At 34.6% G+C, this 144,179-nt stretch overlaps 11 protein-coding genes and 3 pseudogenes across 17 annotated transcripts; 6 read left to right on the top strand and 8 right to left on the bottom strand.

Moving 5' to 3' along the window:
* Positions 1-10,837: 10,837 nt before the first annotated feature.
* Positions 10,838-18,108, bottom strand: LOC130995348 (universal stress protein PHOS34-like). 2 transcript variants are annotated; one of them, XM_057920601.1, is made up of 4 exons: positions 17,699-18,108; positions 17,493-17,590; positions 11,267-11,388; positions 10,838-11,072 (listed from the first exon to the last, which is right to left on the bottom strand). In XM_057920601.1, the coding sequence occupies exons 1-4, from the start codon at positions 17,868-17,870 to the stop codon at positions 10,985-10,987; spliced, it is 480 nt and encodes a 159-aa protein (XP_057776584.1). In that variant the 5' UTR covers positions 17,871-18,108; the 3' UTR covers positions 10,838-10,984. The 2 variants fall into 2 exon arrangements, with proteins under 2 accessions (XP_057776584.1, XP_057776585.1); XM_057920602.1 differs by having other exon boundaries at positions 17,493-17,587.
* A 10,004-nt stretch (positions 18,109-28,112) lies between these two features.
* On the top strand, positions 28,113-31,389 carry LOC130995347 (uncharacterized protein Os08g0359500-like). Its single transcript, XM_057920600.1, has 6 exons — positions 28,113-28,395; positions 29,228-29,414; positions 29,631-29,784; positions 29,878-29,918; positions 30,008-30,233; positions 31,048-31,389. The coding sequence occupies exons 1-6, from the start codon at positions 28,391-28,393 to the stop codon at positions 31,131-31,133; spliced, it is 699 nt and encodes a 232-aa protein (XP_057776583.1). The 5' UTR covers positions 28,113-28,390; the 3' UTR covers positions 31,134-31,389.
* A 2,199-nt stretch (positions 31,390-33,588) lies between these two features.
* LOC130996416 (5.8S ribosomal RNA) lies at positions 33,589-33,729 on the bottom strand (annotated as a pseudogene).
* Positions 33,730-39,797: 6,068 nt separating this feature from the next.
* On the bottom strand, positions 39,798-48,149 carry LOC130995346 (uncharacterized). The gene is made up of 27 exons (XM_057920599.1): positions 47,885-48,149; positions 47,589-47,763; positions 47,308-47,441; positions 46,537-46,659; positions 46,289-46,432; positions 45,526-46,184; positions 45,257-45,378; positions 45,075-45,166; positions 44,740-44,953; positions 44,604-44,658; positions 44,013-44,161; positions 43,843-43,913; positions 43,572-43,745; positions 43,395-43,463; positions 43,138-43,239; positions 42,967-43,056; positions 42,757-42,832; positions 42,574-42,670; positions 42,399-42,468; positions 42,103-42,282; positions 41,879-42,001; positions 41,710-41,793; positions 41,418-41,602; positions 41,180-41,318; positions 41,001-41,060; positions 40,660-40,764; positions 39,798-40,186 (listed from the first exon to the last, which is right to left on the bottom strand). Exons 1-27 carry the CDS (start codon positions 47,969-47,971, stop codon positions 40,073-40,075), a joined length of 3,693 nt encoding a protein of 1,230 aa, XP_057776582.1. The 5' UTR covers positions 47,972-48,149; the 3' UTR covers positions 39,798-40,072.
* Positions 48,150-49,589: 1,440 nt separating this feature from the next.
* LOC130993845 (uncharacterized) lies at positions 49,590-50,873 on the bottom strand. Its single transcript, XM_057918883.1, has 2 exons — positions 49,885-50,873; positions 49,590-49,833 (listed from the first exon to the last, which is right to left on the bottom strand). The coding sequence occupies exons 1-2, from the start codon at positions 50,871-50,873 to the stop codon at positions 49,590-49,592; spliced, it is 1,233 nt and encodes a 410-aa protein (XP_057774866.1).
* Positions 50,874-74,601: 23,728 nt separating this feature from the next.
* LOC130995345 (stress-related protein-like) lies at positions 74,602-76,768 on the bottom strand. Its single transcript, XM_057920598.1, has 3 exons — positions 76,559-76,768; positions 76,135-76,362; positions 74,602-75,222 (listed from the first exon to the last, which is right to left on the bottom strand). The coding sequence occupies exons 1-3, from the start codon at positions 76,739-76,741 to the stop codon at positions 74,764-74,766; spliced, it is 870 nt and encodes a 289-aa protein (XP_057776581.1). The 5' UTR covers positions 76,742-76,768; the 3' UTR covers positions 74,602-74,763.
* Positions 76,769-78,665: 1,897 nt separating this feature from the next.
* On the top strand, positions 78,666-79,685 carry LOC130993844 (uncharacterized). Its single transcript, XM_057918882.1, has one exon. It carries the CDS (start codon positions 78,666-78,668, stop codon positions 79,683-79,685), a length of 1,020 nt encoding a protein of 339 aa, XP_057774865.1.
* Positions 79,686-80,053: 368 nt separating this feature from the next.
* On the top strand, positions 80,054-81,447 carry LOC130993843 (uncharacterized). The gene has a single exon (XM_057918881.1). It carries the CDS (start codon positions 80,054-80,056, stop codon positions 81,359-81,361), a length of 1,308 nt encoding a protein of 435 aa, XP_057774864.1. The 3' UTR covers positions 81,362-81,447.
* A 561-nt stretch (positions 81,448-82,008) lies between these two features.
* On the bottom strand, positions 82,009-85,377 carry LOC130995344 (bifunctional protein FolD 2-like). 3 transcript variants are annotated; one of them, XM_057920596.1, is made up of 7 exons: positions 85,332-85,377; positions 84,992-85,060; positions 84,189-84,440; positions 83,891-84,074; positions 82,998-83,155; positions 82,641-82,853; positions 82,009-82,511 (listed from the first exon to the last, which is right to left on the bottom strand). In XM_057920596.1, exons 3-7 carry the CDS (start codon positions 84,291-84,293, stop codon positions 82,281-82,283), a joined length of 891 nt encoding a protein of 296 aa, XP_057776579.1. In that variant the 5' UTR covers positions 84,294-84,440; positions 84,992-85,060; positions 85,332-85,377; the 3' UTR covers positions 82,009-82,280. The 3 variants fall into 3 exon arrangements, with proteins under 3 accessions (XP_057776579.1, XP_057776580.1, XP_057776578.1); XM_057920597.1 differs by lacking the exon at positions 85,332-85,377 and having other exon boundaries at positions 83,891-84,094; positions 84,199-84,440; positions 84,992-85,261; XM_057920595.1 differs by lacking the exon at positions 85,332-85,377 and having other exon boundaries at positions 84,992-85,250.
* Positions 85,378-86,836: 1,459 nt separating this feature from the next.
* Positions 86,837-90,508, top strand: LOC130995343 (wee1-like protein kinase). Its single transcript, XM_057920593.1, has 10 exons — positions 86,837-87,106; positions 87,232-87,292; positions 87,372-87,438; positions 87,984-88,247; positions 88,436-88,503; positions 88,583-88,692; positions 88,772-88,812; positions 88,891-89,039; positions 89,223-89,576; positions 90,043-90,508. The coding sequence occupies exons 1-10, from the start codon at positions 86,871-86,873 to the stop codon at positions 90,139-90,141; spliced, it is 1,449 nt and encodes a 482-aa protein (XP_057776576.1). The 5' UTR covers positions 86,837-86,870; the 3' UTR covers positions 90,142-90,508.
* Positions 90,195-96,191, top strand: LOC130993842 (potassium transporter 5-like; annotated as a pseudogene).
* Positions 96,192-97,727: 1,536 nt separating this feature from the next.
* Positions 97,728-102,414, bottom strand: LOC130995342 (LEC14B protein-like). 3 transcript variants are annotated; one of them, XM_057920592.1, is made up of 10 exons: positions 102,309-102,414; positions 101,426-101,873; positions 100,975-101,094; positions 100,684-100,761; positions 100,267-100,443; positions 100,018-100,095; positions 99,693-99,868; positions 99,415-99,573; positions 99,218-99,278; positions 97,728-98,149 (listed from the first exon to the last, which is right to left on the bottom strand). In XM_057920592.1, exons 2-10 carry the CDS (start codon positions 101,849-101,851, stop codon positions 97,922-97,924), a joined length of 1,503 nt encoding a protein of 500 aa, XP_057776575.1. In that variant the 5' UTR covers positions 101,852-101,873; positions 102,309-102,414; the 3' UTR covers positions 97,728-97,921. The 3 variants fall into 3 exon arrangements, with proteins under 3 accessions (XP_057776575.1, XP_057776573.1, XP_057776574.1); XM_057920590.1 differs by having other exon boundaries at positions 101,964-102,309; XM_057920591.1 differs by having other exon boundaries at positions 102,136-102,309.
* Positions 102,415-106,846: 4,432 nt separating this feature from the next.
* LOC130995340 (pentatricopeptide repeat-containing protein At2g30780-like) lies at positions 106,847-110,873 on the top strand. 2 transcript variants are annotated; one of them, XR_009092129.1, is made up of 3 exons: positions 106,847-107,403; positions 108,208-109,451; positions 110,470-110,873. XR_009092129.1 is itself a non-coding variant. In XM_057920589.1 (2 exons), exons 1-2 carry the CDS (start codon positions 106,996-106,998, stop codon positions 109,348-109,350), a joined length of 1,551 nt encoding a protein of 516 aa, XP_057776572.1. In that variant the 5' UTR covers positions 106,847-106,995; the 3' UTR covers positions 109,351-109,573. The 2 variants fall into 2 exon arrangements, 1 of the variants encoding a protein (XP_057776572.1); XM_057920589.1 differs by lacking the exon at positions 110,470-110,873 and having other exon boundaries at positions 108,208-109,573.
* A 4,939-nt stretch (positions 110,874-115,812) lies between these two features.
* Positions 115,813-118,305, bottom strand: LOC130995339 (gibberellin receptor GID1C-like; annotated as a pseudogene).
* Between the last annotated feature and the right edge of the window lie 25,874 nt (positions 118,306-144,179).

The raw sequence follows: 144,179 nt of genomic DNA, 5'->3' as shown, positions 1-144,179 counted from the left end.
CACGCCTAAAAACGGCGACCCGTTCGGCGATCGCCGTCTGGGTCGCCGAAAAATGGCCAATTTCTTCATGGATTCGGCGACCGCCGAATTTTCCACCGGAGGCCAAAAATTGAAACAGGGAATTCGGCGACCTGGCCGGCGGTCGCCGTCTGGGTCGCCGAATTTTTACTGCTGCGCGCGACGTTTTTGTTTCAGCCATAACTTTCTCGTCCGAACTCCGATTTATGATCCGTTTGCGCTCACGAACTCGTATCGAGACGATCTACAACTTCTATTTCAGAACATTGTTCCAAATTCGAACTCAATAAATCTGCAAATTCCTTCAAAGTTCGAGTAAGAATCATGTTTCACAAGATAAAGCAAATTAAGCACAAAACAACTATCAAACACTCAATTTCCTATAAAATAACATCATATGAACACTAAAAACCATGGAAACATGAGTGTTATCAACTCCCCCAAACTTAAGCCATTGTTCGTCCTCGAATAATGGGAAGAACACAACAATAAACACGAATGGGTAAGATGATTGGATCATCGATGCCTCAGAACAATAAAACTTTTTCGAATTCCCTCAAATCCTCAACATAGGAACACAAAAATCACTAATAAGCATAATCAATGGCAGATTCAACCTTGACATTCCAACAATTGACTCTCAAGATAAAAGTGTTTCACTCAACTCTCAATTGATGGATAAAGGACGTGTATCACTCATCGAAACTCATGCAATGCAGATTACTTACCATATGCTTGCCACTCGTCTCAAAATCTCCATCGCTAAAAGTGTGCCAAAAGTAAGATCAAATAGGTCTTTAATTTGGGTTCTAATGTAGGGACATTGGATTAGGTAGGGAAATTTGGCTAAGTGACTCAAAATAAATTGATTACACCAACCTTATGTCTTCACCATTCAAGCATGAAATAAATTCCATCTTCCACCTAACAACATCTCCATAATCATCACAAATCAAAGGGCTATAGTCATCACAAATCATGCTAGACATTCTTTTATGCTCTCACTTTTCTAATAACAACAAAGTCGATTTTCCATGAATTTTTCAATTTTCACTCGACTTTCTCAAACAACTTTCATCAAAAACGTCCTTTTTCTTTTTTCCTTATTTTTTTTTTTCTTTCTTTGAGCTTATAAGAATGACTAGTATCCTTTTTTTCCTTTCACCCCTTATTCTCAATCAACCCATCACAAATACCACACAACGATCCCCATAAACTCCATTACCCCCTATCGTCCGGTTAATGAATCAAAGCTTAAAAAGGCTCAAACACGGTTAACAAGGGAATAATGTTTTCAGGAAAGTGTTTGGGATATAACGTGGCTTACAAAAGATGGCCTAAGATCATCTCAAACTCTTGAACACAACGAGCAGCCTCGACCAAGACTCATGGCAAGTTCTAGAAGCGCACTACATGCATGACAACACTAAAAAACAAAGAACAAACTGCAAATATGGGCAGTTAAGGCTCAATTTCTCACTAGCTTGTTCAACGTCAAAAGTCAAGGCAAAATCGGGCAGTTAAGGCTCAATTTCTCACTAGCTTGTTCAACGTCAAAAGTCAAGGCAAAATCAACTCATCAATCACACTCATCGGTTCAAATAATGTCACCATATCAAGAAAAATTAAGAATTACATTCTTTTTCGCAGAAATCTTCACAGGCACCTTACCAAACAACTAAATGGAGCAACAACTAACTCAAAAACAAAACAACACACACCACCAACCAAGCAGGATAAAACAATAAAGCCAACAAAAAGATAAAAGTGATACACATATCTAATCTCACCCCCTCCCCCAAACTTATTACAGAACATAAGTTCGAAAATAAGTTTGGAGGGATGATGATATGTGTGTCACTACTCACAGAAACACATGCTCCATGGTGGTGGTATGAACAAGGCGCGAATTCCCTCATCTTCCAAGCTCAACACTGCACTAAAAACCCAACAAAACAACAAAACAAAAAGAAACAAAACGAAACTAAAAGAAAGAAAAACAAAACAAAAACGGTTGGGTTACCTCCCAACAAGTGCTTAATTTAACGTCTAGAGCTCGACGATACCTCATAGCCTCAATGAACATCAAACGCAGCAGGTGTGACAGACCGCCTAACACGAACAGAGACAGAGGACTCATGTGCATCAGCTGCGTGAAATACGACGCTTCCATTGGGCACATCTATCATAGCCCTCCCCGTAGCTAAGAATGATCGACCAAGAATCAACGGCGGATTTGCATCTTCAGGAATATCGAGGACCAAGAAATCCGTAGGGAAGACGAGCTTGTCGACCTTCACAAAGATGTCTTCAAGCTTTCCTCTCGGCTTCACTCTTGATCTATCCGCCATTTGAATCTCCATCGAGGTCGGCTTGAGATCTCCAATTCCCAACCGCTTGAAAACAGAGATGGGCATCACATTGACACTAGCCCCTAAATCACAAAGAGCCTTGGGAAAGAGCTCTCCTCCAATCTCGCACTCAATGGTGAAGCTACCCGGATCTTTCTTCTTCGAAAGTAGCTTCATTGGCAGCTCAGTGCTCACAGCTTTCGCCTGCGAGATTTTCCTATCCTCATCCCCCATCTCCTTGGTGTGAACAATTGCCTTTTCTTCTTTATCCTCGGGATCCTGCAATTTTGAGAGAATTTGAGGCTGTGCACGTCGGTCCGATTCTTCAAGTAGTCTCTCAAGCTCATCCACTATACGTCTATGCTCTGTCTCGTCGGGATTGGCAATTTTTTTCTCATTCTTGCAATGGGAGACCTCCAGCTTGACTTCCTTGGCATCCACCTTTTTACTCGGCTTCACAGCACATTGCTCTTCGAGCACCTCCCTCTTCATCAGCCTACGAGGGAATGGAGCTTTTGGGATGTACTCCCTAAGTGGAATAGGAGCCTTGTATGGTTCCTCAATCAGAGATTCATGCTCCTTGCTCATCCTCTTCTCTTTTGTAGACAAAGTGCCATCGAAAATAGCATTGCATTGGCTCTTAGGATTGACAGTAGTGTTGCTTGGGAATTGGCCCGGCTTGTGCTGCGCCGCCGCTTGGTTGGCAATCTGACCAACTTGATTCTCTAACATCTGTACCTGCTTAGATAATGCTGAGAAATTATTCTCCATGTTAGAGATTTTATTTCCAACATTCACCTCCATCCCAGTCATCTTCATGAGCATCTGCTTCATCATGTCCTCCATCGAATCCTTCTTTGGCTCATTGATGACTCCCCCACTAGAAACAGAAAATCCTGGTGGAGGTTGCACAGCATTGTTTGGGTTTCCATAGGAAAGATTTGGGTGCGGACGTGCTCCTGGCTGAAACTGCTGCTGACCCTGCTGATATGGCTGACCTCTGTTATACATCCCTGGCTGTCCTTGCTGGAAATTTCCATAATTTCTGTCATTGATATAATTGACGTTTCCCAAGCCTGATGGGTCTATCACAGCTTGCTCATGACGTCCAGCATTCAATTCACCAATTTTTGCAGTCAGCTCTGCCAGTTGTGTAGCCATCGCTGCCTGTTGAGTCACCATTGCTGCCATAGGGTCAGAACTAGACGCAGCTGCAACCTTCTTCAGTTGTATACGCTCAGATGGCCATTGGTAGCTCGTCGAGGCCATACTATCAATAATGTTCCACGCTTCAGAACTGCTTTTCTGAAGTAGAGATCCACCTGCAGCTGTATCCATGTGCATCCGTGTACGCTCCCCGCAGGCATTGTAGAACATTATCACTAGTGTGCCTTCATCAAATCCATGACCTGGGCACTTTCTGAGCTTCTCCTGATATCGCTCCCACGTCTCCGCTAGCTTCTCTCCCTCGTACTGTTGAAACTGCACGATGTCCATCTTCAATTTCAATGTAAGGCCAGGCGGATGAAATTTTCGTAGGAACGCATGAGCTAAGTCCTCCCACACAACATTATTTCCCAGCTGCAGCGTATGATACCACGACTTCGCCTTATCCCGCAGTGAAAAGGGAAAAAGACGAAGACGGATAATGTCATCAGGGACACCATTCATCTTCACCGTGCTACACAGCTCCAGGAAATGCGCCAGGTGCGCATTAGGGTCTTCGGTCGCCTGTCCACCATATTGGCTCTGTTGAACCATCGTGATCAGACCCGTTTTCAGCTCAAAGTTGGTAGCGTTCACACGTGGGGGCTCCTGGTATACATACTGTGGTATGAACGCTTCATTGATGGCTGGTTGTTTCGGAGCCTCTCTCGTCTCCTGTGCGTCAAGCAGCTTCTTCAACTGCTCTTGCAGAGCTCGAATTTGGATTTGCTCTGGAGTAGCCATCGTATTATCCTCAACTTGATCGTTTTGCTTCTTTAGATTGCGCAAGGTCTTGTTGATTTCAGGATTCAACTCAAAGAGAGGAGTCTCGTGAGATCGTGTGTTCATATGCAACCTACAGAAACACAACTTATAAAAGCCAGAAAATAAAAATAAAAACAAATAAATCTTGCAGTACTATTAAGTCCTATTGGAAATATTAAAGTAAAATCTAAACAATCCCCGGCAACGGCGCCAAAAAGTTGATCACTATTTTATTAGCAACAAAAATACCGCAACTAACACGGTGTAATTGTAGTATAAACAGCAATCGGATATCGTATCCACAGGGATTGTAACACGAAATCACTCTATCTATTTCCTACACAAACTTTCACAGTATGCAAGTAAACAAATATGAAGGTGAATATTAAACTAAAATTAACTAAATAAAACTAAAGAGCATAAACACTATGATGATTAACTCAAATAAAAGGAAAGCTCTGAACCCTAGGGATGTATTTTCACTAATCAACTATATGCATTCAACCTATTGATTCAATTACCAATTTTAATCCAACCCTGATGAAAGATCACTATGTTAATCACAAGCGTCTCTAACGACCACCTATGAATGTAGATTAATTAATCCCTTTTCGCATTCAAGACTCCAAGGAATAAATTAACTCCCAATAGCACATAAAGAATAGCTTCCTATAGCTTCACCTATCGCATTCAAGACTCAAGGCTAACACTATATCATGCATTCCTGAATCGGCTGAACAATTATCGCATTCAAGACTCAAACTGAACAGCTAGACATGTAAATCATTGATCAGATAATTCACAAGATAAATAAGCACCAGGAATCATGAATCATAAGTTGGAGGGCAAATTGATATCAATAAATCAAAAACACATAATTAATTAGCTATGTACAAACCCTAGGTTCAGATTAAAAGACTAGCCAGACATCACAAAATTAAACATAAACATAATTAAATAGAAAGCAATTATAAAAACTAAATTGTATAAAACCGAATTAAAACGAGAGTAGCGACTTGAATCTTCAATCCTGATCCAAGCCTTGAAAACTGGAAAGCTAAAAAGTTCTAAAAGCTAAAAACTGAAATATAAAAGTTGATAACTGAAAAACAAAAGCTGGGAACCCTAAATAGGTCAAAAGAAGACCTATTTATAGTGTCAGGGTAAAATACAGTGTTTGAGCTCGAAAATACTTGGAAAAACGTAAAAAACGCGGAAGGAAACGGAAACACGCCTAAAAACGGCGACCCGTTCGGCGATCGCCGTCTGGGTCGCCGAAAAATGGCCAATTTCTTCATGGATTCGGCGACCGCCGAATTTTCCACCGGAGGCCAAAAATTGAAACAGGGAATTCGGCGACCTGGCCGGCGGTCGCCGTCTGGGTCGCCGAATTTTTACTGCTGCGCGCGACGTTTTTGTTTCAGCCATAACTTTCTCGTCCGAACTCCGATTTATGATCCGTTTGCGCTCACGAACTCGTATCGAGACGATCTACAACTTCTATTTCAGAACATTGTTCCAAATTCGAACTCAATAAATCTGCAAATTCCTTCAAAGTTCGAGTAAGAATCATGTTTCACAAGATAAAGCAAATTAAGCACAAAACAACTATCAAACACTCAATTTCCTATAAAATAACATCATATGAACACTAAAAACCATGGAAACATGAGTGTTATCATCTCTTCCTCGAACACAAGGGAGACGGATTGACTATCAGACTCGTCAACCCTCTCCTTTCTAACAACACTGTTGAGTCTGACACGGCTCCCCTCTGGTCTTCTCTCCACTTCCCTGTCAACAGGGTCCCCTTGCAGTTCCAGAGGCATCGCAGCCTGTTTGTTGATTGCCAAAGTGTTTGCCTCCTGAGCAGCTGGAGGTGGGGCCTCAGTGCCCTGCGGGTTTGCTGCTCCAACCAGGGGAGCTACAGTAGGAACGATAGACAACATCGGAGTTCCCATTGCCTGGCGCATGTTAGCGTAACTGAGCAGGGCCATCATCTGCTCTGCTAGCCCAAAGTTAATCGATCCCCCACCAGATGTGGGGGCCAAGCTCGGCACCTCTGATCCTGGCGTCACCAGAGCAGACCTCTGGAAGTTACCATTCAATCCCATCAGCGGAGTAGTCGAGACAGCGGGGAATCCCGGTGGCGTAGCGAAGGTTGTGTTGCCCTGCAAGTTGTTGAACAATGAAGTAGGCACCTCAGTGGTGAGCGCAGCGGAGTCGAACTCCTTTTCTAGGTTGCGGTGTGCATCAGAAGATCCCATGGTACCTACACATAAACAAAGTGAGAAACCAATCTAACGACGAAAGAATAAACCCTCTGTTATTGATTGGAATCCCGATATAAGAAATCCAATAAGAAATCCCCAGCTACCGGTACAGAGACCGTTAAAGAATTCCCCATGCAATAACTCTATACACTGGGAAATAAACCCAGGGCATAGATTGAGAAAACAGAGCCCGCTTAACGGTGGTTTCCCCCGTGAATCCCCACCAAAGTCCAGCGGAGAAAACAGAGCATCCAGAGAACCAAAATAGGAAATCCGAAGACAAGCATAAACAGGGCAACCACCAACGAACTTATCAGCGTAATATGTTAGGAGTGACAGATAAATAAGAGACATATAAGGAAATGAACATCATAACCTACAATTAACACGGTCATGCACTATAATGACAGCAAAATCTACACGCAATTAGAATTATCATAGCAATCAGCCAGATTAGCAACATGACGAGTTTAACCAGAGCACAAAACGAAGATTAATTTAAGAAAACATGAAGAACATCAATGATTATTTCCCTTAAGTGAAGATCATCCGCGGATCAACAGCATGAACCTCACCACAACAGAGACAAAGTGTTAATTATCATATTACCGAGGTAAAACTCCCGTATCAACGGTAACAACCCAGGATAACCAGTGACAATGTAATAACCAACACATTATCGGTGCAAAACCCATAGATCCGCAAAAAAAACCCAATATAACAGGAACAGAGCATAACTCCCCAATTCATCGATCGAAACCGAAAATTAGCCACTAAAACATGGAAAACACTGGTAAATACTTTCCCTTAAGAACCAACATAACAGAAACAGACTATCACCCTCCGATCCAACAATACAGAACGAGGATTAATCGCCAAGACACGGGAAGTAACAGTAATTATCATCCTCAAGCGAAGAACACCCACAGATCCACAACACAAGCCCAATCATAACAGAAACAAAATACTAACCGACGTACTACCGGTGCAAAACCATGAATTAATCAATAAAAACCTCACGCCTACTAAAAACAGGACAGTATCCGACAAATCACTAGTATAATTCTAAAATTATCGTAGAAAATACGAAGATCATCCGCAATTATCACGTTGACATGTAAAACACCCCTACGTAAACAGCATAAACCCAAGATATCGGGGATCCGTAAGAAAACGACTGACATAATAAGATCAGAGCATCTAACCACAATTTCCTCATGCAAAACATTAGATCGGTGATGAAAACGTCAATTCTACAAGGAAACCCCTCGTCCGTAAACAACTAACCCAAACAAACGGTAAACAAACGTAAAATTCCCCGATTCATGACTTATGCCCGTCGCCACCTTTCCCCATGCACAAAAAACATAAATCAATGCAAATCGCAGCAGATTGACAGCATATTAACCCAGAAGACGCAATTAACCGATTAAAAACAGCTGGGTGTCCGAATTATCGGCTCGATTGGTGCCAACGCCCGCAAATCCGATTGGAATTTCAGATCTGCGTACGCCGGCGACCGTGATCTCACATTCTAGCTCAGTAGCCTTCCCACAGACGGCGCCAGTTGGTGAATTAGGAACCAACACCTAAACTATAAGATGTAAAGTATGGACTATACCTAGTGGAGATGATCGGAACGAGTGGAGTAAAGTGATCGGAAACTTTGCACGAAGGAGAAAATAACTGTTGTATTCGAAAATATGAGATAACGTGCCGGTAATACATGAGCTGAGGTCTATTTATAGATTACAATTGAGGGTAAAAAGGTAAAATCATTATCCACGCATGCTCCTTGCGTGGTCGGAGGGTATAACAGTAACTTCGTCTTTACGCGGGAGCTCTTCCCGCGCCTTCTAGCATTTCTCTGGCGGGGGTGACTTCTCTAGTGATGATGACTTCTCTGGCGAAAGATGACTTCTCTGGCGAAAGATGACTCCTCTGGCGAAGAGTGACTCCTCTGGCGAAGAATGACTCCTCTGGCGAAGAGTGACTCCTCTGGCGAAGGCGGCCTCTCTGGCGAAGGTGGCTCCTCTGGCGAGGGCGACTTCTCTGACGAACACGATTCCTCTGGCAAGAGCCATTCCTCTGGTGGATGAGTTGTCTCTGACATATGAAATCCCTCTAGCAAGAATGATTCTTCTGACCAGTATGATTCCTCTGATGAAGATGATTCCTCTGATTTGCACCCCTTCTCTACTTTGCACATATCACTCCTCATCAAATAAATTTACAAGTTTTCTGCTACTGAAAAGAGAGAGTCCCCTAATTTACAAGTGAAGATGTTATTTATAATTTACAAATAAACCCTAATTTTAAGAGCTCATTCATTGGTCAATTGGGCCCAAGCCTCAATTGACCAGCTGACTTTGACCAGAGCTGGCTCCCAAAGTTGACACAAACAGGGACGGATGCAAAGTGGGGCGGTGGGGTACGGCTGTACCCCCAATTTTTTAGTAATAGTATGCATGTAACTAAAGAACTTGCACAACAAATTTCTTTAATTTTACTTGGACTATAGTGGGCCTCAATTCACTTTAAAATGACGGCTGAATCAGATGGTGTAGAAATAGGAATGGTTAATTAATAAAAGAAAAATACTACTAACTAAATTAAAAATATAGAAATTATCATTTGCGAGAGTCCAAATGATAAATTAGATAATTATATAATTTCTTTATTTTTACATTTTTGAGTAATGTTTTGGAATGTACTATTTTTAGTGTTAAAGTATCTTTTATATTTATATTTATGATGGAGTATTATTTTTTTGTACCCCCAATTCAAAAATTCTGGATCCGCCACTGGACACAAGTGTCTTGTCTTTCTTCTTTGATACTTTCCCTTCATCAAGTTTGACTCTTTGCCCTCATTCATATATTTTATTCGTTAAACTTGACCCAAAAAATGTGCATAATATTGTCCTCATCAACCAGGTCATACATTGTGTTTATGAACGATTGTTTGGATTGTGCAATTTTATGTTATACAAGTGGAATTATACATTGCATATAATTCAACACATTATCTAAGGCTACGAATTTGATCAGTAGCATGTATAAAGTACTTTTCGTGACATTGTGTTTGTGAGCAATTGTAACTCAAGACCTCTTGCAAAGGAAAATCTCGTGGTGCCTTAATTTTACCATTGAGCTAAATCTCATTGACAAATTTGTAAAACACAAAATCTTGGGTACACATGGTGTACCGTACAATCGGGTTGACCCGTACCCAAAATAGTGTTATTTATATGGATTGGATCAGTATATGAGTTCAAATCAGAATGCAGGTCAAAATTTAAGTAAAGGTATAACTCGGTTGTACGGTACACCCAGGTGTACCCAAGACCACCTCTTTGTAAAATATTTAAATAGTCAAATACGAATTATTACAGTAACTTAACTTTCCGTTCTAATAAAAAGTCGAAACTTTAAAATAAATATTAACAGTAATTAATATTCCCTACGCCCACGAAATAGAGTCTCGTTTAAGGATGTACACAGATTTTAATAAAGTTGTTAAAGTTGTTGTAAGTAGAATAAATGTACAATTTGTATGGGTAATGTTAGTACAAAAAAGTAGAATAAAAGTACATTATTAGTTTAAAAATAGAATAAAAGTATAATTTATAATTAAATATAGGAGAAAAAGTATGTTGTGATGGTTCAAAAAGTTGAATGAGACTATTTTTTTCGTGGACACAAAAAAAGGAATAAGTAGAACTCTTTTTCGTGGACGAATGTAGTAAAATAATAAAAGTTTGATAATTGAATTTCAAAGTATAAAATTAGAAATTATACAATTTAACTTTAATATTATGTATATCTAAAATAATAACAATTTAAAAAAAAATTATATCTAAAATAATATTCTAAATAATCAAACCAAACATGTAGATGATATTTTAACTTCTCAAATATTCTGTCAATCTTTTTCATATAATATTTCCTGACTATATATTATAAAAAATATTACAATGAACATATAAATATCAATAAAAAATATTTATAAAGTTGTAATATTATCACTTTATATAAACTAATGAAGATGAAATTAAGGGTCTCCTTTTATAAGGAAAGTCTAAGATACACGAAGCACATTTAAGGGTAAAATATTGACATAATTCAAACCATAATATATCACGAGATAGCTCCTTGCCCATGTTTTCCCCAACAACTTTATAAAGAGATCTAATAATACAGCTCGCACGATGCAAGAGTTGAGTTATCTACACAATTGTAAATATATATAACCTTTGATATCAGTATGAGAAGAAAAAAAGTAAATGGCTACATTGCAAATACAATCAATTATTGTATATATTCAAAAGCAGTAGTGAGAGATAGAGGCATCAAAATTAATTTGAGAAGCCTAGTGTTTGATCTTGGGCTTCTTGACTATCATCACTGAGCAGTGAGCATGGTGAGCGCAGTAGTCACTTACACTGCCCAAAACAGCTCTGCAAAACCAACGCTTCTCATTTTACCGTCTTTACTTATACCAATAGATTAATTAAATAAATAACTATTTTATCTTTTGTTTAATTATAATTTTGCACATAATCTAAAAACTTTCACGTTCAAATATAGAAACTTTCAATTGTTTTATTTTTCAACAAATTAACGTGATGACGACGAGGAGGAAGGCGTTTACCTCTTTATAGCTCCATAACCATGACTACCGACGACTAGGACAGAGGCATGGTGGTTTTCGACGGCATCGCACAGGGCGTTCCTAGCATCGCCCTCCGCAACCTCATATATCACATCATTCACCTACGTACATACAAACATGATCATTTTAATTACATCTAAACAGAATTGCCACATGTGGATGTGGGAAAATAAAATCCTACCCAATTCGGCCTATCGAGATTCATAATCATTTTCTCCACTTGCAAACTCCTACCATTTTAATTTAACGATTTTTCATAAACAAAATTCGTTAGGGCGTGCCAATTATCTCACACTTCCCCATTAATTACTTATACTCTATCCTTCCCGTTAAAAGCGGTCACGTTCTTTTGGGCACGGAGATTAAGAAAGAGATTGTTATGTTTTGATTAAGTGTGGTCCACCAAAATTAAAGAATTAATTAAGAAATCAGATCCCACGTTCTGTTTTGGCCGCCGATGGCACCCCCCTCGCCCCTCAATCAAATCACAAACCAGATCCCACCACCGGGCATCTCAAATCTAGCAAAAATCTTCAAGAAATCTCAAATCACAAACCAGATCCCACAGAGACCCAACGGAATTCATCGCCGTCGCCGGCGCCCCCTTCTCAAATCGCAAACCAGATCCCACCACCGGGCATCTCACAAACATGCAAAAATCTTCAGGAAATCTCAAATCGCAAACCAGATCCCACATAGACCAGGCGGAATTCGTGATTCGGCATAAAATGAAAAACTATTATCATTATTATTATTATTATTATTATTATTATTATTATTATATTGCTATTCCATTAATTACAACAAAATAATATCAGTCATTCACTCAAACTTTCGAGATCATATTTTGCACAAAATACCCTCAAAGTAGCCTTAATTCGGCATATGCGAATAACCAATCTTACGAAACCAAACCTTGAGCATGCCTGAAATAAGACTATCCATATAATTAATCACAAAATAATTATATAGTTCAAATACTCCCTCAATTCCATTAGGCTTGTTCTATTTCTTTTGGATATGTCTATTAAGAAGAATATAACTAGTGTAGTGAAAGTGAGTAGAAATGTGAGACCATATTATTTGTAATGTAAAATCATTACCAAATATAGAACCATGACAAGATCAATGGGACAACCCAAAAAGAAAAAAAAAACCAAGATCAATGGGACAGAGAGAGCATAATTTATCACATAATAGAATTTTAGCCCATAAGACTATCCATATAATACATAAATTAAAATAATAATTAAAGTATTAAGCAAGGAGAAAAATTTATAAAGAGCGAACTTCTATAGCAAATCTTCGCACCACTTTTACAATGGTTTATTACAAGGAAATAAGAAACGGGAAAGAAGGGATGTCCATTCCCTCCGACACTACACCTATTTATAGCACCAATTTGGTTCAATTATACCACAAGAGTCAAAAAGAAAATTATGTACGTTCTTTAGAACAAATAAAATTCAAAAAACATCATTGTACTTATCTTGATTTGCTATCAACTAATAATACTCATTTTTAAAATTTGTGTAAGCATTTTACTTATTGGATTTTCAAAAGGCAATGATGTTGCCTTTATTCAACATTATTCTCAAACTGATATTCTTCTGCTATGTTTTCCTGTATCATTCCTTCATTTGGTGTATCGCATCCTTTGGTTTGAAGAAGATGAACATTCTCCTCTTTTGAGATTTTCCAATACTATATTGCTACTTTTGATAAAATTCTTTTATATGAGAACAACAAAAGAAAGCATTCTTAGTTTATAAAATTTTGTTCTGAAGTTTATAAACATGATATTCTAATATGATTTATCAAATGGTGTCAATATGTTGGTACTTTTATAAATATTTTACCAAGAGTTTAAAAGAAATTTTGAAAAATGGGTGAAGATTTCACCAAATATTTTAAAAAATGAAGAAAAAGATTTTTACATAGAAAGAATATCTTCTTTATATTTTTTTACTGAATTCTCAATTCCATTGTATATGTAAATGGACACCTAATTTTGGTTATACTGAATAAAAGGTCCCCTATATCAAAAGAATCTTTCATTCAAAATTTTGGGATAAAATGATAAGAGAAAATCCAGAAACAAAAAGGCCATAGCTTAGACACCATGTGCAAAATGAAAGAAAAAAAATCACAATATGAGAAACCAGTTCAATTAAGATTAGGGACATAATAATTTGAGTACATCTCAAGAAGGCTGAAAATGCAATCAGGGACTATCAAAAGAAAAAAAAAATAGACTTATGTTGAAGTAATGAAGAAGCATTTATTGTCAAGGTTTGAAGGTTTGAAGTTCATGAGACAATATCTCAAAAATTTGAAAAATCAAATACTTCCATGGCTACTACTAGTCAAAATAATTTTCAAAAAGTTTAGGATCCTAATGAATCATGTTTTCGGAGCAATCAAAAACATCTTCATTGAAAATTTCAAAGAAGATAATGTTTCTGTTTTTCAAACCAAAAGTTGCGATACACCAAATGAAGGAATGATGAAGGAAAAAATAGCCGGAGAGTATCACTTTGGGAATAATATTGAATAAAGGCAACATCATTGGCTTTTAAAAATCCAATAAGCAAAATGCTTACACAAATTTTAAAGGGATTATAGCCAAAAAATACACGAACTTTGATAAAAGTTGCAATTTTCACCTGAACTTTCAAATTGGCCAAAATATACCTGAACTTATATTTTTTGTTGTAAATTTCACCTGAACTTGCAATGATTGAACTCCGTCGAGGTGAAATTTACAACAAAAAATATAAGTTCAGGTATATTTTGGCTAATTTGAAAGTTCAGGTGAAAATTGCAACTTTTATCAAAGTTCGTGTATTTTTTTGCTATAATCCCAATTTTAAATAATAAGTATTATTAGCTCATAGTAAATCAAGATAAACATAGTGATGTTTTTTGAATTTTGTTTTGTTTTAAAGAATGTACATAATTTTCTTTTTGACTATTGTTGTATAATTAAACCAATTTGGTGCTATAAATAAGTGTAGGGTTGTAGGGAATGGACATCCCTTCTTTCTCGTTGCTATCTTTCTTCTTTCTTTCCTTTTGTTATAAACCTTTGTAAAAGTGGTGCGAAGATTTATTATAGAAATTTGCTCTTTGTAAATTTTTCTCTTTACTTAATACTTTAATTATTATTTTAATATATGTGTTATGTGGATAGTCGAATAGGCTAAAATCCTATTATATAATAAATTATATTTAAATTATATAATTATTCTAATCATGGAATATGGTAGAATAGAGGTTGGATCAAAATAATTTCATGCATGCTCACGGTTTCGTAAGATTGGTTATATGCACTGTTCACCCATTTTATGCCGAATTAAGGCTATTTTGAGGGTATTTTGTGCAAAATATGATATGAAAATTTTGAGTTGATGACTAATAGTATTATTTTATTGTAATCAAGGGAATTTCTTTATTATTCCTCCAATTATTTTACCTTATTAAATTATTGTGGTATCTTATCACTATTTTCCTTTTGTAATAAACATTTTTTACTATATTTCCTTATTATTATTATTATTATTATTATTATTATTATTATTATTAAGGATATCTTAGTTCAATTTTAGAAATATGATACTCCATGTGGTACATATCTTAATAATGTATATTATTGTGTTACTAGATATGAATATTAATTATAATTTCATTATTATATCTATTAATTAATTATATTTAATTAATAAATACAAATTTAGAATACTAACAATCTTTTTTGATAATTTCAAACACAAAATAAGAAATCAGTCTATGAAATCATTTTTTACAAATAACATTCACACTTAAAATAACTTTCCTAACTACCTAACGTTATTGATGAGTTTTGCTCGATATCTATTTAAGTGAATGTGGGTTGGTTTTGACCCCATCGAAAAAGAGAGCGCTTTTGAAATAATTATTTTAAAGAAGGAAACACAATATTTGGCCACTAATTGAAAAAACACAAAATTTAGCTATTTATCACGTGTGAAGACTATTTTGTCCTTAATTACAGCGGACCAAATTTAGGTCGAATTCGGGTTTTCGCACATGTTAGGCACATATGGGACTATCAGTGTCATATGTCTCAACCGGAAAAAAAAATCTAAGTATATGGTACTAATGACACTAATATGGTCATAAGTACCATTCATGCAACACTACATAAGAGAGTATATGACACTAATGACACTAATATGGCCATAAGTACTATTTGTGCAGCACACTAAATAGAGAATCTAAACCCTAAATGAGAATCTATACCCTAGCTAAATGATAATCTAAATCCTAAGGGTCTGTTTGATAGGGTCTATTACATTAGATAAATTGTATTTCTCACCTTAAAACTCCATTTGATAGACATATTAATTAATAGTGCAGGCCCGCAAATAAACAGAAGCCCGCAGCAAATTTACTGTGCGTCTGAGAAAAGTAAACCAATGCTCACCCCCAGTTCATTTATATTGAATGCACAGTGAATTGAGATTAAATTGATACTTTACACTTTTATCCCTGAAACTGAATCAAAATCAGAGGCTTATGGAATTGACTCCCGCTCTGAAATTGAAATTGTGTTCTTCACCATTGGGGGAACAAAGCCTTTCCATAGCTGTCGGCCCAATTTTTTCAGATTTGATGTTTTTCTGTGTTGCTCAATTTTTATTCTATTTTTACTTTTTTCAGTCTTCATTGTTTTAGGCCGTGGAGTTCTGTTTTGATTGTGGTTGTTTATTCATTAGGCCCCGTTTATTTTATAGATTTGTTGCTGTGATTCTCTCTCGCGCATGGTGGAATTTTCGAACCCATTACCATTGTTGCTGTGATTTTCTAACAGGGTAGAACTTACATGAAATGGCCCGCTCAGCTCCCCGTGGCCAAAAGCCGTCACTGCTGCCGCTAAGTCCGGAGTTTCCTAGGAGGAGGAGAGGCGGTGAAACACGCACCCACCCGAGACGTCGGCGTTGTGGTTGGGGAGGGACGCCGGCGCCGGGGGATGCTGGAGGCAGGGGGGCGGCAGGGCGGCGCGCAGGTGGGTCGGGCGAAGAAGGGGATTGGACTTGACGAATTCTAATATATTTTTTCCTTTTTTGTTTTTTTTTTTAATTTAAATTTAACAATTAATGTAATATAAGGATAAAATAGTAATTTTTTACCTTTCATTATTTAATCTAAATTTTAATCTTGATCTATCAAACAACTAATTCATGTTATCTAGATTTTAATCTTGATCTATCAAACACTAAAATACATTACTAATCTCACTCAATCCATATTATTTTAACTAAGTTTTATTTATCACTCTTTATCTCAACTAGCTATCAAACTGGCCCTAAATAGATAATCTAAACCCGATGGGGAAGTATTCAAAATGATCGTATATGACATTAATGACACTAATATGACCATAAGTATCATTCGTATGACACTAATAACACTGATATGGCCATAAGTATCATTCGTGCAACACTGAGTGTATGACACTAATGACACTAATAACACTGATATGGCCATAAGTATCATTCGTGCAACACTGAGTGTATGACACTAATGACACTAATAACACTGATATGGCCATAAGTATCATTCGTGCAACACTGTCATGTGTGCATAATTTGCACGAAAACTCAAATCCGACCCGAATCTAATCAGCCCTAATTAGAGGCAAAACGGTTCTAAAACGTAAAATATTGTCAAATTTTGTGTCTTTTCAATTAGTGGCCAAATATTGTGTTTCCTCCTTCAAAATGGTCATGTGAATATATTGTTTCGTACAAAAATATCACCTCCCGTATTAATAAAATATTATTCTTTTGTCTCATTTAAAATATTGTGTTTCCTCCTTCAAAATGGTCATGTGAATAAAATACTTTTCAATTTGAAAAGGCTTATTTTATTTTGAAACATCCAAACGCATAACAACACTCTCAATATAACTTATAAATTATGTAACATTTTATAAAAAAGTTATTCTGTTATTTATATTTCTCTTACTTAATTTGAGATAAATATCCCAAAAAAAATATTTTATATAGTTTTAATTTTATTTTAAAAAATCACTTTATATCCAAATCGCATGTAGTTTAATACCCATACTAAAAAAAGAAAAAAGAAAACATTTTATGTGAGACGGAGTATTAATTTACCAATAAATTTCAGCAATATCAAACTGCAAAAATGCAAAGCTAACCGATTTTGCAGCACAAATTTCCTTGGCCTTCTCAATAACCCTAGCAGCAATCTTCTTCAAATCCATATCCACATACGGCAGCACATCAGCAGCACCTACTAAATTAATATTATCAACAGAAAATCAAAAATCATGAAAAAAAAAAAAAAACACTTTGCCATTAAACATCCTAATATCATTGGGTAACCGGAAAAGGGCGGCCGTACCGGGGCCCGCGAGGCCGACAGTGGCGAGAGCCGACGGCTTGGCGTGGACGACGACGATCTTGAACGGAGAATTCTCCGGCGAAGCGGAGAAGAAGTGTTGCAGAGTCCACTCCAAAGCGTAGAAGCTGTGATCGCTGTCATCTATCCCCACCACCATTACAGATTTCTCCATGGGTTAATTTTTTTATTGAAGCTAAATTTATAGCTAAGAAATTGAGTTTGGATTAAGTGGAGAGGCTTTTGGTAAGTGGATTCTTAAATAGAAATATGAGTCGTGGAAGCTAGGTGCGTAAAACCGGTACTCCAATCAGCTGCTTGTTTTGCTTCGAGATTACCCGAAGCTTCTAGTTTCGTGCGCACTCATTTGATACGGGTAGGACCAGATTCTCTGTTCTAAATTTTAATCATCCAATTCAATTTTTTAATATTCAATTATTTTATCTTTTTTACACGTAATCAACTTTCATTCTAATCCAATCACGTACTCCCTCTATATCTTTATATATATATATATATATATATGGGAGAGCTAGAATAAAAACACTCTTAAGTATATAAAATATAAATAATTTTTAGCTCTTAGATCATCAAGATCTACGGTTGATTCATAACCTTGTTGGATGAATTCATGGTCCTGAATTCGAATCACAAAAGCAGCAAAAAATTATTTTTCACAATTCGTAACCATGTTTGATGAATTCGTAACTCTATTGGATAAAATTCGTACATTAAAAAACGTTTATATTTATATTTTAAGAAGTGTTTTTACCGTAGCCCTCCCCTATATATATATATATATATATATATAGAGAAGGGTTCAACAGAGAAGCTAAATATTGTGGAGAATAGAGAATTCGTAAAATAAAAATGAACAGATCTATAATTTTAATGAACAGATCAATGTACCGCATGAACAACAATTTGCCCCGGGTTCGAATCCTGCTGGTGGCGAGTTTTTCTATATTTTTACTAAATACGTCTGTTCATTAGTTATGTTGATCTGTTCGTAAAATATATAGATTTGTTCATGATGAATAAAAAGATAATTCTTTGTTGAACTCAACCCTATATATATATATATATATATATAGGGTGTGGTTCTAGAGAGAACTACATTATTTGTGAGAACGGGATAACCATCAAATCTAATACATCCACTGTAAAAATTAATGCATTCGCTGTTAAAATTAATGCACTAAAAAAATTAAAAAAAATGCTCCCTTCAGGATTCGAACCCAGGATCTGCATTCATCCAACAAGATGATGCATCCACCGTAGATCTTGATGATCGAATGGCTGAAAATGGTTCTCCGGTCTTTTTTTATTTATGGTTCTTTCTTGAACCTCTCCCTATATATATATATATATATTAAATAAAAAAATTAAAAGATCACGCCACAGGGGACTCGAACCCAAGACCTTTGACCTAAGACATTAACCTCTTACCGCTTGACAAACACACAACACACAACTTCCTCCATATCTAGTAAAAAAGTGAATGAATCAGCTTATAAATTGTTTAAAAATTTATAATTTCTTTCAAATTATTTGACAAAATAAGCTCATAAAAAAAATTATAGGTTGTAAAAATAAGTCCTAAAAACTTATGGCATTTCCAAAAAATTAGTTCATCTATTTCAGCATATTTTCTCATGAGAAATTTTGAGACAGGCAAAATGAATCATGGAAATCAATTTATAGCCACTTTTTCAAAAATCTTAAATTCTGGCCATATTTTACAAATTCGGACGTTTTTACCCTTAACGAGGTGGACCAGGTAGGATCGCGGGTCGCGTGTCGGGCTGGGTTAGGCACTTATGGCACTATTAGTGCCATAAGTGCTAACGAAAATTCAAAATAAAACAAAGTAAAATGGTCTTTTTTTGGCACTTGTGGCTAGGGCTGTAAATTCGGGTTGTGGGTATCGGGTATACCCGTCCCGATACCCGCGCGGGTATCGGGTACCCGATACCCGCAAATTTGAAGATGAGGGTCGGGTGAGGGTATCAAATTCTCAAAAATCGCGGGTAGAGAGTACCCGCGGGTACCCGCAATAAATATTTAAAAAATAAAATTAAATAATTTTATTTAATAATATTAGGAATTAAACCAATTAACCAAAATTAAATATTAGGAATTAAACCAATTTTATTAGGAATTAAACCAATAAATATTAGGAATTAAACCAATAATATTATGAATTAAACCAATAAATATTAGGAATTTTATTTAATAATATTAAGAATTAAACCAATTAGGAATTAAACCAATAAATATTAGGAATTAAACCAATAATATTAGGAATTTTATTTAATAATATTAGGAATTAAACCAATAAATATTAGGAATTAAACCAATTTTATTTAATAATATTAGGAATTAAACCAATTAACCAAAATTTAAAAATAAAATAATTTTATTTAATAATATTAGGAATTTTATTCGTCACAGGTTTTATGGATAATCGATGAAATAGAAATGATATTTTCAATTTTTTTGTGAAATGCGGGACAAAATACTCTCTCGCGGGACGAAAAACCCTCAAGCGGGACGAAAAACCTGCAAAATTACAATTTAAAAAAAAAATTGCGGGACTGTGAGGGTACCCTCATACCCGCATCGGGGAAGAAGGTCGGGTGAGGGTGCGGTTTTCGGCAGTTTTCATCCCGCGGGTATCCGATTTTACACCCCTACTTGTGGCACTAAGTGCTAACAGAAATTCAAAATAAAATTAAGTAAAATGGTCATTTGGGCACTTATGGCACTAATAGTGCCTTATAGTGCCATACGTGCAGTACAAATACAGAAATAACAACATCATTTAAACCATAAATGGATAATCTAAATCATAAATGGAACATCTAAATCCTAAATGGATAATCTAAACCATAAATGGAACATCTAAACCCCAAATGGATAATCTAAACCCTAAATGAAATATCTAAACCCTAGGGGGAAGTGTTTAAAATGGTCTTTTTGGCACTTATGACACTAATAGTGCCATAAGTGTCATACGTGCAGCACAAATACAAATCACATCAGATCTGCCGATGGCTGAAATCGAAGGAAGATACGGCTACTGTTGCAGCGTAGATCAGATCTGCCGATGGAGAAGGCGGCGCAACGATGATCTGAAGTCGAAGGAGGCAGTGTAACGTTCGTCGCGATGACGATCTGGAGCCCGGATCCTCCGCCGCCGCGTTTTGACCGAGGACGAAGGGTAGGAAGAGGGAAATGGCCACCACCTGACCAGTGCCTCATCCACGCCGCCGATTTCAGAGGACCAGATCTCCTCCACCGCCGCCGCCTCATCCTCCGCTCCGACGACTTCTGCCCAAGCCGCGAGATCTACGTGCTCGGCGTCGCTGCTGCGCAGCCACTGGAAAAAGAAAGAGCTACGGTGACTTCTGCTCGGCGCCGCTGCTGCGCAGCCGCTGGAGAGAGAGAGAGAGAGAGAGGGAGATGAGAAAGAGAGAGGAGAGAGAGAGAGGGAGATGAGAAAGAGAGAGTAGAGAGAGAGGGGGAGATGAGAAAGAGAGATGAGAGAGAGAGAAAGAAGGATAGAATAGTCATGACATACAAAAAATGGCTAAAATTTATCTTTTTTCAAATGGTGGACAAAATTTGATGTTGTATGTTGAATAGGGCCATTCGGCCCTATTGTTTATTTTCTTATTATCTTATAAGCAACATTCATTTTAAAATAGGGTTAATTGCATATAAATTACTGAACTTTCAACAAATTCTCATTTTGCATACGAACTTTAAATTTTTTATTAAAATTACTCAACTATTAATTTCTTCTCATTTTGCATATTTTTCCATTTACCGGCCAAACTTTGAGCCTAAAATGACGTCGTTTTCATCCAACTATACATTACAATGTCAGTTCTATTTTTCAACACGGTCATATTTATGGTACGCAAGCATATTCATACCAAGTGAGTATATTTTTGTCATGTCATGATGATGAAAAATGGACAAATATGCAAAATGAGAAGAAATTAATAGTTGAGTAATTTTAATAAAGATTTTAAAGTTCATATGCAAAATGAGAATTTGTTGAAATTTCAATAATATATATATATATATATATATATATATATATATATACATAGGGGTGGGCTACCGTGAGAGCACATCTTAAAATAAGAAATAAGAGCAATTTTTAATGTATGAATTTTATGTAGAACACGTATGAATTCGTTGTAAAAAGGTATGAATTGTGAAAAATAATTTTTTGCTACCTTTGGGATTCGAACTCAGGACCATAAATCCATCCAATAGGATTACGAATCAACTGTAGATCTTGATAATCTAAGGGCTGAAAATGATTCATATTTTATATCTTAAAAAATGCTCTTATTTTAGCCCTTCCCTATATATATAGAGAGAAAGAATGTAGTCAAGTGGCCATAATGAAGATTGAAAATCAATTTTTGGCCCCTAATATTAAAACATCAAAATATGGTCATTAATTAGGTGGTATGCCTAATTTACCCTTTTTACTCGGCCGCTGGGGTGATTGCGCGGCCGCTGGAAGCTTATGGGTGAGTTGCACACTCGCGTGCCATAAGTGCCATACACATCATTTTATTACTTAGTTTTATTTTGGATTTCCGTTGGCACTTATGGCACTATTAGTGCCATAAGTGCCAAAATGACCATTTTAAACACTTCCCCGTGAGGTTTAAGTGTTCTATTTAGGATTTAGATGTTCAATTTAGGGTTTAGACGATCCATTTATGATTTCTTGATTCTATTGTTGTTGTTTCTATTGCACTTATGGCACTTATGGCACTAATAGTGCCATAAGTGCCAAAATGATAATTTTACTTGATTTTATTTTGGATTCCCGTTGGCAATTATGGCACTATTAGTGCCATAAGTGCCAACAGAAATCCAAAATAAAATCAAAGTAAAATCTTGGCAGTGCCATAAGTGTCTAACCCGATCCGGCACGCGACCCGCGTGCCTGATCCTACCCGGTCTACCTCATTAAGGGTAAAAACATCCAAATCAATAAAAATGGCAAAATTTTACTTTGGTTTTACGAGCTCATGATTGAGAATGAAACAGTTTATCCAAAACGCGCCAGATTTCGCTCGAAGTAGTGCATCTCACTACATGATCGAGCATTGATTCACTTATGGAGGATAGCATCCAGCTCATTAAAAACTGATCTATGCGCATCTATTGAAGATAAGCTGGATTTGGTATTGGATTTTCAGTTTGAGACGGGAGATATGGAGGTGGAGGTGCAGCCATTGTGGAGAAGAACTCTTCAAAATCGTGCGCGCGCACGGTAGTAAGAACTTGCATCCGCCAGTAAGAGTAATTATTGTGATCCAATCTGAGGATCATAGGGTGTAGATTCGGAAGAAAATTTGCAGAATTCGCGGAAGCAATTGACATGATAACCAGGATCAAGTTTAGAAATCAATCGAACAAAAAGAAGAAGAATGAGAAATCAGTGAGTAGATCACGAAAATCGCAGATCTAGCTTCAATTGGAAACTGATACCATGTTAAGAGACAAACTAAGCTATGAAAAGCTTGAGAATTGATTGAGAGAGAAAAGTGATTTTCTATATTGATTTCAACTGTGGAATAAAATTGTTGGAATAAATGACTTAATTAGTCCATAATTACTTTGTAATTAATGGGATTAAATGACATATTTGGAATCTACATTTTGAGTAGATTAATTTGGTATATTTACTTGTTCAAATCTATTAAGAATTGAATGAGTAATTAAATGCCAAAGATAGCCATTGAAAATGGAATGTGGAGTGTCATCCCACATTGGAAAAATGAGGAAGTTGAAAGCTATTTATAAAGTGCTCTCCACCATAAAGGAACAATCAAGTGTGCTTCTCTATGGTGGACCATATGGTGCACCCAAGTGGGTTTTGACTTAGCCTTTTAAGGCTAAAACTCAAATTCCTACGAGGAAGGTGCGAAGTCCGAGGCCGAGGCCGAGCACGTGCACGTCGCACTTGTCGCAATGGGCGCTTTGTAGGCGCACTTTGCACTTAGCTCGTTCGCGAGGAGCTTTGAGGAGCCTTTAGTTTTGACAACTGAAACGGTGGCTCGTGTGACGTGGACCATGTGGCTCGGTGACGTGGCACCGCGTGGCGGATAAGGAATCTGGGTGGATGGGGAGGTGGGGTGGTTGGCTCGCACCCCTTGACCGAACCAGTGTGATGGTTCGGACCACTGCTTGGTTCGAACAGACACCCCTCTGCAGACACCTCTTCATCGCACCCTTCCTACTCCTATAAATACAGCCCTGCAGAATGAGATTAAACACACCAACAATTAATTCAGATAATTAATTCGTTCATTCTGTCTTCTAGTTCATACTCAAGTCCCGAGTATTCTGTAGTTCGCCGGAAGTTCGAGTTCCTAGTACAAGGTCTCGTACTCATTCAAACCGTTGTATCTTGGGGACATTTGCCATCGAACCGTGTGTACTGTGCGGGACAATTTTGTCTTACGGAGAAAGAGTCCAACTCTTGCCTCGGTTCCTACATTCACATCGTTACTCTGTCCGCATTTCTACACTCATCAATAACAAAAATTACAAAGAAAGCTTATATAGCTCGCCTACAGCTATGTATACAAAAGTCTGTTGTAGCTAATCTAACTAACTACTTAACTAACTCTAAGCTTAACTGCGCCTAACAGAATCTGTTTTGCCCTGTTAAGAGCTTAAGCTTAGTTAAGCTTAAATAAGCTAATAGGTGGCACACCAAAGCAAATCCACAATGGAGCTTTTAAACAAAAAATGGTGGAGTAAATTATGCAGTAATCATTTTCTTTCATACCCAAATCAAAGCAAAGAGACATAATAACGACATCATCAGGCAATGAGAGTTTGTTACATAGTTTGGGTCGATGTGATCAAGTTCATTTTATGTGGTTAAAAGTGTCATTTGTAGTGCAATATTTATTTTTCGTTCATTTGAATGTACCATCTACATGCATTTTATGTGGCTAAAAGTGTCATTTGTATTCCATTATTTATAAGTATTATTTTTCGTTCATTTGAATGTACCATCTACATGCATTTTATCACAACCAGAATCTGGCCGAACACCGACGAAATATTCCGTCGGTAAGAATCAAAATTCCGTCGGTAAATGGAGATACCGACGGATTACCGACGGATTTCACCCGTCGTGAAAACGCTCGTCGGTAAATGATTTACCGACGGATTTTTTCTGTCCGTCGGTGGATACCGACGGATTACCGACGGACGTCGCCGTCGGTAAGTCTCCGGCGTCGGCGTTGGCCGTGGTAGGTGGCGCGTTTACCGACGGATTACCGACGGAATTTTCCGTCGGTAAATTATTTTTAATTTTTAAATTTTAATTTTAATTTTAATTTTAATTTTAATTTTTTTTTTATCAACCTATCTTCGTATTCTACAAGTATTTCGTATTTTTAATGTATTTTGAACTTAATTGCATATGATTTGGCCAACTTCCCAGTGGGTCACCCATCTTACTAGTGCTCTGAGTCAAGCACGCTTAACCTTGAAGTTTCTTTCGAATGGTCGCCAGTAGAGAACACGCGTATTATTGATATAACTAGCACCTATTAATTCATTTAAACTCTATTTCAATATACAATATCATTTATTCATAACCTTAGAATATGTCGAGATGATATCTAAGACTTGTGGTGCCGGCGAAAAAATGACGGTAAATATATGATCGAATTTAAGATAATAAAAAAAATTAATATTATCGTTTATTAAAAAGAGAAAATATTATTGCTAAAAATAACTATCAATTTTAAAATATTTTCAATAATTTAAAAATAATAATAATAATATAGAAAATTAATTTAAAATAATTTTAAAAAAATTAAATAATAAATAATAAAAAAATAAAAAATAAAAAAATCAAATAATAAAAAAATAATTTACCGACGGACTTTATCCGTCGGTACTAATTTTAAAAATAATTTAAAATAAAAAAAATAAATAAAAAAATAAAAAAAACAATAAAAATACAAATAATAATATTTATTGAAATTACCGACGGAAAATTCCGTCGGTAATCCGTCGGTAAAAATAAAAATAATTAATAAATTCGAAATTATCCAAATTTCCGACGGAGTTTAATCCGTCGGTAGAGATTCCGTCGGTATTCCGTCGGTAAAAAATAAAAATAATTATTAAAATCGAAAATACCGAATTTACCGACGGATATTGTCCGTCGGTAGTGATTCCGTCGGTAGTCCGTCGGTATTTTCATCGGAAATAGATGCCGGCTCCGGCGATGTTGCCGGATGACGGTCCGTCGGGGATCCGTCGGTATCTACCGACGGAAAATAGTCCGTCGGTGATTTCCGTCGGTGTTCGACCAGTTTTCTTGTAGTGTATGTCGTTAAAAGTATCATTTGTAGTTCATTTGAATGTACCATCTACATGCATTTCAAGTATTATATATTTTTTATTATTAAAAGTGTTATTTATAAAAAAGAAATATTATGAAGATATTAAAAATGTTTATTATTAAAAGTATCATTTGATTTTATAAAAAAATATTATTTCTGAAGTATCATTTATACATATTAAAACTCATATTTTATGTTATTAAAAGTGTCATTTGTAATGTATTATTTGCAAATTATCATTTATCGGTTCATTCAAAAGTATAATTTTCATGGATTAAAGTACTGCTTTCTTTTATAAAAGTATCATTTGATTTATATATAAAAAAATTCATCTACAAAGTATCATTTACACACATTAAAAGTATACTTTTTTATTATCAGAAGTGTCATTTGTAATGTAACATTTGTGAAGTATCATTTATTGTTTCATTCGAAAGTATCATTTATCATGAACGAAGCATAGTATCATTTACTAACATAAATAGTGTCATTTACATATAGTAATTATATCATTTACATAGAAGAATAGTATCATTTATATATGTAAATAATGTTATTTATATATTTTGAAAATATCATTTATATATATGAAAAAGTATCATTTACGAAATCAACAAGTGTCATTTTTTACATGAAAATAATGTCATTTATATACATTGAAAGTGCCATTTATATACATAGTGTCAACTTTATCTAAAGTGTAATGATAATTGTAGTTATAAAACGTCATAATAAATAAATAAATCTTTTTATACACAAACATAAATAAAAAGTCATATTTGAAATTATATTTTTAATATATATAATTAATTATTCATCTATAGAGTTATAGCAAAATTAATACAAAAAAATTATTTAGAAAAAGAGTTGTTTAACAAACCGATATATTTTTCTTCACCTATGTTACAGTCTACACTATTTTTTAATTTAAAAAATACGTAAAACTCAAAATATGGTATTTGAGTATCTACTTATTTTCTCTTTAAAAACACAAAAATTAAAATAAATACACATAAAAAAATTAATTAATATAGTAGAAAAAAAGTAAACACGTCATTTAGGAGAGAGGATTTTTTTGAAAAAAAGTATTACAGAGAGTAGAGAGGAAATATAAAAAAAATTGTTTTACAATTTTAAATTACCATAACTTATTTATTTTATTCTTAAATTTAAAAAGTTCTAATAATTTATATGAAACCGTAGCAAAAAAAGTTACAATTATGTTTATGAAATTTTAATTATAACATAATCTTAATTAAACATGTTATGTATAAAAAATAAGAAGATAAAACCGAAAAAACAAAAGAAAACAAAAAAATATATATGTCTAAATGAAAAAAAAATAAGTAAAGGATACAACGAAAACAAAATAGAACAAGTCAAACAGAAATAGATCATTTAAGAAAAGGAAGTAAAATAAGAGAGATGAGAGAGAAAATAATTTAGTTTGAAACATTAAATTTTAATATCTTTGTTATCTTAAATCTATTTTATACCTATTATATATCAAATCAAACCTAATCTCATGATCTTTAATTTGATATGCATATTAAATATTTTATCGTTACTCAAATTACACGATTTTCAAAAAAAAGGAAAAGTAAAAAATAATAAAAGAAAAAAAGAAAAAGAAATTTATTTTGAAAGAAAAAACTGCTCTTTGATCGAAAAATGTTGTAGAAATGAGTTAATTTAGAAAGTAATTATAATTTTAAATTATAGCAAAAAAAAATAACCTTTAAAACTTTACATATATATACTTAACTTTTATTAAAATTCATATTGCCCATTGAAGCAGTGGCAAACCAAAATACCCTACAAGCATTAGCTCTCCCTGAAAAGGAGGTGATATTTTAGTGATGGAGGAAGGAGTAACTAAAAAACTATAGAAAGTAAAATGAGAGACGAATAAAATCGCCTAATTAAATTAGTCCAAGTAATTACCTATGTAAGAGCCCAACTTGCTGAAGCCACTAAGATTATACAGTGTGGGCTGGGCTCACTTTATTTCATATCACTATGTCATCAGATGTTTTGGGCAATAGTTAGTGTTAGGATATTTATATTTACTGTTTCTTTTTTATGTTATTATTAATTATTAATATCAATAAATAGTAAGATCCACGTGTGAGGGTTTACTCGCTTCCAAAATATATTCGCTTCGAGGGTTTAAAAGGAGCAGTTGAGAGCAGCTACTTTGCTACGCTCTTTACTTTCTCTCTCCATTTCTTCGTCTTCTAGGGTTTCTACTACCTCTCTCTGTCCCTGCAAATCAGATTCGAATATGAGGTCTGAATTGTTCTTCGTCAAACGTTAACTACTTTTTTTGTTATCGTCGTGATGCTGATCTTTATAGTCGAATTGTGTAGCTTTTCTGTTTACTTCGCATTTACATTTTTTTTGTGTGTTTTGTGATATTTGTTTGAGCTTTCGAGGGCATGGTTGGTTGGATTTATTTAGCCCTTGTTTATTTGTTTATGTGCGTGTTTAAAGACGTGAAAATTTAATTTATTATTGCCCGATTTATGAACGCAAAGAGGCGATAAGGTCTATATCGGTTTAAATTGTACCTTTTAGTTTTCGTGATAATTTTACGTGGTCAATTATTGTTTCTAGCATGGTTTGCTATTTCTTTTATTTTGTTTGGGTTTTTTAGGGGTACGACTAACTTGCTGATATATGTAGGTTAGCTAACAAATACTAATTTTCTTTTAATTAGTGGGGTTTTGATCGTTGTGCTTCTGATTTGTTTTAACATTTTTCTTTATATCGGATTTTGTACTAACTTCGAGCTGTATACGAGTGTTATTTGTGATTCTGCAGGTTTCTGTTTTTTCTCTGCCCGAGTAAATGGTATATGTGCTTCTAGGAAATTGAGGGAATTAGTAGAAAATATGTCAATGAGTGTTGATTTTCAGGATTGAGTTACATGTCGGTGTAGAGCAGCCTGCTGCATTTGGTGAAAACTACACGCAGCATAGAACTTTGCCATACTAATTAATGAAATGATATCAGTGTTTGCATTTTTTAGCTGGTTTGATCAACTTTACATGTCTAATATGATACTATTCTTGTGCGCGAGATTGAGCCACTAGCTAAAACATCTTCTACATTTGTATAGCCGACACCCTGAAGTAAAATGGGCCGAAAGGGAGGACAAGATCTATCTCACAGTGCTCCTGGCAGATGCGAAAGACCCTAAGGTCAATGTTGACCCCGATGGTACATTTACATTTTCTGCTGCTGCTGGGACTGACAGTAACATTTATGAACTCAAGTTGGAGCTACTTGATAAAATTAATGCCGAGGTAAGACGCTAGCAGTCTCTTTTGTTTTCATTATAAACAGAACTAATGGTAAGAGCTCTGTAGGTTAGTCCCTACAATTACATTGATTTTCATTGTTCTGAAATGAATCAAATGTGATATGCGTCAAAAGCATTTCATGATTAGCCATTTTTAAATATACTGGAGCCTTACTTTTACCTGACTGAGAAATAGTCGCTGAAGATTCTCATTCTGTAGGAAAGCAAGATAAACATAGGCGTGCGCAACATATTCTGTGTATTGGAGAAAGCTGAGAAGAAATGGTGGACAAAGTTGTTGCGTGGAAATGAGAAGACACCTCACTATGTGAAAGTAGATTGGGATAAATGGGTAGATGAAGATGATGATGCTGGTATATTTTATAATTTATTTGGCCATGAATGTCTGGAGTTTTATTTGCTCTACTAAATGTAATTAATCTTTCTGTATCTTGCCATTCTATCAGGTGCACCTTCAGACTTAGATTTAGGTGGTATGGATTTCTCGGTAAGTTTATTCTTGTTTCTTGTATAATGATATTTGTTTTCTGTATTACTGCCTCTTTTAATGGTTTTCCACATGAACATCTCTTACAGAAATTTGGTGATATGGGTGGCATGGGAGGAATGGGTGGCATGGGCGGAATGGGCGGCATGGGTGGCATGGGCGGCATGGGTGGAATGGGCGGCATGGATATGAGTGCCTTGGCTGGCATGGGCGGCATGGGTGGAATGGGCGGCATGGATATGAGTGCCTTGGCTGGAATGGGTGGCATCGAAGATGATGCTATGGGGGATGACTTTGAGGACAGTGATGATGAAGGTATTTGTTCTTTAGTTTTTGGTTTGTCTACCAAGTTTGTTTGCTTAAAGAATATGTTAATCGTTTAGCTCTGCCATTGGGATTGAGTTTAGTACTGTTTTGGGAATGATTTTCTTAATTGGTATTTTCTTGGGCTACTGATGCTTTTGGATTTTGGTTTTGTTTTTCCTTTCTGCATATAATCTCTTATTAGTTATTGCATTTCTGTGTTGATTTTCTCTATTGGGTATAGAGACATCAAAGCATGTAGGCACGTCTTATTTATTGAAGTTTAATTTAATTATTGCATCTTGCGGTGATGACCAGTAGTGACTCACAACATTGATGTTCCTGGTTTACTGTGATGTTTGGACATCAAAGGTTAGGTAATCTTGGCTTGAATTGTTGATTTGTGGGGTGTATAAAGGATGAATCCATCGTCTTAACCTTTGATGACCAAAATCTCTTTTGATTCTAAAATTATATTATTTGTAGACAGAACAACTAACTACTGATGTGGAAGAGTGTTGCAATCATGTATTCACCTTTTGCACCATAACGTTTCTTGTCATGGTTGGGTCAGAGAAAGGAAACATTCTGGTTATAGTAGCTTAACATATGAAATATGGTTGGTTGGCATTTTCTTCCAATAATCTTTGATGCATAGTTAGCTTTGTTGTCATCAAAATCCACCCTCTTATTTGTGTTGGAAGCTGAGCTTCCTACTGTTTGAAATGTATATAGGTTTTAGCACCACGTTGTATCCTATGTTTGCTTAGCAATTGGAACTCAATTTGGTTTCCCCATTCATAACAAGTTCCCTGAATTTTTGCAGAGGTGAAGAAACCCGAGGGGGAGGCAGTTCACAAGGCAGAAGGAGAAGCATCTAAGGACAAAGCAGAACCCTTGCCGAGCTCATGAATGAGTATTTGATACAGACTGCGCATGTTATGCGCGTGGGTTTCCCAACTTTTAACTGATTTGTTACGTAGGCGTGCTTTTTGTGAGAGAGAGATGGTTTCTTTGCCTGAATTTCTTTACTGCTGAACCATTTTTATTGTACTTTCTGGGCAGAGCAATATTTCCATCCAATCTATGTTGTATTTTTAAGCCTAGTTTAATGACTAAATACAAAATGGATGAGAAAGCCTATACGGTTTCCCCATTTTTGGATTTATTTATACGTTTTACTGGAGTTTCGCCTCTTATTTTAACCGGACCATCCATCCTACATCCTATCCTCTGTGGTAATACAAACTGCTCCTCTTTTATTTGGGTAAATATCATATTAAATCTTAAATTATATCATCTTTATCAAAAATATTTTGAAACTTTTGAAATGCTCTCTAATTTATCAAATATATCCTGCATTTCTTTTCTAGATGTGACGTGGTTCGTCGGATGCTACAGTGTAATTTAAATTCTATTTTTTTAATCTATGTCAATTATTTTTTCTCTTTTTCTAATCCATGTCATTCTTTTATATTCTCTTTTATTCCGATCAATCGAAATGGCGAAACACTTAATCCCAACCCTGAATAGAGTGCTGGCCGTAGCTGAGTATGGTGGGACGCAAATCAAATTAGGCGAAAAAAGAGTACCATTTGTACAGGGATGAAGATATCTCGGAGATTGCACGATTAATTAATCGGAATGTTAATTCTCTTTTATTTTGAAAATTAAAATACACGGCCGGAGCTGTTGCTGCCAACAGCAGCGGCTAACGGCGGCGCTCCTCCAACAGGGCGGTCAACCCACCGATTTGAGAAGGCAGTAGAAGCCTCACGCGGCGTTTCAGGGGGCGGCAACCTCGACTCCGGGCGAAGCAGCAGCAGCTCCGGGCGTGGTAGCGCGGCGCGATAGTGATCGAGAGCGAGAGAGACGAGAGATGTGTGTGGGTGTGTTTCAGCGATGGAGAAGAAGAAGGGGCGTCGGCTCAAGCAGAGAGACGCCGACGTGGAGGCGGACGGCGCCGGTTCGCGCCGAGCATTCGCCGGCCTCATGCGGCGGCGGCAGAACCGAGAGAAGGGAAGGAGATGAGCTTCGTACTGGGTGTGTGCGTGAGTTGGGTAAAAGAGAATAAAAGAGAACCGTGAAACAATCGTGTATTTTAATTTTCAGAATAAAAGAGAATAAAAGAATGACATGGATTAAAAAAAAAGGAGAATAAAAAAATGACATGGATTTAAAAAATAGAATTTAAATTACACTGTGGCATCCGGCGATCCACGTCACATTTCTGGTGGCCGAAAAAGAGATGCGAGATATATTTGATAAAACCCTGATACTTTGAGGGTTTAGAGAGCATTTCAAAAATTTCAGGGTATTTTTGATAAAGCGGGTATAGTTCAAGGTTTAATATGATATTTATCCCTTTTATTTTATTTTAATTTAATTAACAGTTATTGCAATTGCAATTTCAATTTGTGCATTTATTTATGAAAACTTGAAAGAGGAAGTTACATTTTCCATGCGTTTTTGTATACTTTTATTTATTCTTTATATTTTTAAATTACGTATTGAATTCGAATTATTATTGTCTATGTAAAATTTTTTGTACTTGACTAAATAAATTTTAAAACGGAGTTTGGACTGTGTGAATTCTAATTGAGTGCCATCATTAATCTATAACCTATATGGAATCTTAACCATTTCTTTTTTCAAATCTTATGTTATTTATATTATGTATTATTAATGTTAATTTTATATATTGTAATGTTCAATTGTTTTGTATAACAATTATATTTATGAACTTAAACGAGTTTAAGTAATTAAATGAATTTGGGATGGGTAATATATGCATTTTATTAGATGGTACCTGATTATTTTTTTATTTTTAATATTTTGTTAATTAGGAGTATTATTTATTATATTTTGTATTGTTTGAGCATTTTTTAAGATGCATAAACAATTATTTTAATAAGGGTTAATTGCACCAAATATCACCAGCTTTGTCCGAATTCCATTTTCCCCATAATTTTAAAAAAAAATTATTTTTTTTTATCACAGATTGAATTAGTCGTTCATTGTTCTCACGATTTTTAGCTCCCCTCAGATCGGAGATGATGTGGCGTTGATGTGATTCGCCGGCACACGCCACACACCACTCCGACGATTGAAAAAATTGCGTTTTTTTATTACACCAAATATTACGAACTTTGTCTAAATTCCATTTTCCCCATAATTTTTTCTTTTCTTTTTCATTCTTCCCAGAATTCCTCTCTACCTTACTAAGTGTTTTTTTTATTCTTCACCCACCCACGCACTCAGAATCCTATAAATCCATTCTTCAAAGTAAAATTATAAAGGAGCTATTTTTTCATACTTAGTCGGAATGATAGTATCTCGCAGCTGATTGTGGATTACATGTTAATAGGGATTCTAGTATATATATATGGGGATTGGCTTTTGCGTTCAAAGACTCGATGGTTTACGGGATTCTGCAATTCATATCAAGTATCACATTTCGCTACGTTCTTCATCGATGCGAGAGCCGAGATATCCATTGCCGAGAGTCGTTTTGACATTTGATAGACATCCAATCCCCCCGCGCGCACCGCGAACGGAGCACGAGGGGCGGACGATTCGATCAGTTTTCCTTGGCGCATTCCGCGCCGGGGTTCGTTAGCCCGCACGACACTGCCCGAGGACGCGCGCCGGCGGGGGACCGAGTACATGACGGGGGTTGCCCCCACGCCACGCACCCGGCAATGTTAAACACGTGTTCGCGGTCTGCTTTGCAGGTTTCGACAATGATCCTTCCGCAGGTTCACTAACGAAAACCTTGTTATGACTTCTCCTTCCTCTAAATGATAATGATCATGGACTTCTCGCGACGTCGCGGGCGGCGAACCGCCCACGTCGCCTCGATCCGAACACTTCATCGGACGGGGTAGATGTTTCTCGTTTGGTTTATAAAATATCATCAAAGCCTTGATATTAGAGTTTCTAAAGTAGCTCAATCAAAAAGAATATTATCAATAGCTCAATCAAAAATTTCATCCAAGCCTTAATTAAATCTTTTGTGGTTGATGCTCGATCACTTGTATTTCCAGACCTTCCAGCAAATAAAATCCAAGCCGATTTCAGCCGATTAAAATATGAATACACATAGAAATCAAATAAAATGCAAGCAAATACACCAAACATCAATCCTGTCACGACATTTAATTTGCTTACATTTTATCAGTCGTATATATTCGATCAAATATGAATACACCAAACTACATGTAGGCTGGTCCAAATCTGTATCAAATAGTTGATACAGCTGATAAAATGTAGGTTAGTTCAAATAAAATCCAAATAAAATGCAAGCCGATTTCAGCAGCTCTTTTCACTGTAGTTTCACCGCTCTTTTCACTTATCAGTTGCGATTTCAGTCGATGGAAGAAATAGGATTGATGGGTGGCGGCTGACGAGATGGATGGCGGCGCGATGGAAGACAGGCGGCGGTAAGTGTCGACGGCCCACAGCGCCTCGACGAGACAGCGAGATGGGTGGCGGCCGGTGAGATTGGAAGGGAGGAGAAGAAGACAGCCAATGGATGGAGGAGAAAAAGATAGACTTTTTTTTTTCTAATTCAAGTGATATTAGGGCTTTTTTGTGTGATTTTGTTATTTGAGTAATTTTAAATTAATATATATTCTACATCAATGCTATGTGTAAATTTAAATCAACATCAGCGCCACATCAATTTTCCGGTCACTGGAGCTAAAAATCGTGGAAAAAATGAACGACTAATTCAATCTGTGATAAAAAAAAAATTAAAAATTATGGAAAAAATGAAATTCGAGCAAAATTGGTGATATTTGGTGCAATTAACCCTTTTAATAATTTATATTTATAAATTAAAAAACGTTTGAGTAATTTGCACATATTACCTTTAAAACTAATTAAGATAAATACGAATATATAAATCTTAGATTGGAAGAAATAATATGATATTCTGTTGATCATATTTGGAACGCATGCAAGTATATAAATTCTAAATAGGTTCATCGATCAATATATCTATGTGATTTTTTTTTATTATAATTACTATTATTATGCAATGAAAAATACTCTCTATTATATCATCACTTGGACTTAAAGCGTCTTGGCTTTTTAGTATGATTCTTGTTTGTTCTTATATCAAGTACTCCCGTTGAATGAGATCAGAATATTGTTAGAGTCTATCATCAAAATTTTATTATCTGCTTTCCATTTATGAAATGCAAAAACTCGCTTTTTGGTTCCATATTTTTTAGTTGTAGTTGCACAGTATGTTTTATTTTTAATGATGAGTTATCCATTATTGTTTTTTTGATAAATTATCCATTAAATTTTTATGTTTCTTATTTCCTTGATCAATTGCTTTTAGAATACTAAACATATCTTCATCTTTTTTCTCTCTCTCTTATTTGTACTTTTTTGTACACCTTCTAGATGTTGTGTTTATCTAGAACCACTGTCACTACAATCATTTAAATTGATACTAAAAGAAGACAAACCATCACAAGTTGATAAGGGATTCCAGTGTTATTCTGATCGGAATGAAGACCTTTGTGACCTACAATCAAACTCCACAAAATCATTCATAAATGGGCCACACATGCATGACCAAACTGAATAATGAATAACATATGTTAGAAATAGTAAGATAAAAAAATAACTAAACAAATTGTAAACATAACTCCTTACAATATATTTTTAAAAAACTCCAACGATTATTCTTGAAATTGTTGCCAATTACTTTGTTCGTCCGCTAAAAAGTATGTTATTTTTTGGCTGAGCACAGATTTTAATAAAATGGTTGGTGATTTTTATATAGTGGAGAAAAGGTCTCACTACTATATGAAATGAATGGTTGAGAGACTAAATAAGGCGTGATTTGTTTTCATAAATAATGGGTATTTGTAAAGATAAATGATAAGGAAAAGATGTAGATCATTTTCTAAAATGAAAGTGACATACTTTTTATGGATGCCAAAAATGACAAAAGGGACATACTTTTGGCGGACGAAGGGAATATGTTATTTGAGTATGGTATGTGTACTTTGGTGGGCCGAGATCCAATAATGATATAAATGTAGTGGTGTGCAAAATTGAACCGGCCGATGAAACTTATCAAAAATGGACTGAACCGATCGATTTTCGACTAGTTTTGAAATGGTGGTCGGTTGGTTCGATAAAATTTTTTATAATATAAAATTAAAATTTTCAATCGGTTGGGTTTTATGATTTTTGGCTCGATTTTGACCGAACCGACCGAATGGGTATATAAATTAGAAAACCCTATTTTCTTTTCTACTTTCCCCCCTCTCCCCCACCCCTAAAAAAAAAAAAAAAAAACTCTCGTACAAAACCCTTATTTCATTTTTTACTTTGCTTCATTGTGCCCCCCTCCTCCTCCCCAATTTCACGTTGCACTCTACAGCCGTTCTGCCTCAGCATGCCTTACTTGCCTTACTTCAGTGCTGCTCCCCCCTCTCTTTTTCCCTAATTATCTATTGCGACACAAAAGTCGTGTAAGAAAGATGTAGAACATGCATTTAAAGTTTTTCAAAGCCAATTTGCAATTGCTCCAAATTCGGTTCATTTTTAGATAAAGAAGCATTTAGAGCTTATAATGAAATTGTGCATTATTATGCATAATATGATAATTGAGAATGAACGAGATCTTTCTACACCAATTCAAGATGTGAGAGACGTTCCAACTCCAGATCAAAATGGTGCCAATAAAACAAGTCATTTCAAGAATTTCTTGCACGCAATAGAAGCATCAAAGACAAATCAGCTCGTCTTTCACTTCGTAATGCATAGGTCGATCATTTATGGGAAATTTATTTGAATTTAGAAAACTACTTTATATTGTTATGTAGTTTATGTTTTGGCAAGTATTATGTAATGTTAGTTTTGCTATTATTATGTACTCCCTTTATCCCAACTTTTAGTATTCATTTGAGAGTGACACAGATTTTAGTAAAGTGATTGAGTGTGTTGCGGTTGGATTAAGGGGTCTCACCTTTTAGTGTTAAAGTAATTAAAGTGGAGTAAGGATTTCACCTATTTTTACTATACATAGAAATTGATACCAAAATGTGGGACAAACTAAAATGAAAATATGGATAATAAAAGTAGGGACGGATAAATTAATTTATACTTTTTGCAAGAAATAAATTATTATTGTTTTGCAACAATTTAAATATAGTTCTAAATAAAATAAATCATTTTAAATATATTTATATTATATTATAATTAAATAAAATTTAGCATAAATGTAAATATAATTATATATATATACAGGGGCGTAGCCAGGGGGCTAGAGCCCCCCCCCCCAAATTTTGAAAAAAAAAATTAATAATATGTCTAAAAATGTTGTTATTATTATTATTATATTTGTATTTTAGTAAAAAAATGTCTAAAATGTATTGAATGCCCCCAAAAAAAATTTTAGTAAATGTTGAACTATATTATCTATGAAAATGTTGTTATTATTATTATTATATTTGTATTTTAGTAAAAAATGTCTAAAATGTATTGAATGCCCCCAAAAAAAATTTTAGTAAATATTTTGAACTATATTATCTATGAAAATGTTGTTATTATTATTATTATTATTATATTTGTATTTTAGTAAAAAATGTCTAAAATGTATTGAATGCCCCAAAAAAAAATTTTAGTAAATGTTTTGAACTATATTATCTATGAAAATGTTGTTATTATTATTATTATTATATTTTTATTTTAGTAAAAAATGTCTAAAATGTATTGAATGCCCCCAAAAAAAATTTTAGTAAATGTTTTGAACTATATTATCTATGAAAATGTTGTTATTATTATTATTATATTTGTATTTTAGTAAAAAATGTCTAAAATGTATTGAATGCCCCCAAAAAAAATTTTAGTAAATGTTTTGAACTATATTATCTATGAAAATGTTGTTATTATTATTATTATTATATTTATATTTTAGTAAAAAATGTCTAAAATGTATTGAATGCCCCCAAAAAAAAATTTAGTAAATGTTTTGAACTATATTATCTATGAAAATGTTGTTATTATTATTATTATATTTGTATTTTAGTAAAAAATGTCTAAAATGTATTGAATGCCCCCAAAAAAAATTTTAGTAAATGTTTTGAACTATATTATCTATGAAAATATTGTTATTATTATTATTATATTTGTATTTTAGTAAAAAATATCTAAAATGTATTGAATGCCCCAAAAAAAAAATTCCGGGGGCTACCGTCCCCGAACCCCCGTAACAGTTCAGTCCCCCCCCCCCCAAAAAAAAAAAAATCCTGGCTCCGCCACTGTATATATATATATACACACACACACACTAATATAACAATTAGATAAAAAGATTAATTTAATAATAATCAAAAGTATAAATATAGAATATTTCATTGTAGAGTAAAACTAGCATATACAATCGTGCAATTGACGAAAAATATTTTTTATATTTATTTGTATATAAAAAAATTGATACCAACTCAATTCTCATATAAATAATTATAAATATAATAATAAAATATAATTTTAAATAAATATATTTAAACTGAATATAAAAAAAATAAAGAAGAATTCACAATGATAGAAACTGATATTAAGAAAGCAAAAAACAAAACAAATAAGTTTAAAAAATGAAAATAAATTTATTCAAAAGAAAGAGTAGAGTTGAGAGATAATTTTCTTAAATTTAATCTTTAAATAAATATAAATTTTACATTTTAAATTTAACATTTACACAAAATATATCAAATTAAAGCTTTTGTCGTGATCTTTAATTTGATATCTATGTCAAATATTTTATAATTAATCGACTTTCACAATTTAAAAAAAAAAATAGAAAAATAAGATTATAAAGAAAATACTTTACATTAAAAATATATTATAAATTGTAGATTGAGAATTGACTATTGAGGAGCAATATGAAAATACTCTACATTTCACTCTAACAATAGAGTGAAGTTCACTCTAATGTAGAAACTATTGGAGTTGCTCTTAGGTAATTAAGAGTGGCATAAGAAGCTGAAATGGACTAATATTGTCAAAACATATCTCTAGGCATAGAAGTAATTCTCATGTGTAAGATTGTATTTCAACATGGAAAGAAGTACCATTCCATATCCTGAATAATTTTCATAATTTTGCTAATGTTTGATTATACGAATGAATATAACACCGGTGTTTAGCTTAGATGATAAGATAAAATTAATCCACCACATACTTTGATGCATAAATAAATTTTGAGCTTGCTTCATCATATGCATAATGTATTACCAATCTAATCGATCACTCAAAATAAGCAAACAATATACACAGCACATTATTTCACAATACTAACAAACTCAAAGTTCATCCAAAGAGAAATTCAAATGTAAATGCACAAATTCAAGAAAATAAGAAACATAATAAACAAAGGCTGATAAACGTTTTAAGTAAAAATTGACATGTTTCTCTCTCTCTCTCCACACACACAGACACACATCGAAAGAGAAGACAAGACGACACAAGTCACACAACGAAGAGGGTAAAGAACATGTATACCAATGAACATAGTTAATCTATACTAATGATGAAATCAGAAGAGAAGTATATTTGAATATATTTATTAAATTAAACAAGAATATACAGGCAATGATGAAGAAGGAAAAATCAGTAGAATAAGCTAAAGTGATATTTTTTTATCTGGTGGTGACAGAATTACCCATGAACTACACATATGATGATGCACAACGCCGAGGTTTTATAGGTCGGACGAACCTGTGATCGGATTTTCACGAGCGCAGGACCCCGTCTCACAGAAGGAAAAATAAAAAAAAGAGCGAACCGCCTAGATGTAATATACTATACAGCTCCTGCATCTCCCTCTACATGAAGTAGCTAAGTGATGTCTTCTTTCTTGATCCACCCTCCCCGTATAATTCGTTCCACTGTTGAAGCTCGTTCATGTTTTGTGATTCTGATGCAACACTTGCACATACCTACATTTCCATCCAATACACCAAACTTATTATTATTATTTCAGAGAATGAAAGTAAATTATACTATATCTCTTGTTATCAGAATATACTCTATTTCATATCTGAAGAAACATCATTCAAGATGTAATGCGACAAAAGAAAAGTAAAAGCCATGAATACTGAAAAAATTTAAAATCTTAATGAACCGTGCGAATTGATATATTTGACAATTCTAAGAAAATTCAAAATCAACCAACAAAGACTTCTGTATTTATGCATTTTAATCATTAGTTAGGAACCGAATGAAAAAGAGAACCAAAAATCCACACAACATCAATTACAAAGGGAAAATTCAAAGATAAAAATAGAGAATAGATATTCGAGGCAAGTAAAAAGTAAAAGAAAAAAACCAAATTTAACAAGACCAACATCAGAATATATATATATATATGGTTTTATTTTATCTTTTTTGTATATCCACAATACAAGCGTACCTGTTCGTGTGCGTGTTTGAAGTCATCCATACTCAGGCACCGAACATCAGAACAGCTATGCAATGAAGGCAATGGTCTGTTCTCAGCCAGAGCCAAAGCTTTCTCCTACAATATTGCAACCATCCATTTATTAATTTAGCTTCTATGTGAAAACCAACATGACATACAAAGCTAGTCGTCTAAACAACTTCAGAAGCAACTAGAAGACTATATATCTAATGAGTAGAAAATATAGCAGGTCTCAGCACAACTATATTTTGAAATCAACATTTTAAGATGCCAGGACTATACACTAAACTGGAAAATCGCACTAGAAGAAAGTTTTAATAAAGTGAACATACCTTCTTCTCCTTCTCCAAAATTTGTCTTATTGGGTAATGTGCAGCTGCCACACAAAGATTCTGAGAAACAGGCACGTTTCCCAAATGAAGGAAGTGAGAACATGAATATTTACGGGATTACAAGCCAAAACCAAAAAATGTTTAGAACTTATGCAGAATACGAGGCAAAGTGATCAAACCTTTAGATCACTTCCTGAATACCCCTCGGTCATTTTAGCAACTGCTTCCAGATCAACATCTGGACCCATCTCTTCTGTGGCTAATATCACCTTCAAGATTTTCTCCCTATTTTGAGCTTCGGGCAGACTGACCATCAACCTGCTCGAATGTCAAATAGATCAAGACTCAAGAAAACTGTCGAAAAATGCTTCTCGTTTAGATAATCAAAAAAGCTGTTTGAAAGGGCAAGGATAACACCTCCTGGGAAGCCTCCTGATTACTGCCTCATCCAAATCAAAAGGCCTATTTGTTGCTGCAAGTACCAGTACACGTTCCTTATCCTTTGTACGCAAGCCATCCCAGTTCACCATAAATTCATTTTTCATTTTACGCATTGCTTCGTGCTCTCCTGGGGTTTCCCGTCTCCCTAACATACTGTCAACCTGTGGCAACATACATATAAATGATAAATATTACATAGAAATATTTATTGAGAAGACCATAATAAATGATATCACAACAACAATAACTAAAGGAGGATTATATTGACCTCATCAACAAAAATAACGCTAGGCGATATTTTGCTGGCCAAAGTGAAGACTGCTTTCACGTATTTCTCCCCTTCACCAAACCACTGAGTGCAAAATAATCACAATGAGCAACAGATAGGGTAAAACACACGATAAATGACTATGTTCAAGGGATAGTGAAAACTTTACCTTTGACGTGATGCTTGACATGGATATATTGATGAAATTTGCACCAGCTTCCGTTGCTACAGCTTTTGCAAGCATTGTTTTACCTGTGCCGGGAGGCCCAAAGAGCAATATTCCCTTACAAGGCTGCCAAGGTAACAGTTAGAACAAGAACGTGTCTATTTCATGAAAAATGGAAAGAAGAATGCTCAATTTTCTGATATGCTTTAAGCACAAAAGGCATTTACTTTTCTAAGCTGTCCTTTGCTGAACAACTCTGGCCTTTGCAGAGGTAGCATCACTAATTCCTTCAAAGTTTCCTTCACATTTTCCAACGCTCCAATGTTGTCGAAACTGACTCCAATGTCACCGGGTGGAATGACCTCAGCAAGGAGCTTTTTCTCGAATTCATTATCAGTGACCACGTCCTGAAACATAAAAAGTTATTTCATGTACCATGTTACGTGAAACGGTAGATAGTATGATAGTACAATGGAACAGTTCAGATTACGACAAACACAAAGATCAAAATTCCAAACTTCACCTTGAGAGATTTCTTCAAACTCTTGTTTTCATCTTGGATGCCTTGTAGAATGTCGAGCCCATATTTGATACTGTAATATAGTGCAGAAAGAATAGTGCTAAGACTCTAACCCAAAACCAACTACTCTATTCTCAGGCCCACAGTGGGAACAGGAATAGTTGAGACATAAAATTACCTTGCACTTGAAATAACCATTTTTTTATCTATGAACTTTGGGAGAGTGTAGTGCATGTAGTGATGAGTTACAGCCCAGCCAATAGCTCTTTCAACATCTATCACCATTAGAAAAAGCATCAAGGAATATCCAATTGAAAATCATGACACCTCATTTAAAGATATTAAGTAAATTATGACTGACTTTCACCAGACAAAGCTTGATCCTTAATGCATAATGTTTCCAAATCAGGACAAACAAGGCTAGTCCGACTTAGCACCTGAAATTTAATGTGAAAGAGAGAAATAGAATATTAAGCCAAGAAAAAATACAAGAAGTTCATCCAAATATCAATACCGCAACAAAGTCAAGGCACAGATACTTATGAAGGGATGAAGGAACGACGGAACTAACCGAGTGGAAAAGGGCAATATTTGACTGTGATTTCATTGTCTCAACGTCTCGATCTAACTTTTGTTTCCAGTCCTCCAACATGGCTTCGTCCTGTCATATTTGAGCAGCATTCATAACTTGCTCTTGAAATAATCTTAGTAGCATCATATAGAAGCCAAAAATAGTGATTACCTGGGGAATCTGTATAGTCACTTTGTTTGGGAAAAGACGACTGAGTTGCTTCATACTTTTTAGGGCCTCTTTATTTTTATCTTGCAATTTACCAAAATTATCCTATCAAAAAACAAAATGTGCTCGTTAAGAGAAATTGATATGCACCATTGTAGTCATCTTCATGACTGTGTCTAGCAATCGCATAAATTGGATGTAATTAAATCAAATGAGAACAGGGAATTAGGGCAGAATAAATAAGTTTAGTTAACTCGTACCCCGAAAGCAATGTCGAAGAATGCTGTTTGGTTTGATAATTTTGTGAAAAGCAATCCACCAGGTTGTGGCTGAACCCAATATGCAAATTACAGTGTCATAAAATTATATAAATAAAAGTATATATATGTTTGTGGGAGTTCTTATGTAGAAATATTAAATAAAAGATCATCACATACTTTGTCCTTTCGGGTGTCTGTCTGAGTATGTGAAGCTATCACAACAACATTATCAGGCAAAGCTTCCAGCTTCATTTTGAAGGCTGTATATGCCTCCAGATTCCCGATCACCGATTTCTCGATGTCTTTGACAAACAAAATTAACGAGCCCCTTTTACTTTCCATCGATGCAACCTACAAAATTACAATGCATGTAAATATTAAATACCACATGGATATACAACATAAGAGAAAGCATTCTAGTGTGCCATTGCTAATACTTTGTATTTACCTCGAAGAGCTCATTAATGGCAAGCTCATCTATGTCATTTCCGTTGGAGCTTTCAGGACGTAGTGAATCGGCTGCACATTAAGAAAATAATCACAATTATAAATGAACGTATTCTAGTTACCGCGGTTAAATAATACAAGGGAACATAGGCCAGTCAAGTAAACTATTACCTGAACAAAAGAAACCATGATCTTCTTCGCAGAGGCCCCCAAGATCATTACCTTCGGGAACTGCTCTATCGAATCTAACCCCAATCTTAGAATAGCCATTTCCTTCAAAAGCAAGAACCACCTTGCCTCTGGAACCATAAGTTGGACCCCTGCACAAAATCTTACATTATCCCACATACAAATGAGGAAAACTCGCAACACATCAATATAATCATGCCAAGCAACTGGTGCAGCTCATCAACCCTGCATTCTCATAATTATGCAGATGATCGAATATCAAGTATATCCAAAGGCGAGGTGAGTTAAACAATGACATGAAAAGCATCAGAATCACATTCGCTCTTCACATCACTAACATAGATAAATATGAGTAGAAGGGTAACATTATTGAAGCACAGCAAAAGGATTCAAGTTGAAAAATCTTTGTCTTGAAGTTTGTACATCAGAAGGGGACATTTGACTAATAAGTAATAATTCGTCACTTATGCACTTTCATGCAACCGAAATCCAGTAAAATGACAAGTTAATTCATAAGTACATTTTATAGAAACATTTATCAGCAAATTTGAACAACAGTTTTCCACACTTTACCTAAATGGAGGGGGAAAGCCTGATGCTAATGAGCCCACGAACTTTACTCTATCACCTGCCACAGACCACAATCAATTAACCTAAGAGATTCCGAAACCTAAATTTAGACAAAAATGGAAAAAAGCTTTGAGTATACCTTTTCTGAAAGTGTAGTTCTTTGATGTAGCGGTAGATAGTTCATGCTTAGGCTGAGCAGGAGAGGCTATAGCAGAAACCCCGGTGATATTAGCCTCCTGACTTGACGCTGGTTTCTTATTGTGTACAGCAGCAGTAGTTCGCTTAGCAAACACACTAGCTCTCTCGGGCTTTGAACTTTCTTTTAAGGAATCAACTTCCTTTGTTATTGGTCCCTAAACAATTTTTTTAAATCACAAATGAGAAAATTAATTGCACAAAAGAGCAACAGAACTAACTGATGAAAGAAAACAGACGATATTTTTGCATTACTAAACATTTTTAGTGGAAACTTACACCCGGTAATGTAATAGTATCAACTATAAGTAGTCTCACGCCAAAAAACTTAGCAAGTGCCTTAGTCAATGTTTCCTGATATATTTCAGAACCTGTGAAGAAAAGACGTAATGTGATGGTCAAGATCAGCCAACCAAGTAAAATAAACATACTTAAATATTTGACGTATGGAGATATACTACCTCCTGGACCTGACAACAAAATTCTTGGGCACACCGTAGGGAGCTCTGAAGTAAGCTTTCCCAAATTTCCACACTTCAAATGTATGTATGATGAAGCAATAAGGACAGTCTTGGTTGTCTCACTGTCGGGGAAAATAAAAATTCAAGTAAGCAGCCGACATAGCAAATGGATAATCTATCCTATATGTTAAAAAAGGTAGCAAGTCTATAAATGGTTAAAGTAACATAGTACACAATAAGCAAGATCCCAGTAGATAATTGACATATACCTTAGATAATAGGGAAATTTCTCAAACGAAACATCCAGATCTTTCACATCTATTAATCCTTGCCGTAAGCTCTCTTTGAATTTTTGACGTCTTGACGACTGTGGAATCGGAGGACGAGAACCCTTTAGTTGATCTCCTCTGCCTCTGTTATGCTCATCAAGAATTCGCGATAGGCCTATATTAAACTCAGAAGCTGAGGGACCTGCTAAAAAATGCAAAACGGGTCTTAAGTCATTGTTTCCACCTACAATCTTCCCAATTTCAGCGTCATTGTTCAAGTTATCATTGGCAATATCAGAAGATGGAGCACCAGTATTCCCAACAACTGCTGCAGAAACATCGTCATTACAGGCAGAGGGACCTTTCATTTCGGTGTCAATGATACAATTGTCTGACACTTTGCAAGCAGAAGGTACCGATGAAATTTCAGACCCTTGCTGAACATCCTCACCATTCCGAGGTGATGGTGGAATAAGAGATAATTCATTTGTGAGATGCGAGAGTGAGGCCAGAGTTGACGCAACGGCAACTGCAGAAGTATCACCTGATCTAGCCTCGATATGTAATCCATTTGTGGATCCACCATGAGCTTCTAATATGCTGACTGAAGGCGGCTCGCTAGTTGTCAATTCTCCGGTGTTGGTAAGGAGTTGGAAAATCTAGTAATATGTCAAGAAAATAAACAGGTACAGCAATATAAATTGTACTAAACTACTACGAGAACAACACAGAAATAGAATGAAATTGTGTTGTGATAGGATACATAAGCATGTTTAGTCGATGAGCTAAAGACCACCTCATCACCTCCATTTAAAGTGATAGTGGAATCTTTTGCGTAAGCCGTTCCATTAACTTGAACAAGTCCTTTATTTCCCTTGATTTCAAGGAGTGTAACTGATTCCCCACCCTATGAAACGGGATAAAGAAGTGAAACAAACAAGCATAGAATCAGTAAGAATGATATAGGAATCCATGCATTAAATACCATGATAACAAAGACTCACAACATACCTCAGACTCAATGTGCTTCAGATTACACAACAACTTACTGATTAATGGATCTCGTACCCACAAGTCACACTGGCGGCCTTGACCAACACTAAATGTAGGGCCATGCATAACAACATGGGAATTCTGGGACGGGAAAATTGCACCAAACAAGTCAAGATAGAGAACTGCTATAAACAGAAACCAGAAATTATTGGAGCTACACGGATGCATGCATTTAAAGAAATTGAAGGCGTAGGCATGTAAATGAAGAGTCGCTAAACCCCCTACAAATAGCCTTGTTACTTGTTAGACTTCAACTGGATATGCATAAAGCTTACATACCCAACTGATTCCACAAAAAATATTCAATCTAAACCTCTCACTTATCAGCATAAAACAAACAATGTCTTGTAACTGTCACTCTAACAAAGGACCAGTTCAAGTTCAACTTTTTAGTATAGAATACATATTCTCGATGGACCTAGACTGTTTATGATTCCATATTGAGATTAGTAAAGTTTTCAAAGACCCTGCTTTTACATTTCCATACATCAAATTTCAGAGATGGAAATTATCTGACACACAAAATTCAGAAAATACTCAAAATAACATAATTAGACTAAAATCCAGACCAATACAAATGTCTATACACTCAAAATAATCTAACTGTTGTGAATCTCATTCCGCGAGAACCAAAACCAGACCAATTTCAACTACATCAACAATCCATTTTCATCTTTTAACAGTTCAACAAATTGTAACCACAAGAGAGCATATAGAGTAAACACACACCTGTGAACACTGAGATAGGAGTTTGCCCCATGCATCCCCAGTTTCAGTTTCATTAGATTTCAGCTGCCGCTTTCGCCCGACATTTATTAGCATCCCACTCGACTTCCCTTTATTAGCATCTAAATTGGAATCACCTGCATCCACCGCCATCGATTACCACAAGTAAATTTTCATAAATTCACCAAAAACTCATAAAAGAACTAAATTTCTCCAACATGCACAGAATTCTAAAGTCGTCTAGAAAGCAAAGAAAAAAAGAAAAGAAACAAGAAAATCCTCACCTTCGGCCACCGCCTCAGCCGCCTTCCCCGGCGGCGGCGTCAAGTCATCAGGCTGCTTCAAGCTGCCGCCAGCCAGATCAGCCGATCCGGCCTCCGAATCCTTCACCACGGCGGCGCCCACCACTTCCTCCGACGCCGACGAATCATTCATTGATGAAGCCGACGCCTCAGCCGCCTGCATGCACACAAAAACCCAGAATTGAAAACCGCCAAGAAACACAAGAAACGAAAGAAACCATCAAAGAAATCATCAAAAACCCCAAAACGCAAGAAGGGGAAAAAAATAAAGATTCAACCTTGGATCGCTTGGCGTTTTGCAGAGGAGGTGAGGAATCACTTAGAGTGCGCTTCGAGGCAGACGAGCTCCGCCGCGTCTCAACCATGGCTCCTGATCTAATAATTCGAAGAATACAAACCTCAAAATTCTCCAATTTCGATTGGGAATTAGAGAAAATACTCCCTCCACCAAGACAAAAAATATAGTATAATATATGCAAGCTAGAGAGAGAAAGAAGAAGAAATAAGAGAAGAGAGGAAAAAGTGAATGATTGCGGGAAATGGATTATATATATACAATCTGCTTTTGTAATTCGTAGTATTTTTTGTATAATATAAAAAAGAAAACAAATTGTGGCTGATGAAAGGGCGGGGAGTAGGAGGGAGCGGTTTTGGTGAATTTAAGACTTTACAGTGTGTGTTGTGTGTGTTAATAATGGTTAGGTATTGGGTCAATGGGCCCCCTTTCGGAAAAGGGATAGGCCCACCTTGATTTCAATTCGAGTCCACATCCTCTATTTTAAATGGACTGCTGGCTAAATAATTCACGATCTTTTACTTCATCCGTTCCACGAAACATGAATCGTATTTCTTTTTAAGTCATTCCACAAAATTTGTTACATCTCACGAAATATGAATCGTATTTTTTTTAGACTCGTCTTAAACCTTAAATCTCATTATTCACATATAAGAGTTCGCATTGCTTAGTGTCTCCTTAAAGACCAAATAACAATATTCTTAAGAATGCTATTAAGTATAAAATATCCTTAGTAAGTATATATATTAAATATAAATAAATATAAAATATATTTTAAAAATAAAATAAACACATCAATTTCTCAATAAAATTTTAAATTTCAAAACATAAATTTTCAATTTTGTATAAAATATAATGATAATTATAGTTATTAAATAATTTTAAATTGTTTGATAATGAAAATTAACATTTCGCATTATTATTATAGAGTATTACACGTCATAATAAATAATTAAATAAATATTCTCATACAAAAACATAAATAAAAAGTTGTTAAATTTTAACGAACAATGAAAATAAAATATTTTAAAGTTTTCATAACTTATTTATTTTAAATTCATTTTTGATGATATTTGTACCATATTAAATATTTTGTCACGAGCTTATATATAAAATGCATATTAAGTATTTATTTATAAATCAAATTTGATGATCTTTTGAAAAGAATTAAATTATATAAAAAAAATAGAGATAAAAATAATGAAAAAAATTGATAGGGGACGAGAGAGTTAAAGAGGGAAAAGATGGAGGGAAAAAAATCCTCTTTTATATATTATATAGATTTTTAAAGCTACAATTTCTATAAAATGCGTCAAAATCAAATGACCCATCATTAATCGTGTATCATCTTTATTCCGGTATTATTGTTTAGATATGTTACATTAAACATTATTTGTTACTTGTTAGACTCACACACACACACTAACTACAATTTTTTTTTTTGAGAAGGTGAAGATAATTTATTGATACATACCTATCAAACTCCTCACGGAGTTATAATGTGAACTCCAACGAGTAGCTCCAGCTCGCTGTAAATTACCAATTTGATTGGCACCACTTCCAGAAACAAGCTCTTCTGCAGTCAATAAACTCTGAATTTCATTTCTTTGAGCAGCGTGTAGTTGAGAGACACGCTTTGGTGAAGAAGTTATAATGTTAACAACATTATCTAAGTGAGAAATGAACTCTCAAACAACACCAATATCTTTAGCTGTAGAAAATATTGTCAATTGTAGTCGATGCGCAAAACAATGGATATAATAGGCATGTGGGCAATCTCTAAGAAATAAAGCCTGAAGTCCATTCCATGAACCACGCATATTACTAGCACCATCATATCCCTGACCTCTCATTTTCTCAACATGTAGATCATGATGAGAAATAACACGACATATCTCTTTTTTCAAAGTTAATGAAGTGGTGTCACTAACACTTTAAATTGCAAAAAAGCGTTCAGTTAAAATTCCATGATCATTGACAAACCTCAAGATAATGGCCATTTGCTCTTGCTTGGAGATATCTTGTGCTTCATCAACAAGAATACAAAAATATTTATCTCCAACTTCTTCACGAATCATTTGACGTACTCTGTTGGCCATAATATTCAAAAGCTCTTTTTGAATTTCTGGAGCAATATATTGGGCATTTTTCGGAGCATTATCAAGAACAACTTCGTTTACCTCCTTATTCATATTTGCAAAAGCCTTCATCAATTCAATAAAATTCCCACGATTCGATGAAGATGAAGACTCGTCATGACCTCTAAAAGCACAACCTTGAAGTGCAAGCCATCGGAGGCTTGTGATCCAGGTCTTCAAGCGCAGTCGATTCCTCTCCTTCTCAATAATCGTTTGAGAATGCATCACTTTGTCTATATGCCCAACTGGCCTCATCAAATCTTTTGCACGTCTTAAGCACATAGTATGTGGTGATGTAGCTGCAGAACCAACATGAGTAAGGAATGCACAATTTTTTCCTTGATTTATTATTTTCCAATTGTCAAATCCTTCCTTGACTAATGCAGAAGAGTCAGGCAGATTAACTTCACTGATGAAAAGAAAGCAATAAAAACAATATGCCTTATTTGTGGAAAGCGAATACTCCAGCCAATGAAACTTATCAAACCATCTCTTCTGAAAGTTACGATTTTGAGTGCCAAACTTTTTAACAGGATACGCTTCCATTTTCGGTTGATAAGGCCCAGCTTTTAGATATGCACGTCTTATATCATCTCGTGCATTAACAGAATATTCACACAATTGTTTCCTTTTACCCGGATCACGCTCAATACATGTAACTGAATTTTGCTCCATAGGAGGTGAAGGAGATTGATTAGTTTGATTTCCAGCGGCCATGGTTGAATTTGAAGATTCCAAGCTATCTCCATTGTCTTGAGTATCTTGACGATCACGTTTCTTAAAGAAAGAAGATATAAGTCCTTTTCCTTTCTTTGCAATATGTTGATGCTCCATTTAAATTATTGAAGAACTACAACATATAAAAAACATTAAGAATTTCATTACATTTATTTATTTATATATATTTAAAATATTAATTGCAATTTACAGGAGAGTTTCAAATAAAAGATAAGAAATTCTTCTACCTCTATTTCAAGTTTCAATTTCATCAGTAAAATTCAACAAAAATAAACTTAATTTTAATATTAATTCTAATTTAGGGTTCTTGAATTTACATATCTTGAATAATATGAGACGAGAATAAGTGAATAAATTGGAAGTTCAATTCTCCACAGCCACAATAGGACAAATTATTGCTTTGCAATTGCTCAGGAGAGAGGGACGCTAGCCTATTAATTATGTTTTCTGAATTTTTCTACTGTGTGCGTCGACTCTTTGACATAGGTTAGAATGTTTTTATGTTTTCTTTAGATAGTTGGGCTGGGCTATGGGTTATCTATCTATATATATATATATATATATATATATATATATATATATATATATATATATAGAAAAAATTTGGGCTTTGCACTGGGCTGGAGCCCAGTGCAGCCATAGTATACATCCGCCCACACGTGTTTCCGTGAAATTTCGTGAGATGTGAAATTAATGAATAAGTCAGTATATAGTTATGAATAAACTGGTATATGATGTTGAGTAACGATACTCAAAAAATTAGTAAAATTTTTGTTTCCTCCAGAATTCGAACCCAGGTAAAAAAAAAAAATTCATCCAAATTTATTAGTTATAAGATACATTAAATCAACACCTACAAATTAATCTAAAATCCCACTCATATCTTTTTGTGAGAACGGAAAACCATGAACAAATATATAAAATACATGTATTTTATCAGATGGGATCCTCTGTCCCAGAATGTAGTGTGTACCACTCTTAATTTCTTTATTTTATAATTATTTTTATAAAAAGAAAAATTATTATTATATTATGAAGTCTAATTAATATTTATCACTAAAAATTGGAATTTAAAAAATTATATATCCTAACTTTGAATTAATGAACCCAAATAATCTATTATTAATTCAAATAAATATAAAAAAATAATTATAAACCCTAATTGGATGAGTGAACCCTTGTTAATTATTTTTATATTATATTAAAGCATAATAAATTAAAATTGAATAACAAATAATTAAAAATTATAAAGAAATTAAGAGTGGTACACATTACGTTTGGGACAGAGAATCTCATTTGGTATTTTATGTATTTGTTCACGGTTCTTCGTTCTTATAAAAAAATGAGTTCTCATAGGATCCTAACTCTACCTATATATATTTTGCACGAAAGAGAGATGAGAGAGAGAGAGAGTCAACATGCTAAAATCATAATCTAATAGTATATATTTGCTCATAAATTCACATGCATGCACCCTCACAAAGTGGAGAAGTGTTGAAGACTAATCAAGACTTAATAATCATTATTTAATTAGCTGGAAACATGTTTAATACTTTGTGAACAATCATTCCTACCTATGCCACATATAGTATACTCAACTCACTCCCAAATTTAATGCTTCAAGGCTACTTTATAATTACCTTATATGTTTTTTTGTGAAGGTCATTGTTGGGAAACTCCTCATAACTATAGTCTCTATGTCTCACCAAGACATATGCATTAGGCAGTCATTGTCTACAATCATATCAGTTTGCTTAGGCGATATTGGAAGTAAAAGTGATTCAAGAATATTTTTTTCCATTTAGAAAAAGCCCAAACAAATTTGCAAAGGGTGATTCTATACATAGCCTCCAATTTTTTACTCTTCATAATTTCTTTTATTTAAAAATAATAAAATATTAATAGATTTATAATTTTATCCCTATAAGCCACAAATTAAATAAATAAGAATTACATAGCAAAGATTTGAAGAAAGAAATACGCGAATTGAGCAAAAATGTATAGCCACCATAAATTTGAAGAAAAAGAAGAAAATGATGAAACAAAACAATCTTCTTCACAAATCTTTGACTATATTGTTTCTAAACTCTCCTGCACAAATTTATAAAGGGTTAAGTACCAAATTCCCCCCTATCGATGGCGTTCCTATCGCGTACAAGACCCTATAGTCAGGATAAGCGTTGTTTACTACCTCAACGTGACAAAATCGAACCAATTTCCCCCCGCGTTTTAACACCGTTAAAATGCCGTTAGAAAAAATTATTTTTAAAATTTTTAATTAAGATGGGCCACATATCTTCTTCTCTCTCTCAATTCCGGCAGGGGGGCATCTGCTCAGTCACAGCTCGACACAGCTCAGTCACTACAGCTGCTCCATCACCCCGGCGAGAAGCGCCGCCACCGATCACCTTCTTCTCCCCGACTCGACCCCAGACGCTGCGTGAACCCTGCAGTGGCCGTCGCCACCCTCTCTCATTCTGGCGACTGCAGTGGCTAGCAGAGTCAGCCACCGCCCAAAGCCCCATCTCTCTCTCTCTCTCTCTCTCTATTCGAAGCAGTGGTTAGTGCACGGCGCCTAGCTGCTGCTGTGAGATAGGGAGGCAGGGGCTAGGACATGGCGGTCGGCGGTAGCTCGGAGCTACTGTCCGGCCGAACGAAGGGAGATGGAGACCAGAGCGAGAGGCGGCGACAGCCTTCGTTGCTGCTCGCCGGAATTGAGAGATGAGGCGACGGCTGGTTGCGCGGCGGCTTTTTCCGCCGCAGAATGTGAATCGTTGCCGGAAAACACAACGATAGGGGCCTTGACTATAGGGTCCTTTACGATTAACAATTAAAAATAATAATTTTTCTAAAGGCATTTTAACGGTGTTAAAACGCGGGGGGGGGGAGGGGGGAATTGGTTTGATTTTGCCACGTTGAGGTAGTAAACAACGCTTATCCTGACTATAGGGTCTTGTACGCGATATGGACGCCATCGATAGGGGAGAATTCGGTACTTAACCCATTTATAAAACCAAATTTTTGGACTACCTTGTTCCTAAATAAGTCCAAGATTGTAAACATCAAAATCATGTTCAGCAATGTGAACATCAAGAATTAATTAACCATATCTAGCAAGACTGCAAACACGATTTGGAGAATTCAAAATCTAGTAGTGGAAGTCGGAAAAGATAAATGTGAAAAGCAGTTTTTTCTTGAGATGGGGTTATATATATACTCACTACTAAAAACACGCTCATGCATAACAGTGATTTTTCGTTATCTATGTACCAAAACAAGCGTCATATATAGTGGTGTTATGTATGAGGGCGCTCATACATAACGGTAATATACCGTTACCTATACTATGTATACATAACGGCAAATGAGGTATAATAACACATTGATTACCGTTTTGTATGAATGTAATACATTACGGTAAAATCTGTTATAAAATATATTTTTTCCGTTATGTATGATAACTATACATAACGGTTTTTTATATCTTACATAACGATTAATTACCGTTGTCGTATGATAGCAAACATAACAATTTTTTACTATTATAAAGCTTATTTTTTCCGTATAAAATATATTTTTTATATATTTTATTGTTGTTAAGCATAACGTTTTTTTTTTTTTATTTTACATAACGGTCATTTCCGTTATGTATTTTCAAATGCGCAATTCGAGCATATTTTTTTTCCTGTTTTTATAATTTCCTAAATACAAATTATACAATACACAAACCCTATATGATACCTAATATGATATGAACTTAGGGTTTAAATGATAATTAAAAAAATCATTTATTTTTAAAATAAATATATTATTGTGAAAAAAATTATAGATAATGAAAAATTATAAAAAAGTGAAATTAACGTGGAAGAAGAGTAGTTGTAGTTTTGGTGTTGAATTAGATTTGGTGGAACGAAAGAGTGGCGGGAGAATAGATATGTTATTTGACTCTTTTTTTTTTAATAAAAAGATACTATAATTGTGTATTAAAAAAATTGAAAAAACAAATATAAAAAAATACTTATAGATAACAGTAGGCAATAACGGTTGGAAGTACCGGTATAATTGATGCTGATACATAACGGTAGTCTTGACGCTGAAATAACAGTCGTTAAATAGATGCTCATACATAACGAATGACTTAACAGTTGATAACACACATGTTTCCATGGTTTTTAATGTTGATATGATGTCAATTTTATAGGGAATTGAGTGTTTGATGATTGTTTTGTGCTTAAATTGTTTTATCTTGTGAAATATGTTACTTGCTCGTACTTTGATGAATTTTACAGAAATATGAAGTCTGAATTTGGACCGATGGTCTTAATGAAAGTTGTAGATCATCTCGATACGAATTCGTAGGCGCAAACGGTTCGCAAATCCAAGTTCGGATGAGAAAGATATGGCCAGAACAAGAAAGTCACACGCAGCTGTAAATAGTGTCCGACGGGAATTTCCGAATTTTCGGAAATTTTCGGAATTTTCTCAGTATTTTCGAGTCTTACACTGTATTTTTCTCTTGTGCCTATATATAGGTCCTCTTTTTGACCTATTTATGGTTCCGAGCTTTAGTTTTTCGGTTTTATAGCTTTAGATTAATATTGTTTTCCAGTTTTTAGAACTTGGATTGGATTTCTGCAAGGATTGAAGATTCAAGATTTTTCATTTAGTTTTATTTAATTCAGTTCTTTCAATTGTTGTCTTTTTAATTATGTTTATGTCTTTACTTTATTTTAATATGTCTGGCTAGTTTTCTTTTCTGATTATAGGGTTTGTAAATAGTTAATTAGGTTCATGTATTTATTTGTTAGTACCTATTTACCTTTCAGTTTATGATTCATAATTCCTAGTGCTTGTTTTCTTGTGAATTATCTGATCAATAGTTTGCATGTGTAGTTGTTCGGCTTGAGACCTAGCGGAGATAGCTATTTAACGGATTCAGGAATGTATGATATGATCTTAACCTTGAGACCTAGCGCAGATAGGTGGATCATAGAGTGCTATTCTTATAAGCTATTGGGAGTTAGTAGATTTTCTTGAGACTTAGCGGAGATAGGGAATTTACTAATCTATGATCGTTGCTGCTCTAGCGAGAGTAATTGATTAATTAAGTGATCTCTCATCATAACTGGATTAAATTGGTTAATAGGATTAATAGATTTATTATGTGGATTTAGTTAATGAAATTACTACCCTAGGATCAGTTGTCTTTATTATTTGATTTTTCTACGTCACTTTATTTGCTGCTGTTTGAGTCTAGTTATAATTAAATCCTCCTTATTATCGTTTGCCTATCTACTGTTAGAGTTTGTTTAGGGAATAGATAGAGTTATTTCGGTTTTTCAGTCCCTGTGGATACGATACTCGATTACTTGTGGCTTACTACAATTACCTGTGTTAGTTGCAATCATTCTTGTTGCTAAGAAATTAGTGATCAACAGTTCAATAATACCGTTATATATATCATTGATAGATAACGCTATTACGTATCGCTTAACTTAACATTGTTATAAATACATTTCAACAGTACATACATAACAAAGCTCTGTAAAACCGTTATGTATTACTAAATTGGTGCTCATACATAACGGTTTTTTTAAAAAAATCGTTATGTATGAACTGTTACACCTATGATTTTTTTTAGTAGTGACTTATATATACTTAGGACGTGTTTTCTAGCTTTGGTAACGCCAGACTATTATTTAGTCTGATGTTTTTTCGCGGTTTGCTAGCTTCTGTTATTAAGCAAGGCAGCCCGACGGAGCCCGATGGCCCGCAGTTAAATGCCAGAAATCTCTCGGTTAATTAGCCAACGAAAGGTGCCGAATTTAGTGTCTGGAGGGCTTCAATACCTCAGACTAATTTTTTGAATTTCAATACTACCCCCAAAAATTATATTTTCGAAATAAAAAACGACCTAGTTGGCCTTGGATACTCCGCCATTCCCATTGAACAACAGTCGTCGTCTTCAAGCTTCCCATAGAACAACAGCCTTCGATTTTCCATCCAAAAACGACCTAACCAACCTTGGACACTCTGCCATTCCCATTGAACATCAGTCATCTGTGCTCCTTTTATAGTATGTGTGTGCGCGTGCGTGATGGAGAAGACTCTGAAAGCTCTGAGCGAGCGGACTAGTGTAACTAAGAAAATGGTTTTTTTTTTCTAGCAAACAAAATGTTCAGAAATTGAGTCGAGGAAGCGGAAATTGGATGCAGCTTAGGGCGAGGTTGATTTTCTGAGAGAATCGTTGGTCAAACAGGAGTGGGATTTGGAGGAGAAGATAGGAGATTCTTCTTGTTCGAAGAGAGGAGAAAGAGGGAACTGGCGTCTGAGGCAGAGGAACTGAGGTTGGAGTGGGTTAGGTTTTACAACAAAGTTAGGATGAGAGAGGAGGAACTGGACAGGGGTAGATAGTGTCTCTTTATTAAATTTAAATGAGGGTAGTACAGTAATTTCGGTGCCTATTCTTGAATTGTAGAAAGGGTTACCAAACGAAAATCTGTTGATAAATGACAAATAAGCTCGGTATGCAAACACGAATTAAGACTAATAATCAATTCTTATGAATAATGAGCCTTACTAAAATTATTAATCAAGCATAATCTTGCATGCCATACTTAGCAAACACACCCTTAGGGTTTATTAGAATTAATGTTAAAACAAAGACTATATGATAAAATATGGGATATGTATAGAATAACCTTGCAAGAAAATATTTATTTGTAAAATATTTAAAAATGGGTTAATTGCATGTAATATCATGAACTTAACGCGAAATCCAAATTTAGCACGAATTTAAAAAGTTCCAATTAATATCACTACCTATGCCTCGTGTCCAATTTTAGCACCGTTTTGTTTTCCGATCGAACCACGTGGCAATGACGTGTCTTCCGGCAGACACGTCATTGCCACGTACTCCGAAGAGAGAGAGAGAGAGAGAGGGGGGCTAAAATCGGCGGGTTTGCAGAGGGCGGCGCGACGACCCCGACCCCCCCTCCCCCCACCTCAGCCTACCAGAATGATGAGGGTGGCGGCGTCGCGAGGAGGGGAGTCGCCGAGAAGGGGAATCGCGCAGAGGGCGGCGGCGGCGCGACTGAAAATTCTGGAATTGGGGGTAGGGTTTGAAAATGCAGAAGGGGAATCGCGCACACGTCGCCGGAATCGCGAGGAGGAGGTAAGAGGTGGAGGCGGCGGCACTCGTCGCCGGAATCGCGAGGAGGAGGTGAGAGGCATGGACGGTGGAAGAGGAGGAGGTGAGGGTGGAGGCAGCGGCACTCGTTGCCGGAATCGCGAAGAGGAGGTGAGAGGCGTGGGCGGTGAAAGAGGAGGAGGTGAGAGGCGTGGGCGGTGGAAGAGGAGGAGGTGAGGGTGGAGGCGGCGGCACTCGTCGCCGGAATCGCGAGGAGGAGGTGAGAGGCGTGGGCGGTGGAAGAGGAGGAGGTGAGAGGTGTGGGCGGTGGAAGAGGAGGAGGTGAGGGTGAAGGCGGCGGAAGAGAGAGAGAGAGAGAGAGAGAGCTTGGCTCGCCGGTCGGAAGCTTGTACCGGCAAGCCACGTAGGATCGAAGCATGTGCCGACAAGCCACGTCAAAAAACGGTGCTAAAATTGGACACGGGGCATAGGTAGTGATATTAATTGGAACTTTTTAAATTCGTGCTAAATTTGGATTTCGCGTTAAGTTCATGATATTACATGCAATTAACCCTTTAAAAAATGAAAGCCCAAATTTTAGAACATAGATCCAATTTTTCTCAAAAAAAGAAAAAAGAGGGCATAAATCCGGGATGAGATCCAGTGTACCATACTTATATCTATTATTTTAAAAAATATTTTTTATAAAAATAAAATTTATTATAATACTATAAATTATATTTAATTTTTATTTAAAAAAATTAATTTTTTTTAAAAAGTATACACCATGACTTTGAATTTATCAACCTAGGTTTCTTCCTTTCGCTTAGTTGTTCCTCTTGTCCGAGGAGTACCGAACGTGTGAATGTGATTATTCCAACTAGATTGAGTATCATACATGTAACGCCGAATTGTTCTCCTTTTCTGTTGCCCCTGGAGCTGAACTCTTATTGGATTAAATCTATGAAATAAAAAGCGCTCAATCCGGAGTACTTGTACTCCTCCGGACCAAGAACTCAATCTTGATTTGGCACTCGTGGCAACGAGGGCTTCCCTCGCTCCAATTCTCCTCCTGGGTAGCTTGCACAGGCTAATACGAGCCGACCAGAAGAAGCAAGGCTTAGATTACCAGATCCTGGACACAATCTTCCTAGAGATGGACTCGCCTTCTTGCTTACCTAGCTCTTGTCTTAGTGACTCTTCCTCTTTTCTAGGTTTTTTTTCGTTTTTGTTTAGTTAAACCTTGTGTCCTTTGAGTCCCTTAGCTGCACATATTGGTAGTGAGGGGACGTTCGCAAGAATGAAACTCAAAGGAATTGACGGGGGCATGGTTAATTGGCTGGCTTCCCCACTACTTGGATTGATTTCGTCCTCCTGTATGCTGTGTACCGCGTGCTGGCTTCACTCCACTTTCAGAGAGTCTCTTAGTCACCAGTCTATTAGAGAGTTGAGAGGGGGTTCGTGTGAATTCCCCAGCGGCGAATTCAAAACTTGTGGGGCCCTTTCTATTCCATCTCTCGAGCCCCGAAGAAAACCCCCCTCCCCTTCGGACTCAATATCTCTTTTGACTCTATATATGTGGGCACCTGATATCTATGAGGGGGAAAAAGAAATTAATATTAAATAAAAATGAAGTAGAAGAAGACAGATGTAACTTGTCTCTAAGTAGCTCTTAGCGAGTGAGTGACCTACTAGTTGTAGGGCACGAACGCTCTTCCAATTCGATCTTCCGAATGATTCATGTCAAAAGACGGGGGTTGGTGACCCTCTTGTACGTCGAATTCGTGATTGCACAAGTCTCGTCACGTCAATAGGGTCGATTCTCCATTCATAGCCTTTATTTGGGCTTTATAATTTTTGAATCAATATTTTTTTTAGCTTTTTAAATTATGAAAGTAATAATTATTACTTATTTATTTATTAAAACTACAAATTTAAGATAATTACATTAAATTTAGTTTAATTCTAAAATATTGTAAATATATAATGCTCCCTCCGTCCACGAAAGAACTTCTTATCTTTCCTTTTTGGGACGTCCACAAAAAAATTTCCTACTTATTTTTGGACTATACCCCACCACTTATAATCCCTTACTTTTCACTTTTCACAACTCTCAATATTAATTATAACACATTTTCATCACTCTCAATGCACTCAACTACCTTTTATCCACTCTCAATACACTCAACAATATTTTTTCTAAATACCCGTGCCACTCTCTCCTAGGAAGTTATTTCATTGACGGAAGGAGTATATAGGTATTGATATTGTGTATATTATGTAGAAATTACTTTTTTCCTATATATATGAATAAAATATGTCCAATCCTCAGCAAAATGAGCGGGCGCCCTAACATCTTGTGTCGAGTGGATGACACCCGACAAGGAGCGCAGATGCATGACTCCAAGTAAGGGTCACCCGACGCCATGGCAACGGATGTACGGCGTATGACATCCAATACCAGATATACAACCCTAAGTGATAAACACGACACTTGACTTTAAAATCATAAGATTATATCGAATTGATCAAAATTTAATATATAAATTATGTAATTAATTGATATAATAGTGAGAATAGATCACATGTTGACATATTTTTTGATTATTTCATAAAAGTATACTATTATGTAAAAGATTATAAGATATTAGTGAAATTGATAGTAACAATTGAAAAATTGAAAGAAATAATAATAACTATTAGAATTGCACGCGTTGACCACATCGTTCAATTATTTCATAAAAGTATATTATAATACATAAAATTATAAATACTAGTGAAATCAAAACTAAAAAAATTGAAATTGATATAATATAGATTATATTTTGACTATATAATTATTATGTAAATATAAATTTAAACAAAATTTACAACAAAGGATATATGTTTGTATTATAAAATAATTTTAATTTTCTAGTAAATATACATTTGTGTGTGTTTTTGGTTATATATAAAAGTACATGTATATTTTTATAATTTTATTATTCATTTAATATTATTAAAATAATTAATACCTTAAATTAAATTTTGATTAACTTCAATCTAGATCACACTATAATATACTTCATCCATCTCCCAAATAACTTTCAAAGAGAGAAGGGCACGAGTTTTAAAACAAAATTATTAAATGTATTGGAAGCAGTGAAAAATGTTATACTAGTATAGTAAATGTTGAAAATGTGCTATAATTAATATTGAGAGTGATGGCCGATGAGGCCTTGCTCTAGTAGCAAAGCTGAGGCACCCAAAGACTCTCCTAAGTGAGAGGTCTTGGGTTCAATCCCACCTGTGTGCGGGTAGTTTTCCCACACAAGTATTCTCACCTTAATTTGTGTGAGTCGTGTTCCGCTTGCGTGCGGCTGTTTTTCCATCTTTGTGTGGTGTAGAGGAGAGTGATAAAAAAGTGAAAAGTAAAAGTAAATGAGGCATTATTAGTGCTAGGGTAGTGTCCTAAAATGGAAAGAAAAGTTATTTAAGAGAACACAAAAATAAAAGTTATGAAGTTATTTAAAGTGACGGAGGGAGTATATACTTTTATTATTATGTAATTCCATCATATCATATATAGTTAAAGAAAATGTGTTTCTTTTATTATTCGACGAAAAAACAAAGGTTTTCATCAAATAGAAGAAATTTAAAATGATACTATAAAAAAAAAAATTAAACCATGACTCAAATATATTATATGCATAATGAGAATTTTTATAGTACGTAATTTTTTTAAAAGCTAAGAGATTTGAAGTGACATAAATATTGAACATATAAATATAATACCTAAATAGTAATTTTTTTACAAGTGTTAAATAAAATTTTACTGTATTAATTTGAATATTATATATAAAATATTTAAATTATTTAATAATTATAGTTATCATTACACTTTATACAAAATAGAAAACTTATGTGTTTTTAGATTCAAGTTCTTTATTGAGTAATTGGTGTGAATTATTTTATTTATTTTAAAATAATTAAAATTCAAGTATATATGAATTTTCAAAAATTATAATTAAAATATAAAATTAATACATATAAAGATAAATATAAAAAAATCTGAAATAAATATAAATTCTAGTACTTATTTTGGATATATAATAAAAATAACATTACTAAAATAAATAAATAAATAAATAAATAAAGTACAAAAATTTAGGATGCCTTGAGTGGCTCCTTGTCACTTTGCTGAACCTATTTGATGTTTCGCATCTGTATTGATTAATTTGTTTATTAAGCTTTAAATAATAAAATATATAGATTTGTTAAGTGTTGTAAAAAATTTGCGGAAGATTAATTATATAAATATAAAAAAAGAATCTTCTATTATTATAAGAATATCATAAAATCAAATTTCAAAATTTGATGATATTAGCTAATTGTGTAATATGCTAGTTGCATTAAAACTTAGTAATAATCGAATTTTTTTATTGTATTATAAATTGACAAATTTACCCCAATTATGTATATACATATTATTAGGGCTGGGAATTTCGGGATCGGGTAATCGGGTACCCGATACCCGACCCGAAAAAATCGGGTATCGGGTACCCTATACACGATTAATTCGGGATCGGATATTTAGGGGCCGAAATAATCGGGTATCGGGTATACCCGAATTACCCGATATTTTAATTAATAAATTTTAAACTATTTAATTAAATTAAATATGAAAACTAAATGACTAAAGTTAAACCCTATTTAATTAAATTAAATCTGTTCTGTTTCTGCGATTCTCATTCCCAGTCCCCAATTCCCAAATCATCCGATTCTCATTCATCCCAATTCCCAAACTCAGCCCCGCCCGCCGCCCGGCCGCCCCACTCGCCACTCCAGTCTCCAGCGGCCCAGCCCGGCGTGGGAGGCGGCGCCCCTCGCCAGTCGTCCCAACCTCCCGAGTCCCAAACTCCGACGAGGCCGCAACTCCCACCGGCCACCGCGACCCTCGCCCGTGGCCCCAGTCAGCGGTCGCCCCGCCGTTCGCCGCCGCAGCACCCGTGCAGGTGCAGCCCCCGAGCTCCGACGACAGCGTCGACAGGAGCGCTTCTTCTTCTTCTTCTTCTTCTCCTTCTTTTTCATACAGATTTCGAATTAATTTTCCAGATTTCCTTGTCATTGATGTCAATATGGTTATAGAGACTTGTTAGAATTCATTGTCATTTCCAGAATACCCGAATTTTGACCGGGTAATTCATCCGAGTAATTCATCCCAATTCATTGATGTCAATTCGGGTAATTCTGGAAATTCATCCCAATTCATTGATGTCAATTTTGACCGGGTAATTAGGGTACCCGAATACCCGACTCGGGTACCCGAGTCGGGTATTAGGGTACCCGATTTCTTTTTCGGGTTCGAGATCGGGTATAGGGTTTTGGTGATTTTCGGGTTCGGGTACCCGATTTTTTCGGGTAGGGTACCCGAACCCGACCCGATTCCCAGGCCTACATATTATGTAAATTTATCACTACTCATGTGGTACATTGAATCTCATTTCCATAAATCCAAGGTTCTAGAAACTCTTCCAACAAAATGTCTATATATTTCAAAAGATTTTTTGTGGTAACTAAACTAATATAGGATCAAATACAAGTTCGAAAAATCTATATCATAGATTTTGGAAATTTTCAAGTACATATATGGGTACTTGGCCCCATTTTGTACCAAACCAAACAAGGCACTAAGAATAATGAATTAATTTGTTTTATAGAAAGCTTTTAATACAATGACTAGAGAACTTTTTTGTGAGATGAACCCTCCATATCCGAATCCAAAGGGTATTGGATTCAAATTCAATTAAATATTAGTACGATAGAATAAATTAAAGATGAAAGGAACTCCTATATTTTAACAAATAAAATTATTTTATACAATAAAAGAATGGGAAATTTGCACCAAAATACACAAACTTTGCTGAAAATCCATATTTGACGCGAAGTTAGGAATTTACATTTTAATACACCAATTTAAGAAGTTGTTCAATTTTGACACATTTTTCAATTCCGGCGACCGGCATTCTGACGTGGACGCCGGAATGCCACATCATCACCACGTCACACACACACACACACACACACACACTCCACTCTCTCTCTCTCTCTCTATACACGTCACCTTCCCCCTTCTCTCTCATCACTCTCGCCGCCCTCCACCCTCTTTCTCCCTACCTCTCTTCCCTCTTCTCTCCTGCCGGCGCCGCCGCCTTCCATTCCCGGCGAAATCGCCACCAGCTGCCACCACCACCTTCTTCCCCTCATCAAACTCACTCAAATCCCGTTCTTTCATTCTCAAAACCGAACCAGATGAAGTAACTCATGAAACTCTCCCCCTTTTCTCTCAATTTCCCGTCGACAGACGGCCGGCGAGTGCCGCCGCCGCTCTCTCTGTCTTTCCTTCCTTCCTCCGACTCTCGCTCTCTTGCTCGTCCCCCTTATCTCCTCCCTCACAAAAATCCCCAAATCCACAAATCACTCTCTCTAAATCCCTAAACCCTCTTTCTCCTACGATTTCCGGCGAGGTTACCGCCGGACTCGCCCCCTCTGCTCCAGCCGACAGCAGCAGTTGCTCTCTCCGCCGAACAGCCCCGCTGTCCAGTTGCCTCCCCTCACTCTCTCTCTATCGACGGTGGTAGTGGGAAATCAGGTTGGTTTGGTTGGTGGAGGTGGCGGGTGCGCCGCTGTTCTGGGGAGGGGGAAGTGGCTGACGGCGAGAGGGAGGGTTTGTGGCTGTGGGGCTCGACGGCGGTGGTGCGACGCAGTTCTGGGGAGGGGGAAGTGGCTGATGGCGGGAGGCTGGGCTCGGCGGCGGTGGTGCGACGCGGTTCTGGGGAGGGGGAGGGTCCGACGGGGGGAGGGGGGGAGGTGACGTGTAGAGAGTGAGAGAGAGTGGGTGTGTGACGTGGCTGCGACATTGGCATTCCGGCGTCCACGTCAGAATGCCGGTCGCCGGAATTGAAAAATGTGTCAAAATTGAACAACTTCTTAAATTGGTGTATTAAAATGTAAATTCCTAACTTCGCGTCAAATATGGATTTTCAGCAAAGTTTGTGTATTTTGGTGCAAATTTCCCTAAAAGAATCATCTCTTGAAGGGTGAAGCCCATTTAACTAAGGTTCACTCCTAGATATTGATGCATCGATTATAGGTAACATTAAGGTTGGAGCTCGATTTTTCAATCATAACCTCACACCCTTGCTACTTCAAACAATTAATATACACCAAATAAAAATTGTAAACCAGCATTCGAGTACTACTGTACATTTTGATTAGGAGGTCTCCAACCATTATCTTGTTTTATTGATTCTTTTTGCATGTTGATAAACACAAAAAGCAATTAACAAAAAAATATTATTATACTAAAATATAATAAATCAATCCATTGCTAACAACACAGTCTATGCTTTGCTTATATGGCCTCTTTGGAATACCATATAAGCTAAGATGTCAAAATAAGTGCAGATGCATCAATAGTTGCAATGTAAGCTATTTTACATCATCCCATTAAATCTTTTTTATATCAAAATAACGTTGTCCAACGTATTTTACATAATCCTTTAAATCTTTTTATAGTAAAATATATCAATCATATATGATTTTCTATTTCTAATTGTGTTATATTTTTAATTTCTATATATAGTTTTAAATGCACGCACATCATCACATAATAAAATTTGCATAGTATTATTCAACTTAGTTTATTTACATCTCGACGCCCATGGAAGGAGCCATGAAAAATGTAAAAAAAAATTAAATAAATAAAAGATCAACAAAATATAAATAAATAACCAACCACACATCAATTTTATTTAGGAGAAAAAGTGTAATAACTATGTTAACGAGCACACCTAACTCATGTTTTAGACATAAAAGTAGTTAGACAACTAAAAGGTGTCACTTTTAGGTTTCCCATGTTAAATTTGTAAGGTTTTAGTCACTCAATAGATTATGTAGACAATTAAGCTTCCAATTAAGCACCACTTTTCCATCCACGTGCAATGTGTGTCAACACATGCATGCACATCTACATTACAATCATATTAGTGGGAATATAAATAATGTGTTCTAAAAAAATTAAGCGATATAAATTAATTAATGTGTTAAATTGATTGTTATAAATTGCTAACTCGTTTCCTTTGTACTTTGGGGCAACCTTCAGCCGTGAGCTTGGTGCGTAACATTGATAATACTGAAATTATACAAATGCTATTTATTTAAAGTAAAAATAATAGATTATTATAAATAAAAGTTTAAATTCTAATCATGTCGATACCGACACATTCATTGTGAATTAAGTAATCATTTATGTCCATGCATGTGTGTATAATTTCATTTTATCCTGTGCCTCTACTTTGAATTACATTTTGGGGAAACTACAAATGCCTTTATTCGATATTTTTGTTTTGCCCAAATTTGCAATGTCTCAAAACTTAGCTACAACATTCACATACAACATTTTAGTTTGGCGAAAATGTGTACGTGCAGGATATACGGTGCATTCGTTTCTATTATTAGGGTTCATTAATTTTTAATTAAAATCTATTAATTTCCGGTCATAATTTACCAATCATTAGTTAGAATTATTAATTGCTATATGTATATAATAATCATAATTAGAACTAGCATTTGCACCCCGAGCAATTTACGGGAAACATTATTATATTTTTATAAAATTGATACTAACTCAATTATCATATTTATAAATATAATAAAAAATTGATTTTAACTTAATATATTTGAGTTGAATATTGAAAAAATAAAGAATAAAGAAGAATTCACAATAATGAAAAATGATATTATGAAAAGGCAAAAAAAAAGTTGAAAAAATGAAAAATAAAAATAAATTGGAAAGTATATTTATTAAAAAAAAGGATATGCTGCTTAAATATTTCATAATTAATTTCACAATTTTAGAAAGAAAGAAATAAATAAATAAATAAAAAGAAAACAATACTCCAGTTTACAAATAAATATTTAATATTATTATAACTACAAAATTGCCCCTCAATTTTTAAATCAATTTGAAATTTATCTCAAATTGAAATCTTGATTTTTAAATATATTTAGTATAGATTTAATTATGGCATGCATATGCACAAAAATTGTACTATTAGAGTGCGCTTACTTTTATTGTAAAATTTTCATTAGAAATAGATGAAAAAAAATTCTCCTTTTTTCGTAAATATAAGAAAAAAAAAATATTTGAGCCCTTATCTCTATATATACTTATGTATCTATCAAACAGCATAAAATATAGTAGTAATAGGATAATGCAAACCACTTGTGCGAAGTGGTAACTAGTTGCTAACTAGTTGAACTTGACGGTATGTCGACAATCAGTCAACTCAACTTGCTAAAAATTTGCGGCTATTTCGGATAAGAAGTGAAATGACTTTTTGGATAATTAGCTCACAATTTCAGAATCTTAGATTATAATCTCACAATTTAAGAGGAAATAGTTGGTTTTTCAGTTCATCCTCGCCGACATTTTTTGTTTTTAGTTTTAATTTTGGTTTTATCAATTTAAAGTGTGAAAGATGCATTACCTTAAAAATTAAAATTAAATTAAAAAAATGCATTACTATCAAGTCCTGACTAGTGTATAACATGTCGAAATTCGACGGGACTTTAAATTTTGATTTAAATTATTTATATTATTTTTAATTAATTTAACTTGATGTAATAGAGTTTACGTTATATTAATTTCAACTATATTTGTCAATTAAATATTCATTTTTTGCTAGAATAATAAAAATACTTTTTTATATAAATTTTGTATAATTTTTTTATATTGACGGATAAAAATTAATTTAAGATCTCATATGTCATATAAGCATCATCCCATCTCAACTCTATAAGACCAGAGGATCATCAAGAACTCGAAAGGCAATATTTAACTTTTGAACGCCAAACTTTTGAGGATTATCTCATCTGGACCCTGACACAATATATCTGACTTTTATGCGTCAATCGTTTGAACATCACTATTTGATACTTTAAATATCATAACTTACTTCTAAACATTATTTTCATTAGGAGCTTAAAAGACCAGGACTGATTTGTGAGATTATACAATCTGAAGCTTATAAGATCATAACTAACTTTTAAATATCATCTTGTATGGAGCTTGAAAAATCATAACATGATTATGTGCATCATCTCATTTGGAGTTTAAAATACCATAACTAACTTCTAAACATCATCTTGTATGGAGCTTGAAAAACCATAACATAGTTATGTGCATCATCTCATTTGGAGCTTAAAATAGAATAACTGAATTTCAAGCATCATTTCGTTTAGAGTTTGAAAGAATAAAACTGGCAAGTAAGCATCATCTTGTTTGAAGTTTGAAAGACCATAACTAAGTTTTGAGAATCATCTCGTTTAAGGCTTAAAAAAATTGACACGAGATTCAAATTATATTATATCAATTTATTTAGTATTTCAATTAGTAAATTTTCATAAAAAAAATCAATGTGGAATGAGAAGATTTATATAAATAAGAATTAATAAATATGATTTTTTATTTTTTTATAGAAATAAGATAGATAAAAATGCAAAAATATGGTGATGCTACATAGGAGTATTCCATTTTCTAATTATATATGTGATGATATTAATATTATTATCGTCCCAAACCCATATATATACATATATATATATATATATGTGTGTGTGTGTGTGTGTATAATACCAATTAATTTCTTGAATTTATTTAAATTTATAAAATATGTATATAAATAAACAAAATATAAATCAATAATTGGTTAATAATCTCGACATAATTTACACGAATAATCATCTCGTTAGTTACTCCAAAATATCTATATCCTTAAAAACTTCTGGATTGAATGCAGTATGCAATATACTCCCTCCGTCCCATGAAGCAAGACCAAGTTCTTTTTGGCACGGGAATTAAGAAATTGGTATTTTGTGTGTTAAGTGTGGTAGGTGAAAAAGTGAAAAGGTGAATAAAGAGTATATTTTTTGCTACTTTTAGAAACTGGTCTTGCTTCGTGGGACATACCAAAAAGGAAACTTGATCTTGCTTCATGGGACGGAGGGAGTATATTGTAATTTTTTTCTTTTCATTATATCAATTTTTATTATTGTAATTTTTTTATTTTTTCAATATACATTTCAAACATATTAAGTTCTCTAGTAATGATAGACTACTATAAATTTGATGTGGTATTGGAGAAGATATGGATAAAAATGATTAAAAATAAGGAATAGAGAAAATCGTATAATCATACATGTTAATTTTTGTCCCCAAGGGGACACCAAGCGGTGCGACCTCCACTGTGTGAACAGTGAGATCCCGGGTTCAAACCCCACTGCTCCCCCTTCCCAGCTCTCCCAAATAAAAAAAGCAGTAATGCTTTACTATAATCAATACATGTTAATTTTTTCTAAGAGAAGTATATTGATTTTATCTTATACTATCAGTTTAAAAGTTTATGTTTCATAATTCTAATAATCTTTCAAATATTTTCTTCTAATTATTTGCTCAAATATTTTGCATACGGTGAAACACAATTCTATATTTCTTCAAGTCATTTACTTAGCTAATTAGTATTGACATCTTAATAATTGGTCAAAATATTTTTTTAGTAAAAATAAAACTATTTTTTTTGGAGAATAAAACTATTTATTTAGTCAACTAATGAATTGATCAAATTTATTTGGAGGTGCAAATACTTGAAATATGGGAAAATACACATTGTATCTAATCATTTTATATATGTTCTCTAGTAGGCATAGACTACTATAAATTTGATGTGGGATTGAATAAAAAATAATTAAAATGAGGACTTGAGATGAATAAAATTAAAAAATAGAGAAAATCATATAATCGTGGCAATTTTTTCTTAGGGGATACATCACTTTAAAAATTTATGTTTCAAAAATTATAAAAATCTAGCAAATATTTTCTAATTATTTGCTCAAATATTTAACATATGGAGAAATGCAATTCTACAATTCTTCAAATTACGTCAACTTACAATTTTGTGAACTTAAATATTTTCTAATTAAAAAAAATCAATTACTTAGCCAATTAGCATTGACGTTTTAATAATTGATAAAAACAATTTTTTTAATAAAAATAAAACATTTATTTGGCCAACTAATTAATCGACCAAATTTAATTGAAGGTGCAAAATAATTGAGGGATGGAGAAATACACATTATATCTAATCCTTTTATATGTGTTCTCTAGTAGTCATTGACTACTATAAATTCAATGTGGGATGAGAGAATGTATAGATTAGAATGATTAAATGAGGATTTAAGATAAATTAGAATAGAGAATAGAGGATGTGCCACATAGAATCTTGAATTAAGGGGGGTCCTTGAATACGTAATCTATTAAATAATAGATAGATTTGTGAGATATACAAGTATAGAGTTGAACCCGAACGATTAAAACTATCAAGATGAAACTAAAGTAAATATTAAAAGAGTCGTGTATTATAATTATTTGTTTTTAAAATTATATAAAAAAAATTAATCTCATTCTAGTTGTTGGGAAATCAAGATCGTGGATCGGCAACACGATGAACGAGTATAATGTACACAACAAGATAGCTCGAAACTAAATCAACAAGAAAATAAGTAACACGAAGCAATTTACGTAGTTCGATCGATTAAGATCTACGTTTACGAAAGAGTGAATCTATGATGTTATCCAAGAGTGAATTCAAGAGTGTTTACAATGATCATAGAAACAAGATGAAGACTCTCACTTCTATCTCTATCCCTTTACTTACAAATCACACATGTCACTCTCTCGCATACGCATATAATTTGTTACAGTGAAGACATCCAAGCTAATATATATAACTACTTTCCACTCCATCGTTACCGTTCATCATCAACGGTTTCAAGCTGACTTATAAACTCCAACTAACACTTGCAACTAACTCCACACAAAATAACTGTATTACAAATTAATAAACCATTGGCTCATGCATGAATTGTGTAGTTTTATAGCAAATCTCCACCTTAACAAATAATTCATCACACAAACAACACCATAACAAAAGAATTCATCTTCAACATTACCCCACTACCAGGCTTCCAATACTATTTCATTGAAGAGATAACAAGTTCACCAACAAAAGGCAATGAATAAGCTTTGAAGTTGGCAATATACTTTAGTTAATACATCTACTGTATTTTCCTCAATCGGCACTTTCCCCATCTTAATTATCCCTTGTTCACTTCATCCCTCACAAAATAATATTTTGCATCAATATGTTTGGACCTCTCATGAAATACTTGGTGCTTAGTTAAGTGAAGAGCACTCTGATTATCACAACTAATATCAACATAATCTTGAACTATCTCAAAATCTGCCACCATTCATTTCAACCAAATAACCTCTTTAACTGCCTTAGTTATTGCTATATATTCGGCCTCTGTTATTGATAATGCTACTGCAGGTTGGAGTGAAGACTTCTAACTAATAACCGATCCAAATAGATTGAAAATGTAATCAGATTGAGACCTCATGTTATCAACATTAGTTGCACAGTCATAATCAATATAACCTTTAAGTGCTTGTTTAACTCTTTCACCACTTCTCTGAAATAATATCCCCTTATTTACACTTCCCTTTAGATACCTTAGTATCCATTTTAAGGCTTCCCAATAATATTTACCTGCATCTACCATGTATTTTACTTGCCACACTTATGACATGAGAAACTGAGTCTTATACACACTAATATTGTGTAAATGATACTGCCAACAACATTCGAATAAGGAATTTTAGACATATATGACCTTTCCTTATCTATTTTTGGCTTATGACCATCTGACAACTTGAAGTGTGTTACCAATTGAACAACCACAAACTTGGTATTATACATATTAAACCTCTTTAGCACCTTATGCACATAATCATGTTGGCATAATCACAATTTTCCAGTAGTCATATCTCTTAATAAACTTATTCCTAGAATTCTATTGGCATCCCCAATATCCTTCAATTCAAAACTGCTCCTTAAAATTCATCTTGATTCTCTGGACCAAAGGTTTGTCTTTGCTTGTAATTAACATATCATCCACATATAATAAGAGATAAGCCACTATCTTTCCTTCATCCATAAGATATACACATCTATCATAGTTTAATTTTGAGAATCATATCGAAGTCATATGCTCATCAAACCTTTTATACCATTGTATAGAACTCTACCTCGATATAAAGATTTATGTAACAAACACACTTTGTCCTTGTGTCAGAAGGTATAAAGCCCTATGGCTGAGCCATATGAATATTCTCTTCAAGTTCACCATACAGAAAAGTTGTTTTAACATCCATTTGTTGTAATTCCATAACATATTGAGCTGTGGCACAAGCATAATCCTTATTGAACTATGTTTACCATTGGAGAGAAAACCTCATTGAAATCTCCACCTCTTCTTGTGTGAAACCTCTTGCTACTAATCTAGTTTCGTATCTAATTTGTTCATTTCCATCGATAAATTCCACATTTCTTTTGTAAATCCATTTACAGCTGGTCATTTTTTTACAAACAGGTTTACTAATTACCAATTTCCAGGTGCCATTATTCTAAAGACTCAGTTTCTTTTTTCATGGCTAACAACCACTAATCTGTTTAATTATGGACTTCTCGTTGCTTCTGAGTATGTCCTATGTTCTTGTATCTCTAACTCTTCAGCTACACTGAGTGCATATATAGTGTATCATGTTTGCATGTCCACATCTGCTAGGTGGTGTATGTTTTCTCTCTTTCTATATTGCAAATAGACCATTGGCTCATGCATGAATTGTGTAGCTATATAGCACTAGTACGTAACTATTTAATTAAGTAAAGTAATTAAAATTAATATAACTAAAAAATCAAAATATATTAGTTTCGAGATCTTGTATTAATAGTTCCAATCATGCGTCCTTAGTCGATAATTTTAAGATTTCAGATATCGGGTTGATAAAAATCATGTTTTTTGGACCCTAAATCAACAAAAATTATTTTTTCATATGAATTTTATTTTCAGTAAGGTCACAAACCATACATGTGATTAACAATCAACACTATGAAACAGTTTACATAAGATCACATTCCAGTTTCTAATGGATTTTAAACTTGAAATTTGTTATTTCGTTAAGTAAGAGTTGGTGCTCTGTCAAACTAGAAAGGAAAAGTAAGAGAGTAAGAGTTGGTCTGAAATCCTATAAAGATTTTCACGATCAAATTGAAAATCATTTGAATATGATAAAATGAAAATAATTATAATACATTAAATTTGGCCGTGCTACTCTCCGAGCAGTGAGAATGTGTCGTGTTGAGCATAGTAAAAGAAAACGAGACTTTATTTTCACAAGGTATTATTATTGGTAGATAAGAAAATTGGGCCCTAAATTTAAACAAGAACCTAATTCTAAGTTAAATGGAGCTCAATAACATCAACAAGGGTGGACTTGGTGGGTGGTATACGTAACGCCTTCTTTATAATTATAAAAAGGTAAAAGTATATGAGGTTTTGGCATATAAATTATAAAATCATGAATTATTTTGAAATTGTAATTTAAGTGTGACTTTGAACTGTGACGAAGTAAATTATCCTTTTTAAAATTTTTACAATTATGCTAGCTCTTCTATTTTTTTTTTTCGGTCACCACAGTACTGTAAGAACATCCAGTTTCATGTTCTTTTGTTGTGTCCTTCTCATTGACAGTTTTAGCATGTCCTTCTTATGCCTATTTGCAGTAACTTTATTCGGCCTTCACTTTAAAATAATTGAAGAGACAAAATTGCAAAAATTAAAAAGGTGATGATTCACCACTTCGAAAGTGATGTTAAAATTACAAGTTCAAAATAATCCATGATTTTATTTGCCAAAACCCCTAAAAATATTAAATTGACCTGTTTTATATTATAGCCCCTTGTTTAAGAATTTATTATAGAAGCACACTCCTATGCACATCGACTCACTATGCGCGTGGATTCGATTCAACATTTAATTCGGATTCGACCCATTTATTTTTATATAATGAAATTGTCACTTTCATTGATGATCAACATTATCAATTTTATTAAAAAATAATTTATTTTTATAAGTTACTTTTTTTACTAGAATTATCACTTTTATTCCTGCCGTATTATTACTTTTATGTACGATAATTGCCACATTTATTTATAATAATAATCACTTTTACAATTATTATTTTTAATCATAAAATCTTTTACTTTTATTTATTATATATTATTACTTTTATTCGTATATATATAATTGTTACTTTTACATTATGGGTCATGGATGAAATTTTGGGTTGAGTTTGTTATGAACCCGAGCTGCGAGCATAGTGAATTTGCACATATAGAAGTGTTTGTGTTTTTTATATGTATTTTCAAGTTTGAAACAATGTCAATGTGTAGTAAATAACTTCACGTAAAAAAATGACGCAAGAACTACATGGAAGTTTTAAAGAAAAAGTCATTTGCAATTGTTTGGATTAAGGAGAGAAAGTATTACATTATTCCAAGTAAGTATAATTTTTTACTTAATAAAACAACAATTTATTTTTAAAAACATGAACGATTATAAATGATTCTTTATTCACTATTAAATCACCATTAATATATGTCGAGTGTGTAAAACAACCACCATTCAAAATGGTCATAGTAATAAAGTAAAAAAAAAAAAAAAGATAAGATAAAATTGTTGGTAACATAGACATCCAACTCGAAATCTCAAAACTTCAATACGGCAGGAAGACAAACTCAATTAGAGATATTTGAATTCAAACCAAATATCAAAACAATACAAGGAAGCTTTGGATGATGTATGCCATCCAAACAAATCTTTCCACAATCAATCCAAATAAGAAGCAAAAGATTACTAAGAAACGGCGACGTATCCAACATTGTTCGAAACATCTGGCTCGGTCTCGGCTCCGAACATTTTCGCGATCCTCTCGACGGGGATCATCGGAAAGTAATGCGACAGCGCGTAGCCCTTCTCCGCCGCATCCGCCACACTCTGATTATACTTCTCCGCCCAATGCGCGGCCGTTGGGACCATGATGTGAGCCACTTGCGCGAACAACGGGAGGTCGTTGAGCGCGCGCCAAACCGCCACAGCGTACTGCTCGGCTACCGGCTCGTAGTCGGCGTAGAGCGCCTTAGCCGTGGGCCCGTACTCCACGCATGCGTTCTTAGCCATGTTCGAAGCCGTATCGGCTAAGCCTTCTCGTTGCACCTCCGACGCCAGCCCCTGAGCCGCGGCCCAGGCTCGGCTCGTGAACTGCTTTAGAAGAACCGGCACGTGATGGTCCAACTCGGTCACAGACTCATCCACCTGCTCGTCACGTGACAGATCACATAATTAAATTCATTCCCTTGTACAATACTATAGTAAAATACATCACACTTCACAACACATGATACTAATACCAAAAAAGAAGAAGCAAATTACAACATAATGTAAAAGGAGAATTTGTTACTTATTAAGTCTTAATCTAATCCAAGTATTTAATTCGTAGTATTTTAGTAATTTTACCAAACATTACTAGTTATTGTACAATATCTTAATCTGGTCCAAGTTCCAAAACTTTACGTTAAAAACAAAATGAGCTTCGGCAACTTGGTATAAAAACATTTCTTTTTGTGTAACACTTTCGAGTTTTGTGCGTGTGTGAAAACTTAATTTTAAATACTGTAAAACATAGTAATACTTTACCATAAACAAACGCATATGCAGATTATTTTTTTTCACAAACACTCGATTCCAACATAAATCAAAATACAAAATGCAGTTATACTTATACTAAACAAATACAGACAGAGAGAGAGAGAGATCAAAATTATAATTCTGTAACATTTCCCCGAACATTAAATATTTTAAAATTTAGTAGGAGTATATTCTTTTGTCCAAAACTTTACTTTAAAAACGAGACGAGCTTCAGCGACTTTTATAAAAAATAAAATTAGTATTTTTGTATTATGTTTAACATCATATGAAGACTTAATTTAATTTTTGTAAGACAAGTATTTGATACATAATATACCATAAATAAAAGCATAGAGATTCAGATTTTTTTCGATTTCAACATAAATCAAAATACAACACTCAATTCTACTAAACAAACAGATAGAGATCAAAATCATAATTTTGTCAATATTGCTCGAACAATAGCTATGCTTAAAATTTAGTAAATGCTGGTCCAAAACTCACGTTAAAAACAAGATGAGATTGGATGGGTGAGCAAACCTTGCGATCGACGAATCTGAGGAGGTCGGAAGGAACGTTATGGAATTTCTCGTAAACCGGCCCGATGACAGTTCTGACGGTTCCTTCGACGGTCTGAACTCCGGGTCGCAATGGACCGGAATTCTCCTTTGCATATTCATAGAGCGTCGAGAAGCATACGACGACGTGCGCCGCCGCAACTAGAACGAAATCCAGATATTTCAGCTTCTTCTCCTCGTTTTCCAAAACCTTTAATTACAAAACATTCAAATCTTCGATCTATCAACACATTTCTCGAAAATGAAAAGATAATTTGCAAAGGAAAAAAAAAAAACAAAAACAAATCACGTATCATATATAATTACAGAGACACGTATATATCTATATATAGTTTTTCGACTGTATTTCATCAAGCGCTACGACATCAACGGGATCGTTTATTTACCGGTTGATCGGAGAGCACTGGAGTGGCTTCCGGTTCCGCCATCGAGTTGAGAGAAAAAAAATGAAAAATCAAATAAAAATAAGTGAGATTTAAAAGAGAGATTGGCGAGATGTGGGAGTGGAGTGAAGAAGTTAGAAGATGACGTTGTTTTCGCAAATTTATAAGGAGGGTTTTCTCCTCCATTTGTGTGGGCAATCAAAATATTAGTTGAGGGCAAAATGGTGAAATATGTTTTTTTGTTTTTGTTTTCTTAAACATTATTTTAAGGGAGATAGGGCACACATATCAAGGCCGTCTCATCTAGTGGTCCTATTATTCTGAAAAAGTTATGGGCTTTTCCCTTATTATTTTGAGGGCCCACTAGCATACCTCTTTCCACCAAAAAATGCTCCACTTACCTCCTTTTTTTTTCGTAATTAGAGGTGCCAAAATAGTTGGAACTTTAGATTATAGAATTTGGACTCTAACTTGTAATTAGAGGTGTCAAAATAGGTGGGTCGAATTTTATTTTATTTTTGAGCAAAAGGTCGTATTGGTAATTGACATAGTATGTTTCGGCGAGTCAACATGGAAAACGTGGGTCGACGCAGTTGACAATTTGGAAAGATAAGGCCGTCAGAATGGGGCCGTGAAACTATTTTTACAAGTTGGGTTGGGCGGGCCTAAGGACACGGCCCATTTAGTTATTTCACAATTTTGAACGGATTAATATTGACGTGCCCGTTGGTTTTCGTACTGAACTGATTTGATTTGATATATACATATATATGCTTATATAGGGAATCAACTAAAAGTCCTAAGACTGTGTCTATCACCAAATGTACGTAGCAAACTATATATACGTACTTTGTGTTTCGATTTCTAATGTCAAGGGTGTTGTTGGACTAAAGGATAAAATTGGATGATTAGTAGTATATGTTCTAGCCACTTTAGTTGAAGGGCTAATCTAGACTAAAAGTTGATTATTGATATTTTAGATTTTTAGGGTGTGTTTAGTGTTGATGAAATAAAAATTAAATTTTTATTACTTAGAAGGATTGAAACTTTGAAATATCCAAATGCATTTGATTATTTATACTCTCTCTGTCCCATTACAAATGTCTCATTCATTTTTGGCAATATATTCTCTCTATACATAATATTTAAATAATTTCCACCAACCCATTTTATCTACTTTTTACACATTTCTTCATCTACGTGCCCAAAAGTAATGAGACATCTGTAATGGAAATGAAGGAGTATTATTTAAGCTAATTTAGCTTAATTCATATCCTATCGAAAGGGTGAGATTGAAGAAAATTTAATTTGGAAGACAAAACTATTTGATCATACATTTTACTATCAATCATATAAAATAAACCATCTCTTAATGTTTATGTGGCCTTTGCAATCTGGATTTCGCCATTAGTTATCCTTCCATACTCGAGTTGGGCTCAATATTGAGGCCCATAATTTGACATTCAATCTCTTCACAACATTGTTAAAGTAAGCTAAAGCTTAATATTATCACTCCAAGATAGAAGGATAATCACTTATTGAAGTGAAAAGGGGAATGGGAAAGAATGAAATTAGCATAGCAAATGAGAAAAAGAAAAAATTTGAAGAAAGAATTATTTTTCTACCCCTCATTTTTTTTTCATGATAAATTTGCGATTAAATAAAAATGTACCATTATATTTTAGTCATCGGTTGTAACACCAATACCACTTCAGTTGAAATAAGTCATCGATCGTTAACGTATATTATCTAAGACCACTCACATCGGTGACACTCATGTGAGTGTCACCACAAAAGACAAACAACTGCATTTACAAAATTAAATGGAAATTGGAGCAATTAACGTGACTTTGGGCGGTTCACCGCCTTTGAGGCGTGAGAAAGTCATGCACATGTGGCACCCTTTCATTGGGTGCCACTTAATTAAATATATAATTTTAATTCTATTTTTTAATAGTTTATTGTAATATAAAAAAATTAAAAATTAGGAAAAAAATTCTATATATAGACTTCCAATTTTTTTCATCAACACCACTTCAATATCCTTATTTTCTCATCAATCTTTCAATATCCTTATTTTCTATCTTCATTTTTTCTTCAATTTGAAGCCATGGATCCAAACGACCCCAATTATTATTCAAATTTTGGATCTTTTTTTCACCCTCAAAATTTTTCAAATCCAGAAGATGTTCAAAATTCTCAGTACTACGAGAATTCTCAATTTTCTCCACACCTCAACCAAATTTCTACCCCTCACGAACATCCCATTTCACAAAATATCTCTCGGAATTTATTTCAAGATGTCGAACACCCAAAGAAAAATCAGAAAGCTGCAAAAAATGTAGCTTGGTGCGTGAAAGAAGATGTAGCGCTTATGTCTTCTTGGATCTGCGTTAGCGAAGATAAGCAAAAAGGAAAAAATCAAAGAGGGGCGACGATGTGGGAACGTGTGCAGAATATGTATCATGAAGCTCAAAAAGAAAATCCAGATGAGATCGGCCCAAGGAATATCGAATCAATGAAAGGTCATTTTAAACGACTTAATGAAAATGCAAACAAGTGGATCGCTGCTTGCAAAGAAGCAAATGCTAGAAAAAGAAGTGGAATGAGCCAGAAAGATATAGAGATGGAAGCTCACTCAATTTATGAAGCAGGTGGCAGTAAATTCCAAGACTTGGTTGTTTTCAATGATGTTATGAGTAAACATCCGAAGTGGAACTTAGCAATCAATGAAGTTGGTGATGATCAAGAAAGTGGCGGCAGCACAAAAAGGTCTAAGACTTCTGAAGATGGTGATTACTTTATCCCGTCCAATCCAGAAACTCCAACTACTGGCGGATCTACTATGTCTCGTCCTACAGGTAGAGATAAAGCTAAAAGGAAAGGAAAAGGTAAGGCAATGGCATCTGAATCAAATGAAATGTATGAAGAAATCCGTGCATTGAGACTTAGTAGAGATCATGAAAATGAGTTAATGACTGGTAAAATTGAATTGGAACGTGAAAAGCTTAAAATGAATTCTCTGAAGATGGAAAAGAAAATGTTGGGCGCATTGTTGGCGAAGGACCATTTGTCTGCAGAAGAGGAAGAGATGAAAAGCCACCTCATTGCTATTTTATTTCCGAAGTAGTTTTGCACTTATGTAATTTTAATTTATGTTTCAATGGTGTGATTTTAATTTATGTTATTTCAATTCTGCATTGCTCTATGTAATTTGTCTGAATTTTCAATCCAACTGTTGAACGTGCAAGTGTCTCTGACACTCTTCACGTGATCATAATTTTCTACTGCACATTTTATGACATTTCACATGCACTCTTTAATCTCTGCCATTCACATGTCTTCTTTAATGTCTATCATTCACATGCACACATAATAATTGTCCTGCCATTTCACATGTGAGTGTCTCAATAATGACAAATGAATGGTTCACATGCACACGTAATAATTCTATATAACATACCTCATATCCAGTACCTAACTCATTATAAAGCCAAAATGTCTTCTTCATCTTCATCTTCATCTTCAGATGAATGGGAAGAACGACGTTATCAACAAAATCGTCAAATTGATCGCATTATTGACGATATGCTCATAAACAATCCCAATCTTATTTTAGGAACTTCTTCTTCCACCACTAAAAAAAGGTATTGTGATAGGGAACGTGAAGTTGGTGAGCAACGTTTGATGAGTGATTATTTTGTCCCTAATCCAACGTATACTCCGGAGCTCTTCCGGCGTAGATTTCGCATGCAAAAATCATTGTTCCTTCGTATAGTAGATGATGTTACTGCTAACGACCAATATTTTCAACAGAGACCCGATTGCACTGGTAGGCAAGGCCTTTCACCACTACAAAAATGCACTGGAGCTATGAGGGTGTTGGCTTATGGAACCGCAACCGATGCCGTTGATGAATACTTACGAATGAGTTCAACAGTCACGAGGGATGCTGTCATTCATTTCGTAGAAGGTATCATTTCTTGCTTTGGTGACACATACCTTAGAAGGCCCAATCAACAAGATTTGCAAAGGCTACTCTATGTTGGAGAACAACGTGGTTTTCCCGGCATGATTGGAAGTATTGATTGCATGCATTGGGAATGGAAGAACTGTCCTACTGCCTGGGCTGGTCAATATGCAGGAAGAAGTGGAAAACCAACAATCATTTTGGAAGCCGTTGCATCATATGATTTATGGATATGGCATGCGTTCTTTGGAACTCCAGGTTCGTGCAATAATATCAATGTACTTCATCGATCTCCCGTTTTTAGTGATATTTTAGAAGGTAGAGCACCTAATATAAGTTATGTGGTCAATGGTCGTCAAAATGATAGAGCTTATTATCTCACTGATGGCATATATCCCTCTTGGGCTGCATTTGTTAAGACAATTTCAAGTCCAGTGCTCCGAAAGCACAAGTTGTTCGCTCAACACCAAGAGGCTGTAAGAAAAGATGTCGAGAGAGCCTTCGGAGTTCTACAAGCTCGATTTGCATTTATTCGACGTCCTTGTCTCATTTGGGATAGGATTTTGATGGGAAAAATTATGATGGCTTGTATCATCATGCACAATATGATAGTGGAAGATGAACGAGACACATACCAAAACTATTATGATCCCACAGAATTTTTGATGGATTTACCTGCAGATGAAGATGTATCTATTCACTACTCAACTGACAGAATTGCAAGTTTGTCTAATTACATGATCAACAGGGATCGACTTCGCAATCGCGAAGCTCACAAAGCTCTTCAGAAGGACTTAATTGAGCATATATGGGCAAAATTCGGCACGACTAATTGAATATGTAATTTGCGTTTATTGTACTTGTAATTTTAATTTCCTATATGTATTTGTAATTTATTTTATGTATTTTTAATTTTGTTTTACTCGTGTAATTTTTGTTGTATGATCAAGTAAATTTTTTTTTTATTTTTTTCACTATTATTTTAATTTTTAAAATATATTTAAAAATTATTGTGACTAATATAAAGAATAAAAATAAAACAAAATAAAAAAGATAAAGGTCATGTGAGTGTCACTAATGGGAGTAGATTTAAGATAAAGGTTGGGTTGTGTATGTGGAAGAGAGAGAAATGAATATTTTAATTGAAGGTTGGGTTGAGGGAAAGTCACTGATGGAGATAGTCTAACAAGTTTTATTCAAATGCAAGTAGCTACTAGCTAAAATAAGTTTACGAAAGCTTCTCCATGGAGTATGGACGTCACAAATCACAATCAGTAAATTAGTTAATATTAAGAAATAATTAGAAGGTTATTAGAGTTTACTAATCCACCATTCAAATTTAATTTAATCATAATTAAGGTTTGAATTAAATGTCCGATCATGCACATGTCGGTATAGGAGACTTCAAATAAGTTTTACCCCCAAGGCCCCAACCACCAGCTCAAAAAATAAATGAAAACGGACTTTTTAAGTCGAGTAAGCGTTTTTGTGGGAAATTAAATATTGAAGAAAATATATTAGGCCTTAAACAAGGATACCATACAATACAATGCAACTCACAAAAGTTTGAAGAAATGCAAAAAGATTACTAAAGACTATGTCTTACATGCTACACCAGATGAAATATATCGTGTATAATACCCACACTCCGTTTACGCACACCCTGTATTTTGACAAGGGATACCACACCTACGAAATCCACCCAGTATAACATCGCAAAATATTTTATTATTGTTCGGCAAATGAAATGAGACACTAACCCTCTATTACTCTCTTAGCTCCATCCAAAGTGTTCTTTAGCAACATGGCAACTGTCATCGGCCCGACGCCACCGGGAACCGGAGTTATGCATCCGGCCGTCTTACATGCTTCCTGAAAATCTACATCCCCAACAAGCCGATAACCAGATTTCTTACTAGGATCATCCACAGCATTGGTTCCCACATCGATTACTGCAGCACCGGGTTTGATCCAACTGCCCTTGATCTGAAAATCGAGTAGCTTGATCCGTTACTAAAAGTAATCTTTCATACATCAGCACATCACATGGAGCAAACACTACACAAAGTTAAGTTGTAACAAGGCCAAAGGAAATCGTGATATGATTCTTGTTACCATTGCTGCTTGTCCTGCAGCAGCGATGATAATGTCAGCATTTCGAACAATGCTCTCGGGTTCTTTGGTACGAGAATGGACTATAGTGACAGTAGCATCTTCCTTTAGGAGGAGCAGGGAAACCGGCAAACCAACTATGTTACTCCGGCCTACCACAACAGCATTCTTTCCCTTAATAGTAATGCCATGGCGGGTTAGAAGCTCGATGCAACCCTGTTTATGAAAAAAAAAAACACTGATATAAGTGAAGAATTTACTCCATAATAATCTAGTGCAGTAATATATTCTAGAAATGGAAAGCCAATTAGTAAGAAGCATTTAAATAGCATCTAAGGTAGTGCACTTGTATATTATTACCTTTGGGGTGCACGGGACAAACAGAGGATCTCTGTCTTTCATTGCTAACTTACCAATGTTCAGAGGATGAAATCCGTCGACATCCTTTCCCAGGGATATCTCAGTTAAAATTTTCTCTTCGTTTATATGTTTAGGCAACGGGAGCTGAACCAGTATACCTACAACAACCAAACATAAATTCTTTTGCTTTTCAATTTTCCAACTTCAAACTATTGAGTCAGAACAACAACGTATATTTTGAAAGGATCTTACAATCTACGAGGAAGATTAATGAAAACCTTTAAAATAACACAAAATCAAGGCATACGGATATATGTTAAATCAATCTTAGCTCGACACTGCTCCCCACGCGCAAAAGATTCAACTTTTAAATGGACAAACCATGAAATTTATTTCTACAAAGCTTATGAGTTTCAAAGGTTTAGGTACACTACGCAATATACATCTAAGCAGATACAACTACAAAATGATTGCACGACACGAACAAACAAGTAACAAACACAAATCCAGCAACTAATCTGAACCGCACAAACTCAGACGAATTTTGCACATTTAGCTAACTAACCATGAACATAAGGATTGACTTGTAACAATTATTGGCATGAACATAAGGATTGGCATTCAATTCATGAACTTCGCAAATCAACTCAGATTCGGATACTGCTCAGAACAAGCAAAAGACTCAAGTTTCAAACGGGTAAATCATCAAATTTATCTCTACAGAGTCATCGAGATTCAAAAAGACATTTCTTGGCACAGTACTCAATATGCATGATACATCCAAGCCGATACGACTACAACATGATCACACGAAAAAACAAGCAACATAAACATATCTAGCAAACAATCGAACCCAAGAAACTCGATGACTGCAGCAAATTTAGCTCACCAACCATGAACATCAGGATTTACATTCAGTTCATGAACTTTGCTAATCAATTCAGTTTCGGATACATTCTCTGGTAGGTCCAAATCAATCGACTTGATTCCAACTTCTGCACAAGCTTTCCTTTTCATATTCACATAGCTCTGTGAATCCTTCCTTTGCCCCACAATCACAACAGCTAGACCAGGAACCTGAAATCAACTCCAAAAACCTACAATTAATAGAGCATTTTGAAGTCATGACAAAATCAGAGCTACAAATTAAGCAAATCCGATGCGCGGCGCGAGAGAGAGAGAGAGAGAAACCTTGCCGTACGTTTCGGAGAGGCGGCGGACTTCGGCAGCGATCTCCGATCGGATTGTTTGGGCGACTGCTTTGCCGTCGATTATAGTGACCTTGTGATCCGACATGGTTGTGGGTTCACAGAGATTTGCTGCTAGATTCTGATCAACTGAACGGTGATTCGTGATTGTGTAGTGTAGATAAACATCAGCATCTGGCAGCGAGAATTGTTGTTTGGAAATTTATACTTCGCGCCTACGAACTTGTACATTGGCCTGGAAGCACGAATATGGATCTCTAGTTAGTCTTTTTGTTTGGCATCAGAAGGGCCCAAAATCTAGGCCCACTATAGATACATTTTCTCCAAAATCTAGGCCCACTATAGATACATTTTCTCCTTTCTTCTATTGGGCTCATCACCTACATGTGTTTGGAAACGCTACAAAATCAAATTCTTAATCTTAAGGGATTTTTATTTTGTTCTTTAATTAAATATAATCAGAATACTTGAATAATTATTAGATTTTGCTAATAATCCTAACTTTTTGTAGCAGCTTCAATCCTGCTATACCCTAAACCTTAATTCCTCTAATCAAACCATTATGTTGAAGGCTGCTCTTTTTTTTTTTTTTAAGGTTTAATACAGACTTTAAGCGGAGCATAAATTCAATACAAATCGAGCACTAAACCACTTATAATGATGTTTTAATCTATATCTATATATACTAGTATATAAAAGACCAGTTAAAGGGTAACTTTTCCTGCTAAAACACAATTTTTTTCCGCTAAAAATGAATATGATAGTTGTAACAACTGAAACGCTTACAAAAACTGTGGCAGTTGTCGAGAGTTCTTCAAAATTTTCTCAATTTTTCAGAAACCAAACCCATCATCCCTGCAAAAGAAAACCATTCAACCTTTCTCCAAAACTTTGAACGAACTTAAGTTTTCAAATCGGATTATACCAAGAAACCTCCTTTTAAACAAAATAAAAAAAGAAAAATTCAAAATTCACCAACCCATAAATAGGTACAATTTGAATAGCAGATAAATACAACAAAATTCAAAAATCGTGGATGGAGAAGAACGAGAAGAAAAAAGGGGGAATTCGAAGCCCTAATTGAGTTATTTGGCTGTAGTTGTGAAAGTCGGACGAAGGCACTCACAGAGCCGCGGAGGTCAGAGAGGCGGACTGATGCAATTGTAGAGGCAAACTTCTCAAGGCTTGCAACGCTACTGCTGATTTTCCCTTTTGCGGCTGCTAGCGGAGAAGACGGTGGCGGCGGGTGAGAGGCGAGGCGGATGAGGCGATGAAAAAAGGAGACGTACCGTACTACAGCTGTTGCCGGAGAAGGCGAGGTGGGAAGATCTGTGTGGCACGACGAATGAGTGTGAGAGAGATGCAAGACTACGAGATGCAAGACTAGGAGAAAAGAGTAATGCCCATCTTTCCATTTCTTTCTGTATTTTAATATATACTATAATTTAGTTAAATACGCTAAAACATTCAAACTCTAATTTTTATTTAGGGCTAATCTATATAATCTATATAATATATAAAAAAGATGAGTTTTCTCCATCCATTTTTTCCCTCCATTTTTTTATCTCTCTTCTTTTATCAATTTTTTAACTATTTTTTTTCTCTTTTCTTTTTTATAATTTTAATTCTTTTCTAAACATGGTCAAATTTAATTTATAAAAAAAAAATATTCAATGTGTATCTTAAGATTAAGTTCGTCAGAAGATCTTTAATATGATATAAAATTATCAAAAATGAATAGGTTACTAATATTTTAAAATATTTTATTTTCTTTTTATTTGTTAAAATTTTACAACTTTTTATTTATGTTTGTGAATGAAAATATTTATTTATTTATTATTATTATTATTATTATTATTATTATTATTATGTGAAATGCTCTATAATAATAATGTGTAATATTATTTTTCATTATCAAATAATTTAAAATAATTTAATAACTATAATTATCATTACACTTTATAATAATTGAAAATTACGTTTTTAAATTCGAAATTTTATTGAGTAATTAGTATTTTATTTTTATACCATATTTTGCATTTATTATATTTTATTTCTGTTTAATATTTATATATATATTTATTTAAACATATCATTTAATTTCGATTTCACCGTGCATCGCACGGATGGTCGTACTAGTTATAATAAAACCAAAAAATATCGACTCATCCAAGAAAAAGCTCGATAAAAACTTATGTCATATATTTACTTTTTAGAATTTTTTTGAAGCTATAGTGTGTAAAAAAGAATAATAACCCCCCCCCCCCCCCCACCACCACCCAAAAAAAAGAAAAAAGAAATTGAATCCAAATTATCTAATCATATTTACTGTTTAGAATTTTACTATTGGGCTTATTTAAGTATATCGGGCATATTTGGGGAAAAGCTTACGAAGCACGCAGGTACATCTGTTTAGTAGTGAAGTAGCCCAATCAGCACTCTCCGATTCAAAATTCTCGACACAAACGGTGCTGATTCGACGACACATCTCAATCTTCATACAGTGTGTGCACACTCGATTACTCCACCATACCAAACGATACATTTTTATAACTCTGCCAACGCGCGCAAATTTGAATTTATTTCGCCCCATTTTAATAATAATATTTCACCCCACTACCACAAATCTCATCGAAGAGAGAGAGAGAGAGAGAAGAGAGAGTTGATGAGGAGAAAAGCTCGGGGCGGAAAAGGGAGCAGCAATACGAAGAGCCGGAACAGCGTCATGGTGAAAGGCACGTTGTCGAATCATTTGATGGTGCAGCTGGATCAAGTCTCGCTGAAGCCCTCCCGGTTCCAGAAGCTTCTCGAATCTGAAGCTCATTCCGACACCATGCCCCTCGATTTCGATGCCGATGCCGCCGACGACAAAGATTTCATCCTCAGCCAGGATTTCTTCTGGTGAAAAATCGTTTTTTTCCTCTTCGAAAACTATGTGGGAGTTGTTTGTGTGTGTGTGTGTGGGGGGGGGGGGGGGGGGGGCGTTGTCCGTGGATTGATTTTTTTTTCTTGGTTACGTGTTGCAGTACCCCTGATTATATTACTCCGGAGATGCCAGCAATTGGAAGCAACTTAGATTGGAGCAAGGTATGATTTTGTGGTTTTGCTGTGAAATGTGGTTTGAAATTTTAAGGTGCTGATATCGTGGTGTGAAATTGTGTTGAAGGAAAATATTCAATGTCCCAAATCGCCAGAGAAATTTAAGACCGTTAGGAGCAAGCGGCAAAAACTCGGTGAGTGCTCATATGATTTTTTTCTTTTTCGGTGTAATTATCACCTACTCTAGTTTCGTGAATCTGTTCTGCAGAAATATAATGTTGGCACTGAAGAAATGTTGCATCTTTTACTATGTTTGAAGATTTTTTTTTATAAAGGCAAATAAAAGAAATGATATTTCCTGCCAATTACAGATAACTCCCAAATAGGGTGTTGGGAACAGGGACCACCTAATAATCTTAATCCAGAATATCACAAATGCTATTCAGTTTAAAGATTCTTTAGGACTATTTCTGCTGCAGTAGAGGTTTTAGGTAACAGCTCAAGCTAGAAAGTAAATGGTTGTGAATTCAAGTCTGATGGATGTTATCATGGGATATAGTGGCAATTTTAGGTTCTTTAACAGACTACATTATAACTGCCCTTGCTCATTGGAAATAGATGTTTCTGTTCCATTATATGATATTTTCTCTCTTGCCCCCTTCTTGAATGACTTGAGTGCTCAATGATCTGCTTCTATATCTTTCTGATGCTTGATGTGCACTGCTGAGTGCTGTCCCAGAGGTTGATCTAAAAACATCTTTCGGATCAAGTGATATTGGTCATCCACCATTTGAAGATTTGGGAATGGATACTTTGAGGACCGCTGGAGTGAAGATAGAAACACCAGTTGAATTACAAAATAGTCGTGGTGGTTATGTTTCACAATCTGCAGTGGCTTTACGATGCAGAGTTATGCCTCCTCCATGCCTGAAGAATCCATATGCCAAGAATGCTTCGGACTTTGATGCTGATCCGTTTAGCAATCAAAGATCAAAATGTGCAGGTGCAGGCATTGTTATTAAGTTGCTTTTCTTTAGTAAATTTAAGTGAAACATCTAGTGTTATGCAAGTATGTGAACCGAGGGAGTATTTATATTATTGTGATGCTACATTTTATCTTAAAAGGCCGAATGATTTTATTGGCAAGAATTTTTAGTAAATTTAAGTGAAACATCTAGCTGTTCCCTCCAGGTTATTACTCTGCTGGTATTGGTGGTGATGGCCTTTCACGCTATCGGACAGATTTCCATGAAATTGAGGTTTTCAGATCAACATAGCCTTGCTCTCCACTGATTCTGAAATTTAACCATTTCTAACTGAAATTATTATTATTTTCAGAAAATTGGTAGTGGAAACTTCAATCATGTTTTCAAAGTGCTGAAGAGGATTGAAGGTTGCATGTATGCGGTGAAAATTAGCATGAAACAGTTGCATCAGGAAACAGAAAGGTACGATATTAATAGTTCATCTACATGGGTTGAGGGTACTTTCTTGTGCAGTATGCTTAATATTAATAATTTTTTGCAGGCGGAAGGCTTTGATGGAAGTTCAAGCTTTGGCAGCTTTAGGTTAGCTGCACAAATGTTTTCTAAATACCTGCAAAAGCAGAGGTTCTTGCACTAAAATATGAATCATATTTCTTTCAGGGTACCATGAGAATGTAGTTGGCTACTACTCTTCTTGGTTCGAGAATGAGCATCTCTACATCCAGTTGGAGCTGTGTGATCACAGCCTTTCTGTCAATACATTACCCAAATTATTGACAGAGATAGAAGCTTTAGACGCCATGTATCAGGTCAATAATTTTAATCTTTTAGGTGTTTCCAAAGCTCTCTTCATTTGCTTCTTTTGTGCGACGGGCAAGTGATTTGAAGTTCTGTTGAATGGAGTGTCATGGACATCCATGTTAATTGCTGCTTGCTGTTATGACTTTTATTTGTGGAAATTTGTGATCATTAGATTTCCTTACATTTTGCAGATTGCAAAAGCATTGCATTTTATACACAGCAGAGGCATAGCTCACTTAGATGTAAAGCCAGATAATATTTATGTAAAAGAGGGAGTTTATAAACTTGGTGATTTTGGTTGTGCAACTACGATTGATAAAAGCTTGCCAGTTGAAGAGGGTGATGCACGCTATATGCCCCAAGAAATCCTCAACGAGAACTATGATAATCTAGACAAAGTTGATATATTCTCCTTAGGAGCTTCCATCTATGAACTCGTGAAGGGGTCGCCCTTACCTGAATCGGGTCCCCATTTTCTCCATCTTAGGGAAGGAAAGCTACCTCTTCTTCCAGGCCACTCAATGCAGTTCCAGAATTTAATCAAGGTATTCTTGATGATATTGAAGCTTTCTGCCTCAAATTGTTGGCACTACCACTCTTCTTGGTCTATCACATTATGATTAGCAGCCTGTATATAATGCTACTGTTCCTCAATCATGCAAGCAAATCATCACCTTATTTTATCATCGTTTTTATTTTTGTGTGGAATCTTTGAAGAACAACTTGCCAATAGATTGAATAACTGATGGTCTGGGTTTTTAGGAAACTAAATCATGCAGTGAATGGCAGAAAGCAAGCTAAGCATTGTAATGCAGTTAGGATCTATGCCTTGTCCTTTCTTTCGTTCTTTATTTTCTTTCTTTCTGAATTAGCTCGTTTGACTGGTGCTTTGCCTTGATTTTAAACTTGAATTTAAGCATTTGAGAAGCTCCTCTGCAGATTTAAAAGCTGTAATTGCTCCAACTATATACAAATTGTTTCATTGCACACATTTTTTGGCTTGATCTTCAGGCCATGATGGATGCTAATCCTGTTCGGAGACCATCTGCTAGAGACCTAGTTCAAAATCCAATTTTTGGGAGGCTCCAAAAGATGAGGAAAAACATCTAAATTGAATGCATGGAATCAGTTCTTTTGACAAGAGCACCTGTATATTTTTTGCCATGGTAGAAGGGAATATGGAAAAAGGAGTTGAGAGAAGGAAATGTTCCACATTATTGACTCCATTTCTGAGCACCAGATTTTCCAATGTGACGGTGCATGGCTTAAGGAGCCCAGTGGAGGAATATATATACGGAAGACTTCACTCTTCAGGTAAAGAAACTGTGCCAAAACCATTGTTCCCTCTACTTGTATGCACCAGATTTTTACCAATATGATGGTGCTAGTTTTTGTATAAAACTGGAGAAATGTAAAGAACTAGCTTCTTTTCGCAATCATGGTAATAGTGGAAGAAGCTCATTATGTTGTCTCTTTCTCTCTGTTGTGTGCTTTTTTTTACTCATTTGGTATAATGTGAATTGGCATTCACGTTTTGTGAGGACTTGTTATTCATTGAAAACATAATTCAACCTTATAGCCTTGTCTTTTCCTTTCTTTCCTTAGCATTATGGGAACACGTTAAGGGTTAAGGGAGGATGATACGGGTTTTAATAAAAGTTAGTTATGTATTTGATGAGCGGAGAATGAGTCCCACAGAAAAGTGAAGATTGTAAGAGTAATAGTAAGTACAATTATTTCTAAAAGCATATTAGGAAGATATTTTGAGGACGGACCAAAACAGAAAGAAAAAAATGTTTGAGGGACGGAGGGAGTATGTCATATTAGGAAGTTAGTTTATATTTTTTCATTTTCAATTATTTTTCTTAATAGTACTTGTGTAAATTTCAATAAACCTATATATATAGGATGTGGAGGGGGTATATAAAATGAAGAAAATGATCCACTAAATTTGAGTTGAGAAAAAAATAGTCAAAATTGATGTTTTAAATGATTAGTTTTTTTTTTTTTTTTTTTTTGTAAATATTAAATGTGGATGTGATTTAAAATATAAATGGTAATTTTCAAAAAGATAAATATATACTACAACTTTTGTGATGGAGATAAGTAGTAATAAGAATATAATTTTAATGGATATATGGAAAGAGTATTATATATGGAGGATTGTAATTGTTTGCATTTTACATTTTTATTAAAATTTAATACACGCATCGATTAGTCTAGTTTGCTAACATTAAATAATGACAAAATACAATTCAAAATTAATAGTACATAATTCAGATTTAAACATTGAAAGTGCAACCAGTTTATTGCTTCTCCTTTTCATTTTAATAGACTCACTTCTGAGCACGAAAATTAAGAAATTTATTTTTTATGAAGAAAGTAGTGTGGTCCACATCAATTAAATACATTTTAATAATTTTTTTGGGCATTCTATATATTTAAGGTATTTTTTTTATTAAAATACGAGCATAATACTAATAATAACGAACAATATTTTTATAGATTATATAGTTTCAATATATCACAAAACTTTTTTTGGACATTCCGTATATTTAAGACATTTTTTATTAAAAGGCAAGCATAATAATAATAACAAACAACATGTTCATAGATTATATATTTTCTATATATATTACAAATTAGTTTCAATATATTATAATTTTTTTTAGCATTTCAAACATATTAGGCATTTTTTTATTAAAAGACAAGTATAATAGTAATAATAACAAACAATATTTCATAGATTATATAGTTTTAAACAATAAAATTATCCTTAAATTAAGTATATATGAGAGAATATAATAACCAAATACTCTTTTATAAAACAAAATTATTTTATAATAGGTATAAACATATATCTATATATATTTTAAATTAAAAAAAAAAACTCAAAATTTGGGAGGGGGCTCTAGCCCCCTGGCTCCGTCCCTATATATATATATATATATATATATATATATATATATATATATATATAATGCGTTCATACATAACGATTTTAAAAAAAACCACTACAAAAAAAAATTCTACTAATGACATGAGGCTTTATATGCGTGTCATAAAAATTTGTGACATTTGATGATGTAGCTAATGACTGATAGTTACACTTTCAAACGCCACTAATTTGTACTCTCTCCGTCCACCAAAAATGGGGCACATTCCTTGAGCACAAGTTTTAATAAAATTGGTGGTTAATGGAGAAAGGGTTCCATCATTATTTGAAATGAGTGGTTGAAATTAAATTAAAGTTGGTTTTTTTTGTAAATAAGGGGTATTTTTTTTTTTTTTTGATAAGGATAAAATATAAGGAAAAGTGGTGGACCCATGTCTTAAAAGGAAAAGTGCCCCATTTTTTATGGACACCAAATATATTAATTGTGCCCCATTTTTTTGTGGACGAAGGGGATATCACACGAATATTAGTTAGCTATCAAGCCTCATGTCACTAATAGAATTTTTTTTTTTGTAGTGAACCCAATGCTACGTATATATGCAGGGACGGAGCCAGGAATATATTTAAGGTATTTTTTTTTATTAAAATACAAGCATAATACTAATAATAACGAACAATATTTTCATAGATTATATAATTTCAATATATCACAAAACATTTTTTGGACATTCCGTATATTTAAGACATTTTTTGTTGAAAGGCAAGCATAATAATAATAATAATAACAAACAACACGTTCATAGATTATATATTTTCTATATATTACAAATTAGTTTCAATACATTATAATTTTTTTTAGCATTTCACACATATTAGGCATTTTTTATTAAAAGACAAGTATAATAGTAATAATAACAAACAATATTTCATAGATTATATAGTTTTAAATAACATAATTATCCTTAAATTAAGTATATATATGAGAAAATATAATAACCAAATACTCTTTTATAAAACAAAATTATTTTATAATAGGTATAAACATATATCTCTATATATTTAAAAAAAAAAAAAACTCAAAATTTGGGAGGGGGCTCTAGCCCCCCCTAGCCCCCCTGGCTCCGTCCCTGTATATATGAAGTGTTATGTGTGTAAACTTTCTTAGTAGCGGTGTTTGCTTGCTTAATTTCTGTATTGATTAATTTGATTTTTTTTAGGTGGAACGTTTGCTCTATATTCTCTAATATGTCGATACGCAAAAGTGAGCTTAATTCCGAGTCAAGAAATAGAAGATCGAGATGTGTCGACTTTCAAACTCGAATTGCCTAATGCAAGTTTGGAAAGAGCTTCAAAACTTCAAGCAAAGTTAGAGAATAGCAATTTCGCTAAGTATGCTTTATTATTTGCCACCATGCTTGGCAGGGGCGGATCCAGGATTCAATGTTAGGGGGGGCTGAATCTATTGGACTACGGTGCTTGAAAATATTTATACGCCCCGAAGCAAATTTTTTTGAGCATTCCGTACACTTCATTTTCATGCATTTTTTCAACAATCACTTAATATAATAAGATAATTGTTCGCAATTCAATTAATTCAACATCAAGTAGATTGAAAGCATATAAAGACGTACTTTTATTCATTTTTCTTAAAAAAAAAATTGTTTCATCTTCTAAACAAATAAACTAGTTTTCATTGTTAGTAATTAGTAATTTTACTTTTACCTTTAGAATTGACTCAAATTTAACATTAAAAATTAACTAAGAAAGAAAAAATGATAAAAATAATATGGATAGTTGGATACTATAAATAATGTATTACTATATTTTTTCTTGTATTTTTCTATTTATATACACATATATAGATATAAAACAAAATAATAAGAATATATATATATATATATATATATATATATTAAAAAAAAAAAAACTTAAAAATTGGGAGGGGGCTGAAGCCCCCCCTAGCCCCCCCCCCCCCGGATCCGCCACTGATGCTTGGTACTTCCATGGTTATTGGTGATGGAATTCTCACTCCATGCATCTCAGGTAAACATTTTTACACTTACTTATTGGCTTTGCTTGTTAGTATAAAATTATAGTAATAAAGCCGTTATTTTTATTAATTTATTTTTATGTTTTTTTTTATAGTATTATCTGCAGTGGGTGGAATCAAAGAGGCTACATCTCATATGACAGAAGGTTATTTTTTTCTCTCTCACACTCATATGATCGAAAAGAATATGATACAACAAAATTATTGTGGAAATTTCTATTTTTATATAGAAATTAACGAGATGAAGACTTTCTTATCTGTTTCATTTATTATTTCGTTCAATTATATATTTTGTTATAATAGCAAATTAAGTAGTCCAAATTTTACCTAACGTTCTTGTCACAGCTGATGGATATAAGAAAAAAGAAACAGCTAGAAAATATCGGGCCGACCCAATTTTGACCGAATTTTACATGACTTTTTACACGTGGATGGCCCATTGAACTATAACGTTGATGGTAGTTTTTTTAAAAAATAAAATTGCGTTAGATAGTTTGAATATTTGAGTGAGAGTTTGAAAGTGATATACACTCGATTTTTCTAAGTGAAAAATAGTATTTTTTAACAAGGTTAAAAATAAAAAAAATTGTAATTATACAAGGATAAAATTAATGAAAAGTTTGGCAAGATTTGAGTTAGTGAAATGAGGCACTAATTTAATTCCCCGTCCCCGAACAGATGGTATAGTTTGGACATCAGTTGTGATCCTCGTAGCACTGTTCATGGTCCAAAGATTCGGAACCGACAAAGTTGGCTACACTTTCGCTCCCATAATCTTGACATTCATCGCTGGAGTTGGCGTCTTCAACTTCATCAAATACGACACTTGTGTCATCAAAGCTCTAAACCCTATATACATCGTTTATTACTTCAAGAGGAACAAGGATGCGGCCTGGATCTCTCTCGGCGGCGTCGTTCTTGCTATTACAGGAACTGAAGCCTTATTTGCTGATGTTGGCCATTTCTCCGTCAGATCCATACAGATTATCACTTACCCTGCTTTGATTGTAGCCTACACGGGCCAGGCCTCCTTTCTTCGCAAAAACAACCACTTGGTTGCTGACACTTTCTACCAATCCATCCCAGGTCCAATTTCACACATTTTTCATACTTTGATTTAAACATGTCAAATGATTTGAGCGTCGATGATGCAGGTAGAATGTACTGGCCGATGTTTGTGGTGGCGGTGGCGGCATCGATCATCGCTAGTCAAGCTATGATCTCAGCCACTTTCTCCATCATCTAACAGTCTCTCTCTCTGGGATGCTTCCCACGTGTGAAAATCGTCCACACCTCCAAATATCCCGGCCAAGTCTACATTCCCGAACTCAATGTTCGCTTGCATCTGCGTCACCCTCGGATTTCGGACAACCGCCAAGATCGGCTTCGCCGTCGTGCTGGTGATGACGCTCACCTCCGCATTCCTGGTTTTGGTGATGGTCATGATCTGGAAGACCAACATGCTCTTAATAATCTTGTACATTCTGCTGATCGGATCGGTGGAGCTACTTTACCTGAGCTCCGTGCTTTACAAGTTCAATCAAGGGGGCTACCTCCCCCTGGCCTTCGCCATCATTTTCATGGTCGTCATGCTCACCTGGAACTACGTCTACACCAACAAGTATTACTTGGAACTCCATCACAAGATTTCGGCGGAAGCCATGAGGGAGATCGTGGCGGAGACGACCTCCCCGCGGCTGCCGGGGCTGGCCGTCTTCTACTCGGAGCTGGTCCATGGCATCCCTCCCATATTCAAGCACTACGTGGCCAACGTGCCGGCCATGCATGCACTCCGTTCTGGTGTTCGTGTCGTTCAAATCGTTGGCGATGAGCAGAGTGCCGGAGGGGGAGAGGTTCCTGTTCCGGAGGGTGCAAGCTAGGGTGTTCCGGTGTGTTGTACGGTATGGTTACAAGGATGTGAGGAAGGAGGAGGTTCCGTTTGAGCGGTTGCTGGTGGAGAGGGTGAGGGAGTATGTGGAGAGGAATGGGGGAGGGGAGGAGGAGATGGGGGATTTGGATAGGGCGTGGCGGAGCGGGGTGGTGCACATGGTGGGGGAGCATGAGGTGGCGGCGGCCAAGGGAGCGCCCATTTGGAAGAGGCTGCTCATAGACTATGGATACAACTTCTTGAAGAAGAACTTGAGGCAGAGTAATAGGGTGTTTGATATTCCTCACGAGAGAATGCTTGAAGTTGGGATGACGTACCAACTTTAGACATCTTAAATGCTTATGCTTTGGTGGAGAAATAAGTTTTAATGATCAAGTGGAAAATATATTTACTTAAGTTTCAATTATTTTAGTGTTAGAGTTGGTGTACAATAGTGTTCAGCGCCCCATATTGGAAACATAACAAAATTTCAAGTTATTTATAGGGTTAATTGCCGGAAAAATAATATACTTTTTCGATTTTTGGTTATTTCCCATGACAAAAAAAGTCTGAACAGAAATCCATGAATTGAAAACTTAATTGTAATTTTCCCCCGCGTCCGTTTTCCGGCGATCTCCGATGGAGCTCCGATCCAACGTGGCATAATTCATTCCATCTGTCAAAATAAATTGATGACTAGGCAGCCACATCACCTGATGACTAGGCAGCCACATCGCCGCCGCCTGAAACCCAAATTTCTGAAAGAGGCGAAGGCGGCGGGCAGAGGTTGGAGGCGAGGTTGGAGGCAAACTGCGGCGGGCAGAGGTTGGAGGCAAATTGGAAGAGGAAAGGGGAGGGCGAAGGCGGCGAGGCGAGAGGGCAGAGGTTGGAGGCGAGACGAGGGCGGCGAAAGTGGGAGCCGGGATCTGAATCAGTTACCCAAATTTCTGAAAGAGGCGCCGCAGATCTGGTTCTGTCTCCCTCCCCCTGCTTTGTCAAGCAATGATCCCTAATTAATGAGAATAGAGGCGAGCGAACTGGAAGAGGAAAGGGGAGGGCGGAGGCGGTGTGTGGAAGCGGCGAGGCGAGAGGGCGGAGGTTGGAGGCGAGATAAGGGCGGCGGAGGTGGGAGCTGGGATCTAAATCAGTTCTCTCAAAACTAATTGTCGTGCCAACTGCCAATCGCCGCCGGCGTCGAGGACTCAGGGTGGAGTCACGAGGCTCGGGCAAGGCGACCGTTGACTGGTTTGCTGGCGCCGGAGGTCGAGGTGACTGGACTCAAAAAAGCTTCACTATCGCCGCAAAACTCCAATTCCCGGCGATGACACGCTGGAAATCCGATTGCCACCTCGGATTCAATTTGGGGAAAAAATGGACGCGGGGGAAAATTACAATTAAGTTTTCAATTCATTGATTTCTGTTCAGACTTTTTTTGTCATGGGAAATAACCAAAAATCGAAAAAGTATATGATTTTTCTGGCAATTAACCTTTATATAAATATGTTCATCCTAAGGTAATAATCTACCACTATGATGCACCCTAATGGATTCTTAATTAAGGCTGCAACTTTACAACCGACTCAAATGCCTACGATCACAATTCAAGTCCAATCACGTGCATATTACAATGGGCGCTTTGAAACACACTTTGCACGTGAGCATCGTTACGAGCAATGGCCAATGAGAAGCCAAAACTTTTGGTAACACCAAACTCGGTTCTTCTTTTTCCCCTATCCTTTTATCCATTTTCAACACCCCATTTCTAACACAAACTAAATCAAGAATCTCAATTATGTTTTCACTATCAAAATACTCTAATTAACTGACATAGAAGAGTAAAACAAAATCATAAGTCAAAAATCAATATGCACATAAAACAGTGGTTAAGTTAAAACGGAATATATAACATGAGAATGTAAAATATGAATTAAGCCGAAGAAATACAACCTTCTATGCTAAACATTTCAATCAGAACACAATCTTCGATAAATACAGTTTTTTCATGTAAAAACACATTTAAATGGTGAAGCTCATTTATTTGACATTGTATGACAATTTAATCTGCTATGTACATGTATTACCGCAACAACAAATTATTGAACAGATTTTGAGCTTGCAAGCGGGGATCATACAAATTTGTGTTGCTGATGGTAGCTGTTGCTGCGTCTCCATCTCCGGGGAACTCCCACTTCACCACTTCACCATCCCACGACGAGCTAACTAGCATCGGGTAGGTGGGGTGCCAACTACAATCCCTCACCGTAGATCTATGGTGTTTTAGCTTCGCAACTTGATCACCACTTACCTGTCCACAGTCAAAAAATGTTTAGGGATGCACATCGATGAGTTTAACCATGGAAAGGGGCCGGGACTACAATCTTGTAAGTACATGTGAGCAAATAATTTAAAACTCAATTGAACTCAACCAATCTTTCTTATCTTGAATTCAATGATCCTATCGAAACATATTGAATGTTTTCCGGACAGAGTCTCGGACTAACTTTTTTTCATCAAACTGGTTACAATGTTAAAAAGTATTGCAACACTTTTTCAATAATGTCAGAAACAGATAGGCAAGTTTCCAGCATTGGAATGTTTGTGTGATCGTCTGAATGTGATGTGGAACATCTACCCTCGCCGCATCCTCATGAGAATGTGGTGAGGGCATATGTTCCACATTCCACGTAAACATTCCGATGCTGAAAAATTGACCTCGGTCATTATTGAAAAAAATAAAGAAACCGTGTATTCCAATTTGATAGAAAATAAAAGGCATAACATTATGGGAAAAAGGTTCAAACATTATGACATTTTCTGGTGTTTTTCCATAATGGTGCGTTCTCTTTGGTTGTAAATTTATCATGAGAAAATGAGGGATAACCAAAATTTCACCCTTTAAATCCTTCCTTTCTTTTCCCTCATTTCCTACTTGACCCTTACTCATTCCTCATTTTCACTACAAATGAGGGATAATATCGTCCCTCCAAAAATGGCGTGATAATATTATTCCTCCTTTGTAGTGAAAATGAGGAATGAGTAAGGGTCAAGTAGGAAATGAGGGAAAAGAAAAATAATTTAAAAGGTGAAATTTTGTTTATCTCTTCTTTTCACATGATAAATTTACAACCAAAGAGAACGCACCCTAAAAGTAAAATAAATCTCATGTCTTTCTTTTTAATTTGTTCTTATAACATATTAACAATTTGAAGTTTTGGTGGGGGAAAAAAAATCATTATCCGAAATGGCCGAACCAATTTGGCTCAAAGATAACTCCGTTAAACAAAACATTTGATTATTTCCCTTGATCAGTTATGAAAATTTTAAATTGGGGTTTATGCAGTTGAACCATATATAATAGTAGCATAGTACTTACCAAATCATAAATGTAGATGCAGGAATCGTGTGATCCTGTGTAAATGTACTTCTGCCCTGTGCTGCCAATGAAATGGGAAGGATACACCAAGACCGTTAGCTTAGTAGCTGATTGTATGAAGTGAAAATGAACCAAGAAATGGCGTGCAGCGTGTGGAAGGAAGCGAAGCATATGGATTAGGAGTGTCGGGAGTTCACCTGTATTGTGGCGAGAAGTAACAACGGATGAGTGTGCGTAGGACTGAATGGCCTTTATACGTAGCTACGGATTGATCATGTGGATGCTTGAAATCTCTTGCTTGTTGAGGGTAGTTCATCCATCTGTAATCCCATTCGTAGTTCCTGTATCCTTGATAGCTGAAAAACGAACATACAATACAATGATCTACGAAGAATAGAAAGATGGTAGCAAATCAAACCACCAAAACATATATATCAAGGTAGTGGTTCAGAGAGGGATCCTAGATGGATCGTACCAAATAGAGTTAGACGACATTTTGCGGAGATCCCATAGTTTGATAGCTTGATCTTTACTGTTGGATATCAAATAACGGCCATCTCTGCGGCTATCAATGAAGGCAATCCCCTCAAGGTGACCCATAAGCACCCCGGCTGGCTTGCCGCTGCCTGCAAAGCAGCGTCTGTCCCAAACCTAAAACAAAACCAAACCCTCCTTTATTCAAAACAAACAAGTAAGCAATTGAAGCTTCATTACTTAGTTTGTCTGATAAAACCCTCCATACTAAGGCTTCAAGAAGCTTATATCAGAAGACTAAGGTTGGCTAGCTCGTGAGAAGTTACCTTGCAGAAGCTATCGTCGCTGCCGGAACAAATGAGATGGTCACTCTCGTCAACGAAACATACACTGTTGACATCAGACTGCACATATTTAGAAGCATCATCATCAGCTATTACAAGGAGAACAATGTAGGTACAACAGCAAAGTTTGTAGTCTTGGAACACAGAAAAAGAAGAAAGCAAATTTGTTAATCTCGTGGGAAAAAGAAACTCCAATAGCCATTAGGAGCACATAATTCAAAGGAAAAGTACCGTGTGGGCTGATATATGAAGAGAGACTTTTTTCGTGTTGAGGTCACAAACATGTATATCCCCATCGCTGCTTCCAGCCACAACTTCTTGCCCATCAGTTGAGAATTGCAGAGAAAAAATCCCAAATGAGTATCCTCCATCATCATGAGACGAGAGATCCAAACCGTCATGAACTTCCTGCACGATACAGAAGCCACATGCGAGCTATATATCACTAAAAAACTACCTGATAAGCAGATCACATGAAACCACATCCACCACAAAGCAAAGAAGAGTTGTTTCCAAATCCATCAGGGAGAAAAGAAATGGATAGGTGCAAACTAATGATATATTGTCCCTTAGCAAAGATAAAAGTCTTGTTCGATAACTAAGAACTTCACATGCGAGAAAATAATACTACAAGATAATGTTTATTACAGTGATGTTCGCAAGAGATTCACACGTGTGAGATCCAGCATCAACAATCTGAATGACGGGTGACATGCTTGCGTAGACCTGCAAAAAACATTCAATCCCAAACACAATGAGATTAAGGCCAACAATATCAGAAGGCGTCATTAATATAACATTAACCTACTCGGATGAAATTAAAAACACAAAACCAGTCATCTTTGTAACATGATAGCACGTTATTGAGTGTGACACTAACAAGTACACCTAAAATCAATTCCATGTGTTTTTTCAACAAAATAGAAGGCGAGAACTCACAAGCCATCGTTGATCAGGAGAAAGGGAAGTATCAGTGATCGTCCACCTTAGACTTCTGGCCAGAATGTTCTTCCGAACTTTCCACCCCTTTTCAACATCATATATTCTAATCTGACTACCCTGTTCAACAAAAATCAACACAAAGATCTTGGATCAAGAAAGAACACAAGCATCATACATAACATATATAATACATAACATAATACATATAATCTAGTCAATCGAAGGCAGTTCTGTTCATATATCACAAGTTCAAAAGCACCTCCCAAAACAGTTTCGAATTAATAAGATCTTGGATCAAGAAAGCACGCAAGCATCACATATAACATAGCACATATAATCCAGTCATTGGAAACCAGTTGTTTTCATACATCACAAGTTCAAAACACCTCTGAAATACACTACAATATCCACAACAAATTCGCCTCATGCATTTCAAAAGTGGTGATACCTGAAATGCAGCAATAAGAAGGGAACCGTCAGCAGAAAACTGGGATACATAAGCCCTTGTAGACATCTGGTCTACAATATAAGGACCATAAACCGGCAAGTATCTACTCAAAACATGACGACAATCTGCTAATGAGAACCTTCCTCTTCCCGAGAGATTAGCTTCTCGACCTGCCAACATCTTCAAAGTAGAGATAGGGAAGTCGTGTTTCCTAGGTGAAACGCTGCTGAAATGCTCATTTGGCCTCGACTGAAGCTTCGTTAGCTGAGCTATATCTTGATCTAATGAATCTGGCTTTTGACTAGGCCAAGAACTGCCACCACCATCATCACTTGAGCCATCAGAGAGCTCAGATTCAATCTCCATTTTACTAAATCTATAGCCTATCATGCTATCAGTGTCTGCATCTTCAGGTACAGGCAACATTGTGACGACCGGCGTTACCTACCTACCAAAATTGATTCGTCTTAATTCTACTGAATGGTATATAGAATTCAAATTCATATGCAGTGATGTTAAACGGGTCATGATTGCCTACATGTTCATAAAAAAAGAAATCTTGCATAATGGATAACATCTCTGCATATGATAATGTAATCATTCATCATATTTAGCAAAATTTGAAACAATATACCACTTGCAATCGCTGAATATATACATACACTGATACACATATATAATCAGGGAAACTTGCGTGTTTGATTTCTTACAGCTGCCTCAAAAAGAACTGCCTAGAATTAAAACATCCCAGAAAATCAAGAATCCTCATTTCACGATATATAAGAAAAATGGTGTACTATCTCAAACAGAAAATATAAAGATGAAGAGGAAGAGGAACAAGAAATATTTGACTTTTTTAAACTTTGTCTCACTAACCACTTACTTAGATACTCTTGGCTGGTGACGGCAGAAGAATTCATTTTTCTATAATAGATTTCTAAATTTTGGGGGAATGAGAAAAATAATTCAATGAATACCTCAAACCTTATCCTTTTTCGTTTTTCTCAATTTGTTTTTTCTTTAAACGAAAAATATTTCGTTTTTCTCAATTTGTTTTTGCTTTGCACGAAAAATAATTCAAAGGAATATCTCAACGATTTTTATTTTTTTTCGTTTTTCTCAATTCGGTATTTCATAGTTTGCAATTACTCCCAAGAAAAGATATACTAGCAGTTATTAATTATCAAACAAATAATTTAATTCTAGCTCGCCTTTCAATATTTAAACTTATCACTAATCTATATATAATACGATCATGAAAGATGATTTTTTTTTTACCGTTTTCTCTATCCTCTCAGTTTTTCCTATTAATATTTAATTTCTCTCTTTTTTCTAGTTTAATATATTTCAAAAAATCGTTAATTTCGATCATGACAAAAATATTCAATATGCATGTTAAGTTAAAGATTACGAGAAGATTTTTCATCTATATATATATATATATATATAGGATACGGTTATAGTGAGAACCACAATTATCGTGAGAACATAAGAACCAATAAAATTACTACATTTCCTATACAAATTAATGCATCCGCTATTAAATTTAATGCATCCGAAAAAAATAATTTTTTTTGCTCCCTTCAGGATTCGAACCCAGCACCTGCATCCATCCACCAAGATGATGCATCCACCGTAGATCTTGATGATCGAATGGCTTAAAATGGTTCTCCGTTCTTATTTTATTAGTGGTTCTTATTTGAACCTCTCCCTATATATATATATATATATAATAGCAAAATAAATCCTATCCTACGTGACATCATACACTCCATTCTAATTTTCATCAATTCTCATTCATTATTTTTTTTTCTAAATTTTTAATCAATTTTCATATCTAAAAACCATTAAATATCTAAAAATCATTATATTAATATTCCATAAAATCTTGCACCAAAATAAATCCTATCCTACGTGGCGTCATATAACACTCCATTTTTTTTTCAATTCTCATTCATTCTTATTTTTTATTTTTTTTAATTATTATATTAATATTCCATAAATCTTGCACGAATAAATATTGGGAACCTATTCTAAATTTTAATGGCTTTGACTTTTTAGTCAATTTATTTATCTTAAATCATGTCCTACGTGGCGTTGTATAATCACTCAATTCTAATTTTCCTCAATACTCATTCATTTTTATTTTTTACTAAATTTTTAATCAATTTTCATATTTAAAAATCATTAAATATTTAAAAATTATTATATTAATATTCCATAGATCTTGCACAAGTAAATATTGGAAACCTTTTCTAAATTCTAATGGCTTTAACTTTTTAATCAATTTATTTATCTTAAATCCCACATCGAAATTTTAACAAACTTAACCAATTGTGGGGTTATTAATGAGTAAAATTTTGAAGTAGCCAAAATGAAGCATAAAACACAATTTATGGTCACACATTGAAAAAACACAAATTTTGGCCATTTTTATAGCTTTGGGACGTTTTTGCCCTTAATTGGGCGGACTGAGTAGGGTCAGGAGCGCGGGTCGCGTGCCGGGTAGGATCAGGCACGCGGGTCGGGTTAGGCACTTATGGCACTTATAGTGCCATAAGTGCCAACGAATTTTTTTTTTTTACTACCCCTGCCCTGTCTACCCCCCAGACCCCCGACCCCACCCACCCCCAAGCCAAAAACTTTTACTTTATTATTTTATTTTATGGCACTTATGGCACTAATAGTGCCATAAGTGCCAACGAATTTTTTTTTTACTCCCCCTGCCCTGTCTACCCCCCAGACCCCCGACCCCACCCACCCCACCCACCCCCAAGCCAAAAATTTTTACTTTATTATTTTATTTTATGGCACTAATAGTGCCGTAAGTGCCAAGGAAAATCCAAAATAAAATAAAGTAAAATGGTCTTTTTAGCACTTATGGAACTAATAGTGTCATAAGTGCCAAACATGCAGAACAAATATAGAAACAACAGCATCATCTAAACCCTAAATGAAACATTTAAACCTTAAATGGATAATCTAAACCCTAAATGGAACATCTAAACCCTAAATGGATAATTTAAACCCTAAATGGAATATCTAAACCCTAGGGGGTGGGTGGGGTCGGGGGTCTGGGGGTAGACAAGGCAGGGGAAGTAAAAAAAAAAAAAAAAATTGGCTTGGGGGTGGGTGGTGGGGGGATGGGTGGGTGGGTGGGGGGTGGGTGGAGTCGGGGGTCTGGGGGTAGACAAGCAGGGAAAGTAAAATTTTTTTTTTTTTTTGGCTTGGGGTGGGTGGTAGGGGGGGTGGGTGGGGTCGGGGGTCTGGGGGGTAGACAAGGAGGGAAAGTAAATTTTTTTTTTTTTGGCTTGGGGTGGGTGGTAGGGGGGGTGGGTGGGTGGGGTCGGGGGTCTGGGGGTAGACAAGGCAGGGGAAGTAAAAAAAGAAAATTTTTTTTTTGGCTTGGGGGTGGGTGGGGGGGTGGGTGGGGTCGGGGGTCTGGGGTCTGGGGGGTAGACAAGGCAGGGGAAGTAAAAAAAAAAATAAAAAATTTGGCTTGGGGGTGGGTGGGTGGGGTCGGGGGTCTGGGGGTAGACAAGCAGGGAAAGTAATTTTTTTTTTTTTTTTTTTGGCTTGGGGGGGGTGGGTGGGGTGGGTGGGTGGGGTCGGGGGTTTGGGGGGTAGACAAGGCATGGGTTAATCCCTAAATTTGGATCCGGGTCAAAGAAAGTTGTTGGATCTATTGGGTTAAAGGGTAAATTAGGTAGAGCATATAAAAGATGGCCAAATATTGATATTTTAAATTTTGTGGACAAAATTTAAGTTTCAATCACCAATAGGGCCATCCGGCCCTATTGTTTCGTTATTAATTGTAGAGAAAGGTACGGATCACTATTATTATTTATAATAGATGTATTTAATATTTACTTTGTAATGTTTTGATTTTCAATAAGACATGTAATCAATTATTGTAACAACTTTTATTTGACTTTTTGGATATTTATAGACTTAAATGAGTTTGAGAAAAATTAGCGAATATTACTATACGTGTTTTGACGAAAACTGATAGTAAAAACACTTTTGAATTGGGTTTGCGACATGACTTTTTAATATAAATTCTAAAGAGATTTCGTATTATGTATAATTTCTACATTTATTATTAATTAATCTTTAATCTTTTATAATTTATTCTATTTATTACTCCCTCCGTCCCGCTCCAAGTGTATTCTATTTGGTGCGATTTTGCCACGTTGAGGTAGTAAACAGCTCTTACCCTGACTATAGGGTCCTGTACGCGATAGGGACGACATCGATAGAGGGGAATTTGGTACTTAACCCTTTATAAAATTTAAATGTGATCGGATAATTAACGGATAATATTATATATGTTTAGAAATAGGGTTGCTCTCTTTCATATGTTTGTCAATTTGGACGGGCAAATAATTAAAATTACTTTTAAATCGGGTTTGGCATGTTTTAAACGAATGCATAAATTATATAGTTTTTATTATTCATACTACTATTTATTGTTAACACACACATATAGATATTTAGGATCCACATTTATTTTTTGCGGAAGACTTCACTAATTGTAGAATCTATAAAAGATTATCTACATACGTGAAATTTTCTCTATTTATTAAAATTTTATTTTTTATTGTTAATGTTTATTTTGAAATGTTATGAGTTTTTATTGAGATAGATAACTAATTATCGTAACAATTTATATTTGATTATTTAGATATTTAATAAATTTAAGCATATTCGGGTAATTAGCGGATATTACTATTATGAATTTAGAATGAGAATGAATAATAAAATTATTTTTAATTGAGTTTAAAATGAATACGAGTATATAAACAAAGTTCATAATCTACAGATTGTATAATTATTAAATTTATACTTAAAATTATTAACAATATATATATATATAATAATTAATTCTCGTCGAATTTCGACGGGCAACAAACTAGTTCGATGTAAAAATTATAAAAAATAAATTTGAAATGAATAAGTTATGATCGTTTAAAGTGTCAAATTTATTTGTTTGTTGTCTGTCATTTATCTTTAATGTTGAACATCATACTCTTTTTTCATTTTGCTTCTGTTGGTGAAAAAAATAAGTATATGTCATTTTTTCCTTTTAAAAAAGTTTACATGATTTGTTTAATAATTATTTTAAATTGAAATATTTTTAAATTATACTAAATTTGTTATTAAAAAAATAATACTAAATTTGTTATTAAAAAATTAGTTTTATATCTAAAAATTAGAATTAAAAATATTATATAGGTTTATTTAATGATGTATACGAATTATTTATTTATTTATATAAACATATTTGTTATTATTTCTTTTTATATTGTTCGTATTTTTTCTAATATTTTACTCCATTAACAAAAGAAAAAGATTTTGGGCCAAAATAAAAAAATGTTTTGGGCTAAATCCATTAACAGTTTTTCCTGAGTTCCTCAGCAGCCCGAAAACAATTTTTTTCTTTCTTGCTGTTGTCTCTGTCTCTCTCTCGTGATGTCGATTTCCCCTAAACCCCATCAAAAACCCTTACCTCGTCAGTGGGAAGGCGGATAAAAATGCGTTAAGTTCATTCCTTTATCAGCTAATCTACAATGAAACGAGCATACAAGCTTGCCGAATTGCGGACATGTTTGGCTACACCCCGTATCTCCCACTACCACCATGAGAGAATCGCTAAACCTTCTGCCCCGATTCGTTTTATTTGTCAAGATACAACTCAAACGCCTTCCAGCGATGGGGAGAAAAGGAAGTTTGGGGATTTAGCATCTTTATTCCAAGATAAATTAATTTGTAAGCGAGCGGAGGTGAATGGGGGAAAATATTTAAAAGAGACGGTTGCCGAATTGAAGCATGAGATTTTGGCTCAGGAAGAAGATGTCGAGAAAATCGACAATATTCTAGAAGAAAAGGGCGTCGCCCTCTTTCGGAGGTACTATGATGGATCGGCGATCATTGAGCTCTTGAAACAGCTGCAGAGTTTTCCCTCTGTGGCTATGGAGGTGCTTTTTTATCTTTATCTTTTTCGGGCAAGATTTCCTTATGCTTCATATTTTGCACATGAATTTGAACGGTTCTGTTGTGGTTGAAACGGAATGCGGGGTTCATGATATGGTAGATGAATGGGTATAATGCAGATTGGTTTTGGATTGTTGTCGTTGCATGAATATAGATACGATGCTGTTCAATTTGCACATGAATGCACAATCTGTTTGCTTGATCCTCGAAAATGTTGGAATGTTTTGGAATGGGTGTTTTAATGAAACACAATGTGTTTTAATGATTCTAGTTCGATTCATTTATTCACTTTCTATTGGATTTCTGAGTTGAAGATGTGTTCAATTGAGAGGCAGGTAGCAAAGAGATTTTTAATTTTATTTTCCTTCTTCCTTGGTTAATAGTACTAACCTGAAGAAGGGATTATAGATGGAGCACACAGTTTCAGAGTTCTCGTGGAAGCAAGGGAAAGCCAGTTTTGTATTATACAGCATCAATCTCCAAAATTTTATACCCTGAAAAATGTTTTCTTTTCTCTATATTGTGGGTGAATTTTGTGAATTAGTGATTAAACGCAATTTCCGTGTTATTTTATTTACCATTGATATTTTTTATAAAACTTTTGTGTTGCTCTGTCAACTGTTGTTGAGGCCCCATCGATGTGAATTGATAACACTTTCTCATTTCGAGCTTGGCTATATGGCATCTCTTCAATACATTTGAACTAATTTATGGGTCAGAATGTGTTGCATACATAGCTGGATGAATCAGTTGGTACATAACTGGATTAAACAGTTGAATCTACTCAGGTTCTCGGATGGAGGAGGAAACAACTTGATTATGCTTCTCCAATGACAACGGCGGAGTACTCAATAGGTATTGCTATAGCTGGTAGAATGAACAAACTTGATGTTGCAGTTGAACTTTTCAAAGAGGCATGCAATAAACAACTAAAGGGAACATCTTTATATAATGCTCTTATGAGTACCTACATGAAATCTGGTCAGAGTGTAAAGTGCCAGTCGGTGTTTCGTGACTTGAAGAAGGATTCCGCGTGTACTCCGTCGATCATAACTTACAACATACTCATTTCATCATTTGGCCACCTGATGCTTGTAGATCACATGGAAGCAACTTTTAGAGAGTTAAATGATTTAAACATCAAGCCAACTATCCATACGTACAGGGGGTTGCTTTTTGGTTATATTACCGCGTGGATGTGGGACGAGATGGAAAAGACTTACTTGGCGATGAAAAATGGGCCAGTCAAACCTGACCTAGATATTCATCTGCTAATGCTTCGAGGGTATGCACTCGCTGGTAAGCTGGAAAAGATGGAGGAAATATATAAGATGGTGGGGGATTATGTTGATGCTAAAGATATTCACTTGATTAGAATCATGATACATGCTTACTGTATGAGCTCCAAGGCTGATAGAGTTCAGAGGGTTGAGACACTTTTCAGCAAAATTCCGAAAAGTGACTATCGACCCTGGGTGAATGTGCTATTGATTTGTTTATACGCAAAGGAGGACTTATTGGAACAGATGGAAAATTCAATAAACGAGGCGTTTGAGCGTAAAATCTATGTTATAGCAACTAATGTGGTGAGATGTATCAGTTCGAGTTACTTCAGACAACGTGCAGTGGACAAACTGGATGACTTTGTACAGCGTGCTGAACTTGCAGGCTGGAAACTCTGTAGATCACTTTACCACTGCAAAATGGTAATGTACGCTTCAGAGATGCGCCTTTCTGAAATGGAGAGAGTTCTTTATGAAATGAGTAAAATAAATATGCACTGGTCAAAGAAAACTTTTTGGATACTGTATTGTGCATATGAAAGGTGGGGTGAAAGAAGTAAGCTTGAGCAGGTTATTGGAATGATGTGTAAAAATGGATACGAAATACGTAGTGGTCCACTAGATTCAATGAAATATCTCGAATTTTAGAAGTACATTTATAATTCCTGAGCAAGATGAATGATCTGATAGTAATCCAGACGCCAAAGTTTGCTATCAAAGATGAAGTGAAAATTTCATCGCATTCCAAGGTATGATCGTTTTCTATCATTTGAGTGTAACTGATTATTGACATGTTAGTGATCTGGTTGTTAAATGCTAAAAACACACATGTTGTCTGTGGATTACTATATGAATTTTTCTTTCCATTTTACCTGTTTTATTTGGCCAATATGTAGCAATGGTGGTTTCCATGTTACTGGACAGTAAGGTCTAAATAAAAGTTATTGGCTTCATTCTAGAAGTGGTAGCTTTTTGACATATCTCGCTGTCTTCCTAGAATTTTACAATACTTCAGGTTGCATTCTGATTTGATTTAGCGAGGAGAGTTTGGAAAAAGACTTCAAATGGTTGTCATTATCATTCTAATGAGTTTCAGTTGTAGTGACCCATACAATTCTCAAAGTATCTGTTTCTATGGATCTTCAATCTGATGCCAACTGCATTTAAATCACGGAACCTGGATAATGTTGCTATGTTTTTTGTTTTCCCATATTTGATCTCTGGAAAACATTTTATTTTTGTGATCGGATCTTTCATTTAAGCAGTCTTACTAAGGATTAGATGGTTTTGATGTTTTTTTAGTTGGTCCGGTGATGTGCATATGATAATGGAGGAAAAGTGTTGGTATATTTGTGTAGTCTAGAGGCGTCATTAGTCCCAATAGTTGAATACAAGGTGGAATTGAAATGGTCCTATCTGTAACATAAATTATGCTATTTCTTATGTTTTTATTTAATAGTTAGTACAAGATAGGATAATTATATCTCTAGAAATATTTGAAAAATCATAAAATATATAATCCTCGGCAAAGTCTACTTTCGGTGGCTTATCTCTTTCAAGTGTCAATGATACATAGTTTCAAGATACTAGCTTATCTTCTATTGTTTTACATTTACTCAGCAGATTGAAGGGAAAAGGAGGAGTTGTTGTGTATGGATTATGTTTTGGGAGCATTGTTTTAACCTTCTTTCTCTGAAGTTTCGCATTTCCACATTTATGCAGAATGCTTAGTGAAAATTGTTTGTACATTTTTATTTGTCGTTGCAGATTGCACATCCCCAGATTAGCACACTGGAATTTTTTATTCCTAGAGATGCAAGATGGTTTATGCGATCATTTTTAACATGCGTAATTTTTGCCTTACCTCGTGTGAGGACTTCGACTCCCGATTGCTGCTGCTATTTTTCTTTGGTGTTGTATAATCTTGATCTTCTTCTAGAGTGATGGACAATACATGTTCCTGAAAAGTAGTGAGGTTTTTTTGGATCTGTGAAGCATTCATTTCTTGCAGCAAGTAAGCGTCTAATTCTGCTTACATTTCCTCTCTTTTGCTAGAGCATGCATGAACATGACATGATACACCCTTTCTTCATTTTGGCCTTAACTTTTTTGTTTTTCTGTAATATTTGAATATTAATAAATCTTCATTAGGGACTTCAACTTATTATCTTTATGAGTTTGTTCTGCATGGAAATATTTATAAGTATAATAATTGAATTAGTATTAATTTTATATAAATATAAAATTAAATGCACAGGATGCAAATGCTAGTTAAGTATATAAAGGGGCTAACTATTAATTCCAATAAGCAAACCTATGTTTCCCTCAAAAAAAATAAGCAAACCTATGTAGGCTGTAGCTTTTCAATTCCTATGTTTTGCATTATTAGTGTCGAGTTTTACTAGTCTCTAATATCGAGCATCTAACATATGGACTCCATTTACTTGCGTGTCACACAATAACTAAGTATAAATACAAATAAACATAACTTGTGTTATCATTGTGAATCGGTTCTCTTTAATTTTCTCTAAGTATGATAAAAATAAGTATTCTCCAGTCTCCACTACCAAACAACTGCCTAATAGTGGGAATGTGAGATGCTGCCAAACAAAACTGCCAATCAGTGAAAGTGATGTAATATTAATATATTGTATGGTACCACCACCAAATAAATTAAATTTCAAACACCAAAAAATTCCAAAACCCCACAAAAAAGAAAAAAAACGTATAAAATAAGTGAGAAAGAAGTAAAGTTAATAATGGAAGAAAACGACCAATTAGTACCATAGTACCACATTTTACACAAACACAAAATGACATTTTTCTTGGCAAGAAAAGTCAAAAATGTGAAACAGCTGGCCTTTTTAGCATTACTCACCACTCCACTCCAGAATCCAGATCCCTTATTAGTTATTTCACTTTAAACTCCTTTGATAATCAAATCCTGTTTTTTATTTCTAGCAATAGTACTCCCTTATTTTATTTTTTTATTTAAACGTGTCTCATTTTAATAAGTTACTTTCTAAATTTAAAAATTACTAATATCGTTACATAATTTATTATGAATTAATACTAGTATTTTATGTCCTGAACTTTCAGCATTTTCCACAAAATGTCCCAAACTTTCATTCTCCTAAAAAACCCCGAACTTTTAGTTTTTTCCATAAAATATTCCGCTATACAAATTTCGATGACAAAAAGATGAATTATCTCGCCGAAATAAATATTGTGGGGACCGTCATTGTTGGAAAATCATATTAGGAACCACCATTGTTGGAAAACGTTAAAAGTTTGTGGTTTTTTTATCATCTTTCCGTTATCGAATTTTGTATAGTGGCACATTTTGCGGAAAAAACTAAAAGTTCAAGGTTTTTAATGAGAAACTTAAAGTTCGGAATATTTTATGGAAAACGCTGAAAGTTCGGGACATAAAACACTATTAACTCATTTATTATTTACATTATGTCATTATGGTCTACACATCATTATTTTTTTTCATTTAAAAAAAATATCTTCATTTTTCTCTCTTACTTTTTGGACAAATATATTCTTAAGAAAAATTAATTTATTTCTCATATTTTATTGTAATTTCTTTCTTAACATCCGTGTCTAACCCTTAAGCACTATTTAAATTGGGATGGAGGGGGTACTATTTTATACTGTACTTGCATTATACTACTTATTACACAGATGGTGATTATCCATGAAATAGAATAGGGAAAAAAAAAAACTGGAAATGAATTAGAACATTCGGACGGTACGTTGTAGGTTTCTCTATTTTCTAAAACATTTCACATTTAATTGCATATAATAGTACTGTTTTTTATTCATTTTTAAGTTTATAAATACTATTTTTAAATTTTGACACAAAAAACATACTTTTAACTATTCATGTCATTTGCAACATCGATTCAAATTAGGTACTAATCGAAGCTGACATGGTTGCCCCCAAAAAAATACGTGAACTCATTAGTCGGCCAGCTTAAATAATGTTGATGCAACTTTTTTACATATTTTTTCTGACAGCTATATTTTTTGATCCCATGATTTAACACACGTTAACTTAATAGATACTCGATTCGAGTAGACGAGTTTGCATTAATAATAAGATGAAATGAGGAAAAAATTTATCCCTTCGACTCATGAAGCTTAAGCACGAGTAATTTTTTTTGAGTTGTTTCATGAAATTTGAGCAAATTTTTATCAGTTTCGATCATCTGTCCCCAAAATCGTGTACCACTCCGTGTCTCAACACAAAACTATACCGTTTTGTAGTTTATATTTTCGCCCTCACTGTAGATAATCAGCTCGGCTCAAGCCGCGAATCATCTCCACCTCCGGATAATCCTTCAATTCCTGAGATGAACTCAAACCATATGGCTTCGAATCAAGGCTGTTCAGCTTCACATTCTTTCGTCCACCGTTATCCCCGCAACCAGCAGCCCTTCTTGAGCGCAAAATGGTCATTTGTCTCTCAGCTCCTGCGAAGAATTGAAACTGTAGGGATTGGATCAGTGACAGTGAGCGGAGTCCAGGGACGAAAATGTAAAATTGTAAACATCTTGGGGGCATTCTTGGGAAGGCGACGCCGGAGTAGCTCCTTGTCAGTCCACTACTCCGCCGGCCGTATGTCCTAACTATCATAATTTTTCTTTTTGTCTCCAAACAGAACTCAATCCTTTCCACATACGAGATTTGAAAATTGGTTTTGGTCGGAAATAATTTCTAATGGGAGGAGCAAAACAGAAAACGCCCCTCTGCACTCCTCCACCTCGACGCTGCTACTCAACAACGGACGATACGATCCCAACACAAGACTACACCGTTTTGGAAATCCATAGCCAAATCGCGTGTAGAAGATGAAATTCTCTCGTTTTTGTGGAGAGAGATTTTATTAAATCAGAAAAAATTTGACATCAATCTGCTATAGGAAAGAGAAAAATGATTCGCGGCTTGAGCCGAGCTGATTATCTGCAAAAAGGATGAAAATATAAACTACAAAAAGGTGTAGTTTCATGTTGGGACACGGAGTGGTACGCGATTTTGATGACAGAGGATTCGAATTACTTTTTTATATGATAATTATTTTATTTTATTTTTATCTACCACACCAATATATAAAATATTAATTTTTTAAAGTTCGTGTCAAAAAGGTTTTACTACAGTTTGCGGGACTGAGGGAGTAATGGGTGCAATGAATCCGAGTTGTGAAAGAATTAATGAAACGAGGGTGAAGATGAAAGTGATATTTTGTCCAATCATTTTTTGGCTGGATTAGGATCAGGGACGGATCTAGAAATTTAATAATGACCGGGCGAGATTTCACCGGATGATTCTAATAAAGTTTTAATAAAGAAAACGAGTTGAATCTTGAATAATTATTTGAAATGACACAATTATGACCGGGCGAGATTAACATATACAGATAAAAAAAAATTTAATCATACATTTATAGGTAACAAAAAAAATTTTGACCGGGCGACGGCCTGGGGTGGCTGGCCTTTAGATCCGTCCCTGATTAGGATTAGGATTTACTTTTTGGTTTCCGCTCCATCCCTCTTCATCAAATAATTCATATTTTTAAATATTTATATAAATGGTGAAGGTCGTACAATTCGTGTGCCCACTTGATATAACAATTATTAGCCACATTCATGTACCACAACTACAAGACAGAATTTTAAATAAGAAAATTACAGCTTAATATCAGAATTATGAACTATGTATTATTACAATTAATGATATTTTAATGGAAATGTCTCGAACTATACAATAATTACAGTTATAAACTCGCATTGTCGGATACTTCCTTCCTCCCGCCAATTTAATTTCTTTTCATTTTTCACATAATTTAAAAAAAATACATTTCATTTTCTTTAATAAATATTAATTTTTTGTTTTTATTTTTTATATTCTTATTTATTATTTTCGCATATTATTTTCTCATTTAAGTGAAACATTAAATAAGGTTAGTTTAGTAAAATAATACTTTTATATAATATTAATTAAAAAAGTGGACTATCTTTTTGAGACATCCCAAAATAAAATAAAGAACTAATTTCATGGGACGAAGGGAGTATTATTATTCTTATTTTTAAATTTAGGTAGTAGAACAACATTGTTTTTATGCCACCTCATTTTTAATATATTTGTGTTATAATGTAAATAAATAGAGCTGCTTGCAAGTATTCGAGTCTCGTTCTCGTCTCTAAAAAGTTCATTCGCTTGGTTCGTTTAGTTCGCGAATATGTTCAGATTCGTTTGTTTGCAAACATGTTTGAGAGCCTTCAATCAAATTAGTGCATAAGCCTTAAACGAATCGAGCTTGAGCTGCAAGGTTAGTAACATACTTAATTAAGATCAATAATATATTTTAAACATTTTTCAAGTTTTTCATGAGTTTTTGACGAGTTCGAGCTCGAGTATCATTTATACGAACATTTGACGAGTCGAGCTCGAATTCGACATTATCGAGTATCACACGAGCCGAGCTCAAAATCAAGTTCGATAAGTTAATGACGAGCCAAGCTCGATCAACATAATAGAAGCTCGAACATCTAAATATTTAAACGAAACGAGGTCGAATCTATTAGTATTCGGCTCGTGAGCCGTGACGGCCTATTTTTGTACAAAGGTCAATAGTTCGTATATAGTATAATTGTACTTATGCATAATTCGAAATAAAAGGTAAGAATGTATAACTTTACTTCTCAAGAAGGACATAAAGTTCATGCAGCGTTAGATAGTCCTTGATCAGTTCTAACATTTTCGAAATCGAATTCGAATAATTTTACTAAAAGCAACTTTGGAAGGGAGAAGGAGAAAGGAAAATGTTTGTCGTTCAGAGCTCTCTTTTTTGGATGTACAAGGATTGCATTGTCTGAATAGCCTAAAACGTACAGTCCTAAAATAGAAGTCATTATTCAGCAAATCTGGGAGTCTAAGATTGGAGGCAAAAAAATATGCAGCATAATTTTTTTAAAATTTTCATGAAATCAGTCTCTCATCGTGAGAGAAACCATCATGAAATTAGTATATAAGCGAAAAGTTTAGACTGTTACATATAAACACAAAATTTCTATATATTTCTAGAGCACAAGTGGAAAATACAGATGATAGCAGCATGGATTACCCCCAATCCATGTACTGAATTAGCTTTTAAACTAGCCGTAGCGAACAAACGGCCGGCATCTCCGGCCAGTAACCCTACCTCCTCCTCTGTCTGTCTGTCAGCCGCCGTTACAAGCAATACGCAGAAACCTCGAGCTGAAGTCGTTCTGCTAAGGCTGCGAACAAGTGACCTTCCGATGTGGAACGCCCTCTTCAACCAAGCGAGGAGATAAACCAACACCAACGAGGTGCAGATCATCATCATATCACCACCACAAAATCACAAGTTATCAGCAACTGGAAAAGAGGTAGTTTCTACACAATCATACTACTACACACCATAACTGCTAAACGAGGTCGGGATAAAACATGAAACCGTGAGTAAGAAACGGAAAAGAGTCAAGCTTCTGTCATGTATGGCTGCCTGTGATGGGGAGTTACGTATAAACAGTTAGGATTGGATGAAGCTCTTCATCTCATCCATTAAGGATTCGAAATGCTCGTTGTTTGGCAAGAAGTAGAACCCGATTGTGGCCTTTTCGAGGTAGAGGAGCTTCACCTCATGACCATTTTTCTTCAGCCCTTCAACATAACCTATTTGCCAATCTTGAAGAAGATCCAATCCAGCCACAACGACCAGACTCTTCGGAAAGTTTAGCCCTTCAAGGGTTCGACTCCTAGGGCCGAACACATTACAGGCCGGATGGTTCCTATCTTCTCCTTCTGGTAGATATGCTCTCCAATACCAATCCCTTTCTTGAATCCACACAAAGTATTTGCCATCCAACCGTTTCTCAGACTCGGTCCTCTCCTCCCCTCCGAATAAGGGATGGAGAAGAATGTTTCCTAATACCTCCACGCCCTCCTCTGCAGCTTTCACAGCGACATGATGAGCAATATTGCCACCAGAACTATCTCCGGCTAGATATATATGAACTTTGAGATCCTTGTCCTTCCCACTACGAAGCCATGCTCTCGAGTTAACCCATTTAAGAGCCGTCCATCCATCATCATAAGCACAGGGGTACCGGTGCTCGGGTGATCTCCGGTAGTTCACAGATACCACTGCAGCCTTGCAGGTTTTCACAAGGCGGCGGCAGAATGTGTCGTAGATAGCACTGTTGGCTGAGGAATGGACGAAGCTCCCACCATGGAAGAATACGATTACAGGTACAACTTCAGAGGCGCTCAAGGGCTTCTCCACTTCTGCAATCCCCAATTGAGGCTCGTTCTCACAGGTGGGGAGATAAACACGGTTGAGCAGGCCCGTAGGGCGATCCACAGTGTCGAATGAGTAAACCATGTCCACAGGAACAGCATTTGCAGTCACTTTCCGGTCAAGAAACTCGTTCAAATCGCGGTTGAATGTGCCATCGGGCCGACGGAGCACTTTATATTTAAGCTTGAAGTTGGATATAAGGATCCATGTATTCAGGGGAACCACTCTCTGCAAAAATAGCACCAAATTTTTTATTTTCAGTTCACTTGTCGTCTCCTTTATCCATTATGAAGCTCAAGTCAAGCTGATGCTTGGGATTGATAATTGAACAAAAATACACAAACATTCCCAAATCATTATCAGCAACCGATTCAACCAATCAACTATAAAGGAAAATGCTGAAAAGAAACGGAAAATTCATGCATATCCATAAAAAGAAATGAAATGAAAAGTCGAGAAACAACCTAAAATAACCCAAACAGCACAATCATGATATCGGCCTAGCTAAGTCAGTAGTCAAAGCAAGAAAAACAACAAAGGCGAGAATCAAGGGTAAAGAGAAGGGGGATATCGTCGATGAAAAAATCAAGATTCAATTTTCCAATCCTCAAATCTCACTTTTTCTCCGCAAAATGAACTCTTCCTCGAAAAACAATACGAAACCCCAATTTCAATCACGAAAATTCACAGAAACACGAATAACATCCAAAAGCCCACAATCGCAGAATACCCTAATTTCGAACCAGAAAACCGACAATGGAAAACACAGAATTATTAATAAAACAAGCAAACATGTCTGGTTACCATCGATTCACTGACATTTACTTCATTACTGCCCGCCATAATTCAAGGCCAGAGGCTCAATATTCGGCAGTTCCACACACAATGATCCCTCGAGAAAAAAGAAACTGAGTTTCTCCACTGTTGTTTTCACCACCAAAATTTTCCTCTCCGTTTTAGCGATGGCTGAAAAAAACCCTTTTTCGGATTTTATTTCGTTTCTGATTTAGAGCCAGTGAGAGAACATAATCGCGAAATATTACAGAGGTAGGGGGAGTTCAGTTATCTAGTTCAACAGTTACAGAAGTAGAAAAGATCAAGAAAGAGAGAGGAGAGAGAGAGGGGGGGGGGGAATAAATTAAAATCATCTCAGTGTATATAAATGCAAAATGGAAGATAAAGAAGGGAGAGAGAGTGAAGGTGGCGCGTGGATTACCATAAAAGATAAGAGAGAGAAAAAAAAAGAGTATTGTAGAGAGAGAGTCAAAGGGAAAAGAACGGCAGAGGAGAGGCGGAGACGACAAATTGAGAATAGGGTTGGGGAAGGTGGCGAAAAATTAAACTGTTAAGGTAGGGCCCGCCAAAAGTTGTGGTCATTTTTCATTTTTTAGTTTCCATAATTGAGATATTTTAATATACGTGTTAAAATTTGTTAGAGCATGTGCAAAGCCGCGGCTCCAATCGCGCTCCAGCGACTCGCCTGTCGCACCCCAGCCCTTCAACCTCACCGGTGCCACCCTCATAAACTTTTATACGTCAAGCCCAGTATTTAGATAAATCATTGTGGTTGATTTTTTTGGAATGATTGTGATTGAATTGAGATAATGAGTTAATGTCTCAAGAAAAGTGCTTCACTCTTTATGGATGTCCAATCAGATAATTGTATTTGTGCTACATTTTCAGTGAACGAAAGTAATATATGGCAAGTGTTGTGCGTCTATTAAAAAAAACTAATTTTTAATGTTTCAATGATAATTTTGCTCTTTTTCATTTTATTTTTTATTTTTAAAAAATTAACCATTGCAACAATGGTTCTTTTCCTTAATTTTTTTATTTTTTATTATTTGCATGTACCCTAATTTTTACATTAAAATTCATACATTTCTTTTTCTTCTTCATTATTTTACAACTTTTTCATCTTATTTTCTCTTGAAAAAATGGATCGTGATTTTATAAATTAGTGGAGCGACCGATCAAATTCATCAGAAATTCCAACTTCTTTTTTTGGGCTTTTTGGCGTGCTCTCAATGATCAACGCCTTCAATGCGATAGGTCTTTAAGGGTATCAATTTGAATGACACTTAATTCGTTCAAAATGATGAAGTAGGGCAGATTCAAAATGACCGAGCTTATTTGCTCACTCTTGGTCGGGGCGAGCCACAGCGCCATCAAGGGTGCCGTTTAAAAAGGCACTCGGCTATCAGGAAGAAATTACCCATAAATTCAACGAAGGTAGGTCTTTCGGCACTCCGACTCGTGACAACAAACAAATCAAGTTACACTTCCAACGTGTCCAAAAAAACGTCAAGATTTGGAAGGCCACATACAAGAAATGTCAAGTCAATCGAGTGAGCGACATGAGTGAAGACCAACTCACCCAACAAGCTCTAGAAAAATATCAAGCCAACAACTGGGTTCCATTCAAATACTTCGGGACGTAGTTTGCAATAAAATTACTAAATATTGAAAATTATGGTGCAATTACAGGATACAATCTATTTCTAATTTGGGGAAATTTTTAATTGAAATTGTACGAAACGACGTCGGTTAGGCCTCGCAAAAACGACGTTGTCTTTGCTAATCCACATGAGCTCCAATGCAAAAAAAAAAAAAAAAAATTGGGGGATGAAATTGCAAAAATTGAAAAAAATAGTAATTTAATTCACCACACTCAAAAGTCATGTTAAAATTGCAAATTCGAAATAGTTCGTAATTTTATTTGCCAAAATCCCATAAAACTTTGTAAGACAAAGTAACTTTCAATATCAAATTTAAAAAATTTATCTCTAATCCAATCCAAAGGTGATATACATAAATAAATTAGTGTTAATAGGTAAAAATGCCCACATCCTTAAGTTGTATAGTAAAAATGCCATAAGTTATAAATTTAAGCATTTTATGCTCTAATTATGTGAAGTACCTATTTTACTCTTTGACGTTGATGGGTTTGTTTGATTTTTTGTGAAAGTCTTACACATTTGATCGATTTGACAGTCATCAATCATAAAAGTTAACGATTTGATAACTATCAGTCAAGAGTACATATGACCGATGGGTGGCTAGATCATGTGTCCGACCAGGCGGACACATAATTTTACCGGCCGGACACATGATCTGGGTGACTAGATCATGTGTCCGCCCAGTAAAATCATGTGTCCGTCCGGTGAAATTATGTGTCCTCTTGGGCGGACACATGATCTAGCCACCCACCGATCATATGTATTCTTGATTGATAGTTGTCAAATCGTTGACTTTTATGATTGATAGTTGTCAAATCGATTAAATGTGTAAGTCTTTCACAGAAAACCATGTTTATAAAAGAGAACATTTTTCACATATAACTTAAGGAATATGACATTTTAAATTTTCACTCAATAAATTATGTGTTCACTTCTTTAAAACGTCGCAATTCTAAAACTGACATATCGATTACAGTATAAAATAACACAACATTATAATGATGAAGATAAAAGCACATATATATATATATAGGGTGTGGTTATAATGAGAACCACACTTATCGTGAGAACATAAGAACCACTAAAATCAATGCATCTGCTATATAAATTAATGCATTCGCTATTAAATTTAATGCATCCGAAAATAATAAAAATTTTGCTCCCTTCAGGATTCTAACCCTGGATCTGCATTCATCCACCAAGATGATGCATCCACCGTAGATCTTGATGATCGAATGGCTTAAAATGGTTCTCCGTTCTAATTTTATTTAGTGGTTCTTATTTGAACCTCTCCCTATATATATATATATATATATATATATATATATATATTTAATATAAAATCACAAAAATATTCCTACTATTTTTGAAAATCCCGGGCAGGCCAGTGACCCCTGGCCCACCCCTAGCTCCGCCCCTGAGTAGCAATATTTTTATATTTAACTATTAATATGTTTTATAATCATAATTATAATTTAGTGCGTTAACCATAGTCTGTTAAATATTTTATTGCCTTAGTTTGAACTTCTCCATAACAGAAACTCAGTTGTTGGTGCTATTTTTTTCAACCAAAACTTAATGTATTTAATCAAAATAGAAAAATAAAAACAACAACCAACTTGCTCACATACTGAAATATTATCAAAAAAGTACTTGTTTCATTTTTAGATCCAGATCGGGAGCTGATGTAATTACTCAATATTAATACGAACACACACATCTATAATCTATAGTATTAAAAAAAGTAACTTTTAATTTGAATTCAATTTTAAATTAATTTTAAAATTGAATGGTAATTTTGTAGGTATAATAAAATTAAAGGTTTATTTATAACTATTTGTTTTTTTTTCATTTCATTTTTCTTTATCTTCTTATTTTTTAAAAAAAATTATGAAATTCGACTAATTATAAAATATTTAACGTGCATATAAAATTAAAGATCATGATAAGAGCTTTAATTTGATATATTTTGTGTAAATAATTATTTAAAGATTAAAATTTAAAAAACAAAATCTCTTTCCTCTATCATCTTTTTTTTTAATAAATCTAGTTTTCAATTATTTTTTATTTTTACTTTTTAATATTTATTTTTTTTAGTTTTCATAATATCAATTTTTATTATTCTTCTTCATTTTTTTTATTTTTTCAATATTTAGCTCAAATATATTTAGTTAATTTTTTTTATATTTATAAATATAATAATTGAACTTTATATAAATATATGAATATAAAAATGTTTCTCGTGCATTGAGTGCAAATGCTACTTACATTTAAATTGAGGAATAATTAACCAATTTGTAAAGAAAGGTAGGAGAAAATGCCCAAAAAAAAAAAAAAACTGATGATTTAACTTTGATATAGTTACAAAGAATACTTACATTCATTATATTATTGAGTCATTCATCTACATTTGCTATACCTCATATATAACAGCTACTACAATATATTTTGTCATGAAATGATAATAATTTATGTAAAGTAACTTGACCCAACTATCTCACAATTTAAAAGTTGGCACACATGCAAAAAAATCATTAAGATTCGGATTCATGAACATATTAAAAATATAATAGTACACTTCAAAAATATTATATTTGAAACCATGTCAATACATCTATAAACTTTATTAGATGTAAGGACTTCATAAGTAAATGAATAAAAGAATAAGGAGTAGGATCTTCACCGGCGCAAGAGTCAATAAGCGCCTTATGTTTAGAAGATATTCACCTGTCATGTTGATTATTGTACATATTGGAGAACTAACAGTGCAGGTAAAATAAAAAACCAAAGGTGTGAAAACGAGTCCATCTTAAAGACAACACAATCCTAGGAACTCAACCTTCGTAGCTAAGGACAGCGCAGTCCGGGGAACTCAACCTTCACATCTAAAGACAGTATAGTCCGGGGAACTCAACCTTTACAGCCACTCAGAGGTGTATCTACACAACTATATAAGGAAGACTTCACTGACCACTGAGGAGACACCTGTGCAGCTATATTGAGGACGCCTGCGCAAGCCCTCACAACTACCTTCTGATAAAAGTGAAAGGCTGCAAGTCCGTTAAAGCAAGGACAATCAACTGCGATAGTGACACTGGGATTGTGCCGTGCATGATCGAGTACGTGTGAAGGAGAAAAAGACAATTGTGCCCTTTATTTTCACCACTTATAAATACTGAGTCTGTAATAGTAGAAGGGGGCTCTCTCTCGAATCTATTCTATCATCATATACTTGTATTGAAATATCTATTGTATTGGAGGAAAGATTGTTCATCAACAAATTTCCGAGTTAGAGCACGATTTCACTTTAGGTTATTTCTTTCTCACTAATTTGTTAACTCTTTTTTACATGGATGATTCTGTGCTTCACCACAATTATTACTCAAATATCAATTTGTTTGATGGAAGAGGAAGTTGAGCCACATTTCGTCTCCAATTTAATCTTCAACAAATAATATAAAAAAATAGAGATGGGAGCTTTGTTTTGTATAATCTGTTGGAAGAATTTTATATTTTGATTAATGTCAAAATTCAATTATGAAAATTTATTGATTGATGACCAAAATAAAGCTTGAGAATATCAAATATTCTAAGTTGATGCGGTTTATTAAAGAAATTAAAGGCTGCTAAATCGAGTTGAAGATCAAGCTAAGATAATATCCCAACAAAAGATCCAACTGAATGAGTTTCAGGTTGATGGAAAAATTCCAACTTGAAAGATCACTAAAAGGACTTGCCATGGTTCATGTCATGCCACCAGCACAACCCAAATCAACGAAAATGGCATCAATTATTACGGAACTTCGCCAATTTCGCGAAGAGGTAATCTTAAGGACTATGCTGCTCACAACACTTAGCTGATGGAAGTATCAATTTTATCTAAAAGCTGACTAACTGAAGGACATCAAGCTGACTTGTGCTCAAACTTACTCATGCCACATCAGCCATGAATCTCGCTTTTTCTGAAGAAAGTACAAGGAATACTATCGAACGTCAATATCATAGTACGGATGTGCAGATACAATATCTCATTCATTTCTTGTTAGAATGGGAAGTTCCTAAAAGAACAATGGATTGAAATTTGAAGAAGGTTCACTCCAACGACTATATTCATTTTTTGATCTATATATACATCGAAAGATCACGATACGCAATGAGTGGAGGCTCCCCGACATTGTTGTGAATTGTAATGGGTAAAATCCTTAGAAACCAGCAACTGTCAGAATAGAAACTAGTTCTTCATTGTAAATTCTAAGTTCATCCTTGTGAATACATTTGTAGTTTTTAGACTAGGTGTTCTTTATTGTAAACATCCAAAGGCAAAAACTGAACACGCTGGTTCTTTTTAACTGTTTTTCATTATAACAATGTGTTTACATAGTTGGAGACTCATATTTTCTTAATAGGGGAGCGCTCCAATGATATCCCCTATATGTGGTGAGATCTTAGATTGATTTGTACGTGTTGATTTAATGTATCCTATGGATAATATTTATCTGGAGGAGGGTGGGGGGATTTACTTGGGTTCGAATCCTGGAGAGAGCCACAATTTTACTATTTTTTTAATATCGTTATTCAACACTATATACTGTCTTATCCAAGACTATATTTCGCCTATATATATATATATATATATATATATATATATAGAAAGAGGTTCTAATAAAAACCTCTGTTAAAATGAGAACTAGGAACCTAATCTTGACCTTTTAAATATTAGATCTACTGGTTAGGATTTAGTCAACAAAAGAAATTGTGCATCTATTATATTTTACTGTGCAATTAAAAAATATGTAATTTATACAATTGAAACCAACAATGCAAAATACTCAAGCAAATCGAAATTGTGCATCTATGCAATTGAAACTGTGCATCTATGCAATCGAAATTGTGCATCTGTAGTTTAATCTCAGCCCTCTATTTTATTTAAATCAATGGTTTTAAATTGGTTCCTAGTTTTCATCTTAAGATGGGTTTTTATATTAACCATACCCTATATATATACATATATATATATATATATATATATAGGAAGAGGTTCTAATAAAAACCTCTGTTAAAATGAGAACTAGGAACCTAATCTTGACCTTTTAAATATTAGATCTACTGGTTAGGATTTAGTCAACAAAAGAAATTGTGCATCTATTATATTTTACTGTGCAATTAAAAAATATGTAATTTATACAATTGAAACCAACAATGCAAAATACTCAAGCAAATCGAAATTGTGCATCTATGCAATTGAAACTGTGCATCTATGCAATCGAAATTGTGCATCTGTAGTTTAATCTCAGCCCTCTATTTTATTTAAATCAATGGTTTTAAATTGGTTCCTAGTTTTCATCTTAAGAGGGGTTTTTATATTAACCCTACCCTATATATATATATATATATATATATATATATATATAGGAGAAGGTTCAATGGAGAAGTAAATGTTTGCAAAGAAAGGAGAGTCAATCTCAGCCGTTGATCTTATCTAATCTAACAGTCAACTTTCGTTCGTTTAACGTTCAATGAGAATTGTGTTGAACTTATACAGGTTTTGAACCCCCAAACATTTAACAAAATTATTCGTATGTTTAACCGCTTCTACTGACATGTTCAATGTTTCTCCATTCTCTACTTATATATTTCTTTCTCCATAGAATGCAACCCTATATATATATATATATATATATATATATATGGAAGAGATAAAAAGAGAATGCTAAATGGGGGACACCGGTGTGACTCACCACTTGTTAAGAATCTTTTTCAAAGTTCAAAAGAGAATGTTAAATGAGAGATCAAAGTTATCTTTTTCAACAGTATCAGTATGACCATCCATAGCAAATTCTGGAACACCGGTGTGACTCACCACTTATTAAGAATCTTTTGAAAATGAGGGATGCTCTGTTGGCAAAACATAATAATGAGGAACAACAGACCATATCCCGCTTAGAATCATGGACAACCAACAACCTTATGGCTGAAGCTTATGAGTTCTTTTGCCCCAAAGGAGAAAAACTTTTCTGGCACAAAGCAATCTGGAAGAGTTTCATTCCACCATGTTGTTCAATAACTATGGGGTTCGGCCTACAAGGAAGACTTAAAACAGTTGACCATATCAAGGGAGTGTCTAAACTCTGTTCCATTTGTAATATGCATAATGAAACACATGACCATTTATTTTTTAAATGTGTTAGGAACCAAAAAAGTATGGGATCTTATCTATGAAAGGCTAAAGCTTAGGCAACAAATTAGCACGATCCTTAGTGCTATCAAACACCTCACGGCTAAAAAACAAGGATCCACAATAATTCAAAAAGCTAAGTCGGTGGCAATAGCTATCACAGTCAATCACCTTTGGTTTGCCCGCAGCCAAGTCATCTTTAAGAACCAACCTTTCGATATCAAGAGGATTATCAAGAACATTAGAGTGATACTTATAGGTGGCTCAACGAAATATTCCCTCTAGAGAAGTGCAAGCTCACATGGAACTTAACACCCTCGTGGCAAATACAATGGACATAACCCAATGACATTATCAGCTCCTGCCCTCCGAGACTGGCACTCGGCCTTCGACCAGAGCCTGCCGAGCAATGCCCCAAGATCCATGCACCCGAGATCGGCTCTCGACTTGAAAAATAGGGGATAAATATAAACTAGACTCATGCCTTGTTTACACCTAGCATATTTGAACACAAACACATGCACATCACCACTGTTATTATTAACTTGTAATACAAAGACTCTTTTTATTTTTTTAAAGACTCGTGACTTTGAGTCCCTCCCACCCTTTGCCCCCAATCCATTGGATTGTAGCGGTTGTCTCTTCCCTTGAGTGTGTTCAAGAAGATAGTTTGTAATTTGTTTGTTTGATTTTATTTTTTAAAATAAACGTATTTTTCATCAAAAGAAAATCAATAGATCACATATTCATAGCGTAGATTTAAGAATTTAGAATTATCCCATAGCTGCATAGCATGACTTAAGCGAAAAGATGATCTCAAATGTAAGAAGCTATAAATTATAAATTAAAAGCACAATATATTATCTATTGAGTAATAAATTGATGTTGAAAGCACCACAAAGAATCAAATTATCACAAACAATGATAGACACAAAAATTGACACATAAAGCTTAAGCAATATGCCCGAAGATTGTAAAATGGGTTAGAGGTAGCATATATTAATTTAGGGGCTTTAACCCATCTTACCATTTATAAACAAACTATATTTATTTTTAAAGTATTGAATAAATTCGATTTAAATATAATAAGGGAATGCTTTTTTTCTTCTCCATTTAGGGGCTTTAACCCATCTTTTGCAACTTAAAGAATCGGAACAGGAAGGTCCTGTTCTTGTTTGGTTTGATAAGGAATGCTTTTTTCTTCTCTAAAATAATTTTGTACAGACAAAACAAAATATCTCAATAGAGCCCAAAGGGGCCATACCAAAATATAGCAATCCTATGATCTTTTAGAGTATTTTTGGAGAAATCTCATCTTATTCTTATCTATTATCTATTATCTATCCTGTAATAAAAGTATATGTTTTTATAAATTTTGATATACTAATAATATTCAAACTTATGTGTGCGTGTGTTGACCACGCGGTAAGGGGTTAATGCCTAAGGCCAATGGTCTTGGCGCGATCATTTAATTTCTTTATTTAATATTATAAATTTATCAAAAAAAAAATATTCAAACTTATTTTAATTTCTATACATGCACATACTATTTAAGTTCACAATTTGTGCATTTCTATAAGTAGCGCTGGGTTGGGTATTCTAAACCAAACTTGATTTAAAATGAAATAATTGCATATAATCCGAATTCGATTAAAAATTACAAAACAATATTATTATGCATTTCTGATAACACTCATGTTTCCATGGTTTTTAGTGTTCATATGATGTCATTTTTATAGGAAATTGAGTGTTGGATGATTGTTTTGTGCTTAATTTGCTTTATCTTGTGAAATATGATTCTTACTCGAACTTTATTTTTCAGCTCCCAACTTTATTTTTCAGTTCCCAGACTTAATTTTTCAGTTTCATAGCTTTAGAATTTATTGCTTTCCAGTTTTTACTGCTTGGATTGGATTTCCACAAGATTGAAGATTCAAGCTGCTACAATCGTTCTTATTCAGTTTTATATAATTCAGTTTTTCCAATTGCGTTCTTATTAATTATGTTTATGTTTTATTTCATTATGTCTGGCTAGTTTCGTTTAGCTGATTCTAGGGTTTGTAAATGGTTGATTGAATTATGTGATTTATTTGTTAATATCTTTGTGCCTTCCAGTTTATGATTCATAATTCCTGGTGCTTGTTTTCTTGTGAATTATCTGATCAATAGTTTGCATGTTTAGCTATTCGGTTTGAGATCTAGCGGAGATAACTGTTTAGCGGATTCAGAAATGTATGATATGATCTTAACATAGGGAGCTAGTCTTAGGAGCTATTGGGAGTTAGTAGATTTTCTTGAGACCTAACGAAGATAGAGAATTTACTAATCTACGATCGTTGCTGCTCTAGCGAGAGTGATTGATTAATTAAGTGATCTCTCATCATAACTGAATTAAACTGGTACATAGGATTAATAGATTTATTGCGTAGATTTAGTTAATGAATTTACTACCCTAGGATCAGTTGTCTTTAATATTTATTTCTTCTACGTGCTTTTATTTGTTGCTATTTGAGTTTAGTGTGAACCAAACCTTCTTTATTTTCGTTTGTCTGTCTACTGTTATAGTTTGTTTAGGGGATAGCTAAAGTCGTTTCGTTGTGTCAGTCCCTGTGGATACGATACTCGATTGTTGTTTATACTACGATTACACCGTGTTAGTTGCGGTATTTTTATTGCTAATAAAATAGTGATCAATTTCCAACCCGTTACCAATGTATAATTCGAAGTTATGAACATATATATATATATATATATATATATATATATATATATATATATATATATGGGTGGGCTACCATGAGAGCACATCTTAAAATAAGAAATAAGAGCAATTTTTAATATATGAATTATATGTAGAACACGTATGAATTCGCTGTATAAAGGTATGAATTGTGAAAAATAATTTTTTGCTACCTTTGGGATTCGAACACAGGACCATAAATCCATCCAACAGGATTACGAATCAACCGTAGATTTTGATGATCTAAGGGCTGAAAATGATTCTTATTTTATATTTTAAGAAATGCTCTTATTTTAGCCCTTCCCTATATATATATATATATATATATATATATATATATATATATATATATATATAAGTAACTGATCTAATAGCTTGCCATAAACTTTTTTATATTTTTTGACAAAAATAGCTTGCCATAAACTTATTCATCATATTAGTACATAGTTGAGAAACTTTAGAAACTCGACCTAGTCATATAATTGTTGTAAATATAAATATATCTAATTTGTATTAAAAATAAAATATATAGTATGTGTGATCACAAATGCCTACAATGTATTTACATAAATATATGTGTCTGAATAGCATGTAGTCATAAACGGGCCTCTTCCCATTCCCCACCAATACTCAAAGTTTAATTTAGTCGATTCTCTTGAGAACTGTCATCTTTTTGATAATGTTTAAGTAAATAAGAATTTTGAAAATTAACAAACAATAAATTAATATCTCCAAGTCTATAAGTTCATCATATGTGGTGTGCCAGTTGGAATTTTCCTACATGCTCTGAGATTCCGGACTACACAGTTCCAAAATAACATGGCAAAACACACACACACACACAATTTTAAAAAATAGTTAGAAATTTGGCAAAGATTTAAAAAAAATCAACATAAGTTCTGGCTGATTTCGATTTTGTTTGTGCATTTGGTTAGGGATTTTCAACGATGTAATATGTATGGATGATATGCTTAATTATATACTACTATAAATTATTAAACTTTTAAATAATTCCAATTTTTGTATATTGATTTTAAAATTTATATTAAAATTATTCTTCTTTTATATATCGTCTATTTTTCGGTTAAATTTAGTGCTAAAGTGACCGTCTAAAATCATGTGTGTCAAAATCCTACTCAATGTTGTTGTCTTGTAGATGCAATTTTAGAAGCAATTGTTGTTATTGCAGTTTCGAAAGCAATAGACATTTCGACAAGAAGAATTAGAGGGATTAAAGGAATCCAATGTTTTGTTGCTGCAGTTTCAATTATTTAATCATGGAGAAGGAGGAGACAAAATATGAAGAAACGAAATTTAGAGCATTTAATTGTATGTCGTAAAAATAACGTCATTTTCATCCAATTCAATAATATGACGTTGTTTCTATTTTTTCTCATAATTATACTTATGTCATGAGAGCATATTTATATGTCATGTCACTAGAAATTTTAAAGTTAACATTGTTGGAAAAAAATCTATGTTTTGATTAATGCTAAAACCCAACGAAGTCTAATGATGACCAAAACCAGCTGAAGGATTAGGAAATTTTCAATTAAAATGTAGTATGCTGAGACCTAAGTCAAAGAAGAAATGACTTAGAGAAAATCTATGAAGAAGTTTGAGGCTGCTAAAATCTCACTTGATGATTAAACTTCAAAGAAAAAATCAACAAACTATCCAGTTAAAAGAGAATCAGACAGATGAAGAAATTCCAGTCTGAAGAATCAGCAGACGACCTAGCTTATCAGATTCGTGCCGAATCACCAGCTTGAATACTTTGCCGAATTAAAACGCAAATTGATCGAAGCTTCAGTCTACTCAAGTTGAATGACTGAAGGATACGAGCTGGCACGTGCTCAGACTCAACTATGCCACTTCAACTTTGAAATCAACAAGTTTAAAGGCAAGTCAACCTTTAAAGCGTATCAAGTCATTCTGAACATTTAATGCTATAAATTCACATTAAATGTGAATCACACTTTTCAGAGAAAGGTACAAGGATGCCTGCCGAATATCAACATCAACATACGGAAGTGCAAATCCATCTATCACAACCATTCCTTGATACAACATGAAGATTTCAATGAACAACATATCGGATTTTGAAGAAAGCTCTCTCCAACGGCTCTATTCAAAATCCATGTCTATATATACGACGAAAGCTCAAGATACGCGAAGTGGTGGATCTTCGGGATTGCTCACACTTCATATTCAAACCTTCATGGTTAGACATTCGAGAACAATAATTGCCCTGAAAGGAACTTTTTATTAACTGTAAACTTCCAAGTTTAAACTTGAGAATACATTAGAAGTTCCCAGACTAGGAGTTTTCTTCATTGTAAACATCCCAAGTCTAAATCTGAATACATTGATCCTTTCAAATGTTCTTAATTGTAACAGTGTGTTCACATGGTTGGAGAAACCTCTCTAATTTACGTCTCACTCATTGTAACACATAAGTGTAGAAGTAAGAAGAAATCGGCAAGTAGGCTTCAAGTGAGAAGTCTGAAAGTTGGCGAAGCAACGGGTGCTACCGAAAAATAGCATACGGTGACAATCCCTGTAAATTGTCAATGCGATATTGCAACCACGTAAATTGCTCAACAGTTACGGCCGCGTTGTGATGCCCCGCTCTTTTAAATACATATTAGATTAAATATGTGCATTAGTTATAAAATTCTTTTAATTATTTATGGTGATTATTTTGTTCAGATAATATTATTTCAGCAAAAGTCTGTATAAGAGATACAGAGCTGCGATTTAATATTCAGTCATGAATGAAACCAATAATTAAATTTATTGGTTTAACTATACGTTTGAGACTTTGTTTTACCAGTTTATTGATTTAATCAATATTATTAGAAAATTTAGATTTATAACCGATTTTATAAATCGTGTTATTTAAATCAAATTGCTAGAATTATAACTTGAGATCATATGCATAATAATTTTATTATTTCGCGTTATATGTGTTAAGGTATTAAGTCGCGGATTAATTCCGACTTTCACGTATTAAATCTCAAGATTGAGGATTTAATTTATATAAATACGACGAGTATTTATTAAACGAGAATTGGAGAATTATTACAGGAACTAGGAAAAAACTAGATCACGGCACTACACGTATGTCTCGATTTTTCATCCAACACATCAATTCCTACACTATTTCCTACACTATTCCCTACACTATTCCACCTTCCCCTCCAACACCTCATTACTGCAACAATTTTTTTTAAAAGTTGCATTATCTTCATGCATGTGTAATTGCTCCATTTTACTACATTTTCTTCCATCTTAAACTCTTCTGCAAAAAAGTTCAGTTTATCACCAACTCTCTCCTACAACTATTCATCTTCAATTTTCAAAAGGTTCAGCACGCCGAGAAAGAAATTTCACGGCAAGATCACAATTGTCAAAGGATGCAAATTTCAACAATCAAATCTTCAAAAGTTGCAACTCCCGGTACCAAAATTTCCACCATTTTGATTCTGTTGTCTGCAGAAACTCCTCTATAAATTGAGGAGAGTTCTGCAGAAGGAAGAAGTGCAGCAAGAGGTGTGAGGCAAGAGAGAGTTTAGGAGAATTTTTAAAATTTCTTACTTGCAAGAGCTCAAGTGAGCTCCCTTCACCGGGCCATTTCTTCGTCGACCGGCCACTAGGCTCTGAACCGAGAACGTGTACTCGTTCCTCCATCTTTAGGATACCAAACCCAACAATCGAAAGGCCGAAACCTTCTCTATATTTTCCCGACCAAAGGCCACAATATCCTTCGGAGGCCAACGTCGAATTCCCGACTTAGCCACCGGCCAACTTACGGCCTTCGTTTCTCACTATCCTTACGACGAAAAAGGATCGAGAAACCACCGTTGTGTAGCCTGATCTATCTCGCACGAGGAAAACTAAGTCGTAGACCTTCGCGGCTAAACCCCATCGCGGAACGACGACCAGAAAAACCCCCGGCGAACAACTTCCATTAGTGCTCACTTGGACAAGGGTAAGTTGACGCCCTTATTTCGATGCATTCCCGTTTCTATTATATTATGGGAAATTTCTGGGGTATAGATGGGAGTATGGTAAATATTCGTACAAAGTTTCATATCATTTGAACTTCGTTTACTACCCTTTTAAAATTCGAGAAGTCTACTGCCCGTATCTGCTAAAACTGTCGTGAGGCAGATGATTAGGTTAATTATTTCAGTAACCATATGTTGATATTTAGCTCTCAAATTTTTATTCTATGAAGATATATGTGTTAGCTATCTACATATAAAATTTGAGCTAATTCAGGTAACGTTTTCTATTTTTCAAAAATCTGGACTTTCAGTTGGCAGAAACTGCCGAATCTGGTAGGCGATGGGAAAATCGCTATATCTCTTAAACTACTTGGAGTTTTTCAACATACTTTTTTTTTAATTAAACTAGACTCAAAGAGGTTTCGATTGATATAAAATTAGACTCCATACGAGTTCGGAGTAAAAGCAGTTTATTAGTTGAAGTTGAATATATACAGTTTTGTTGAGATGGAAATGATTCAAAATAATTCCTATTAAGGATTTTAAAGTTTTATTGTTGATAAAATATCACTTTTAGTTTATAAATGAGCTATTGAGATATATAAATATTTTGAGAAAGATTTCACGAGAACTTGTTGGTAAAATTATATTAGATGGAATAGTTGATAAATGAAATATTAAAGATTTATTAATTAAATGGTTAAAATATTAAAATTATTAGATCTTCTCGAAAATTTCTTTTATAGTTAACTCCTTTTATTATTTTAAAATATTTTTACAAATGTTCCTAAAATCTCACAATGAAATTTTCATCAGGAATTAATGTTTAGAATTTATTAATGACTTATTAGTTCTTTTAATAGTAGCAATATATATATATTGATTGGCATTATTAAATGGGGAAAAGGAAAATATTTTATGAATTATTCTTTATTTATAATGGATAAATAAATGAATAATAGAAAATGGGCTTTCCTACATCCTCAAAGGTACATGAAGTATTTCGATAAAAGAAGAACGATTGTATATGAGTTAGATACAGTCGTTTAAGGAAATATGGGTAGTTAGAGAAATGAGTGAATAGTGATTCACTGCATTTGTTGTTATCTTTTCTATTATTCACTCGAACACATGTTTCGTGTTATCAAAGGTTCAAATAAACAAAAGCGCCTGAGTAACCTATCGCGCTAAGGAAAGAGAATCATTGTCTTAAGTAGCAAAACACTGCAATCAGGTAGGCATTACTTTCATATATATCAAATGAGTTTAACTGTTACGTTCAAGCAAGTTATTTCATGACAAAATCTTTGAATTGAAGTTATTTCAAGTATTGTCTTGCCATAAAATGTTTTAATTTCAGTATGATATCTATCTGATATGGCTTTGCCAGTTATCATGTAATCGAATTCGGGTCTTGAGCAGTTGATAGCTATCCTGCCTTGGCTAGTGTACACCAGTGACCGTGAGTCATCTAGCGGGTTGGCCGGTCAAGTGACCGTGAGAGGTGGCCACCTCTCCGGCACACAGATTCAGATATGATAGATTACAAAAGAACTTAGTCTGATCAGACGAACTTTAGAATCACAAATGAATTTAGTATGCTTAGGGCCTTTTTAAGTAAAAACCCTTGGTTATACTATTGAAATGGCATGACAATTTACAATTATTATGTATGTATATGATTTTCGGCATATGTCTACTGAGTACTTTGTACTCAGCCCTGCATGTATTTCTAAATGTGCAGGTTGAGCAGTGATGAGTGATGATGGGGTGTCGTGCGGAGCTTTGTCATATTTACTAAATAAACTCTTGGCGATACATGTCTTCATACATGTATCACGTTCTCATTTCCGCTGCGAACACTCAGTTATGATGCAGTTTATCCTATTATGTTGGATTGTCAAATCAAGTTATTGTATAAACACTTAAATCGGATACTCATGACCGATTACTCGTTATTATCTATATATATGTGTGACTTATTCTCATATGATGTCTAAATCTTAATTTAATTCATATATAATTATTTATCACCCCTTTCTGTCCCCTCTCCTAATTTCCCTTCCCTAGTCACGGTTTCCCGGCTTACCTATCCTTAGTTAAGTCCGGTCGTGACACGCGTAACCCGTGTGATCAGTCTTAGGGAACTGAATGGTCAAGTTGACTTGCAATTATGAAACAAGGAATCCAAGGTCAAGGGATTCCCCTATTTATCAGGGTCGTAGATGTAGGTGAAATTGTTCCGAACTACGTTAAATTGCTTGTGTATTATACTTTATATTTTTACTTCAATTTTGTTGTTCTTGCTTAAACGGTTTTTCAAGCACATCAACAAACTGAACATCTTCAAACTAAGCAAGTTGATTGTGCTTTTACAATGTGTATTTTGGCCTAGTGTTGCTTTAACTATCAAACCTTTCAGCACGCTGACCACTTGCATTGCACATAGCATAAGCATGAAACTGGTCTTCATGTTTTATCAGTATGACTCGAGTAATCTATACTTAAAATGAACTCCGAATGAGCTTAAATGAAAAAACTAAAGATTTTCTTAGCGAGTTAAAAAAAATACCACCATATATTATTCCGCACACGCTTAGATCAGTTTCTATTCTGACTGACCCACTGACGAGTATAATCAGTAGAGTAGATAACTAATCATCTATTAGACAATAATTTTTCTGGACAACAGTCAACATACTTCAGCATAGTTGATTTGTATCGTGTAAGTTGACTCATCATCAGCCCATCCGCCTTAGAACACTAGAGTTCATGGAATAGAGCAAAAAGATTAAAAATTTGTTAATTGGTGTATTCCCTCATACCCGTATGCATGCCTGTACATACTTGCTCCTAGACCAATAAATATATATAAATGAATTTTAAAAAATAAATTCAATCATTTATATACAATTAATCTTAAATAGTAAGCATTTAGAAACAATCAATATCATTCGGAATTTATGTTAAAAATTCAAGGATGTTGATGTATTAATTAGTTTAAGTGTCATGGCAAATTTTCGAGGAGGTCATGATTTATTATTATTATTATTATTATTATTATTATTATTATTATTATTATTATTATTATTATTATTATTATTATTATTATTATTTCTCATCTTGGTGTCGCTTGGTTTATGGGATTTATGTACACACATAATAAAAGAAATCGATTGACACACCAATCTTTGATTGAGTGCATGAAATTGGAAATGTTGAAAAACAAAGAGCCCATAATCTGTCATTTAATATTCGAATTTGTAATCCATCTATTATATGAAAACACAACTTATGGCAATTTAGCAAATAAAACAATATGTAAAGGGCAAATATATTGAAGGTTGCGCATCACAACAAACTCCATAACAATAGAACGACATATTCAAACACAGTTCTCTCTCTTATTCAATTTTTCCACACCTCATATTTTCTCTATTTTGCATTCGATAACTACCATGTTCTTAAATGAACAATCCACGACGCCAGTTAGCAAATAAACTCCAGCGATCCACTACTGAAACGGTAACAGACTGCTATAGAAGAGCATTAGATTTACAATTTGTAAATACCAATCACGTTCATTAATTTGCCATTTCACAATTTTCTCTGCACTTCTTTTCTGAAAATTCGTGGATGGAGAAAAGAGAATGAGAATGAAAAATGATGTTTGAAGGCATAAATGAGTTACATGTTGGCTGCTGATTTTAAGGCCGCATAAATGAGTCGGAGAGACTGACTTCTGTATGCTTGAGCGGTGCCGCCGCTGTTGTTGTGGAAGGCAAGATGGTTTGTACGGCGATGAGTGATAGGCAAGAGAGATGTCGATGTGAGGCTACGAGAGAGATAGAGAGTGAAAGAAAGGAGGAGAGAAGAAGGAAAAAGGGAGACGTGCCGTGCTGCGGCTGCTGCCAAAGAAGGCAAGGCGGAGTTGGCCGTCCGGCGGCGAGATGGCTGCAATGGTTCTGAGAAATGGACTTGAAGAAAAGAAGATCAAAGCAAAACGACGAAATGAGCGTGAAGAGTGAAGATGAAGAAGAGCGGCGCCGCCTAAATTTTGGGCATGAATAGTTTAGATTAGGTCTGCTTTCTTTTTCTTTTATTATTGTTATACTTTTTAATTATTGGGCTTATCGCGGAGAGAAAAAAATGGGACAAAAAATGGTGAAAAGTTTAAATTAAAGTCGTCTTTTCACCGTGCAAAATGCATACGTATTAATTATTAAGCTTTAATCTCTGTTTTTTTGTTTTGTTAATAGTTTTTTAATAATTTCTTTCGTACTAGCATTTGCACTCATGCAACGCACGAAATATATTTTTATATTTTATTATATATAAAATTGATTTTAATTTAATTATTATATAAAAATTCTAATTATAATTAAAAATACTACTCCATAATTTAAGATAAATATATTTTAGCTTAATATAAAAATAATAAAGAATAATTCATATTAATAAAAATTGATATTTTAAAAAAAGAAAACAATATAAGTTAAAAGATAATTGAAAAAAATAGATTTATTCAGGAAAAAAAAGAGGAGAGAGGAGAGAGAATTTTCTTAAGTTTTAATCTTTAAATAAATAGAATTTTTATATTTTAAATCCAATATTTACATAACATATACCAAATTAAAGCTCTTGTCATGATCTTTAATTTGATATGCATATCAAATATTTTATAATTAGTCGAATTTCATAATTTTAAAAAATAAATAAGGGAAAAGGTGCAGATTGGCCCCCGAAGTAGTAGCCCCTATAGTGTATAACCCCTCTTACTCACTGTGTGTGCAACTAAACCCCTGAACTCCGAGAAAATTGTGCAAATTCCCTCCTCTGACCTAACGCCGTTAAGTGTCCGTTAACGTTCGGGTTTAATTGCACCCTCTACTTCAGGGGTGGATCTGCACCTTAATTTTATTTTATTTTATTTATAATTTCAGCAACCCACCTCCGGTATCAACTTAACCGCCCTCGTACTCATCGATTCTGACTTGCACCTTATCAGCTCGCACGCGCCCAATCTCTTGGTTGTTGACTGCCCACCGCTTACATGCAGCGACGCCACCAGCTTCTTCACCGCCCCGCACAACAGCATCTCCTCCAACACCTTAACCTAATTTTCAATTATGTATAAAGTGTAATGATAATTATAGTTATTAAATAATTTTAAATTATTTGATAATGAAAATTAATATACACATTATTATTATAGAGTATTCAACATAATAATAATAAATAAATATTTCATACACGGACTGACGGACATAAATGAAAAAGTTGTAAAATTTTAACAAAGAGAAAGAAAATAAAATATTTTAAAATTTTAATAACCTATTCGATTTAAATTCACTTTTGATGATTTTTATGCCGTTATTAAAGATCATGTTACGAACTTAAACTTAAGATGCATATTGAATACTTCTTCATAAATCAATTTGACGATATTTAGAGAAAAAAAATAGTGAAAAAAATGATGGGAGAAAAGAAAAAAATGGATGGAGAAAACTTTTCTTTTATATATTACTAGTACACCCACTCGTGCGATGCACGACAAACATCGAAATTAAACGATATTTTAAATAAATAAATATAAATATTAAACAAAATTAAAATACAAACAAATGCAAATATATTCTAAAAATGAAATAAAATAATCCACATCAATTACTGAATAAAAATTCAAAATTTAAAATTGTAAATTTTCAACTTTATATAAAATGTAATCATAATTATAGTATATTGAGCAATTGAAAATTATTCATTAAATGATAATTAATTCAAATATTTTGTTTCTTTATTGCATTAAAGAGTTCTAAAAGGAATCAATATAATTTCCTACACCTTAGTTGAATATAAAAACAATCAAAAACTCTATTTTCATTATTTCACACACACACACACACACACACACACACACATATATATATATATATATATAGGGAGAGGTTCAGGAAAGAACCATAAATAAAAGAAGACCGGAGAACCATTTTCAGCCATTCGATCATCAAGATCTACGGTGGATGCATCATCTTGTTGGATGAATGCAGATCCTGGGTTCGAATCCTGAAGGGAGCATTTTTTTTTATTTTTTTGAGTGCATTAATTTTAACAGCGGATGCATTAATTTTTACAGTGAATGCATTAGATTTGATGGTTCTCTCGTTCTCACAAATAATGTAGTTCTCTCTAGAACCACACCCTATATATATATATATATATATATATATATATATATAGAGGTGAGCTATAATAAAAACACATCTTTTTGTAAAAACTAAAAACGGCTGAATTCTATGTAGAACACGTATGAATTAGCTGTGTAACTGTATGAATTGCGAAAGGTCCTGAATTCTATGTAGAACACGTATGAATTGGCTGAATTCATACAGTTACACAGCTAATTCATACGTGTTCTACATAGAATTCAGCCGTTTTTAGTTTTTACAAAAAGATGTGTTTTTATTATAGCCCACCCCTATATATATATATATATATATATATATATATATATATATATGTTGGGAATCTTGTGGAATATCCTAACCCTTGTTTTGATGATACAAAAATTCATAGGACTTATTTGTAATAGACTAGAATCGTTTTGAACTCAAGTGTTAGAGTTCGTTTCTAGTTTAGTTGCGGTGTCGAAGACTGAAGACTGAAGACTGAAGAACGAAGACTGAAGACTGAAGACTGCAGATACCAACTGAAGTATCAGTTGAAGAATCAGTTGAAAACTGATTATTTAATGCGCGCAATGGACTGATACTAAAGTCAAGTATCAGTTGAACATTCCTCCTAGGACTGATCTTCCAACGTTCAGAGGAATCCACGTACGCACAAGTACAGCCGCATTAAATGCAGAGATCTCAATATCTTATCTCTGCAGAGGTCATTCCTATTTGGTGGTTACTTTTCAGAGATGTCACGTCTCCTGTCCATCAAAGAGAGTCATTTCCACACAGACAAGGAACCTCGAAGATTGAAGCCTCAGCCCAAATTCGAATTGCTCTCCAACGGAAGAAATCTTGAGGACGATTTACGCCAACGGATCTATTCAAGAGTTCTCCTACAAATAGCGCTCGAGGATCACTTCAACCTTCACCGATTCAACGACATAAGCTGAAGTTCTGCCGAAATTGCTACTCAGCCTAAAGCTTAACCGCCCAAAGCTTGAATCGAAGAAGAGAATTCTAAAGCCAAAATCAGTCACTGGCACATTGTTGATTACATACATTCTCTTAGACCCTAGGCATATATCTGTTTACCTAGAAGCCAAAGGTCAAACTTGCTTCAAAGAACTTGTTCTTTGTAAGTATAGTTGGCACTCGTTTAAACCTCTCCCCCATAAGAGTGTTTGAGTGATTCGGAGTTCAAGAAGGTACTCTGAACTCTGAGTGAAAAGTCTGAGCACGAGGTGTGCTTAGCAGGGAAATCCTACGCGAGGTGTGTGGGTGCTGAAGAGGGGTTATCTTCAGTTTACGGTTGTGTGCGCCAGGCAAGCACACGGGTACGGTTTGCAGTGCACCAGGCAAGCACTTGCGGAGTGGATTGTTGGTCTGATCAACCAGCCGTGGATGTAGGAAAGGGTTTTTCCGAACCACGTAAAAGTCTCTGTGTTATTTACAGCTTTCAGTTTTACATTCATACTTGTGCTATTTCAATTGATAAAACTGAACACTGACTAATAGCAAAGAGAAACCTTAATCCAACAACTCGCTCCACCGAGGCTATTGCGAAACTAAGTTTAATTTCCGCTGCGTATGATATCAATCTGACTGAACTATCCTCTGATAGTAAGGAAGAGCGATATCATCTCTATCTTTGCAAACACGACTGAAGTCCTTATTTGAATCAGTTAAGTTCCAGTAACTTAACTGATAACTCATTACTGAAGAGCTTTCAGTATCAGTCGTCAACTCTGTTGGTCAAAACTGATTTCAGTAAAACAGGAGTCTTTGTTTGCGTGTAAAGTTTCGTTTTAATCTCTGACTGAGATCCCTCTGATTGAGGTCAGTAGATAGTCATAAAAATAGCCTATAGGTGTATTCCCCCCCCCCCCCATACACCTATTCGAGACCCCCGGACCTAACAATATATATTATATATTATTGTTATCGAGGAGATTTCTTTTATGTTTACGATATTTCTGGGTGTCAATTGATTTCTTTTCTCCATTCTCTTTCTATGAATTTCAGAGATCATGGCAAACGTTTCTTTTTTTGTCCCCTTTTACAATGTTTTAGAAATTAACTTAGAAGAAGAAAAAAAAAAGCAAAAAACAAAAAAAACAAAACAAATCTCATTCTTAAAGGAAAAAAAATGTTGGAAGATCTGGTGGAGGATCGTGGGCTTGTTTGTTAGCCACAGATAATAGTGAGAGAATAATTAAAATTAGGAAGTGATGGAAAGAAAAGGATAAAATCTGTATTCTCCATGTGAGCGAAAAAATAGGATAATGAAGTTGAAAAAAGAAACAAAAAATTTAAATAAACTGTCAAACTTCCGTTAAATATTAGGAAGACTGTGTTAGAAAAATGACGGTAAATAGGATGCCGTTAAACTGCTTCTTTATATATTATATAGATATAGATTTGTACGATGGGTGCCCATAATACAAATATACTATGCACTTCATGTTTGGTCTATGACTTATTATGTAGTTTCTTTTGTTGAGGGTAGGGATGTCAATCTAGCCCGAAATCTGTGGGCTGACCCGATTAACCCGCCACCCGAGAGGGTTAGGGTTAAATATTTTCAACCCGATTAGCCCGGCACCCGATAGGGCCAGCCCGACTAACCCGATGGACTAGCTCGAAACCCGAATACTTAATATTAAATATTTAGATATAAAAATAAAAAATGACAAAATATTATAAAGTCTCATCATTTCACTTTTCTGTATTTTTGAGATGCTTTGCTTCTATGAATTCAAACTATTGTTGGATATTTTATTATTTTTTCGTTAACAAAGTTGAACATTTTATTGTTACCAACTTATTTTATATGTTATGCAATCTTGATGTTTTTTTTTCAATATCTTATATTTTTGCATTTCATGCTTGCTATATAATTTATATCTTTGATTTTTATGTATATTTTATACATTATACATTAGATCATTAAAAATAACAAAATACAAATGATTATTTTATTTTACGCATTTAAGCCGACTAGCCTGATGGGCTAGCCCGAAACCCGAACATTTAGGGTTAGGGTTGAAAATTTATAACCCGATAAAATTCCCAGCCCGATTAGCCCACACCCACCCGATTAACCCAAAATCCGATAGAATTGGCCCGAAATCCGATGGGCTGGCCCGATTGACATCTCTAATTGAGGGTGGTTGAAATTGATATTGAAAGCAATTTTGTGATGTAATTTGGAACTTTCAAAAACAAAATTGTACTATAATTTTAAAAATAAAAAATGTGTTGAACTGAAAGTGTAGGCCCTTTGTACTTTCAACTAGAAATTCCACACTTCCAATGTACCTTTTAAATACATTAACCTCTATAGTATTCCCTCATTGTTTTCACCTTGTGATCTTCTCATTTGACAAAATATCATTGATTATTATATTTGAATACCAAATCCCAGCGCATTGTTGAGCTTATTTATAGCAAAAACAGAGGTATGTTAGATGTACAATAATTTTATAGTAGTAATAAAAACCAAAATTTTATGCCATTATTTATTTGATGTTTGATGGCAGAGTAGAACTGACAATAAGACATTGTATCACTCTGGCTCGATTCTTGATGCCAATAGAAAAGACAACATAATTGATGAAATCTCAAGCATTGTTACATTCTTGAAAAAATCTATAATACTTTGTGCAGAACAGAATAAGTACTATTTTAAGACTTTATGCTACATTTTAATTTTAAATTGTCTTGAAGCACTTTGAAAATATAAATCCGTTATCATTGATTAATTAAGTTATAATAGCATTTGTATTCCGGGCGATGCACGAAAAAAATATTTTTATATTTTATATTAATATAAAATTGATATCAACTCAATTATCATATGTATAAATATAATTAAAAATAATAATTTTAATTAAATATACTAAGTTGAATATTGAAAAAAAAATCACAATATTAAAAAGAGATATTATGCAAAGGTAGAAATAATAAGTTTAAAAAATAAATTTATTCCAAAAAAAAAGATGAGAAGAAGAGAGAGAATTTTTTTTAAAAAAATTAATCTTTAAACAAATAGAACTTTTACATTTTATATTAAATATGTATATAAAATATAACAAATTAAAGCTCTTATCATGATCTTTAATTTTATATGTATATTAAATATTTTAAAATTAGTCGAATTTTAAAATTTTAAAAGAAATAAAAAAAGATAAAGAAATAGAAAATAAAAAATTAGTTTACAAATAAATCTTCAATTTTATTACAACTACAAAATTACCACTCAATTTTGAAATTGATTTCAAATTAAGAATTGTCTTTTTAATTTAGTATAGATAGATTATAGATTAGTTAGACTTTAATTCAAATGAACATATATTATTAGAAACTGAATTAGCTTTAAAAAAAAAAAAAACCATAATCAACAATTATAAAATGACTTAAATCAAAATAAATTAAATTGAAGAAAAAGCCAAAAAAAAAAAAAGAGTTAGCGCATTCACATTCGTTAAGTCAATTGTTGACTCATCCATAAGTCGGGACCACTTATGAGTCAAGGCCTGCATTGGTTTGGTTCATCCTGCTGGCTCATATCCATTAATTTGATTTTTGCCGTTTTCATTTAATTTAAATGACACCTATTTAAATAACACAATTACTTAAATTTAAATTACATAAAATTTTAAAAAATAAAACATAACTTAAAATAAAAACTTAAATAAATATTCTGACCCTAGAGGTCCAAACGTGCCCAAACGTGCTCGATCAAATCTGCTTGAAGTTTTGCATGCATCTTCCTATCTATGACAATTGTATCTCTCTGCATGTACTCTTCGAAGTTAGGTGAGGCTGATTGAGAAGCATTAGACGAGTCACTGCTAGACGCCCTGTGTCCCGAGTCATCATCTCTCAAGTGCAGAGTTACTTCACCTTCATTCTCCACAATCATGCTGTGGAGAATGATACATGTCATCATGATGTCTCTAAGATGATTACCAAGATCGAATCGAACCTCTGATGATTTCCCATTGAGCTTGAAGCACTCCAAAAGCACGTTCGACATCATTTTGTGTCGCCTCTTGTATTTTCTTGAACCTTGCTTTTTTCGGGTTGCTCGCAATCGTTGGGCTATTGACAAACGTTGACCACTTAGGGTAGAAGTCATCACACAAGTAGTAGCTCATCTGATAATAGTGGCGATTGGCTTCAAACATCACCTATAATGACGTTCCTTCCAAGACGTCGGCGAACAGAGGTGATTGGTTGAGAACGTTGATGTCGTTGTTCGATCCGACAACAACGAAGAAATCATGTCAAATCGTGGGATGCAATAGCCTCGAGAATCAAGGTGGGCTTTCCTTGATCACCACATGTAAATGCGCCATGCCACGTCTTTGGGCAATTCTTCCAAGACCAATGCATACAATCAAGACTCCCGAGCATCCCAGAAAATCCATGCTGCACTTCGTGCATCTGAAGCAGCCATGTGACGTTTGCCGGTGTAGGACGCCGAAGATACTCGGCACTGTATGTCCGGATGACATCTTTGCAAAACTTCTTGAGGCATAGCCGCCCCGTCGTGTCCGTAATCTTGAGATACTTGTCAA

The sequence above is a fragment of the Salvia miltiorrhiza genome, chromosome 7, assembly GCF_028751815.1.
Source record: "Salvia miltiorrhiza cultivar Shanhuang (shh) chromosome 7, IMPLAD_Smil_shh, whole genome shotgun sequence".
Classification (NCBI taxonomy): domain Eukaryota; kingdom Viridiplantae; phylum Streptophyta; class Magnoliopsida; order Lamiales; family Lamiaceae; genus Salvia; species Salvia miltiorrhiza.
Note: the sequence above shows the minus strand (reverse complement) of the source record. Positions and strands in the feature narration are given on the sequence as shown.

Coding starts and splice junctions, on each gene's coding strand:
- LOC130995348 (XM_057920601.1), bottom strand. CDS start 17,870: ATGGAGAAATCTGTAATGGTGGTGGGGATAGATGACAGCGATCACAGC. Junction 11,389..17,492: donor AAATTTGTGCTGCAAAATCG/GTTAGCTTTGCA, acceptor GTATGTACGTAG/GTGAATGATGTGATATATGA. Junction 11,073..11,266: donor GGTTATGGAGCTATAAAGAG/GTAAACGCCTTC, acceptor TTGGTTTTGCAG/AGCTGTTTTGGGCAGTGTAA.
- LOC130995347 (XM_057920600.1), top strand. Junction 29,415..29,630: donor TTGATAAAATTAATGCCGAG/GTAAGACGCTAG, acceptor CTCATTCTGTAG/GAAAGCAAGATAAACATAGG. Junction 30,234..31,047: donor TGAGGACAGTGATGATGAAG/GTATTTGTTCTT, acceptor GAATTTTTGCAG/AGGTGAAGAAACCCGAGGGG.
- LOC130995346 (XM_057920599.1), bottom strand. CDS start 47,971: ATGGTTGAGACGCGGCGGAGCTCGTCTGCCTCGAAGCGCACTCTAAGT. Junction 43,240..43,394: donor TCTTCGACATTGCTTTCGGG/GTACGAGTTAAC, acceptor GTTTTTTGATAG/GATAATTTTGGTAAATTGCA. Junction 41,061..41,179: donor ATTCAGGAAGTGATCTAAAG/GTTTGATCACTT, acceptor CCTGTTTCTCAG/AATCTTTGTGTGGCAGCTGC.
- LOC130993845 (XM_057918883.1), bottom strand. CDS start 50,873: ATGGAGCATCAACATATTGCAAAGAAAGGAAAAGGACTTATATCTTCT. Junction 49,834..49,884: donor CAAATGGCCATTATCTTGAG/GTTTGTCAATGA, acceptor TGCAATTTAAAG/TGTTAGTGACACCACTTCAT.
- LOC130995345 (XM_057920598.1), bottom strand. CDS start 76,741: ATGGAGGAGAAAACCCTCCTTATAAATTTGCGAAAACAACGTCATCTT. Junction 76,363..76,558: donor CAGTGCTCTCCGATCAACCG/GTAAATAAACGA, acceptor TTGTAATTAAAG/GTTTTGGAAAACGAGGAGAA. Junction 75,223..76,134: donor TCAGATTCGTCGATCGCAAG/GTTTGCTCACCC, acceptor CGTGACGAGCAG/GTGGATGAGTCTGTGACCGA.
- LOC130993844 (XM_057918882.1), top strand. CDS start 78,666: ATGGATCCAAACGACCCCAATTATTATTCAAATTTTGGATCTTTTTTT.
- LOC130993843 (XM_057918881.1), top strand. CDS start 80,054: ATGTCTTCTTCATCTTCATCTTCATCTTCAGATGAATGGGAAGAACGA.
- LOC130995344 (XM_057920596.1), bottom strand. CDS start 84,293: ATGTCGGATCACAAGGTCACTATAATCGACGGCAAAGCAGTCGCCCAA. Junction 84,075..84,188: donor TCTCCGAAACGTACGGCAAG/GTTTCTCTCTCT, acceptor AGTTGATTTCAG/GTTCCTGGTCTAGCTGTTGT. Junction 82,512..82,640: donor CTGCAGGACAAGCAGCAATG/GTAACAAGAATC, acceptor CTCGATTTTCAG/ATCAAGGGCAGTTGGATCAA.
- LOC130995343 (XM_057920593.1), top strand. CDS start 86,871: ATGAGGAGAAAAGCTCGGGGCGGAAAAGGGAGCAGCAATACGAAGAGC. Junction 88,693..88,771: donor TTGCATCAGGAAACAGAAAG/GTACGATATTAA, acceptor AATTTTTTGCAG/GCGGAAGGCTTTGATGGAAG. Junction 89,577..90,042: donor AGTTCCAGAATTTAATCAAG/GTATTCTTGATG, acceptor CTTGATCTTCAG/GCCATGATGGATGCTAATCC.
- LOC130995342 (XM_057920592.1), bottom strand. CDS start 101,851: ATGTTGCCTGTACCTGAAGATGCAGACACTGATAGCATGATAGGCTAT. Junction 100,762..100,974: donor CTCCTGATCAACGATGGCTT/GTGAGTTCTCGC, acceptor TGTTTTTTGCAG/GTCTACGCAAGCATGTCACC. Junction 100,096..100,266: donor TTCATATATCAGCCCACACG/GTACTTTTCCTT, acceptor AAATATGTGCAG/TCTGATGTCAACAGTGTATG.
- LOC130995340 (XM_057920589.1), top strand. CDS start 106,996: ATGAAACGAGCATACAAGCTTGCCGAATTGCGGACATGTTTGGCTACA. Junction 107,404..108,207: donor TTCCCTCTGTGGCTATGGAG/GTGCTTTTTTAT, acceptor GAATCTACTCAG/GTTCTCGGATGGAGGAGGAA.